This window comes from Chrysemys picta, chromosome 20 (genome assembly GCF_011386835.1).
Source record: "Chrysemys picta bellii isolate R12L10 chromosome 20, ASM1138683v2, whole genome shotgun sequence".
In the NCBI taxonomy this organism is placed as follows: Eukaryota; Metazoa; Chordata; order Testudines; family Emydidae; genus Chrysemys; species Chrysemys picta.
The window spans coordinates 13028471-13172649 of record NC_088810.1 but is presented as its reverse complement, the minus strand read 5'-3'; positions in this window follow the sequence as shown (position 1 = coordinate 13172649).

The window sequence follows — 144179 nt, the reverse complement described above, 5'->3', positions numbered from 1 at the left end:
ACAAGGACAAGTGCAGAGTCCTGCACTTAGTACAGAAGAATCCCTTGCACTGCTATAGGCTGGGGACCGACTGGTTAAGCAGCAGTTCTGCAGAAAAGGACCTGGGGATTACAGTGAATGAGAAGCTGGATATGAGTCAGCAGTGGGCCCTCGTTGCCAAGAAGGCCAACGGCATATTGGGCTGTATTAGTATGGGCATTGCCAGCAGATCGAGAGAAGTGATTATTCCCCTCTATTCGGCACTGATGAGGCCACACCTGAGTATTGCATCCAGTTTTGGTCCCCCCACTACAGAAGGGATGTGGAAAAATTGGAGAGTCCAGCGGAGGGCAACAAAAATGATTAGGGGGCTGGGGCACATGACTTACGAGGAGAGGCTGAGGGAACTGGGGTTATTTAGTCTGCAGAAGAGAAGAGTGAGGGGGGATTTGATAGCAGCCTTCAACTACCTGAAGGGAGGTTCCAAGGAGGATGGAGCTAGGCTGTTCTCAGTGGTGGTAGATGACAGAACAAGAAGCAATGGTCTCAAGTTGCAGTGGGGGAGGTCTAGGTTGAATATTAGGAAAAACTTTTTCACTAGGAGGGTGGTGAAGCACTGGAATGGGTTACCTAGGGAGGTGGAGAAATCTCCATCCTTAGAGGTTTTTAAGGCCCGGCTTGACAAAGCCTTGGCTGGGATGATTTAGTTGGGGTTGATACTGCTTTGGACTAGATGACCTCCTGAGGTCTCTTCCAACCCTAATATTCTATTATTCTGTGTTCAGCGAGATAATTAACGCCTCCTGGACAGCTGACATGGAGCTCGGATCCTAGAAGATTTCATTGTCTGAAAAACTGGACATGGACACGGAGAGCAGGAGAGCATCCCAGGAGCATTAGTAGGCCATGCAGGATGAGATGCTGCGCATTAAGAGGGACCAATCAGACATGTTGAGGTGTCTGGTTGAGCTTCAAGAAAAACATTTTGAGGCTAGACTCCCTCTGCAGCCTGCAAACATCACCCTATTCCCAATCCTCCTCCCCCAAACATTTCAGGAGGTGGGTGGGGGGAGGAGGTGCAGTGTCCCTTCCACTCAATATTGGGGAAGGGTACTAAGAACAAAATGCGGCCGTTTGAAGACCTTTGATGGGCAAGACTTCTGTGCTTTCACAGACAGGCTGACTTGGTTTCTCCCCTTCCAATTTTATCCCACTGTTTGCCCAAGGTTAAATTATTTTCCTGGTGTTTCAGTTGCTTTATGTTTGTGCAATAAAAGTCAATGTTTTGAGAATGAAATGCTCTTTATTTATTCTATACAGGGGGGTTGGAGGGTGAAGGGGAGGTACAGGGAAACTGATGCAGTGGAGGGGATGGTATGGGAAGGCACAATGCAGATACACTTATGTGTGCCACTGCACACATTATTGTGGCTCATTACTGAAACAGGTTTTCAAAGCCTCCTGGAGTTGCAGAGCTCCCTGCTGGGCTCTTCTTATTGCCCTTATATCTAGCTGCTCAAAATTAGCTGCCAGCCTATCCACCTTCATGCCCCCACCCCTGCAGAAACTTCTCTCCCTTTGTCTCACAGATATTGTGGAACACACAGCAGGCAACAATAACAATGGGGATATTGCTTTCACTGAGGTCTAACCTAATAAGCAAAATGCGCCAGCCACCCTTTAAATGTCCAAAGGCACATCCCACCACCATTCTGCACTTGCTCAGCCTATGATTGAACTGGTCCTTACTGCTGTCCAGGTTGCCTGTGTACGGCTTCATGAGCCATGGGAGCAAGGGGTAGGCTGGGTCTCCCAGGATCAATATTGGCATTTCAACACCATAAATGGTTATTTTGTGATCTGGAAAGAAAGTCCTTGATTGCAACTTTCTGAACAGACCTGTGTTCCTAAAGATGCACAGGTCATGCACCTTTCCTGACCTGCTCGGATGTCAGTAAAATGCCCCCTGTGATCCACCAGTGCTTGCAACACCACTGAAAAGTATCCCTTACGATTTATGTACTGTTTAGGAAGGAGGTCTGGTAACAAGATAGGGATGAGCATGCCATCTATTGCCCCACCAGAGTTAGGGAACCCCATTGTGGCAAAACCATCCACGATGTTGTGCACATTGCCCAGAGTCACTACCCTTCTTATCAGAAGTCGATTAATGGCCCTGCACACTTGGATCACAACAGCTCCCATGGTGGATTTACCAACTCTGAATTGATCCCTCACTAGCAGTCTGGCTTTGCAAGCTTCCACAGAGCGATAACCACTCACTTCTGCACTGTTTGAGCAGGTCTCATTTTAGCGTTGCTGTGCTTCAGGGCTGGGGAAAGCTCTGCACAAAGTTCCTTCTGCATTTGAAAGATCTGCAGCCACTGCTCATCATCCCATAGCTGCATAACAATGTGATCCCACCAGTCAGAGCTTGTTTCCTGGGACCAGAAACAGTGCTCCACCATTTTCAGCTGCTGCGTGATGGCCAGCAGCAACTGGGAATTGCTTTGTTCTATGGCTTGCAGCAGGGCTGCTTGAAGGACACCACAATGTTCCACGCGGTGGCTCCTGTCACAGCTCTGGAAATACTGTGGGATAGGCAAGAGGTGTTTGGAATGCTCACAGCAAAAGTGCACAGCTAAGTGAGGTCTGTGCTTTTCGGGCTATGGCGTTCGTACGACTAAGCAGGCTTTCGAAAAAAGGTGTGAAAAAACATGGGTTGTTTGCCTTTGATAACACTGGTCTACAATTTTTGAGAAGTCGTCTGCTTCAGAGATAAAATGTGCTATTTATTATGTATTTTGATGTGCTGAATTCAAATATGACAATTAAAACAACTGATTGGCTACTGTTTCTAAGATATTTAAGTTTTTACATTTTATGTCTATGTATATTGTGTAGATAGTAGAGTTTTAATCATAAATTGTAAATCTAGGTCTTTTCGTGTGTTTATGGTTGCTTTACATGATAATATTTCACCTGTCCTGTTTATGTAACACTTTAAAAATCAGCAAAAGGGTTATATAAATAAAATTTATTATGAAACAAAAGGCAAAAAACTATTATGTACATAGTTTAGTCCTATTCAGTGTCTACTCGGCGCTTCTTGGCTTGTCTCTTGTATTCATTAAATGGAGCATCTCTTGTCACTGTCCAGCAATAGTCTTCAAGTATTGATGGGCTCCATTTGCCCTGATAGCGTTTCTCCATTGTTGCAATGTCCTGGTGAAATCGCTCGCCGTGCTCGTCGCTCACTGCTCTGCAGTTCGGTGGAAAAAAATCTAGATGACAGTGCAAAAAATGTATCTTTAGTGACATGTTGCAACCAAGGCTTTTGTATGCCACCAACAACCTGTAGTTGTCTGCCTTGTTGTTTCCGAGAAAATTTATTGCCACTAACTGGAAGGCTTTCCATGCCGTCTTTTTCTTGCCACGCAGTGCATGGTCAAATGCATCATCTCGAAGAAGTTCATGAATCTGAGGACCAACAAAGACACCTTCCTTTATCTTAGCTTCACTTAACCTTGGAAATTTTCCACGGAGATATTTGAAAGCTGCTTGTGTTTTGTCAATGGCCTTGACAAAGTTCTTCATCAGACCCAGCTTGATGTGTAAGGGTGGTAACAAAATCTTCCTTGATTCAACAAGTGGTGGATGCTGAACACTTTTCCTCCCAGGCTCCAATGACTGTCGGAGTGGCCAATCTTTCTTGATGTAGTGGGAATCTCTTGCACGACTATCCCATTCGCAGAGAAAACAGCAGTACTTTGTGTATCCAGTCTGCAGACCAAGCAAGAGAGCAACAACCTTCAAATCGCCACAAAGCTGCCACTGATGTTGGTCATAGTTTAATGCACCTCAAAAGTTGTTTCATGTTGTCATAGGTTTCCTTCATATGGACTGCATGACCAACTGGAATTGATGGCAAAACATTGCCATTATGCAGTAAAACAGCTTTAAGACTCGTCTTGGATGAATCAATGAACAGTCTCCACTCATCTGGATCGTGAACGATGTTGAGGGCTGCCATCACACCATCGATGTTGTTGCAGGCTACAAGAATACCTTCCATGAAGAAGAATGGGACAAGATCCTTTTGATGGTCACGGAACTTGGAAACCCTAACATCACCTGCCAGGAGATTCCACTGCTGTAGTCTGGAGCCCAACAGCTCTGCCTTACTCTTGGGTAGTTCCAAATCCCTGACAAGGTCATTCAATTCACCTTGTGTTATGAGGTGTGGTTCAGAGGAGGAGGATGGGAGAAAATGTGGGTCCTGTGACATTGATGGTTCAGGACCAGAAGTTTCATCCTCTTCCTCTTCCTCGTCTGACTCAAGTGAGAATGATTCTGGTGCATCAGGAACTGGCAGTCCTTCTCCGTGGGGTACTGGGCGTATAGCTGATGGAATGTTTGGATAATGCACAGTCCACTTTTTCTTCTTTGACACACCTTTCCCAACTGGAGGCACCATGCAGAAATAACAATTGCTGGTATGATCTGTTGGCTCTCTCCAAATCATTGGCACTGCAAAAGGCATAGATTTCCTTTTCCTGTTCAACCACTGGCGAAGATTTGTTGCACAAGTGTTGCAGCATATGTGTGGGGCCCACCTCTTGTCCTCATCTCCAATTTTGCAGCCAAAATAAAGGTGATAGGCTTTCTTAACCATAGTGGTTATATGCGCTTTTGTGATGCAAAAGTCACTTCACCACAAACATAGCAGAAGTTATCTGCACTGTTCACACAAGTACGAGGCATCTCTGCTCACTTTGGATAGACAGAAATGTGTCCCTTTGCAAAATCAAACACTGACAAATAAGAGAGCACGACACTGTATGATTTCTAGAGCTGATTGTCACGGAGTGTGGGGGAACTCAGGGCCCTGCACCCCCGGCTTCCTGCGATTCACCATGACTCTCAGCCAGCCAGTAAAGCAGAAGGTTTATTTGGATGACAGGAATACAGTCCAAGACAGGTCTTGCAGGCACAGACAACAGGACCCCCCTCAGTTAGGTCCATCTTGGGGTCCCAGGGCATCCCAGCCCCCCTTGGGAGGTCAGAGCCATCTCTGCCTCCCAGCCATCTCACCAGCCAGCTTCCAACACTCTGCCTTCAGCGACCCCTCCCACAGCCTTTGTTCAGTTTCCCGGGCCAAGGTGTCACCTGGCCTCCAACCCCTTCCTGGGTTCTCATGTTACATGCTCAGGTATTCTCCTTCGGGCAGTCTCCCATCCCCCAATGCAGACTATCCTAGCCACACTCCCCTGTCAGCATTCACAGACCACAGTAAGAACAGTCCCAGTTCGTCACACTGATATAGGGCAATTTGTTCAGCAGAGTGATGTAAGCTTCGTTATGATTGCATCATCTATGACTTCTAGGAATAACATGATGCAATTCATATCATGTATGACGCAATACCAGCTTCAGATTGCATCATTCATTGTTTTGCCTAAAAAGCAAGTACTGTCCAAACCCAGTCATAGATTTATTCATAGATCCAGGCAAAGATGTATTTTAGTCATTTCTGGTTTAAATTGAGATCCCTTCCCTTTATAACTCACGTATCCTCCGCCATTCCCAAGTCAAGGGTCGTATATACTGACCCAATAACATATCTTGAAAACTAGAGCCAATCAACAATTTTAAGCATCATTTTCGTTCTCAGTGACCCAGAATTAGTAAAGTTTGACTACATTTATTTCAGAAGCATTTTGGCTGTAGAGCAGTGTAACAGGGGAGGGAGGAAGGAAAGTGCATTATGGGAGGTGGAAGCCATGTTCTCCCTTGTGACAATGTTTTGATCCCATGAGGCATTGCAAGCCCATCCCAAAATCCCCTGCAGCTAGTTGCACTGTGGGATATCTGCCCATGGTGCACTGCTCTGTGCATCGGTGCAAGCACTGCTAGTGAGGATACACTCCACTGACACAATGAGCAAGGTGTGCACGCGCTCGACCGACTTCATTTCTGTGGCAGCTGGATGTTGACTTAAATTAGGTTGATTTAACTTTGTTGTGTAGAAAAGAAACTTTTAATGAAAGGAGGAAAGTAACCTGGCATTAATTAGGACAAACGCCGCAAGCAGGATTCATAAATATAAAATCGTGATCAAAACACCCATTCCAGAGTACGTTAGGCAGTGTCTTTTGCCTCAGGTTCTTGAGTCCAACAACTGAAAGTTCCTTTAACATGCCCCTCCCTTCTCCCTCCTCCACACCCCACTCACAGTGGTTGTCCTTGGTCAGTGAAGACCCAGAGTTCAGAGGTGTATCTGCGTGAGTTCACCTTCCACCCTGAAAGTGTGGGAGGGGAGAAGGCACCTTGCTTTCTCCACCATCCAAACTCTGCCATTGCTCCACTCTGCTGGTCACCCTGCTGGCCACTCACCACTCCAGCCTGCTGGCCACTCACTGCTCTGATGGCTTCCCCACCAGCTGCTCAGCGCTCCATTCTATCAGCTGCCCCACTGGCCACCCACCCCACTGGCTGTCACTGATGCACACCGTTACCTTCTGCTGCCACCTGCTTCTCTACTGTGACCTCTGCAGTTCAGTCTCTTGAGGTTCCACCCAGCTCTCATGATTTTCAGCACTCAGTAATTTTAGTGGGGGAAGTTCACTGCTGCAGCAGGCTGGGCAGAAACTCTGTCCCACAACAGGTGATTTCAGCTCTAGGAATCACTCAGCAAAACAAAAAGACTCCTAATGGAGCCTTAATTAGTTCTGTCTTTAAACAGTGGGGAGGGGCAGATTAAACCAGACCTGGGCCCCTTAGGCATAGCCCACACCTCCCAGCAGGGACACCTGTCCCCACCCCCTCTTACCTTTCACAGAGGCCCCCTGCTTAGCGAGTTCAGTTTAGTTGAGGTTGGGCGACCCCCTCAATTAGGACAAGCTAAGTACAGTTCTGCTGCCCTTTACTCATACAATAAGGATAACAACATTTCATTATCCCTGTATTCAATATTAAAATGATTTGTAACTCAACACTAGCCGAAGTTGAACACTTTGACAACACAGCTCTGTCTGCTCATAACTAGGCAGAGTGGGTGTGTTCATGTAAATACAGTCTGGTCCCAAAGCCTTTTCCCTGCTCCAGCTGATCACTAGCAGTCAGGGGAGAGCTCATTCAGACCCTGCTTACACAGGCATAGCTAGTGAGAGGTGTGAAAAAAAACAGGCGTGACTGATAACTCCCCCAGTGTAGATGCAGCTATGCTGACAAAAGAGTGCTTCTGTCAGCATAGCTAAAATTGTCTCTAGTTAAAAATTTAGATTCACCTAGTTCCATTGCTCAGGGCTGTGAAAAACTCACCCCACATTGCATTGTAGCGATGCCGACCTAACCCTGGTGTAGATGTGGCTAGCTCAAAGGAAGAATTCTTCCATCAACCAAGCTATCATCGTCCAGGGAGGTGGATTACCCACATTGATGGAAAACCCCCTCTGTTGCTATAAAAAGTGTCTACACTACAGCATTACAGCGCCGTAGCTGCAGTGCTGCAGCTATGCCATGGTAGAACAGTTGTGTAGACATGGACTGGCAGAAAAACTTCGAGCTTTGGTGGCACAGGGTCTGTAGCATAGGCCTAGTCTAAGGGTATGTCTACATGGCAGTTAAAAACCCGCGGCTGGCCCGTGCCAGCTGATTCGGGCTCACAGGCCTTGAGCTAAGGGACTTTTAATTGTAGTGTAGATGTTCTGGCTCGGGCTGGAGCCCAGGCTGTAGGACCCTGCGAGTCGGAGGGCCCCAGAACGTGGGTGCCAAATGTCTACACAACAATTAAACAGCCCCTTAGCCCAAGCCCTGTGAGCCTAAATCAGCTGGCACAGGTCAGCTGCAGGTGCCTAATTGCAGTGTAGACATACCGTAAGACAGCGTTTCTCAAATGCGGCCACCAGGGGCTTTTTGTGTGGCCACAGCCTTCTGGGTGGTGATGGGGGGGGGGGGCCAAAGCAGTGGCCCTTCCTCCAGGGCTGCCAGTAGGGGTTGGGCCCTGTCCCCCTCTGGAGCCACAAATGCTGGAGGAACAGGCAGGCGGTGGGGCTCAGGCTTCAGACCTGAGGTTGCGGGCAGTAGGCAGTGGGCTCCATCCTCTGGCCATGGGCTTTGAGCCCTGGCCTAGGCTTACCCGCCCCCTTCCCCCCCCGCACACACACCCGCTGCTTTCTGTGCTAGCTGTGCGGCAGTGGGCTCTGACCCCTAGCTGCAGGGTTTTGGACTCCACCCATGGGGCCATGCGATCCAGCCCCCAGCTGTGCATCAGTGACTGTCAACCCCAAGCTCATCACACACCCCACTTCGCCCCCGGCCTCCACTGTGTCCTCCAGCACCAGTCTCTGGCTGTGGAGCTGGAGGGCTCCGGTCCCCGGACTCACGCCCTATCCAATCACTCCTGGCCCCGAGCTGCCTCCCTACTCACCTCCCCATCCAGGGCTTAATTTGTCCCCCAACTTGTCAGGGCTGAGTAAGTCTGTTGTGAAAAGTGATATTTGTATGTTTGTTAATATCACTTTTCACTGCCTCCCTGCTAGCTAGCAAGTCTGCTGCTGTAAAAAGTGGTATTAACAAAATACAAATATCACTTTTCACAGAAACAGACTTATTAGCTAGCAAGTCTTTAAAAATAGCAACCAAAAAAGCAAAAGAAACAACAACAAAAAGGGACAAGAACATGCAAAGCACAGTATTTGTTTCTATTCTGTTTAGGTCCAGTAAAGAACAGAGAAAACTGTACATTATTTTGATCATTGAGTCTGCGAAAAAACCCTACATAAATAAATGACAATGATTTGGATGTGGATATGTGCATATTTATTTGTTTTTCCTAAAATTAATTGAGTATTTTAGGAAAAACTGTCAGAGCGGCCACCAGCAAGAGTTGGTGGCTGCACTCTGAGGCCACCAAAAAATTCTTATGAGAACCCCTGCTAAGAGGCTCAGCTACCTCTAATTATCTCCGAGCAGGCCGTGTCTTTCTAAGCTGACTTGGGCTATGTCTACACTAGAGAGCTTACATCGGTGCAGTTGCAGCTTAGATCAGCCACACAGATGATCTCTAGTGTGGCTGGTCTAAGCTGACAGGAGAGAGCTCTTTCATCAACATAATTAATTCAACCCCAAAGAGCGGTGGCAGCTCTGCCAGCGGGAGAAGCTCTTCTGCCGACATAGGCGCTTATGTCGGTGTAACTTGTGTTGTTCTGCCGGGGGGGTTTATTCACATCCCTGAGCGACATACAGGGCCAATCAGAGAGGGGGCCAGGAGGGCCATTTGGCCTTGGCCTCAAGCTCAAAGGGGGCCTCAAATTTAGACACTTGTTCATTTTTTGGCATTTGATAAGTTTTGCAGCTTGTTTTTATGCACATCCCTATCGGACCAAAGTGTGACACACTCTCTCAGCTTAGAGCTGCAGAGTTAAGCAAATAAGAGATGTGATTTGGTAAAAGACATAATTTTTTGGTTAACTGATATAGATTTTGTCATATTAAAGAGTTAAAAATGTTCATAAATATTAATAAAAACATACTGGTTCTGATGGCACAAGATTAGACCATGTGTCATCATTTTTTATTTTTATTATGGCTAGGAGCCTCAAAAGCTGGAAGTGGCCCGGGCCTCTCTGGACCTCTGAGAGGGCCTGTCGACATAAGTTATACCGACATAAGTGGTAGTGTAAACAGAGCCTAAGAAGGTGGGACCTCCTTCTAGGGACACTACTAGGACAGTATGCTGCACAGCATTGGGGTCCTAGCCAGGGCACAAGAACTCTGTGTACCCTCTTACAACAATTGTAATGACGGCTTATTGGTGAATTTCTTTTGTTTTTGTTTCTAAAAAGCTTTTGAAAATCAAAGTATAAGAAATTACTGGAGATGGTTTTATTTCTGTAAAAGACCATAATTTTCCACAATGAATTATGTATTAAATAGAAAAAGAAGCGTGATGTCAAAACAATACATTTAAGTAGCTACAAATAAGACAATATATTATGCCAATCAAACTGAAAACCTTCCCTGAAGAGTTGGCATGAGAATTAACAAAAAATTACAAATGTAAAAGAGCAAACTCCTGAGGATGTTTAAAAAATCAGGCAGATTGCAAAATCCTGTAGTCATGGGGAGGGAAACATCAGCTTTGGAAAACTTGGCTGTCTCTTCTGGGAACTGGAACATCACCCAGAAGTTTTAGAGAGTGCAATCAGCTGTTGGCTAAATGGTTTGGTCTACATAAAGGTGACATTTTAGATTTGCAGCTCTGGATAGTAAACTGTTAGATATGAGATTTTTCTATGCTGCTGAAGAAATTCTACCTGTACCTACAGTGGTGGTGGAAATACACAAGTCCTCATCTGTGGAGCCCAGTCCAACTCAGTAGTGTTGTGGAGTTACCATACTCATGGGTGTCTGGACACCACTGGGTCTTTGCAATCATGTTTCATAATCCCAACCTTGTAACAAATGATGATTTGGGTGAAAATTGGTGCCAGAAAGTGCATTACTCCCATTCACTGTCCTCCAGTTTAAAAGGTTTTAATCATCCAATCTGAAAGCTCGAGCAAAACCCACGGGTATGGGAGCCCATGCCCCATGATCACCTCAATCTCTGTGTCTCTGCACCAAATAAACAACCTTTTCTTACCACCTAGTTAACCATGCACCATACAGTGGAACTGAGGCACACACAATATTGATAGAAAACATTAGGGAAAATACCGTCACAGTAACTACCTGGGGAGAAGATTTCTCTTTAATCTAGTAGACAAAGACAGAACAAAATCCAAGGCTGGAACTGAAGATCATCAAATTCTGAGTAGAAATAAGTGGAATTTAAACAGTAAGAGCTTTATTAACCAATGGAACAACTTACCCAGGGGGATGTGGTGTATTCTCCATCAACTGGGATCTTTACATTCTGATGTAAATCTGTAGCTCTAGCTCATCCAGAAGTGATGGACTTGATGAAGGAATCACTTGATGAGATTCTCTGGTTTATGTTATACAGAAGCTGATGACCACAATGGTCCCTTCTGATCTTCAAATCTATGAAGATGAATTGACTAATCTTGCCAGCTATGCCAAGCATCACACCTTCATCACAGGCATGAACTGTGCTGACTTCAGTAGCACACCTTTAATAGGGAAATAGGCACTGAACAGCCACTGAATTTCAGCAGGATTTGGGAATGTACCTCCCTTCAGTCCTTTAGGAGATCCCAGCCCCACCCTTCAGGGGGAGCTCTCAGACGTCCAGCAGGGCCTGGCAGAACATTCAAGCATTCCGAAGTCGGCAATGAACCAACAAGAGCTAAAGGCTGAGCTGCTTCTCAGCAGAGATGTTTCTAAAACGTGGCTTTTGTAGACCATTCTCCTCTTCTCTTCTCAGTCCCATATCTTAGCACCCCCTTCATCTCAAGTGCTGCCAGAATTCTGCTCTGGCCACAGCTAACGTGTGAAATTAAAGTGCAAAGACTTATTTTGAGGAATGTAGGGTGTGAAATCAGGTTTATAATGGAAAACTATAATGGAAAACACCCTTTACTATGGAGTCTGTAGCATGGTTTAGGAAGCTGCTAATCCCCAAGCCACCAGAGAGATAAAGGGCTTGAGGAGGTTGGGTCTGCTCCCCTTAGAGATGGGTTTATCAGACATATGCTCTCATTTGTGGTGTTACCGGAATAATTTGCTTGCCCTGTAATTAGTGACTGGTTCTTGTGCTTACCCTACATACTGTGTATTAGAAACATCCCCCTCCTTCCTCCTACCCTTCCCTGAGTTCCTATGCCAGTAGCCAGGGCCACTGGGAGTTGTCTTTGAAAGTATGCCATGTGCCAATGCTGGCAGCAAGGAGCATTCCTACAGACTGCCATGTGGGAGAGCTAGGGAGCAGCAGGGACCATCCCTGCCAGGCCTCCATCTACTGGAGCTGTGGAGAGGTAGCTGCTTTTGGGACTCAATCCCTTATCCAGTGATCTCTCTCTATTACTCCTCCTCCCCCCACCTCCGGGATGTAACTGCTCTGGCTGTATTTATGACACAAGAGAAAGCAGCAGTTAACACTGCAAAACCCTCCACTATCCTCAGGTAGTTGTCTCCTGCTCCACAGAATGCTAGGATTCCTATCTCAGAGATCCAGGAAAAGCAGGGGCAGCTGCAGCATCCTCTCATGTCTTGGCATTACATGATGTTTTGTTTGTTCTCATGGGTCTCATGAGGTAATGGCAAGAGCTTGACTCCTGAGAAAGCAAGTGTAGTGCCCCCTCTCCACCCGGTTACCTTCTTTAATGCCAATCTGCTTACAGGTTTTGATGGACAGGTCTGGGTTCTTCTGGATCCTGCCAGTCACTCAGCAGGGTGTATCTTCTTTATTTTTTCCTATGAATTTATTTGGCGGTGCCTCAACCCTCCTCGGTCCTTTCTGGCAGGGTCACCAGGGCAGCTTGGGAGGAAAATTTTAACCACAGGGCAACCCCCACTTATTTGCCAGAGAGTTGGAGACTTCCAAGAAATAACACAAACACATACAATATATTCAACACAATAATTACATTAAACAGGAGACAAATATAACATAACAGGGTAAAACACTATTGTTAGGTTCACCGGTGCCCACACTGATAATACCTGTGACTTTCCCCAGTCACGTGACTTGACGTAGCAAATGTAAGATTAGTGTCCCGTTGGTACTCGTACTTTGCTGGGGCCCTTGATGACTTATGACCACGAGATCTTCTCTGCAGTGGTTAAGCAGTGTGGCTGACAGATTCAGTACAGCCCAAAGGACTCACAAGTGGGAGAAGGTGGTAAATCCCTCCACAGGTTTAATATGTAGCAGGTTATAAAATCCCCAAACCCTCACTCCCTGGCTTGAGGACTCAGTTCAGGAAGTAGGGGGTCCCCAAAACAAATTCCCTAACTGACTAAATAAAAGATGGTGCACTCACAAACTCCATGAATGATCCTCAGGTTCAGAGATGACTCTGGACTCCTCAGTCACTGCAGAGGGGCTGATCTCTGCTGGTAGGGATCCTCTTCAGGCAGGAATCAGGCTGCTTCGGTCCCAGGATTTCCCCTCACCACAAAGGGGTAAAGGGCTCAAGGTGCAAATTACACAACTGTACTAAAATCCAAACTGTAGTCTCCTAGCCCAGCATCCAGACACACACACAGCAGGCAGCAGCCCTGAACTAGCAGGCAGAGCAGAGCTGACCTTGTGGTGACTGGTCTCACCTAGGGAGCTGGGGGGCTAACTCAGCCTGGCTGGGGAAGTTTCCCAGCAAAACTCTACAAACTGGGAATCATCAGTGGAGAAGGAAAAGCCCAGCTGAGGGATCTGCTGTCAGGTCCCTAGAGGCCAGTTCTCAGGGGGAACCCTACATGCAGGCCTGGGACTTACTAGCTCCCTACACAACTAGTCCTTCCCTTGCCCTGGCTGGCTCCAGATTGACTCAAAAAATGGCTTCTCCCCTTTCCTGAACTCCCTGGGAGGGGCATCTCACTCCCTATTGGTTGCCGGGCAGACTGAGTTTGCCTTGGCTCCCCCTCCCTACCAGGGACAGTGTGCCTCTCCCTGAGCTGCCCAGACAGAGCCCCAGGAATCTTGGTAATCTCCTTGGGGGTTACACAAGCATCAAAGAGAGAGAGTCAGGGCAAACAGACTTCCCAGGGGAGATGCTCAGTATCCAGAAAGAACTGCATCACAGCTGACAATGGGCATTGCCTTTGAAAGCTCTCTGGCTCCACATTCACTCACACAGAATGTGCAAGCCCTGCTGTAATTGTGCCATGTGGTTATATACTGACTATTGATTGGTTGGTTAATTGTTTAGCTGAGTAGCTAACTGAACAATTCCACAGTCCATCAGAGGAGGAGAAAGAGTCCGCTTGGATTCCAGCTGGAGATTTCTGCAAGCGAGAGGCAGGGCCAGCTCCAGGCACCAGCCCACCAAGCTTGTGCTTGGGGCGGCACCTGGAGGGGGGGGTGTGGTGCTCCGGCTCCGGCCGCCGGGGAGAGCGGAGCCGCAGTGGGCTCGCCGCCCTCCCCCGGCGCTCTGGCCGCTGGGGAGAGCGGAGCCCCGGCCGGGCTCGCTACCCTCCCCCCGGCGCTCTGGCCGCCAGCGGAGTCGCAGAGGGCTCGCTGCCCTCCCCCCTGCGCTCCGGCCGGTTGGGGAGAGCGGCCCGCGGCCGGGCTCGGCGCCCTCCCCTGTCGCGCTGGGGGGGGGGGGGCGCGGCGGGAGGCTTTTTTGCCTGGGGCGGCAAAAAAGCCAGAGCCGGCCCTGGCGAGAGGAGGGAAGATATGCTTGCAGTGCTGTTGAGTCAGCAGGCTGTACAGAGTTGATGAACAAAAGCTCTAGCTGAGACTTAGGGGAATTCAACTTAAGTTTTTGAAACTCAGATTTACTTTTCTCTGTGTTTCTGTGGGACTGACCTGTTTAGACTTAATTTGTTTCTTTGATTTATGTATATGGATTAAAAAATAGCCCAGTATGTGTAGTAGGAAGAGAGCCTGAGACATAACCCCTTGTATCAGAGGCCTGGTATGACACAGGATCTGCTCACAGAATATGGCAAGAACAGGCTGATATCACAGAAATACACATTCCTAAGAAGTGCTAGTCACAGAGTACTCACGCAAACACATCCCGATATCAAGTGGTACCAGAACACCCCAATATCAAGGATGGTACAAAAACATTCCCCAAGGATAACAGGAACACACTGATCCCTCCTAAAAGATAAGGTCAGGATGACAGTTTGTAATAGAGATGTTTTGATTGAACCAACATGTACAAGGTGATAACTAGCCACGTCAGGGGGAAGTGACTAATTATGTCAGAGCCAGGACGTAACTTGTTTGTATTAGGGTATAAAGATGTATCTCACAGGGAGTATCTTTGTCCAGCTGAGGTGGGAATGGAAAGTCCTGCCATTCACTCAGCTGCATCCATTGTCAGAGGCATACATGTCTTAGTATCCTCAGAGAGTCTGCCAGGTGCTATTACCGTGCTTTGTCAATAGTAAACCTGTCCTGGTGCTTTCATACCTTAACGGATCGTGTGGTCTTTGAGTGGTTTGCTCGAGGTCTGCTGTGCTGGCTGTCTGCGCAGAGCTGGGGCAACATACAGGGAAAATACACACATGCAGCTGAACATCTAACCACAGTATGTAGTAGAATTTTTATTATTATTTCCTTATCATTGTACAATTTTTAGGAAGTTGGTACTTCAGAATTAAATTAATTCCTTTTGTTTTTTTATGGATTTGACGGGGGAGGCAGATGCTGTGCAATCCTTGGTGAAAATCTTCAGTGAATGAATTCTGGGTATCCTTGTGGCTTTGTACAGAAGGAGTGTTTAAGCATTAGGAGAGGGGTGGTGAAGTGAATTTTAGCCCACCCACTGGTTACATTTGCACCTTCTCCCAATCTGCTGGTGTCATTAGCACATCCTTTACATCCCTGCTTGAGATGGTTAAGGAAGGAGTTACATGAACCTGGCAAATAATGCCAGTCTCTGCAGTTCCCAGTAGACACCTGCTCAAAAGCTGGCCATTGTGGCTACAAGTGAGATTCCCTGTCAGAGCAGATGACTGCTAAGAGTTAGTCCCCATTACTAGAGCCTGGAGTGCTGCCCCCAGCAGGATTCCTGGACCAGACAGTGAAGGGAAGCAGGGTTTGGAGAGGGGTGAGAGATTATTGCCAAGGACTCGGCCACACAGTTTGGACTGCAGGGGTGTGAACTGTGAATAGTGTGAAACACTATTTCACTAGGAGGGTGGTGAAGCACTGGAATGCGTTACCTAGGGAGGTGGTGGAATCTCCTTCCTTGGAGGTTTTTAAGGCCTGGCTTGACAAAGCTCTGGCTGGGATAATTTAGTTGGGAATTGGTCCTGCTTTGAGCAGGGGGTTGGACTAGATGACCTCCTGAGGTCCCTTCCAACCCTGATATTCTATGATTCTATGAATTGCAGCACACATTAGCATGCTGGGCTGTATCTGCCCTGTGCAGATGTTGCTGGTGCAAACTAAAAGGTATCTAGTATGCATTCACATTGTTCTCTTGAAAGAGGGACTACATTAACGAGAACTAGGTGTATTTTGAGTTCATGCCAGCAGCATTTACATGGGGGAGCTAGAGCACAAGTTTGGTGTGCTCTGCAATTCGTGCTCACGCAGCCCACACTGCAGTGCAGCATATGCAGTGCCTTAGATTGTGAGCTCATTGGGACAGGGACTGTCCTTTTGTCCTGTGTTTGAACAGCGCCTAGCACCAGGGGTCTTGATCCAGGCTGGGCCTCCTAGGTTCTACTCTAGTAATAATCATTTGGGAGTTTTCAGTTCAGTTCTGAAGGATTATAGTGACACCCACCACATTTGAGGCTGGATTATAGACTAAACAATTGTCTCTGAAAAAGATCAGAGGGGAAAGAGCATGTACCCGTGCTAAAGTCAAGGAATGTAAGTGTGAGGCTGAAACCCCCATTCTGTTACACATGTTCTGTGTAGGCAGCATGAAGAAGTCAATCTCTGTGGCAGTCTATAGAGGAAGGCTGCCCAGGGAGCTTTTGGGTATGTAAGATTTAAAGGGCTGCTTAAAGTGCTTGGTTGGCAGCTGTTTTAACTGAAACTCTGTACATGGTCTAGTTGTGTGGGGCTCTCTCTGAGAAGATGAATGGGAGCTGTTAACAAAGCCTAAATTCAGGGTTTAAATACAGTCACCCTGGGTTTGACTGTGAGGCCATATCTAAAGTACAAACTTTGGCTGACACAAATTACATCCGTGTACGGCTGCCAAGGTTTGTGTATCACTCAGGTGTCAGTGCTGTGTCAGTGTTGCACATGCTCACCATGGGTGCTTGTGTCAGTGCAGACCCTCAGGAAGTACTACCACAATGGGGGACATGACAATTTTCTCAGGCAGTTTGCTAAGGGACCTAGTAAAGAACAGTTCAAGGTTGATGGCATCCACAGAGCAGCTGTAGATGTTGGAGCGCTGGTTCTGAGCCCGAGAAATGAACACTGACTCCTGGCATCTCATTCTAATGCAAGTTTAGGGTGACGTGCAATGGTTGCAGAACTTTGGGATGCAAAAGGCCACATTCCTGGAGCTGTGTGCTGAGCTCATCTCAGCCCTCCAGCAAGACACCAGAATGAGAGCTGCATTGACAGTGGAGTAGGGAGTGGCGATCACACACCGGAAACTGCTCCTACTGTAGATGTTCCAACTACTGGTCAGTGGGAAATCAATTTGGAGTTGGAACATCTACAGTAGGAGCAATTGTCATGCAAATGTGTAGGGACATTAACTCATCTGCTGTGCAGGACTGTGATTCTCAGCAATGTGTAGGACATGGTGGATGGATTTTCAGCAATGGGGTTTCCAAACTGGTGGGGCAATAGACAGCACGTTTCCTATTTTGGCCCTAGCTCATTTTGCCATAGAGCACCTCAACAGAAAGGGCTATATTTCTATGGTTATGCAAGCACCAATGGACCATCAGGAATGCTTCACTGACATCAATGTGTGATGATCAGGGAAGGTGCGTGATGCTTGCATCTTTAAGAACACAAGACACTTCAGACAACTATGAGTAGGGACATTCTTTCCCAAGCAGCTGATTACCATTGGTGATACTGAAATGCCAATAGTGATTTTTGGGGCATCTATCCTACCCTTTGCTCCTATGGCTCATGATGCCATGCAATGGCCATCTCAACAGCAACAAGGAAAGATTCAGCTACTCAGTCAGCAGGTGCAGAATGACAGGAGAAGGTGCTTTTGGTAGATTGAAATTTGCTGGTGGATCACTAGATTGGATCGCAATGAGAAAAATATCCCAATGGTTATTGCTGCCTGTTGTGTCCTGCATAACATCTGCAAGGCAAAGGGGAAAAAGCTGCCACCGGGGGGCGGGCTGAGGTGGAGTGGCTGCTGGCTGACTTTGAACAGCCAGACACAAGGGCCATTACAAGAACCAATGTGGAGTTACGCTGCTGAGGGAGACTTGGAAAGAGCATTTTAACAGCCAGACACAGTAGTTCTGAGCTGGACTGTTCTCTGGGCCTGGAGCTAGTGCAATGGTTTTCAACCTGTGGTCCGCAGACCCCTGGAGATCCACAAAGTATGTCTAAGGGGTCAGTGAAAGGTTGTTGGTACCACAGAACAGTGGTTTTCAAACTGTAAGCAATTATCTTGGAAAAAGTTCAGAGGGGAAAGAGTGTGTATCTATGTTTGATCCTGAGGGTCTGCAGACTATGTCTAAGATTTCCAAAGGGGTCCGCGTCTCCATTTGAAATTTTTTTAGGGGTCTGCAAATGAAAAAAGGTTGAAAATCACTGGTGGTGTGCTTGCTGTAAATGTATAAATATGGCTGAGTGTTCTCCTGAAGCTATGAATTAGTGATGCTTGCTGTACATTTACAAGTACTCTTTTCTTTGAGTACCACTATGCATTTTGCAATATATGTTGTGAATTAATACGGATAATTTTATTCTCCAAAAATAGAAGTCTACTGAGTGCCAAAAACAGTGCAGAAAAACAATTTGCAAAACAATGCAGGCATTGTAATACAAATTCTTAACATAAATTAACTGAGTCGAACTTTAAAATTGGAAAGGCTGCAAACATTTCTGTCCACTTCAGTGCACAAATGTCCCGTGTTGTGGCTACACATACACTGACCTGGAAGCACCGCAGTTGGTGTATGGGAAGCTATGGTTTTCCTCGCTGTCCCTGGTGTGGAGAAGTAAGGGTAAAGATGTGGCCTGTGATGCCATGTGGTATGTTGTGGGGGTGCAGGGAGAAGTGACCACATTGTTCCTCAGGAACTGCAAAGGGTGGAGAGTCTGGGATTAGGGGGCCTAGTGTAGATGACCTTTAGATTCCGAGGTCACTTAGGTGCTTTTGAAAACGTAACCCACAAGTTCTCTTCCTTAAGGTGAGATCAGTGTTCTGTCTTTGAAGAGCTGTGTCATTGTTAGTTCAGTGAGGTATTTACTTTGGGGGAGCTATCACAAATCACAAGGGAGTTTCCTCTCTCGTGGGCTATGGCTATTCTGTTCCACAGGGCAGACTACGAGGGTGGGGTGTGAACTGCCATGCACACCAAAGTACTGTGCTCTAACTGCCCCATGTAGACACTGCTGGCATGAACTAAAAGGTACCTAGTTTGTGTTAATGTAGTCCTCTTCAAACAGGAAGATGTTAATGTGAACTAGGTACCTTTTAGTTCAAGACAGCTGTGTCCACATGGGGCAGTTACAGAGCAGAACTTTGGTTTGCACTGCTGTCACCGAGTTCCCGGGTGATGCTCTGGAACTGCTCCCCACAAAGCCAGTCAGGACTTTGGGGTGCCTCCTCTCCCTCGGAGCAAACTGTCTTCAGGGCAAGAAGCTCACATGGCTTCACCTCCTGGGTCTGACCTTGGAGCATTCAGCATATGCCCCTCCATGCGCTTCCCACAGCGAGTCCACCCAGGCGGGGTCCTGGGGAAGCCAGAGGACCTGCACGCACCCCCATTTTGCAGTAAGATGTGACTCTCAGCCAGCCAGTAAAACAGAGGTTTATTAGATGACAGGAACACGGTCTAAAACAGAGCTTGTAGGTACAGGATCCCTCAGCTGGGTCCATTTTGGGGGGCAGTGAGCCAGACACACGTCTGCCCTCACTCCTAGTCCCCAGCCAGCTCCAAACGGAAACCCCCTCCAGCCCCTCCTTCTCTGCTGAGTTCCTTTCCCGGGCCAGGAGGTCACCTGACCTCTTTGTTCTCCCACACCGTTAGCATCCCTTGCAGGGGGGGGAAGGGCCTGGCCATTAGTTGCTAGGCGACAGAGTGTCGGTCAGAAACTGAGGCACCCACACAGTATTCAGAGGAAACATTAAGAACAGTCCCACTTTGTCACAGCTGCTATTTGCAGTCCTGTCATCTCATTTGCAGAGCCATGTGGACAAGCTCTTCGTGTAACTAGAGACAATTGCTGAGGTAGAGTTGTCCCTGGGATTTTAGATGAGATCCCTGAAAGAGAGGATTGGTGTGTGCTGTTTGACTGCCCAGTCCAGGTGCCAGAATCAACCATACTGTTGCCTGGGCAGGTCCTCTTGACATCCTGGAGGAAGCCACCAGATAACAAGGGGCTTAGGGGTGGTCCAGAGGTAAGCACAAAGAGGGCAGGAAATGGGTGAGGGGAGCAGGGCACCACTGAATGGGGGCAAGGGGAATCTGTTTGGTGCATTGAATGGGTACAGGATGACAGACACCAAGCACTGGCCGGGGCAGGGCCATTTGCCCTCTTGCTCTGGGCATGAGAGATGATGTCCATAGCAGCAAACAACTCAGCAGAGCCACTGCTATGAGGTCCCTTCCCTCTGCCCCTCCTGCTGATGACACCGGGCATGGTGTTCAAATGGGGCCTCTGCGTCCGAACCAGAGGGCAGCAGGAGCACAAGGAGGTTTCTGACCCATGTTTAGGGGAGTAACAGGGGTTACTGGCCTCTCTGGGGGGAAATAAGGAACAGAAGAGAGATCCCTTTGTACCTCTGACTCATGTGGAGTGAAGGTGGGTGAGGGAGGAGTGCTTGGTGGCATCTAGAGGATGGGAGGGGGCTTGAGGGAGGAGGCGCACGGAGCATCCTTGCAGATACTATAATCTAGGTGCAGCTCCAGCCATGCACTGAAAGGGATAGAGGCAGCACCACATAGCCACCAATAAACCCAAACTAGCCCAGGACTTTTGCAGACATCATGGGGGAAGAAAACAGTGCAGTGAAAGTGGGTTCATTAATAAATGAGGAGAGACAGAGACAGACTCTTGAATGGCTGAGGCCCACAGGGTCTTGTAAAATCTTCCTATAATATGCATAACTAAACAAAAGTTTGGACACCAGGCCTGATTTCATGTCCATTGAAATCAATGGGAAAGTTTTCTTTACCACAAGAGCATTGGATGGGCCCAATCCTGGGGTCAGCGCTGTGCAGGTGAATCCCACTAGGGCCTGAAGAGGCCATGGACCCAGGTGAGTGATGGAGGCCTTTTGATGTAATAAAGACCTTAGGGAAATAGCAATAGATAAAAACCAGGAAATAGCTGGAAACTTGGAACATATCAAAATCAGCTGCTCAGTAGTCTGCATCCTCGGTTACTTGAGGAATTAGTTAAGGATCTTACTGTAAAGCTGATGAGTCATGGAAAACTGGAGAGCTATGTAGTACCAATCTTCAGAACAGGGAAGAAGGCGGCCCTGGTAATTATCATCCCCCCAAAAAATCTCACTTCCATCCCTAAAAATTGATAGATTAGTTAATGTCAGATATCTAAAGGGCAACAGAACCATAAACTATAAGTAGCAAAAATCTTTTGAAGTTAATCTTGTCATATTTATATATTTTAAAGTCAAAGGTCCATTATTAATTTCTAGACTGACTGCCTGCATAACACATACAAGGGAATTTCCCCTCACTAATTCCTGAATCAAGCCCATATCTTGTGGTTGAGCTAGAGCATATTTTTTAGAAATGAATCCAGTATTCTTTAAAGACTCCAAGTGATGAGGAATCCACTATCTCACGAGCTAAGTGGTAATTCCCCTCACTATTAAAAATCTGCACATTTTTCTAGTCTGAAAATATCTAGCTTCAGCTTCCAGCCAGTGGATCTTATCCTGCCTTTGTCTGCTAAACTGAAGAGCCCTCTGCTATCAGAAATCTCCTCCCTCTGTAAATACTTATAGGCTTCCAATTTCTATTACCAGTGTAGGGCTGTTTGCTTCTTAACCTTCTCTTTCTTCTTCTTCTTCCTTTCCCCTTATCCCATCAACTGTGTCTGGGTTGTTGTGCAAGCATCCACCATCTTTGCCTCTCCAAGGAAGCACTAAGGTCCACCTGCTTACTATTTTCTTTGATGCAAACCATCCAGTGCTTCCTCTGCTTTCCTTGGGGTGTCTTTCCTGCCCCTTGCCCTCCTGCCATGCTATCTTCAGCAGGTCCCTTTTATTCAAAATAACAATAATAAACATAAATATATAACAAATAGAAGAATGGGGAAGTTGATAGTAATGAATATAAATCAGAAGTTCGTAACTGTAGAAAACTGATAAAGGAAGGAAAGGGTCACAAGAAGAACTCTATGGGCAGCAGAATAAAGGACAATAAGAAGGAATTAAAAAAATATTAGGAACAGAAAGGATCCTGGCAATGGTATTGGTCCATTAGTAGATGGAAATAGTAGAGTTATCAATAATTCAGAAAAGGCAGATGTGTTCAATAAATATTTCTGTTCTATATTTGGGGAAAAATCAGATTATATAGTCACATCATATGGTGATAACACTCTTTCCATTCCACTAGTTGCTCTGAAGGATGTTGAGCTGAAGCTACTGAAGTTAGACATTATTAAATCAGTTGGCCCAGATAACTTGTATAAAAGAGTTTTAAAAGAGCCAGCTTAGGAGCTTGCTGGATCATTAATGTTAATTTTCAATAAATCTTGGAGCACTGGCTGGAAGACTGGAAGAAAGCTAATGAACCAATTTTTAAAAAGGTAAATGGGATGACCTGGGTAATTATAGGCCTGTCAGTCTCACATTGATGCTGGGCAAGATAATGGACCAGCTGATATGGGAGTCAATTAATAAAGATTTTAAATGTAATTAATGCAAATCAGCTTGGATTTATGGAAAACAGATCATGTCAAACTAAATATCTTTTTTGAGGGAGATTACAAGTTTGGTTGATAAAGGTAATAGCGTTGATGTAATAGACTTCTGTAAGGCATTTGACTTAGTACAGAACAACATTTTGATTAAAAAACTAGAACAATATAAAATTAACATGTCACACACTAAGTAAATTAAAAACTGACTAATGGATAGGTCTCAAAATGTGACTAAACAGGGAGTCATCACTGAGCGGGTTTGTTTCCAGTGGAGTCCTGCAGGGATTGGATCTTGGCCCTACACTATTGAACTACTTTACTTTACTTCAATCCATCTGCATTGAATTGCCTGCCAGGTGTGAAGATCCTACAAAAACCCCCAGGTCTTTTCACAGTGCTTCATTTTTCAAAACCTTTATTCGATGGACACTTGAGCAGTGTCAACAAGCGAGCAAAAAATCTTCCCATCACCTCAGCTTTGCCCTCGTAACCAAACTGTCTCTTCTTCTGATGAATACAAGTAGGGCCGGCTCCAGGCACCAGCTGAGCAAGCTCGTGCTTGGGGCGGCAGATTCTAAGGGGCGGCATTCCGTTCAATCCTAGGGTGGCACGCCCACCCTTTTTTTTTTTTTGGTTCGCCGCTCCGGCCGCCCTGTAGGGGGCAGCGGCACGGAGCGCCCTGCTGGGAGCAGGCTGCGCGCTCCATCTGTCCCAGCCGGTGCCAGGTCTGCAGCAAGCCCGGCAGCCCGCGTCCTTCCCTCCCCACTGACCTTCAATTCACCTGCAGGCGGGAGCTGCGTGGAGCCCTCCCGGCAGGTGGCATGGCGGAAGGGACCGAGTGGCGAGCGCCCCGGCTGAAGGAAGCCCTGCCCACTCCCCTTCTCTCTCTCTCTCCCCCGCTAGCCAGGGCGCACACTCCATTGCCTGGGGCACATCTGCAGTGCAGGGAGTCCCGCTAGCCAGCGCGGCTGGGGGAGGCAGCGGCGAGCCGCCAAGTAAGTGGCACTGAAAGTTTGCACCCTGGCTCCAGCTGCCTCCATTTGTTTTTTTGTTTTTTTTGGCGCTTGGGGCGGCAAAAAAAACAGAGCCGGCCCTGAATACAAGTTTCCTTGAAGTCAGGCTCAACTCCTAAGTTTTCTGCCTTTTTTTGGGGATCTTCAAATCCGTTGGGTCTGTGGGCCACAATGAAATCTAGGCAGCTTCTCAAAGTAGTAGCAGCTGCAATGTCCATTGACTGAGTTTGTAATGGCTTGCTTACAATGGTTACTTAGAACAGGATATCATGCCAAACCACAACTGAGACCATAAATTTGAAGTCAGTGAGCTGGTTTGCCAGGCTTTTCACCTTGTGTTGGATTCCAGCCTTGGCTTTATTCGACTGCATCAGTTCCATCAGGGCATCGTAAACCTCAGTCACTTAGTACCTCACGGTCCTTATGCTGTCAATGCAGATCTCCCAGCAAGTGCCGCTTAGTGGCTTCACAGTCAGATTTGTTTTGTCTGTGAGGATCTTCCACCTGATAGTTGATGCTGAAAACAGAACTTATAACCTTTTCAGTACTCTGAAGAGAGATAGTGAATCTAAAGAAAATGCTGCTGCATCTGACACAACCAGGTTGAGGGATGGCAGCCACAAGGCACGATTCAGCACAAGGATCCTTGCCTGGATGCCACTGTTTCTTCCCTTCATGTTCGTGCTGTTGTCATAGCCTTGGCCACAGCAGTCCTTAAGCTTTATTTTATTCTCATTCAAAACGTTCATAAACAGTTCTGTTAGGCCTTTTCCAGTAGAGGCATCCACAGACCGGAAACAGATAAAGTGTTCCTTTACTTGGATAGAGCAATCCTTGTCGTCAAGAAGTCTTACTGTAAATGACATCTTTCACTGTGACTAATGTCGGGAGTGCAGTCCATTAATATGGCGTAGTACTTGGCTTTGCCAAGCTGCATCAAATTGTTATCAAGCACCTTCCCGATCATAAGGTCAATCAATTTGTTTTCAATTGTTTTGCTGCATAGCTTCTTTATGAACAGCTTGCATAAGTGCTCATGCATGACATCATCATATTTCCCAATGAGCTCTACCAAACCAAAGAAATTACAGTACCACTACGTTCAGTGAACAACTTATCTGACAAGATCCAGAAAGCCAAATTATTCTTTGCAAGGAAGTGGGTAATTGAGATTAGACACTCGAGCATGTTCCTCTGGTGCTGGGTTTCTACATTCATAATCCACTGGTTTTCTGTATCTATACATTTACTCAACTTGAGCCTGGACTTGACCTCCATCCATTTGGAGTAGGACATAAAATGGTCGGGTGACTTTTCATGTTGCTTCAAAGCATCGGCTAAGTTATGCCAATAATTGTACCTGGGAAGTGCAAGCAATTATTTGGCATTCTTGTCAAATAGTTTGCAACAAAAACAGAACACTTTGTCAGTTGATTTTCAGTAAACTAGCTAATGGCAATTCAGTTTCTCACTATTCTTGAACATTCTGTCGTAGCGTGACTTTGAGAAGTGTCACTTCTGTTCATTTAATGGAAATGTCATATCCTCAATTTTCCCCAGCCCATTCAAAATTGTACAATCAATATCAGCAGAGTTTAGGACCGCCAACCATAAAGCAGGACCTGATGTATCAATCTGTGGTGTGCAATTTTTCTCACTGCTGTTTCTGTCATCATGCGAGGCTGATTTTTCTTTATTGTTTCTCTCCTTTTCATGTATACCAGATTTTTCTTTGTCATCACTCTCCTTTACGTCGCCAGGAAAACTGGACAATTTTTCATCGCTTTCCTCACATTTCCTTTCCTTGTCGTCAGGTAAATCTGCTAATTCCTTAGTAATAGGATTTCCATTCTTTGTGCTTCACTCCTCAATTTCTTCTGTACTGGGACAATCGCTACTGCCTAATGCTCGGTCTGTTTTTCTGTTTCAGATGTTTTCCCATCAAATTTGCACCTTGCTGCAGACTAGATTGCAATTGAGCTTTTCGCTTCCTATACTGAGCTCCTGAAGGTTTATTTGGGGCATTTTTTATTTTCTATAGGGGAAAACAGACAGTATTAGGGAGAGCAAAAGTGTGGGTTACACAGTCTTAGAAAGTCATGAAACATTACGTGTTAAGCATGGAAAAATAAATAACAGTATTTTTTTTTATATTGTTGCATAGATAGGTGTTTAATAGATATTTCTGGTGTCTCATTAAATATGTCCATTATTGGTCACTACTTACATGCTTCAAGTCTTAAAACACAAATACATTTTCACAATTACACAGTAAAACAAGGTTCACAATATTGCAGCTGGGGTCTCACTTCACTTCGTTCTTACATCTCACTGACTGACTGGTGATGCCCCATCCCTTATATACCTTTGAGGCCATGGCTGACAACATTTTAGGAGGTTCAAGGAAAATTTAGTTCTCAGAATGTCTGGAAGGTTCCATGAGATTCTACAAAGGTCCAGAACATTCTAGGAGGTTAGTGAAAAATGAATCCACATATGGAATACCTGAAACATTTTACTTCAAACATTCTATTTTCCTTTTTGTCTCTAAAAACAAAAACAGCACCCCGAGCTCAGCACCCCCCAAATCCAGTACCCCAGGCAGTTGCCTGTGTTGCCTGCCCCTAAATCTGACCCTGTGGAGGAGCACATGGTTTGGACGGATACATCTTGTAGGTGAGGCTCTATTAATGGGGATTCTCTATATCCTAGTAAAAAGGAGAGGATAGAAGTTGATAAAGTACAGGTAGTAACTGAAGAGAAACAGTCAAATGAAAAAGAGTCCTGTTCAATCACATCACATAATGGCAGACAACTAAAAAGTAACAAATTTTATAAGTGCTTGTATATAAATACAAGAAGTAACTGAGATGGGTGAACTTGAGTGCCAGATATTAACTGAGAATACTGATATAACAGGCATCACAGCAACTTTGTGGAATGCTGATAATCAATGGGACATGATAATACCAAGGTACAAAATATATAGGAATAACGGAGCAGGCTGTGCTGGTGGGGGAGAGGGGGGTAGCACTGTATATGAAAGAAAGCATAGAGTCAAATATAGAACCTCAATGAATTCTTTGCATCTGTCTTCACTGCAGAGGATGTGAGGGAGATTCCCATGCCAGAGGCATTCTTTTTAGGTGACAAATCTGAGGAACGATCCCAGATTGAGGTATCAGTAGCAGAGGTTTTGGAGAAAATTGATAAGTTAAACAGTAATCAGTCACCAGAACCAGGTGGTATTCAGCTGAGAGTTCTGAAGGAATCCAAATAATGAAATGGTTTGTAACTCGTCGCTTAAATCAGCTTCTGTACCAGATGACTGGAGGACAGCTGATATGACATCAATTTTTTTAAAAGGTTCCAGATGAAATCCTGGCAATTACAGTAAGTCTAACTTCAGTACCAGACAAATTGGTTGAAACTACAGTAAAGAACAGAACTACAGACACACAAATGAACACAATTTGTTGGGGAAGAGTCAACATGGCTTTTGTAAAGCAAAATCATGTCTCACTGATCTATTAGAATTCTTTGAGGGGGATAAACAAACAGGTGGACAAGGGAGATCCAGTGGATATAGTGTATTTGGACTTTCAGCAAGCCGTTGACACAGTCCCTCACCAAAGGCTCTTAAGCAAAGTAAGCAGTCATGGGGTAAGAGGGAAGGTCCTCTTATGGATCAGTAACTGGTTAAAAGACAGGAAACAAAGGGTAGGAATAAATGATCAGTTTTCAGAATGGAGAGAGGTAAATAACTGGGTCCTCCAAGGGTCTGTACTGGGACCAGTGCTGTTCAACATAGGCATAAATGATCTGGAAAAAAGGGTAAACAGTGAGGTGGCAAAATTTGCAGACAATACAAAATTACTCAAGATAGTTAAGTCAAAAGCAGATGCTGAAGAATCACAAAGGGATCACTGTGACAGTATACACCCCTGTATTCACACCCTACACACTATTGTAATAATCTTTGTACAAAGTATGCCTTATAAGGTATCATTTGAAAACTCATAATTTGCTGGTCAGTATTGTCCTGGTAAAGTATGTGTAGCAACACTGAATGTAAAGTTATAAGATTCCTTCTATGATGTTATTAACGCATGTTCTAAACCCCACAGCCCTTCCCAAACTAAGGTTGGCAAGCAGGTCTGTCCTAAACAAAGGAGTGTGTGCTCTGCTCAATTTTTCTTTAGGCAGGAAGGGGACTGAAGGAAGCTCAAATAGGTGAGGAAAAGCCAGCAGGGAACATCCTGCCACATAGACTCTTTGTCTCCTAGTGCCCAGCTGGAAATGTTTTCAAGAGAGGGACTGAAAATACAAAAAGGTGGGTGTAGAGGAGTGGACTCACCCAGTGGCGCCTCCTGCTGGTCATCTCGGGAATTAACTCTTCCAGCATCCTGGAGTGCCCCCTGCAGGCTGGTGATCCGCCTTGCCACTGCTTGGCCCCCGTGTCCCTCCCAGACCGGTGCCCTGTTGTCTGGGGTGCTGTCCCCTGGCAATACACCCCTCAGTTCTGGGTTTCCCCCCCCAGGGGAACCCCCACCCACTATCCCCACTTCACCTTAGTCATGGCTACTGCCCAGTCTCCATCTAGCCCCATTCACTGGGGCAGACTGCAGTATCAGCCACTCATCACAGGTAAAGGGGTTCAGACCTGCTGCCTCTGCCTACCCATGGGCTGCCTCCTGCAACCCAGTACCTAATAGGCCTTACCAGGCCTGCAGCCTGGGGCTTTCCTAGGCTGGAGCTCCCCGCTCCCTTGGCCTTTCCCCAGCCCTGCTCCACTCTATGCACTTAGCTAAGCTCCCTGCAGTCAGGCCCTTCTCTCTCTGAACACAGAGAGAGACTGTCTGCTTGAGCTCCTGGCTCAAGCCTTTATAGGGCTGGCTGGGCCCTGATTGGGGCGTGGCCCCAGCTGAGCCTGCTTCCTCCCAATCAGCCCAGGCCTGTTGCCCTTCCACAGTCCTCCTCCAAGGCTGTTTTAAACCCATCAGGGCAGGAGCGGGAGTAACCACCCTGCTACAGGGGGATAAAGACTCCAAGGGATCCCTCTCTCTCCCCCTGCCCATCACATTCACTGCACGTGAAATGACAAAGAAAGCATTTGTTGGACTCTGGGGGAGGGGTCCTGACCTACAGGGTTTGGTCAGTAGGACGGCTGAAAGCATGTGGAGAGAAACTGAATCTGACATAATTAGATAAGATGTTTACTATTACCTCTATTTTTCTTGTAACTGTTTCTGACTTTTATACCTCATTATTTGTACCTACTTAAAACTCTTTGTAGTTAACACACTTTTTTATAGAATCATAGAATATTAGGGTTGGAAGAGACCTCAGGAGGTCATCTAGTGCAACCCCCTGCTCAAAGAAGGACCAACACCAACTAAATCATCCCAGCCAAGGCTTTGTCAAGCTGGGCCTTAAAAACCTCTAAGGATAGAGATTCCATCACAGCCCTAGGTAACCCATTCCAGCGCTTCACCACCCTCCTAGTGAAATAGTGTTTCCTAATATCCAACCTAGACCTCCCCCACTGTGACTTGAGACCATTACTTCTTGTTCTGTCATCTACCACCACTGAGAACAGCCTAGCTCCATTGTCTTTGGAACCTCCCTTCAGGTAGTTGAAGGCTGCTATCAAATCCCCCCTCACTCTTCTCTTCTGCAGACTAAATAACCCCAGTTCCTTTAGCCTTCCCTCGTAAGTCATGTGCCCCTGCCCCCTAATCATTTTCGTTGCCCTCCGCTGGACTTTGTCCAATTTGTCCACATCCCTTCTGTAGTGGGGGGACCAAAAACTGGGCGCAATACTCCAGCTGTGCCCTGACCAGTGCCAAATAAAGGGGAATAATCACTTCTCTCAATCTGCTGGCAATGCTCCTACTAATACAGCCCAATATGCCGTTGGCCTTCTTGGCAATGAGGGCACACTGCTGACTCATATCCAGCTTCTTGTCCACTGTAATCCCTAGGTCCTTTTCTGCAGAACTGCAGCTTAGCCAGTCGGTCCCCAGCCTGTAGCGGTGCATGAGATTCTTCCTTCCTAAGTGCAGGACTCTGCACTTGTCCTTGTTGAACCTCATCAGATTTCTTTTGGCCCAATCTTCCAATTTGTCTAGGTCATTCTGGACCCTATCCCTCCCCTCCAGCATATTTACCTCTCTCCCCAGCTTAGTGTCATCTGCGAACTTGCTGAGGGTGAAATTCATCCCATCATCCAGATCATTGATAAAGATGTTGAACAAAACCGGCTCCAGGACTGACCCCTGGGGCACTCTGCTTGATACCAGCTGCCAACTAGATATTGAGCCCGACAATCTAGCCAGCTTTCTATCCACCTTATTGTCCATTCATCCAATCCATACTTTTTAAACTTGGTTTTATCTAATCCAGAGTGTTAAAATTGAAGTCTCTGGGTAACTCCATTTGGGGGGTGACAAGTTGTGTGCATATTATTCCCTTAAAGGAATAACAGACTTAATATAATTTGTATTGTCCAGGAGAGAGCTGGGCAACATAGGACATATGTTTCTGGGGGCAAATCTAAGACTGCGCATGTGCTGGGGTCACCCTGCAGTATAACCAAGGCTGGTGACAGCAAGGGTGTAGCTGGCAGGCTGTTTGTGAGAGGCCCAGGTGGGAGATACTTCAGCAAGGCATTGTAAGGCACCCAAGGTTGTAGGACTGGGGTGACACAGCTGCCCATTAGTCTGGATTCACCTTAGTACATCACAATCTCTCAAAACTGGGATGGCAGATGAAATTCAGTGCTGATAAATGAAAAGTAATGTACATTGGAAACACAATCCCAACTATACATACAAAATGATGGGGTCTAAATTACCTGTTGCCACTCAAGAAAGAGATCTTGGAATCATTGTGGATAGTTCTCTGAAAACATCCACTCAATGTGCAATGGCAGTCAAAAAAGCTAATAGAATGTTAGGTGCCATTAGGAAAGGGAGAGATAATAAGACAGAAAATATCATAATGCAACTATATAAATCCATGGTATGCCCACACCTTGAATACTGCGTGAAGTTCTGGTTGCCCCATCTCAAAAAAGATACATCAGAATTGGAAAAGATGCAGAAAAGGGCAACAAAAATCATTAAGGGTATTGAACAGCTTCCTTACAAGGAGAGATTAAAAAAACTGTGACTTTTCAGCTTGGCAAAGAGACGGCTAAGGGGGGATATGACAGGGGTCTCCCACCGAATGGTGTGGAGAAAGTGAATAAGGAAGTGTTATTTACCTTTTCACATAACAGAAGCACTAGGGGTCACCCAATGAAACTAATCAGGAAAACAAACAAAAGGAAAGGAAGTACTTTTTCACACAAGGGAGAGCCAATCTGTAGCACTCATTGCCAGGGGATGTTGTGGAGGCAAAAACTGTAATTGGGTTAAAAAAAGAATGAGATACATTCATGGAAGATAGGTCTATCAATTGCTATCAGCCATGATGATCAGGGATGCAACTCCATGCTCTGTCCTAAGCCTCTGACTGCCAGATGCTTGGACTGAATGATAGGGGATGGATCACTTGATGATTGCCCTTTTCTGTTAATTCCCTCTGAAGCATCTGGTACTGGCCACTGTAGGAAGGCAGGATACTGGGCTAGATGGACTATTGGTCTGACCCAGTATGGCTATTATGTTCTTATGATCTGGAATAAAACATAAAATCATCATTGATTAAGTTTGCAGATGACACAAAAATTGGAGGAGTGGTAAATAATAATGAAGAGAGCAGGTCACTGTTTCAGAGTGATGTGGATCATTTGGTAAACTGGGCGCAAGCAAACAATATGCACTTTAATACAGCCAAATCTAAACACATACATCTAGACGCAAAGAACGTAGGCCATACTTACAGAATGGGGGACTCTGTCCTGGAAAGCAGTGACTCTGAAAAAGATTATCCTGGTGGATAATCAGCTGAACATGAGCTGCCAATATGAAGCTGTGGCCAAAAGAACTAATGTGACCATGGGACGCATAAACAGGATTCTCAAGTTTAGGCTTATTTCATTTCTTAGTTGGCATGATTGGGAAGGTGAATGGAATGTTAAGTTGTTATAACAAGCACTATGATGAGTCAGGATGGCTAACTAAGATCATCAGGAACATCCTGGTCTTACAAGCCTAAATGTAAGATAAGGTAGTGGTCAGATTACGCATGAGTAGCACATGGACAGAACATGCTACACAGAGTTTGGTTCCTACAAAATAACTGAGCCAAACCCCAAACCTGTGATGCAATGCATAGTAAATGCAATGTGATATGTAAATGTATATAAAGGAAGAGGTTTTCTGTGTAACTTTAGATATGTAGTACGCCCTATACTCACCCCCTATTCTTAAGTCTGATCGATTCAGTATAGCTTTGCTGTATGTCAAATAAAGATTCTTGAGTGATAAAATTTGGAGTTGAAATGAGCTCTTGGGAAGCTGAGTAGAATGAGGTCTCAGAGGAAATCCCAAAATCAAGGAGTACAGAGGTTATTTTACCTTTGTATTTGGCACTGGTGCTGAAATAGTTTGTCCAGTTCTGGTGTCCACAGGTCAAGGACGACATTGATAAATTGAAGAGGGTTCAGAGAAGAGCCATGAGAATTATTAAAGGATTGGAAAACCTGCCTTATAGCGATAGACTCAAAGAGCTCAATGTATTTAGTTTAACAAAGAGAAGTTAGGGAGTTTGTTCACAGGAAGTATCTATATGGCTAATAAATATTTAATAATCATAGAATCATAGAATATCAGGGTTGGAAGGGACCTCAGGAGGTCATCTAGTCCAATCCCCTGCTCAAAGCAGGACCAATTCCCAACTAAATTATTCCAGCCAGGGCTTTGTCAAGCCGGGCCTTAAAAACCTCCAAGGAAGGAGACTCCACCACCTCCCTAGGTAACGCATTCCAGTGCTTCACCACCCTCCTAGTGAAATAGTGTTTCCTAATATCCAACCTAGACCTCCCACACTGCAACTTCAGACCACTGCTCCTTGTAATGGTCTCAAGTAATGGGCTCTTCAGCCTGGCAGAGAAAGGTATAACATGATCCAATGGCTGGAAGTTGAAGCTAGACAAATTCAGACTGGAAATAATGCATACATTTTTGACCATGAGGGTATTTAACCATTGGAACAATTTACCAAGGGTGGTGGTGGATTCTCCAGCACGGACAATTTTTCAATCAAGATTGGACATTTTTCTAAAAGATCTGCTCTAGGAATTTTTGTGGCAAAGTTCTCTGGGGGAAGAGAGATCTATAGAGGAGGTCAAACTAGATGATCACAATGGTACTTTCTGGTCTTAGAAACAATGAACCTTCTGCATATGTCTGAACCAGCAAAACTGTGCTTCCTGGATTTTGTCAGCCACATCACAGACTTTGACTTCCATTCTAATATTTACAATTCAAAATCTGTCTTTTCCTATAAGTCCCCTTCCGGAGAAAAGACATCTCATTTCATATACCTGTAGGCATTGGCCCTGCCATCTCTTTATACCCATCGTCTGCACCATGTTGCGTTGTGGGGTGCAGCATGTTCTATACAGCTAAGTTTTTACTCTCGGTGGCATACACTGGTCATGTACATCCCTGAGATGTTATTCCACACTCTTCCAGCACTCCCTAGTCTGGACTGTATCTCATGATCAGGCTCACTGTCTTCCATGAGCCAGCTGCCAAGATCAATCTAGTTTAATTGTGCTCCATTAATCTCTATGTCCAGTTTCGCTCTGGCACCAATACTAGCCCATATTACCACAAATACAAAACAAATCCAGTCTCTTTCTTGTTTTGATCCACTCCATCTCTCTTACACATCTTAGGCTGGCAGCAGACGGTGCAGTACAACTGCTAGCCATCGTCGTCTCCTGGGTGCTCACCAGAAGACGGTGCAGTACGACTGCAGGCAGGACTGAATCTCCATGAGACGAAACGTAAAAAGAGAATGACCTGGAGTTACTCCCATTTATGTCCAGGTGCCCCTGACAGACCTCACCGAGGTCTGCCAGGAGCACCCATGTCTGCTCAGGCACCCCTGACCGACCTGAGTGAGGTCAGCTAAAAGAACACCCAGGAAACAACGACGACAGCTACCAGTCGTAATGCACCGTCTGCTGCCAAAAGGCAATGAATTGCTGCTGTGTAGCAATGCAGTGCCACGTCTGCCAGCACCCAGGAGACATACGGTGACGGTGAGCTGAGCGGGCTCCATGCTTACCGTGGTATGGCGTCTGCACGGGTAACCCAGGAAATAAGGCTCGAAACAATTGTCTGCCGTTGCTTTCACGGAGGGGGGTGGCCTGACGACATGTACCCAAAACTACCCGCAACAATGTTTTTGACCCATCAGGCATTGGGAGTTCAACCCAGAATTCCAATGGGCGGCGGAGACTGCGGGAACTGTGGGATAGCTACCCACGGTGCAACGCTCCGGAAGTCGACACTACCCTCGGTATTGTGTATGCACTCCCTTGAGTTAATGGTCATAATGGTCTTGAGTGGGGATACACACAATCGACCGTATAAAATCGATTTCTAAAAATCGACTTCTATAAATTCGACCTTATTTCGTAGTATAGACATACCCTTAGTCATGCTCATTTTCATCCCATGCCTGCTTAGCTGGTCATATATCTGGTTTAATATTTCCTGTAGGTCTTCTTTTGAGGGTCCCTTATTGTTGTGTGATCTGCATATTGCAACTTCTCCCTTCTTCCTGCTGATGTAGTCCATCAATGTGATAAACAGGAGTGGACAGAGGACTGACCCCGGTGCAGTCTGACTTTTACTTTAAAGGGACTTGTCATTCCAAAACATGACATGGGTCACTGTTTTAGGTGATCTATATAGGGCATACTCTGTAGTTATTAAATCCTCAGACACTCGATATTTCCTCAGCACGGGTGTGAGCATCCTTCTGTACTCTTGTAGGCCTTGTCTAGGTCTATAAGATCCCAGAATATGTTCTAGTAGCTTCATCCGATGCGACAATAGCTTTGTTCCTTGATAGTTTTCTCATTCATGGATGTTTCCTTTCTTATGTATTGGGACCAGGATAGACTCGCACCAGTCTTTGGGAATTCTCTTGCCTCGTCATATGGTTTTAACTAATCTGCTCATCCATTTTACGCCTCTCTCACCTAAGACTTTGACCAGATCCACCATCATTTCATCAGGTCCTACTGCTTTACGGTCTTCATTATCTGGAGTGCATTTCTCACCTCTTCCTCCATTATATGAGGCTCAGGCACCACATTTCCTCTGTCCTAAAGGATTTGCTTCATTTAAGGGACTCCCAAAGTATTCTTTCCATCTCTCCTTCACTTGCGTGTTACTAGCAGTCTCACCTACGCATCATGTACAAATGGTGTTACAATATCATCCTGCTTCCCTTTGCACCTCATTTTTGCAATACTATAGATCTTTTTGCCAGCCAGCTGTGGGTGGTTTACAAGCTCAGCATACATATTGTCTAGGGCACTGTCTTGGGGCCTTCCTCACTGCGTGCTTGGCAGCTCACTTTGCTTCTCTGTATTTGCTTTCATTTGTACACAATGGATTGATTTATTTTTCTTTACGCTCCATGTTCTTGTTTCAGATTGCTACTTGCCCTTCATCAGTCCATCACCACTCCCCTCTTTCCCTTGGCTTTCTCCATCTGCATCATCCACAAACCTCTTCCACTGCTGCAATCGACATTTTTTTAAGTGGTTCCACTCCTCTTCAGCCAATGGCAAATCTGTTTCCAGATGCTTATCCTGCACAAACTTCCCTTCCACACTTCCCCTTAACTTCTCCTACTTTAACCTTCTCTTTGATAAGATAAATAGATTGAGTTTGTTATGGTCTTTCACTGTAAGGCAAGTTTTTCAGACCTCTATGGGTATCTCTACACAGCCTGTGGCAGTGAGCGTTCAGACAGGGCTTTGAAGTTGCAGCTTGGCTGAAGCTTGGGCTCTGGAGCCCACCCCACTCCCTACCCTTCAGAAACTGAGCTCCAGCCCAAGTGGCAACATCTACACAGCTATTTTTAGTTCAGCCCTGTGAGCCTGAGTTTGTCGACCCAGGCTGAAAGGCTTGCTGCTGCGGGCTAGATAGACGCACCCTAATTGTTCTTGTAGCTCTTCTCTGTACCCTTTCTAATTAGAAAACATCCTTTTTCAAGTGTGGGCACTAGAACTGGACTCAGGATCCAATAGGACTGGCCCGGAAAAAAGATTTCCATTTCTCAAAAAAAAAAAAAATTGATGTTTCAGAATTCGTTCTCATTCTGCATTAGATAGCCCATAGTTAGAGCACTCACCTGCAATGTAGGAGAGCCAGGGTCAAGTCCTTGCTCCAAGTCATGTAGAACAGGGACTTGAATGCTCAGACCACCAGGTTATTGGCTAATCTGGGTGAGTTGGTCTCTCTCTCGCTCTCTCTTTTTGACCAGAAATTCCACCCTGGACCATCCTGAAACCTTCCTGAAAAAAGTTCTATCAAAATCAATACCTTCCCGTGAAAATTTTCGATTTCGATAAACTGGCATTTTCCAATGGAAAAACATTTTGGGTTAAAAAATTCTGACCAGCTCCAGTGTCCAGTAATGGTCTCACCAGTGTCATATACAGAGGTAGTAACACCTCCCCACTCCTGCTTAATATTCCTCCATATAGATGTCCAAGACTTGCATTAGCCCTCTTTGCCATGGCATCACACCAGGTGCCACCAGGACCTCAAAGTCCTTGTGAGAGTCACAACTTTCCAGGATACAGTTCCCCATCCTGTAAATGTGACCTACATCCTTTGTTCCTAGATGTTCCTACATTCCAATTAACTATATTAAAATCCATATTATTTGAATGAGCCCACCTTCCAAAAGTGATGCAGATGACTTTGTGTGACTGACCTGACTGATCATTATTTACCAATCCATCATTTTTTGTCACATCTGCCAACTTTACAAGTAATTACTTTATATCTTCTTCCAGGTCTCTTTGACAGCCAAATTGAAGAACGTTGGGCCAAGGGGAGATCCATTGGGCAAATAAGTTGGTTTGACATGCCCTGTTTTCCACAAAACCATGCTGACTGACACTAACTGTGCTGCCATCCTTTCATCCTTTACTGATTGCTTCCCATATCATGTTTTCCATGATTGTGCTGGGATCAGTGTCAGGCTAACTGGTCAATACGGCTGTTGTTCAGTACTCTGGAACTTCCCTAATATTCCAAGGTTTGTTAAAGATCCACGTTGGTAGATCAATGTATATTTGATTATTTGCACCAATAGAATTACAAAATAGCCCAGGCCCATTTTCTGCTTTGTTGCCTGACATCTCGCTCCCATTTGCCACTTAGCTCTAAAACCGCAGTAACAAAGTTACTTGATATAAAGCAAAACATCTCCCCTGGGGTTTGCTCTCTGGCTCTCTCCCTCCCAGCCCTGCACACAACTGTTTCCCCCCAGGAGGACTTGGCAGTGGATTTTCTGCTAGAAATTGCTCCTACTTTGGTTTTGCCTACAACCTTCAAAGAGAATCATTACCAGGCAGGGAAAGCTGTTAGCTTGATACAACTGTCTATCCCATCAAAGTGAAATGGTCTCCAAAGGACAAGCAGAGGAGCTCAGAGAGCTCCCCACGGTACCTTGGAACCACATCTGCTGGGTCCTCCAGGGAACACTGCTCCCCTAGAAATCCAGGGGAAGTTGCAAGAGAAGGATGGGCCTCCTTCAGAGCCCTGAGAGCCTGGAGTCCTGTGGGTGAGGAGTGGCCGTGGGGATGAAGAGAGGAGAAGGGCAGGGCGGATCCTGTGATAGCATTGATCTTCTGCTGCCACTGTCTCAGTCTGTCTAGATCAGGGGTCAGCAACGTTTGGCATGCGGCTCGCCAGGGTAAGCACCCTGGCAGGCCGGGCCAGTTTTATTTACCCGCTGACGCGGCAGGTTCGGCCGATCGCGGCCCCCACTGGCCGCGGTTCGCCGTCCCGGGCCAATGGGGGTGGCGAGAACCCGTGGCCAGCACATCACTCGCCTGCGCCGCTTCCCGCCGCCCTCATTGGCCCGGGACAGCGAACCGCGGCCAGTGGGGGCCGCGATTGGCCGAACCTGCCGCGTCAGCAGGTAAATAAAACTGGCCCGGCCTGCCAGGGTGCTTACCCTGGCGAGCCGCGTGCCAAATGTTGCCGACCCCTGGTCTAGATGCTGCAGAGCATGAATGGAAAGCAGTCTCTGGCCCTCTCCCCATAACATGGCTAGCATCCCCACAGCTCATAGCCAGCATCCCCACTGGGAGGGATAGCTCAGTAGTTTGAGCATTGGCCTGGTAAACCCAGCTTTATGAGTTCAACCCTTGAGGGGGCCATTTAGGGATATGGGGCAAAAATTGGTTGGATGATTTAATTAGAATTGGTCCTGCTTTGAGCAGGGAGTTGAACTAGATAATCTCCTGAGGTCCCTTCCAACCCTGATAGTCTATGAGTTCTCACTAACTTCCTTGCCCTTCCTGGAAGTTTCATCCTCTGCATTGCTGTCATACAGGACATGGTCCATAGTAACTACAGATCCCTGAGGCACTTGGGAGAGTTAAATCAGACCAGGTAGTCAGCGGTATGTGGTGTGAACAAACCACAGAAAGAGGGTGAGGGGGGGGATAGAGAGAGATTGTGGGGAAGAACAGAGTATTTTTTGCTGAGAATGGAAATGCCGCGTGGAGCTTATAGCACAGAATGATGTGGGGAGGCAGGAGCTGCACAGAAGACAACTCAAACCAGAGGGGCCAGGCTGTGTGAAGGGACATGATCACATTCCGCAGGCCCCTTGTTGGACACAGCTCAGGGACTGAGGCAGCTATTTGATGTCCCTTTTCATCCCCATCGTTCAGTGTGTGGCCCCACGCCTCATTTACTGCACAAACCACATGCTGCAGGGAAGTCATTAGCTCCTCATGGGTTTTCTATGTTATCTATCACTGGATTAGCTGAACCCCTCATAAACATTTGTGCATTTCTGTTTGCAACACAACAAGAGAAGCTTTATTCTCCCCATTTTACAGTTGGGGAGTTGAGGCTCGGAGAAATTTGGGCCACAATTTGCAAATGTGATGTGCTGAACTGAAGACATCTTGGGCCTGCCATTAGAGGACAGAGACCTGAACTGCCATTGACTGCAGCTGGATCTGTGAGCCCTCAGCACTTCCAAACATCAGGCCCTGGGTGTCTCACTTTGCACACCTGGAAATGGAGAAATACACACGTAACAGTCACGCCTGACAACTCGGGTCTCATTAAACTCTGGATATCACACAGGAAGGTGCCGGGCAGAGTCCAGGGCAGAGCCCAGGACAGGATCCAGCTCTGCTAGCTCACTGGCCTAGGACTTAGCTTCAAGACCAGGCTTTCTCTTCTTCATTCATTACACAGCATTCTGTTGCAAAAGAAGTAGGAGGGTCAACAGAAAACAGCTGCATTTGCAACCCACACACCTTCTGGTGTGCTCTATCCCATCTAGTGGCACTGAGACCACTTAAAGAGAGAGTTTAATGAGTTTGCTCAACAGCCTTAGCTAACAGCCAGTTGGCTTTTAGCTCATGTGGTAGAGGCTCATGCACTGAGGTTCCCAGGTTCAATCCTGCCCAATTGTAAGGGGACTGTTGCCCCCTTACTAACACTCAGTGGGGGTGTTTTGGTTGGCTAGCTCCCAGCACTAAAAGGGGAAGGGTCGATGGCAAATCAGGAGCCTGAGACTGATAGTCCCCAGGAACAATGGGGAGAGGCCAATGCTCCAGATCAGCCTGATTGACAGGGCGGGGAGGCTAATCAGCATGACAGGAGGCCAGGGGGACCCCGTCCTCGTGTGAGCTGGACTGGCCTGGGTCAGACAGAGTGGGGCCGAGCTAAGGAGAGAGCAGGGGCCCGAGCTAAGTGGCTGGAAGCAGAGCTGCAGCCCCAAAGTCAGAGCACGGCCCAGAGAGAGCAGAGCTACCCTGGGAGGAGAGCTGCAGCAACCGGAGCCAGAGAGGCCAGACAAGCAGCAAGGAAGCAGGTCAGAGCTGGGAGCAGAGTCACAGAAGCAGCCTGCAGAGCCGACCTGTCCTGGGGGCAGAGCTGTAGTAACCAGAGCCAGAGGGGTCAGAGAAGCAGCCCAGGGAGCTGAAGGCAGAGCAGCAGCAGTAGCCGTGCTGAGGCAGAGTGGAGCCGGAGCTGGAGCTGGGGCTGGAGCCATCTGGAGCCGGGTGCGGTGAGCAGCTGGGGAGAGTGAGGGGGACCCTGGGCAGTGGGCCCAGCGCAGGGAGATGCCTCAGCCAAGAGGCCTTGCAGGCCAGACTTGGAGGGGGGATCATAACCCCGACCGGGCGGGGGCGACGCTGGGAAGAAGGGTCCTGCCACCTAGAGCCTGAGAGCGTGGGGCCACCGCCAGAGCAAGTGTCCAACCCGCAGCGTCTCTGCAGCACAGCCAGGGCCTGAGAAGGAGCCTGGGACCTACAAGAAACAGACTGTGAACTGCCCTGACGTTCCAGAGACACTGGTTGTGATGTTCCCTGCCACAGAGCAGGGTGATGTGTTTTCCTTTAACCTTTCCCATTTTTCCTTATTCTTTTTTAAATTAATTGTTAATTAAACAACTTGTATTTGCTTTAAATTGTATGAAATGATCAGTGGGTCAGGGAGGTGCCCAGTGCAGAAAGAGTACCCCGGAGTGGGGACACCCTAGCCCCTGTCCTGGGTGACCACTGCAGGGTTGGGGGTCGAGCTCCCCAGGAATCCTGGGCCCAGCCTTGTCGGGGTTTACGAGGACTCTGCCAGACAGGAGAGTGGAAGGGGAGCCCTCAAGGGCAGGGAGGCCTCTGGATAAAGGAAGTGGGAGCGAGGACTCGGATCCTTTCGCTAGCCCACTTCACCGGGGTAGTGCAGAAGCCAGGAAAGTTCCCCACAATAGCGGGACCATTCCCCCGCTTACATAATGACTGTCCGTATTACACATTCATTACAAAAGCTGGCCTTATTCTTTGTCCATATGCTAAAACAATGGGGTCATATAATTAAAGTTTGTATCATGATGCATGCGCCCAAGTGGGCAATATTAAAATGGCACAGGCAACCTCAATTACGGCGTTTCCTGCCTTTTCAGTGCTTGATTTTGGAACCTTAATGTTCTTTTAATATAGTTTTTTTGTATGAAACATCCTAGGTTTTTACAATAGAAAGTGAAAAAAGCAGAAAGCCTGTCACTGTAAGAGTAGTGAGCCCCCACATACAGTGTCATCAGGCTTTGAACCTAGGCCCTTCAGGCTACAACAAATCTCTCACCTGTGAGTTAAAGAAGCAAATCCTAGCTCTTGTCCACTATGTGGAACAACCCAAAGAGTTTGCAACAGGACAGACTTTGATAATGGATTACACAATTGCTAGACAGCCACAGAATGCCACAGGATCAGGACACCTGGGTTCTACTCCTGGATTGAGAAGGGGGTGTTGTTGTGGTTCCAGATGAGATAGCTGAGCACCTAGATTTGGCACATCCATTCTGAAAGACAGTCTGGCTAAGAAGTAAAGGCTTGGCTCTAGTGTTCTAAAAAGGTGGTTTCCATTCCCAACTCTTGATGAAGTGACTTTGTGCAACCAGCCAGTTACATGATCTGAAAGTGGTGTGAATGACACTTGCCTGACTCCTAGGGGAGGGCTATTGTTGGTCTATTTCATTCACATGCTGAGAAGCAATCCGTAAGAAAGACGTTATCATTAAAACCATTATAAGCTGTCAGGCACAGGGCAATGTGCTCCAAAGCACAGGCCTTCCCCTTTCAGGTCATTTCCCACCCATTTGGTCACTCCTCTCTCACTCTGGCAGAGGCGAAGGGTGAGTTATGACTTGTTTGCATGTGTAAAACTGATGTGCGTTGAGTTTACTTGTGTAAATCTGGATGGGGCAGCAGAAGCTGAGATGGTGGAGTGGCTGTGAGCAAGGCAGAGATCCTACGGAGACAGTGTGTGTACTTAAAAATGAAACCTTTGTCTTTAGCACCAGTTAAACACCAAACAATTGCTCTTGCGACTGCAAAGCTCTGGGGGTAAATTCTGCCCTCAGTTCCTTGTACAGTCCCATTGCCTTCAGTGCAGGGGGCTGCACGGGTGCCACTGAGGGCAGAATTTGGGCCATGCTATCTTTCTGAATATGACTAACCTATTAGACATCCATAGCAGGGCATTGATCACCTGGGAACAATATTGATGAATACAGGAAAGCAGAGGCCTAATCCTTCTTCACGTATAGCAGCGTCTCACCCTGACACATGGAGGCCAGTTTAGAGGAGGCTGATGTTCACAGTTTTACCAGAAAAGAGTTAGCCCAAGACAGGCCCATGTTGGTCAGTTCAGGCAGGAGTTAGTGAGGATGACAACTTCTTGTTAATGGAAAAGTGGTGCTGATACTTCCTAAAGTCAGGGCCGGCTCCAGGCACAAGCCCACCAAGCTTGTGCTTGGGGCGGCACCTGGAGGGGGGCGGCGCAGTGCGGTGCTCTGGCCACCGGGGAGAAAGGAGCCTCAGTGGGCTCGCCGCCGGGGAGAGCGGAGACCTGGCCACGCTCTCCGCCTTCCCCCCGGCGCTCTGGCCGCCGGGGAGAGCGGAGCCCCGGCCGGGCTCGCCACCCTCCCCCTGGCGCTCCGGCCGGTTGGGGAGAGCGGCCCACGGCTGGGCTCGGCGCCCTCCCCTGCCACGCTGGGGGGTGGGTGGGTGGGTGGTGGGAGGCTTTTTTGCCTGGAGCAGCAAAAAAGCCAGAGCCAGCCCTGCCTAAAGTACATCCCAGCCACAGAGGTGCTGACAAATGTAAGCAAAGGGCCAGGGAGATGGGGACAAGCATTCAGATAGCAGGCACGATAGCTCACTACAATACAGATACAACAAGGAGTCTGGTGGCACCAATCTGTTAGTCTTTAAGGTGCCACCAGACTCCTTGTTGTTTTTGTAGATACAGACTAACACGGCTACCCCCTGATACTTGATACAATACAGATAATTACTTCCAAACAGCACAAACCAAAGAGCTGATGCAGACTTATGAAATCCAGAGAGATCATAGCAAAGGCTGTGGGGGGAAGCAAGGGAACTTGTCTGAATTTGACAAAGAAACCTAATTTCGTGTTAATGAATTATTGCTCTACATTCATGAAGATTTGCTATGTTTCCATTGTATACCCCTAAGTAGCCTGCTTTTTCCAGGGAAACCAGAGCTGCAACCAGCAGGACAAATCTTTCAGATCCTTGCCGGCATGGACTTCCAAGTGATCTCAACCATGATCAAGAAATCTTGGACATTGGCCTGTTCCTGAAAATCCTTTAGTTAAATGTGAAAGGCCCCCTCGGCTGCTAAACACTCCATTCTCCAATCCTTAGCCTTCAAATGTAACAAATATAATGTGCCTTCAGCATGGACGGTGGGTGAACCACCAGCTTGGGAAGGCTAACCCCCAGCCTAACCCACCCCTTCCGCCTGAGGCCCCGCCCCTCCCCCCCATCCCAGATCTCCCGCCCCCCGCAGCTGTCAGCCCCCCCAACCCCAGAGCACCGGGCAGGTGGCGCGCGGCCCATCCCGGCCCCCTGGAACACCAGGCAGTATGTGCCCCCTCACGATCCCCTGGAGCATGGGGTGGTGCGTGCCCCCCAGCTCCAGAGCATGGGGTAGGTGGCACGCGGAGCCCCCCCCGCCCGAGCCCCTGGAGTGGCGGGTGGCGCATAGCTCCCTCTCCCCCCAGCCCTGGAGCACTGGCTGGCGCGGCCCCAATTCCAGCCCCTCCTCCCTCCCCCCCAGCACTGGGCAGCCCCAGCTAACCCAAGTCCCAGCCCCCTAGCCCCAGACCCAGCAGGCTTCCCTTCCCAGAAGAGGAGCAGACTGCCTGGGCTGGGGCCAACTAGCAGCAGAAAGGGGCCTCCGAATGGAGCGTGGGTGGGGTCACGCAGGGCTGTTTGGGGAGGCAGAGTCTTCCCCTGCCTATTAGACCCACTGCCCATGGCCTTCAGGAGACACATGTCAACTCCCTTTCTGCCAGCCACCTTAACATCAAAGGTTAGGACCTTATGAGTTACTCTCTGGCTAGTAACTATGACCGTGCACACTATATTAGAGAGGATCTTGCTGACACGGAACCACTTCCACCTAATTCAGACCTCTGTGATATTGTGAGAGTCGCCCATTTCAGAGTGGTGAGTGTGTACGAGCCCCCTAGCCACCCCTGGGCTATCTCAAATATTCTTCCTAAGTTCCCACACCCTGCCATCTATGTTGGAGATCTTAATAGCCCCCACACCACTCGGGGATACAGAGTCAGATCAAAGTGGAGTTGACCTTTTGGTCTGGGCCTTGCTCCATGTCCTTCACCTCATTCATGACCCAAAACAAGGGGGTACTTTTCTTGCTGCCAGATGGAAGCAAGACTTACTCCCCTGGTCACACCTGGGCCACCAGCACAGGCAATGCTCCAGTGCACGCTATAAGCAGTGTATTGAAAAACTTTCCACATAGTCATAATCTTTACCAAAATTGGAGTAACCATACCTGTTGTGAGTACCAATAAAAGCCCTCACTGGAGCTATCAGAAAGCAAACTGGCCCAGCTTTACACAATTCACTGGTGGGTGTATCTTTTATGTCCTGAACAACATCTCTATCAAAGGAGCTTATGTGTGGTTCACAACGGCTATTTACAAAGCTGCCACCAACTCAGTTCCAAGAGGTGGTTGTCAGGCCTACATTCCCTGCCTAGCTAAGGAGTGTGCAGAACTCCTCAAGTGATATAAAGAGAATTGTGATCCAGACATTGCCACATATCTTGTAGACGGCTTGAATGCTTCCAAAAGCGCAAGACAGGAGGCTACCATGGAACTAAACCTGTCTAGATCCAGCCACAAAGCCTGGGCACTCATCAGAAGAGTTGGTGCTGCTCAGAAGCCTCCAGCACAGCACCAGCACACAGTCTCTCCAAACAGCATTGCTACCCACCTGATAAATGTCCCAAAGGTAGAGAAGGACAAAAATTTTGAAGGTGAGGCAAAGAAGAAATGGGAGCAATATAAACACCTGGAAGTGAAGAAGGCTTCCAGTCTTTCACCGCAGATGAAATAGAAAGGGCAACAGAATAGAATAGAATAGAATAGAATAGAATAGAATATTAGGGTTGGAAAAGACCTCAGGAGGTCATCTAGTCCAATCCCCTGCTCAAAGAAGGACCAGCACCAACTAAATCATCCCAGCCAGGGCTTTGTTAAGCCGGGCCTTAAAAACCTCTAAGAATGGAGATTCCACCACCTCCCTAGGGAACCCATTCCAGTGCTTCACCACCCTCCTAGTGAAATAGTGTTTCCTAATATCCAACCTAGACCTTCCCCACTGCAACTTGAGACCATTGCTTCTTGTTCTGTCACCACTGCAACTTGAGACCATTGCTTCTTGTTCGATCAAACATTAAAAACAGGTAAGGCCTCTGGGGGGTGGCATCTCCCCCAAATTCCTGAAGAACTTGGGAAAAACTAGCAGACAACAGGTAGCCATCTTCCTCTCTAGGGTCATCCAGGAGAATAAAATACCTAAGCTCTGGTGCAGAGCAAAAGCAACAGCCTTGTTAAAAATCCGAGAAAGACCACAACAAGTTACTACCCCATCTCTGTGCTAAGCTGAGTGCACAAATTAGCTGAAAGGCTTATCCTGCCAAAAAAAATGCCTCCAGCACTGATGATATCCTGAGTGCAGATCAAGCAGGTTTCAGACTAAACTGCAATACTTGTGATCAAGTGCTGGCAATCACCACCTGCATCGAGAATGGCTTCTGGACCAAGCAGAAGACAGAATCTGTATTCCTAGATTTTACTGTGGCATATGGCATGATCTAGCATACAGGCTTACTGTACAAACTGTCATTGGTCCTATTGACATGGGTTGTCAGGGCTGTGGAACTATTGCTAAGAGGCTGCTGGTTTCAAATTTTACTTAGACAAAAGAAACCCCAGCTCCTGGAGGTCCCAAAACAACAGTTTATTCTCAGGTCCAACACTGACACTTTTCAACCTCTTCACAAATGACTTTTCCAGCACCACTGCCAGGTGTTTTATCAATGCAGACAATGACATCTGTCTGGTAGTGCAGGACCAGGAATTCAGTCACCTAGACCAGTGGTTCACAACCAGGGGTACATGTAACCCTGGGTGTACACAGAGGTCTTCCAGGGGGTACATCAACTCATTTAGATATTTACCTAGTTTTACAACAGGCTACATAAAAAGCACGAGCGAAGTCAGTACAAACTAAAATTTCATACAGACAATAATTTGTTTGTTGTTACACTGAAATGTAAATACAATATTTATATTCCGATTAATGTATTTTATAATTATATGGTAAAACTGAGAAAGTAAGCAAATTTTTAATAACAGTGTGTGACACTTTTGTATTTTTATGTCTGATTGTGTAAGCAAGTAGTTTTAAAGTGAGGTGTAACTTGGGGATACACAAATCAGACTCCTGAAAGTGGTACAGTAGTCTGGAAAGTTTGAGAGCCACTGACCTGGAAGTCCTGAATGTTGACATGAACAGATGGCCCACTATTGTACTTAAATCTCTTACCAAAAAGACAGTTTCCAGCTGCTTCCATCTATACCACACAAAGGCCAACAAACAGCTCAACATCCTCCTGCATAAGTACAGGCTGGACCACAACCCGAAGCATGTATATCTAGGTGTTACACTGGATTGGACTGTGACTTTCAAGGAACACCTTACCGAGACATTGATGAAAATAAAGACCAGAAACAACCTGATCAGCATATTGTCACAGTTCAGGGCAAATGCACCTGTATTCCCTGTCCCTGGTCCCTTGAGGGGACACACTGTAGGCTCCCGGCTCCTCAGTCATCAGCTCTCTTGAGTAGAGACCTGAGTTCTCTCCCTCCAGAGCGGGGTATTTCCAGGCTGCACAGTTCTCTGCCTACACTGTGATATCCCCAGCAAGCCAGGCTGCCTTTATAGGCCATTGTTTGCCCTTTGTTTCCTCTTTGAAGGCTACGAACAGCATGATTTCCAGCAGTGGTAAGTTACTACACAGCCCTGTAAGCAAGCACATATATTCTTAAGGTGGAAAAATTTCAGAGAAATCATAAAAAATATACAAGTTCTTATTCACAAGCTCAAAGCTTACCAGAGCTCACAAATCAGTCCTATGGGCCTCCGAAGGCTGAAGTACTTCCAGCCCTTCCCAGGAAAGACTGGGGTCCCCTTTGAACAGAAGGTCCTGTCTATTTGCTGGATCACAGAAGGCCCCGAGTCAGTTAGAACTCAGGCTATTTCTCCAAAAGGCCTTTCTGTGTCTGTTGGATAGTCCAGTATGAACAGTTGAAGTAATCCTGCTCAGGGCCAGCTCTAGGCACCAGCAAAACAAGCAGGTGCTTGGGGCAGCACATTTGCAGGGGGCGGCATTCTGGCCATCCTTTTTTTGTTTTTTGTTTTTTTTTTAAACTCACTTCCTCCCCTCTTGCAATGCTGCAGAAACGGAGAACCCATGGGACCCTGGGAGCTGTAGTTCCTTGCCTAGCTCCCTGCCTATAGAGCCAGCCCTGGAGCAGGGAAAGAATTACATTTCCCAGCAATCCCCTGGCAGCTATCAACAGGAAAGGGAGGGGGAGGGAGTGAGGTAGCTGAGCCATGCTGCAGCTTGCTGTGAATGGAGAGCTGGCTGCTAGAGCGGGGTGGCACTGTGAGTGGGGGACAAGTGTGCCCAGCCCAAGGAGTAGAAGGCTTTGCCCCAGATATCCCCCTCAGAAGACTTCCCCAGACTGGATTAGGGATACTGGTGTGACCTCACCTTGCAGCCCCCAAAGAAGGAATTGGGTGGACTAAAGGGACAGTGCACCTCTCTATCTGAAGCCTAGCAAGGGAGGTACGTGGATCCCACTAGACTTTAAAATGAAAAGTAAGGGAGGGGAGGCTCTGCTAGAGGACCTGGGCAGCTTTAGATACAGTACCAGGCACGTAGGAGGATTTGCACTTCTGAGTCATGGAAGCAGAAATTGACTCTTCCTTTCCAGATATAGCTAATATTCAGAAAGGGAATCTAGCATCTGCCTTCCAGATTTGAACACCCTCAAAATTCAGGAGTGCTCAAGCTCAATTTGGGCAGCTGTTACTTAGAATCATAGAATCATAGAATCATAGAATATCAGAGTTGGAAGGGACCTCAAGAGGTCATCTAGTCCAACCCCCTGCTCATTTCTCCCAAATCAAATATACTGATCCACTGTAACTTGCTGAAGAAAAAGTAAGATAACATTGAGCAAGCAATGCTTCCCAGTGATTTTTAGGACTGGAATTGCTATTTTCAACAGCCATTGCTTTTTTATATATATATATAGTTTTATTTGTTTAAAAGGAAGATAGTGATTGCTTTGTCAAATTCCCTATAGAAACAAAGAGTGGAGCAAAAGAATAATAAAGGCGCCTCAACTTTTCCTCATTTATGTAGGACAGTCTTATAATATGCATCCAGACATCCTCCAATCACACAAGCTGAAAATTGTTCCACTTTACTGCAGTTCTGTAACCATATGGGAACCAATCCTGTCTGTGTTCTGTGCACGTTCAAAATTCCTGCTGAATGACCCGCCCTGGGAGCGAGTTATCAGTGACCCAGGGCTAGGACAGCAGGAGAGTGCAGGTTGGGGGGAGAACCCAGGGCTGGGGCAGCAAGGAGCGGGGCGGGGGGAAGCCCCGGGCTGGGGTGGGGGGGCAGCCAAAATGTTTTTTGCTTGGGGCGGCAAAAAACCTAGAGCCGGCCCTGATCCTGCCCCAGTGGTGGTGCTTCTTGGGAGGTGTTTCAACCTCAGTGAATTTGACTAATTCCCCCCTACCCTCAATGTTCTTAGTTCCTGGAGGGCTGTGGTCCCCCTCCTGCATGCAATTACAGACAGACCTTATATATTAACTGCTTGTTGCTTTGTTGCAGATATGATGTGTGGGAAACATGACTCACCTGGAGAAACACTAGGCACAGGGCACAACATCTGAACATGCGACCCAACATACAAATGTGGACCCATTTAGCTCCCATTGACTTCTTATTAATTATTATGATGATGTAACATTTGTATTATGGCAGTGCCTAGGAGTCCTAGTTCTGGATCAAGACTCATTGCACTAGGTGCTGCACAACCAAACAACAGACAGTCCCAGCCCCAAGGAGCTCACAGTCTCAGCAGGGAGTTGAGGGCTCTGCACACTCATATGCCACAGTGTTGTTCTGCCTTTGTCTCTCTCTACACACATTTTATACTGTTTACGTATCCTTAACACACATGCGTTGGTCACATTTCTGTGACTACAAAGAAATTCCCAATAGATTGTAGAATCCAGGTCCAAACTGCACTGTTATTGTTCCCGATCTCACCTGCACAACCCTTTGGGGATTCCCAGTCTGTCATGGATCACAAGATTCTTCTCAATGAATTTATACTCAATTGATAAATCTCCTACTCACAAATTAATTGTCAGACACAGACACTTACGGTGACCTGGGAAAGCAACATGGAGAAATACTTTTCAACCCAAGTATTTTCTCACTAACTTCACCACTCTCTCTGCCCTTGCCTGCACCGGGGAAAAAATGTACACTTTAGAAAACGTGCTGTAGGGAGAGGCACAAAACAAATCAGCTGCACGGCTCATTGTACCAAATGTGTTCTTAATTTCTTCAGCACTCCTCACCTGTGTGCCCGAGTGCCTGGCCAGATTTAAGGTTCAGCATGGATCTCTGGAAGGCAGTTTCTCACTGATACAGAATGCTGGAGTCTGATTCCTTCACTGCCAGGTACATTCCCACATGGCTGTTTGGGGGAATGATTGCGGAAGCAGGTGCATTGTTACATGGTGTTCTAAGGGAGTGAGAGTTGAGATAAGCCCAGCCTGCAGAAGCATGTTCCATAACAATGGACCCTTTGATGAGACAGACTCTGCCTGTGACCACCAGGGTTTGACCTCTACAGGCCATCAGCCAAAGCGTCTGTACTGAGCACAGCAGACATGCTGAGGAGTGGTGAGGGAGGCAGTAGCTCAGGTCCCTGGTTCCGAGCCCATTCCAGGTTTGAATGTGGGGATGAGAATTTTTAGAAATGGACTCTAAATTTGACTGACAGCTCAGCACTAGTGAATTGGCAGCAGAGCCTTCAGGAGCTGTCTTCAAGGTGGTTGTCTTAGAAGGCAGTTTACCATGTGCTGCATCGATTGCAGCTTCTGGGTTGGAGCGAGTTGTAGTTGTCCTCTCTGGGTGTTACATACTTCACTCAGGATGGGCAAAGCTGTGATGAAGGTGACAGAAGGCATTTGTGGCCACAGCTTCACCTAGGCTTCCACAAGCAAGGAGGAGTTGGGCCACCTTCGCCACTGGGGGCAGATGTCTGCAGCAAGGGTAGGTCAGCCGTGCCCTCAAACTATCTTCCCCAGCTAGCAGCATTGCCTCATCCTGCCTGGATTAAGCTGTAGCCACTGCTGCTCCATCAAAGCCTCCCTTCACTCAGGCATAGCCAGGGTGTGCACAGGCCTGGCTCATCTCAATAATACTGGGGTCCCCTCACTGTGATGGTGCAGGGGAATCAGGCCCCCAATGTCTGGATTTGTGAAGAATGTGTTATGCAGCTGGGAGCCATCCGTATAATGATGGCAACAGAGCTTGGTGTGTCACTCTCTCCACTGTGCCCTTGCATAGATGCTAAACACAATCACTGACCCTGGCAAGGCTTTATCAGGAGAGAAGTTAACAGCACTACTTTGGGGAATGAGCAGAGCCAGTGAAGCTGCTCTGTTTATACCCGCCGAGCCCCATAGATGGGTATACAGTGACGGGTGGGCCACAGGCCTGAATGCCACTGAAAGATGGTGCACCATGGGCATTTGCTCTGTCCAGCAGGCAGATCACCCATCAGCACAGGGAGGGCTCTCTCTGTGCCATGTCAAGGCCCAAACTCGGACGGGAAAGGACTCAGACGCCTACATGCTTCTGGAGCCTCCCCACCACAGGTTCGAAGTCCCTGCCCAAAAGAGAAAGGGTGATACTGGAAAGGACTGTAACTTGCAAGATTACCCATGATTATTAGATTAATAGATAATAAGGCCAGAAGAGACCATTGTGATCATCTAGTCTGGCCTCCTGCATAACATGGGCCATAGAAATTCTTGTTTAAACTAGAGCGGATCTTTTGAAAACATCCTGTCTTGATTTAAAAATTGCCAATGATGGAGGCTCTACACTTAGTGTGGTAAATTGTTCCAATGGTTAATTACCTTCACTGTTGAAAATTTGCTCCTTATTTCAAGTTTGAATTTGTCTAGCTTCAAATGCAAGCATTTGGTTTGTGGCTTCTTTTGAATGGTGTTACTTTTCTCTGCTAGACTGAAGAGCCCTTTGTTATCAAAGTTTTGTTTCCTTTGTAGATAACTTATAGACTTTGGCCAAGTCACTCCTTGACACCCCTCTTGTTAAGATAAACAGATTGAGCTCCTGGAGTTTAATACTATAAGGCACATTTTCTAGTCCTTTAATGATACTTATGTTTTTTCTCTGAACTGTTTCGAATTTATCCACATCCATCTTCAGTTGTGGATGCCAGAACTGGAAACAGGATTCCAGTAGTAGTGGTCACACCAGCACAAAACACAGGAGTAATATAACCTCTTTACTCCTACTCAATATTGCCTTCTTTATACACCCCAGGATCACATTAGTCCTTCTGGCCATATTGTTGCTCTGGGAGCTCACATTCATCAGTTTATCCAGCACAATCCTTCAAGTCCTTTTCAGAGACGCTGCTTCCCATGTTAAGAGCCCTCCCTGTTGTAAGTATGGCCTACATTTCTTTGTTCATAGATTTATAACTTTACATTTAGCCATATTAAAATGCATATTGTTTGCTTGTGACCATCTCTACCAAGCAATCCAGATCACTCTGTGTCAATGACATGTCTTCTTCATTATTTATCACTCCCTCAATTTTTGTGTCATCTGCAAACTCTATCAGTTGCGATTTTATGTTTCCTTCCACATCACTGATCAAACTGTTAAATAGCCTATGACTTAAACCAATCACTGCAGGAGCTCACTAAAAACGCACACGCTAAGTGATGAATCCCCGTTTACACTGACATGGTGAGACCTATGTGTTAGCCAGTTTTTGATCCATTTAATGTGTGCCAAGTTAATTTTGTAACTTTTTAGTTTTTTAATCAAAATGTTTTTGTGGTATGAAGTCAAAAACCCTACAGAAGTGTAAGTATATTACACCAACACTATTGCCTTTATCAACCAAACTCATCATCTCGTAAAAAAGAAAAAAGATATCAGATTAGTTTGATAGGATCTATTTTCCATAAACCCATGCCAATTGGCATTAATTATATTACCCTCCATTAACTCTGTACTAATCAAATCCTATATCAGCTACTTCATTATTTTGCCCAGGATTGATATAAGGCCAACAGGTCTATAATTACCTGGGTTGTCCCATTTACCCTTTTTGAATATTGGCACTGCATTCATTAGCTTTTTTTCTGTCCTCTGGAACTTCCTGCTGGGTGCTGGCTCCCTGAGCAGGGCTGGCTTATTGCACTAACCATTTGCATTCGCAGCCTCTGACAGTGGCAGACTCGGCTACTCTGCATATCCAGCCAGGGCATGGACCTCCCCAATGCTTACACCACTTCTTCCTGTGGTGGGATAGGTTCAAACACAATGAGGGGTTCTCGAGCTCATTCTTTTCCCCCTTCTGTCTCCACATCAGCAGGGATGGGAAGGATTCTGGATTTGCTCCTCTTTTTCTGTGACCCTAGATGTGAGTTCCTTGCAGGGTCGGCTCTAGGTTTTTTGCTGCCCCAAGCAAAAAAATTTTTGGCTGCCCCCACCCCAGCCCTGGGCTCTCCCCCTCCCAACTGCATCCTCCTGCTGCCCCAGCCCTGGGTCACTGGTAACTCGCTCCCAGGGCGGGTCATTCAGCAGGAATTTTGGATGTGCACAGAACACAGACAGGATTGGTTCCCACATGGTTACAGAACTGCAGTAAAGTGGAACAATTTTCAGCTTGTGTGATTGGAGGATATCTGGATGCATGTTATAAGACTGTCCTACATAAATGAGGAAAAGTTGAGGTGCCTTTATTATTCTTTTGTTCCATTCTTTGTTTCTATAGGGAATGCACTATCACGGTCTTTCTTTTAAACAAATAAAACTAAAACTTAAAAAAAAAAAAAAAAAAAAAGCAATGGCTGTTGAAAATAGCAATTCCAGTCCTAATAACCACTGGGCAGCATTTCTTGCTCAATTTATTTTACTTTTTCTACAGCAAGTTACAGTGGATCAGTATATTTGATTTGGCAGAAATGAAGTAACAGCTGCCCAAATGGAGCTTGAGCACTCCTGAATTCTGAGGGTGTTCAAATCTGGAAGGCAGGTGCTAGATTCCCTTTCTGAATATTAGCTATATCTGGAAAGGAAGAGTCAATTTCTGCTTCCATGGCTCAGAAGTGGAAATCCTCCTACGTGCCTGGTACTGTATCTAAAGCTGTCCAGGTCCTCTAGCAGAGCCTCCCCTCCCTTACTTTTCATTAAGTCTAGTGGGATCCACATACCTCCCTTGCTAGGTTTCAGATAGAGAGGTGCACCGTCCATTTAGTCCCCCCAATTCCTTCTTTGGGGGAGAGCCCAGGGCTGGGGCGGCAGGAGGTGCAGGTGGGGGGGAAGAGCCCAGGGCTGGGGCAGCAGGGGGTGCGGGTGGGGGCCAGAGCTGGAGTGGCAGGGGGTGCAGGGGGGAGGGGAAGAGCCCAGGACTGGGGCAGCAGGAGGTGCGGGGGGGAGGGGAAGAGCCCAGGACTGGGCAGCTGGGGAGTGCATGTGGTGGCCAGAGCTGGGGCAGCAGGGGGTGTGGGCGAGGGGGGGCGGCAAAAAACCTAGAGCTGGCTCTGTTCCTACCATTCACAGCAAGCTGCAGATTTCAGTTCCATACTCCTTTCCCACACCCCTTCCTGTTGCTAGTGGCCAAGGGAATGCTGGGAAATGTAGTTCTTTCCCTGCTCCAGGGCTGGCTCTATAGGCAGGGAGCTAACCAAGGAACTACAGCTCCCAGGGGCCCCTGTTGGTTCTTAGCTCCCATGCTGGATTCTTGCGCCCCTTGCAAATCGGCCACCCCAAGCAACTGCTTGCTTTGCTGGTGCCTAGAGCCGGCCCTTGTTCCTTGCAGTGGGGGACATTTACACATAGGGCAGGACACTGGCAGGAAGGCACACTATTCAGAACTGCTCTGCTGGCAGGGTCTTCACAGTATCCGTGGTGGAGGAGTTCACAGGACTCCTTGTAACTGTAGGAAAGTTGTTTTCCCTGCACAGGTAGTGGAACTAGGTGTATTTTCTGTATTTATGGGATTATGAGGTAAGTGCTTATCAAATGTGAACATAAGAACAGGCATACTGGGTCAGACCAATGGTCCATCTACCCCAGTACCCTGTCTTCTGACAGTCACCAATGCCAGGTGCTTTAGAGGGAATGAACAGAACAGGACAATTATCAAGTGATCCATCCCCCGCCATCCACTCCCAGGTTCTGGCAATCAGAGGCCAGGGACACCCAGAGCATGGGGTCCCTGACCATTTTGTCTAATAGCCCTTGATGGACCTATCCTCCATGAATTTATCTAATTCTTCTTTGAACCCAGTTATAGTTTTGGCGGTCACAACGGCCCCATGCAGCGTAACTACAGTTGTGTGATTCCAGCACCACCATGATGTCCTCTGCTGAACAGAGCTGGGATTGGATTCTCACTTCCACTCCAGTGGTTTCATGCAGCTCTGGTGTTGCAAAGCAGGGAGAAACCCAGTGAAACTGGCCTTCTAGGAGTTCCCTCTTGGTGGGGTGAATATGAGGTGGTGTCTATGCCACCGCAGTTCCCTGCCCCAAGATCTGGGAAGGCTCAGAGAAGGGCCTGCTCAGGGAGATGTCTCCTTGGCCAAGGTACACAGTGAAAGAGAGGCTCAAAAAGATTCTCTTTTGGAAGTTATATAAAGCCAATCTCATAGAACTGGAAGGGACCCTGAAAGGTCATTGAGTCTAGCCCCTGCCTCCACTAGCAGGAACAAGTACTGATTTTGCCCCAGATCCCTAAGTGGCCCCCTCAAGGATTGAATTAATAACCTTGGGTTTAGCAGGCTAATGCTTAAACCACTGAGCTATCCCTCCCTCCAAGCTGATAATCCTCTTTGAGACACAATTTGTGTTTTTTAATCATGGCCAACAGTGTGAGGCCAAGGATCTCACTTCAATGAGCTTTACACAAAATCCAGGGCTTGAGAGAGATGGGGGCAGCGAAGAGGATTTAGTCTTTCACCCCACAGTGTTAGTGCAAACTCTGCCCTCAAGGAGTGTGGCCCACAACAAGTGTGCTCTGCATTGGTTCCTGAGAGCATGGTAGGGTTTAGACCCTATCACTTTCTCCCATGTACAGGTTTCATAGCTTCCAAGTCCAGAAGGGACAATTGTAACCATCTACTCTGACCTCCTGGATAACACAGGCCAGAGATCTGCCCCCAGATAGTTCCTAGAGCAGAAAAAGCTGGGCTGGGAATAAGTAGGAAGAACTTGAAATGCTAGTTAATAAACGCAACTGTGACTTAGTTGGCATCACAGAGACTTGGTGGGATAATACACATGACTGCAATGTTGGTATAGAAGGGTACAGCTTGCTCAGGAAGGACAGGTGAGTAAAAAGGGAGGAGGTATTGCCTTACATATTAAAAATGTATACACATGGAGTGAGGTTGAGATGGAAACAGGAGACAGACTTGTTGAAAGTCTCTGGGTAAAGATAAAAGGGGTAAAAAACAAGGATGATGTCATGGTAGGAGTCTACTGCAGACCACCTAGCCAGGAAGAAGAGGTGGATGAGGCTTTTTTTAAACTAACAAAATCATCCAAAGCACAGGACTTGGTGATGATGGGGGACTTCAACTGCCCAGACTTCTGTTGGGAAAATAACACAGCAGGGCACAGATTATCCAGCAAGTTCTTGAAATGTATTAGAGACAATTTTTTATTTAAGAAGGTGGAGAAAGCTAACAGGGGAGAGGCTGTTCTAGATTTGATTTTGAGAAATAAGGAGGAACTGGTTAAGAATTTGAAAGTGGAAGGCAGCTTAGGTGAAAGTGATCATGAAAAGGGTAGAGTTCATGATTCTAAGAAATGGTAGGGAGGGAAAACAGCACATTAGGGGCCATGCTCCTCTTGACCTGCTGCTCACAAACAGAGAAGAATTGGTAGGGGAAGTAGAAGTGGGTGGCAACCTGGGCAGCAGTGACCATGAGATGGTTGAATTCAGGATCCTGACAAAAGGAAGAAAGGAGAGCAGCAGAATACAGACCCTGGACTTCAGAAAAGCAGACTTTGACTCCCCCAGGGAACTGATGGGCAGGATCCCCTGGGAGAATAACATGAAGGGGAAAGGAGTCCAGGAGAGCAGGTTGTATTTTAAAGAAGCCTTATTGAGGGCACAGGAACAAACTATCCCTATGTGCAGAAAGAATAGCAAATATGGCAAGTGACCAGCATGGCTTAACAGAGCAATCTTCGGTGATCTTAAACACAAAAAGGAAGCTTACAAGCAGTGGAAACTTGGTCAGATGACTAGGGAGTATAAAAATATTGCTCAAGCATGCAGGAGTGTAATCAGGAAGGCCAAAGCACAATTGGAGTTGCAGCTAGCAAGGGATGTGAAGGGTAACAAGAAGGGTTTCTACAGGTATGTTAGCAACAAGAAGAAGGTCAGGGAAAGTGTGGGACCCTTACTGATGGCGGAGGCAACCTAGTGACAGATGGCGTGGAAAAGGCTGAAGTACTCAAAGCTTTTTTTGCCTCGGTCTTCACAGACAAGGTCAGCTCCCAGACTGCTGCAGTGGGCAGCACAGTATGGGGAAGAGGCGAGCAGCTCTCAGTGGTGAAAGAACAGGCTAAGAACTATTTAGAAAAGCTGGACATGCACAAGTCCATGGGGCCAGATGCAATGCATCTGAGGGGGCTGAGGGACTTGGCTGATGTGATTGTAGAGCCATTGGCCATTATCTTTGAAAAGTCATGCCGATCAGGGGATGTCAAGGCTGATTCCCCACTCTGGCACTTCAAGTGCAGAAGCTGGGGGCCCGCAAGGATTCTAAAAATTAATACGGGCCACTCTAGTTTTGTATAAAACTCCCAAGGTTACAGCTTCTCTCTGACTTTGGATGGGTAGATGCTGCCACCACCCAAATGCAAAACCCCCCTTTTTGGAACAATTCCTTCATGTGGGGTACCCTCAAGCCTTAAACACACACACACACACACACACACGAAGAGCTGAGAAAGAAAAACAAAGGAAATTAGCTCTGGCTACCAGCTAATCAAACAGCATAGGCACAAACCTCTTAGGACACCAAAAATCCAATCCTGTTCTTAGAAAAGGTACATTTTATTAAAAACAAAAAGAAAAAAAAATACATCTGAAAACTCAGGCTATTGCTAGATTTTAAAAGAGCAATTCCAAAAATTAAGCACCCAAATTAGCTTTCTTGGAGGGTTCAGCTTAAAGGTTAAAAGCAAACAAAAGCATCTGGGGTTAGCACAGAGGAGTCCACAAGCCAATAAGAAATAAAATAACCCTAATCACGTCTTCCTAGACATTCCCTGATTTACTTACATATTTGGGGTTTCAGATAAGTAGGTTTGAGATATGATTTGATGCTTTTTCATACCTGGTTTTAAAGCTGCTTACAGCATTGCTGCTCTGTGTCTCTCTTTCATGGAGAACCACAACAGAAACAAAGGGGAAGTTTTTTCCCCATTTTAAAAAGTTCTAGCCTTCCCATTGGCTCTTTTCATCATAGAATCATAGAATATCAGGGTTGGAAGGGACCTCAGGAGGTCATCTAGTCCAACCGCCTGCTCAAAGCAGGACTAATCTCCAGACAGATTTTTGCCCCAGATCCCTAAATGACCCCCTCAAGGACTGAACTAACAGCCCTGGGGGAATAGCTCAGTGGTTTGAGCATTTGCCTGCTAAACCCAGGGTTAGAAGTTCAATCCTTGAAGGGGCCACTTAGGGATCTGAGACAAAAATCAGTATTTGGTCCTGCTAGTGAAGGCAGGGGGCTGGACTTGACCTTTCAGGGTCCCTTCCAGTTCTGTGAGATAGGTATATCTCCATATATTTAAAAAAAATAATCCAAGTTCCCATCTGCAAACTTGCTGAGGGTGCAGTCCATACATCCCATCATCCAGATGATTAATTAAGATATTGAACAGGACCTCCACTTGATGCCAGCTAGACATGGAGCCATTGATCACTATCCCTTGAGCCCGATGATCTAGCCAGCTTTCTATCCACCTTATAGCCCATATAGGCTCTTTTGGTCAGGTGCCCACTCCCTTTCCTTTACCTGGGGACTTTTTTTTAACCCTTTACAGGTAAAGCAAGTAAAGAACAGCTACTAAGAGGAATTTAATAGCTAACTGGCTGGATGTCATAGAATCATAGAATATCAGGGTTGGAAGGGACCTCAGGAGGTCATCTTGTCCAACCCCCTGCTCAAAGCAGGACTAATTCCCAACTAAATCATCCCAGACAGGGCTTTATCAAGCCTGACCTTAAAAACCTCTAAGGAAGGAGATTCCACCACCTCCCTAGGTAACCCATTCCAGTGTTTCACCACCCTCCTAGTGAAAAAGTTTTTCCTAATCTCCAACCTAAACCCCCCTAACTGCAACTTGAGACCATTACTCCTTGTTCTGTCATCAGGTACCACTGAGAACAGTCTAGATCCATTCTCTTTGGAACCCCCTTTCAGGTAGTTGAAAGCAGCTATCAAATCCCCCTTCATTCTTCTCTTCTGCAGACTAAACAATCCCAGTTCCCTCAGCCTCTCCTCATAAGTCATGTGCTCAAGCCCCCTAATCATTTTTGTTGTCCTCTGCTGGACTCTTTCCAATTTTTCCACATCCTTCTTGTAGTGTGGGGCCTAAAACTGGACACAGTACTCCAGATGAGGCCTCACTAATGTCGAATAGAGGGGAATGATCACGTCCCTCGATCTGCTGGCAATGCCCCTACTTATACAGCCCAAAATGCCGTTAGCCTTCTTGGCAACAAGGGCACACTGTTGACTCATATCCAGCTTCTTGTCCACTGTAACCCCTAGGTCCTTTTCTGCAAAACTGCTTCCTAGGCATTCGGTCCCTAGTCTGTAACAGTGCATGAACAAGGAATATGTCCATAAAAGGGAGCTCCCCCCACCTTTCATTTATCACAGGGGAGGTCGCAGACAATTGGAAAAAGGCAAATATAGTACCCATCTTTAAAAAAGGGAAGAAGGAGAATCTGGGGAACTACAGATCGGTCAGCCCCACCTCAGTCACCAGAAAAATCATGGAGCAGATCCTCAAGTAACCCATTTTGAAGCACTTGGAGGAGGTGATCAGGAATAGTCAACATGGATTCACCAAGGACAAGTCATGCCTGACCAACCTGATTGCCTTCTATAATAAGATAACTGACTCTGTGGATATAGGGAAAGCAGTGGACGAGATATATATTTACTTTAGCAAAGCTTTTGTTACAGTCTCCACAGTATTCTTGCCAGCAAGATAAAGAAGTATGGATTAGATTAATGGACTATATGGTGGATAGAAAGCTGGCTAGATCGTGTGGCTCAATGGGTAGTGATCAACGGCTCGATGTCTAGTTGGCAGCCGGTATCAAGCGGAGTGCCACAGGGGTCAGTTCTGGGGCCAGTTTTGTTCAACATCTTAATTAATGATCTGGATGATGGGATGGATTGCACCCTCAGCAAGTTTGCGGATGACACTAAGCTGGGGGGAGAGGTAGATATGCTGGAGGATAGGGATACGGTCCAGAGTGACCTAGACAAATTGGATGATTGGGCCAAAAGAAATCTGATGAGGTTCAACAAGGACAAGTGCAGAGTCCTGCACTTAGGACAGAAGAATCCCATGCACTGCTACAGGCTGGGGACCGACTGGCTAAGCAGCAGTTCTGCAGAAAAGGACCTGGGGATTACAGTGGACAAGAAGCTGGATATGAGTCGACGGTGTGCCCTTGTTGCAAAGAAGGCTAATGGCATATTGGACTGCATTAGTAGGAGCACTGCCAGCAGATCAAGGGAAGTGATTATTCTATTCAGCACTGGTGAGGCAACATTTGGAGTATTGTGTCCAGTTTTGGGCCCCCTACTACAGAAAGGATGTGGACAAATTTTAGAGAGTCCAGTGGAGGGCAACAAAAATGATTAGGGGGCTGGAGCACATGACTTATGAGGAGAGGCTGAGGGAACTGGGGTTATTTAGTCTGCAGAAGAAAAGAGTGCAGGGGGATTTGATAGCAGCCTTCAACTACCTGAAGGGGGTTCCAAAGAGGATGGAGCTAGGTTGTTCTCAGTGGTGGCAGATGACAGAACAAGGAGCAATGGTCTCAAATTACAGCGGGGGAGGTGTAAGTTGTATATTAGGAAAAACTATTGCATTAGGAGGGTGGTGAAGCACTGGAATGGGTTACCTAGGGAAATGTTGGAATCTCCATCCTTAGAGGTTTTTAAGGCCTGGCTTGACAAAGCCCTGGCTGGGATGATTTAGTTGGGGTTGGTCCTACTTTGAGCAGGGGGTTGGACTAGATGACCTCCTGAAGTCTCTTCCAACCCTAATCTTCTATGATTCTATGAATAAAGAGAATGGGTTTCAAGAAAGCAGACTTTAGCAAACTCAGGGATTTGGTAGGTAAGATCCCATGGGAAGCACAATTGAAAACAGTTGGCAGTTTTTCAAAGGGACATTATTAAGGACAAAAGAGCAAGCTATCCCAATGCGTAGGAAAGATAGGAAGTATGACAAGATCACTCTGGCTTAGCCAGGAGATCTTCAATGATCTGAAACTCAAAAAAGAGTCCTACAAAAAGTGGAAATTAGTCAAATTACAAAGGATGAATACAAGCAAATAAAAGAAATATGTAGGGACAAAATTAGAAAGGTCAAGGCACAAAACCAGATTAAACTAACTAGAGACATAAAGGATATAAGAAAACATTCTATAAATACATTAGAAGTAAGAGGAAGACCAAGGGCGGGGTAGGCCCATTACTCAATGAGGAGGGGAAAACAATATAGAAAATATGGAAACAGCAGAAATGTGAAATGAGTTTTTTGTTTCAGTTTTCACCAAAAAGGTAAGTAGCGATTGGATGTCTAACATAGTGAATGCCAGTGAAAATAAGGTAGGATCAGAGGCTAAAATAGGGAATGAACAAGTTAAAAATTACTTAGACAAGTTATATGTCTTCAAATTGCAAGGGTTTGATGAAATACATCCTAGAATACTAAAGTTGCTGACTGAGCAGATATCTGAGCCATTAGCAATTATCTTCGAAAAGTCATGGAAGACAGGAGAGATTCCAGAGGACTGGAAAAGGGCAAATATAGTGCCCATCTATAAAAATGGGAATAAGGACAACCTGGGGAATTACAAACCAGTCAGCTTAACTTCAGTACCTGGAAAGATAATGGAACAAATAATTAAGCAATAAATTTGCAAACACCTAGAAAATAATAAGATGATAAGTAACAGTAAGCATGGATTTGTCAAGAAAAAATCGTGTCAAACTAACCTAATAGCTTTCTTTGTGGGGTTCCAAGCCTTGTGGATAGAGTGGAAGTGGTAGATGTGGCATATCTTGATGTTAGTAAGGCTTTTGATACTGTCTCTCATGAGCTCATAATCAAACTAGGGAAATACAATCTAGATGGCGCTACTATGAGGTGAGTGCATAACTGGTTGGAAAACCGCTCCTAGGGAGTGGTTCTCAGTCAAACTGGAACTGCGTATCAAGTGGGGTCCTGCAGGGATCAGGTCTGGGTCTGGTTCTGTTCAATATCTTCATCAATGATTTAGATAATGGTATAGAGAGTGCACTTATAAAGTTATTGGACAATACCAAGTTGGGAGGGGTTGCAAGTGCTTTGGAGGAGGGGATTAAAATTCAAAATGATCTGGATAAACTGGAGAAATGGTCTGAAGTAAATAGGATGAAATTCAATAAGGACAAATGCAAAATACTCCACTTAGGAAGGAACAATCAGTTGCACTCATACAAAATGGGAAATGACTGCCTAGGAAGAAGTAATGCAGAAAGGGATCTGGGGGTCATAGTGGATCACAAACTAAATATGAGTGAACAGTGTAACGCTGCTGTAAAAAAAAAAGTGAAGATCATTCTGGGCTGTATTAGTAGGAGTGTTGTAAGCAAGACAGAAGAAGTAATTTTTCCACTCTACTCTACACTGATTAGGCCTCAATTGGAGTACTGTGTCCAGTTCTGGGTGCCACATTTCAGGAAAGATGTGGACAAATTGGAGAAAACCCAGAGAAGAGAAACAAAAATGATTAGAGGTCTAGAAAACATGATCTATGAGGGAAGATTGAAAAAAAACTGGGTTTGTTTGGTCTGGAGAAGAGAAGCCTGAGAGGGGATACAATAACAGTTTTCAATTGCATAAAAGGTTGTTACAAGGAGGAAGGAGAAAAAATGTTCTCCTTAACCTCTGAGGATAGGACAATAAGCAATGGGCTTAAATTGCAGCAAGTGAGGTTTAGGTTGGACATTAGAAAAAACTTCCTAACTGTCAGGGTAGTTAAGCACTGGAATAAATTGCCTAGGGAGGTTGTGGAATCGCCATCATTGGAGATTTTTAAGAGCAGGTTAGACAAACACCTGTCAGGGACGTTCTAGATAATACTTAGTTCTGCCAGGAGTGAAGGGGACTAGACTAGAAGCTCTCTCAAGGTTCCTTCCAGTCCTATGATTCTTTGATCTTTTAGAAAAACATCCAATCTTAAGAACATAACATAAGAACTGCCATACTGGGTTAGACCAAAGGTCCATCTAGCCCAATATCCTGTCTTCTGACAGTGGCCAATGCCAGGTGCCCCAGAGGGAATGAACAGAGAAAGTAATCATCAAATAATCTATCCCCCGTTGCCCATTCCCAGCTTCTGGCAAACAGAGGCTAGGGACACTATCCCTGCCCATCGTGGCTAATAGCCATTGATGGCCTATCCTCCATGAACTTCTCTAGTTCTTTTTAGAACCCTGTTATAGTCTTGGCCTTCACAACATCCTCTGGCAAAGAGTTACACAGGTTGACAGTGCGTTGTGTGAAAAAAATACTTTCTTTTGTCTGTTTTCAACCTGCTGCCTATTAATTTCATTTGGTGACCCCTAGTTCTTGTGTTATGAGAAGGAGTAAATAACACTTCCTTATTTTCATTCTCCACATGAGTCATGATTTTATAGATCTCTATCATATCCCCTCTTAGTCGTCTCTTTTCCAACCTGAAAAGTCCCAGTTGTATTAATCGCTCCTCATACAGAAGCCGTTCCATACTCCTAATCATTTATGTTGCCCTTTTCTGAACCTTTTCCAAGTCCAATATATCTTTTTTTGAGATGGGGCAAGCACATCTCCATGCAGTATTCAAGATGTAATCTTGATTTTAAAACTGTCAGTGACGAAGAATCCACCATGACCATTGGTAAATTGTTTCAATGATTAATTACCCTCACTGTTAAAAATGCATGCCTTATTTCCAATCTGCATGTGTCTTACAGCCACTGAGGCCATGTGGTACCTTCCCCTGCTAGACTGAAGAGCCCATTAGTAAATATTTGTTCCCCATGTAGGTACTTATAGATTGTGACCAAGTCACCCCTTAACTTTCTCACTGTTAAGATAAATAGATTGAGCTCCTTAAGTCTATCACAGTAAGGCATGTTTTAGTGCTGGACTCCTGTATCCAGTTCTGGTGCCCACAATTCAAGAAGGGTATCAATAAATAGGAGAGGGTTCAGAGAAGAGCCATGAGAACAATTAAAGAATTAGAAAACCTGCCTTATAGTGATAGACTCACGGAGCTCAAGCTATTTAGCTTAACAAAGAGAAGGTTAAGGGGTAACTTCATTACAGCCTATAAATACTTACAAGAGGAACAAATATGGGGGTTGCAAAACTGTATGGAGGGCCGGTAGGGAAGGCTGTGCCTCCCCAAACAGCCTGGCCCCCACCCTCATCCAGCCCCTCCCACTTCCTGACCCCTGACTGCCCCCCCACAGGACCCCCGACCCATCCAACCCCCCGTGCTCCTTGTCCCCCTGCCCTTCCCAGGACCCCCCACCCTAACCGCCCCCCGGGACCACACCCCCATCCAACCACCCTGTTCCCCATCCCCTGACTGCCCCCCGACCCCTAACCACACCGCTGCCCCCTGACAGCCACCCCGGGACTCCCACGCTTATCCACCCCCCCCCAATTCCCCATCCCCTGCCCCCCCCAAACTTCCGCTCCTTATCCAACACCCTGGCCCCGGCCCCCTTACCATGCCACTCAGAGCAGCATGTCTGGCAGCTGCACTGCCCGGCCGAAGCCAGACACGCTGCCGCTCTGCTCTGCAGGAGCGTGCCGCTCCGCCGCCCAGAGTGCTGCCCATACTGCGGCATGGCTGCAGGGGAGGGGAGACAGCAGGGGAGGGGCTGGGGGTAGCCTCCCCGGCCGAGAGCTCAGGGGCCGGGCAGGACAGTCCCGTGGGCCGGATGTGGCCCACGGGCTGTAGTTTGCCCACCTCTGGTTTAAACCATCCAAGACAGATGGCTCCAGCCTCTTTTTGAAGACCTCCAGTGAAGGAGATTTCATGAGTTCCCTGGGCAGTTTGTTCCATTGTCCTACTGTTCTTACAGTTAGGAAGTTTTTACTGAGATTTAATCCAAATTGGCTATGCTGTCATTTGAACCCATTGCCTTTTGTCCTGCCCTCTGTGGCAAGAGAGAACATTTTTTCTCCATCTTTCTTATGGTGCCCTTTCAAGTATTTGAAGACTGCTATCCTGTCCCCCCTTAATCTCCTCTTTTCCAAACTAAACATAGCTGGTTCCTTCAGCCTCTGTTCATATGGTTTGCATTCCATCCTTTTGATCATCTTTGTCGCTCACCTCTGGATCCTTTCCAGTTTCTCCACATCCTTTCTATACATTGGTGACTAAAATTGGACACAGTACTCCAGCTGAGGCCTAACCAGCACTGAGTAGCAGTACTATCATCTCCCGTGACTTGCATGCTTTGCTTCTGTTAATGCAACCTAAAATAGCATTTGCTTTTTTTGCAACAGCATCGCATTGCTGACTCATGTTGAGGTTGTGATCCATCACAAATCCCAGATCCTCCTCAGCAGTGCTGCTGCCAAGCCACATATCCCCCATTCTGTATGTGTGCATTTGATTTTTCTTCCAGAAGAGAAGCACCTTACATTTGTTTTTGTTGAATTTCATTTTGTTGTCTGTAGTCCAGTTTTCCAATTTATCAAGCTCTCTCTGAATTTTAGCTCTATCCCCCAGCTTTGTGTTATCTTCAAATTTGATCAGTATGCTCTCTATACCTACATCCAGGTCATTAGTAAAGATGTTACATAACACCAGACCCAGAACAGATCCCTGTGGACTTGAGACCTTCCTTCCAATCCAACATCATTCCATTAATAGTTACTCTTTGCTTGTGATCATTTAACCAATTATGTATTGTGACAAAGTTCCTCCTCTAGCTTGGTAGGTCCTGCACTTATTGGCGGATTTGCTCACCTCAGAGATTCACCTTGTGGGTCGGGAAACAGCCCAGAGACCTTCCCCTCTGGTAGAAGCCACAGTCCAGGTCAATTCCTCCTGTGTCTGATCAGGAGTTGGGAGGTTTGCGGGGAACACGGGCCTGCCCTGTACTCCGGGTTCCAGCCCAGGGCCCTGTGGACTGCAGCTGTCTAGAGTGCCTCCTGGTACACCTGCATGACAGCTACAACTCACTGGGCTACTTCCCCATAGCCTCCTCCCAACACCTTCTTTATCCTCACCACAGGACCTTTCTCCAGATAATGCTTGTACTTCTCAGTCCTCCAGCAATACGCCTTCCCACTCTCAGCTCCTAGTACCTCTTGCTTCCAGCTCCTCACATGCTACAAACTGAAGTGAGGTGCTTTTTAACTCAGGTGCCCTGATTAGCCAGCCTGTCCTAATTGATTCTAGCAGTTTCTTCTTAATTGGCTCCAGGTGTCCTAATTAGCCTGCCTGCCTTAATTGGTTCCAGCAAGTTCCTGCTTGTTCTGGAACTACCCCTGTTACCTTACCCAAGGAAAGGGGATCTACTTAATCTGGGACTAATGTATCTGCCCTCGAACACTCTCCTGTATTCCCTTAGGCTGGGGGGAGGTCCTTTCCGCTCACCCACTTCCTGGATCCCAACACTCTCCTGTAGCCATCTGGCTTGACCCTGTCACAGTATCCACTCAATGGTAGTTCTGCCGAGCCTGCATTTCTCCAGCTTACTTATGAGAATGTCATGTGGGACTGTGACAAAAGCCTTACTAAAGTCCAGGTATATTATGTCCACTGCATTGACCCTATCCACCAAACCAGTTACCCTATCAAAGAAGGAAATCAAGCTCGTTTGGTATGATTTGTTCTTGGTAAATCCATGCTGGCTGCTGGTGATCACCCCTTTATCCTCCAGGTATTTGCAAATAGAATGTTTTATATATTGTTCTAGTAGCTTCCCAGGTATTGAGTTCAGGCTGACTGGTCTATAGTTCCCCGACTCCTCCTTTGACCCCTTTTTAAAGATGAGCACTGTGTTAGCCCTTCTCCAGTCTTCTGGGACCTCTCCTGGCATTCATGACTTTGCAAATATTATCACCACTGGCTCTGAGATGTCTTCAGCTAATTCCTTCAGCACCCTCAAGTGAATAGCACCAGGCCCTGCTCATTTGAATTCATTCAAATTAGTCAGAAGATCTCTGACATGTTCTTTATTTATCTTGATTTGCATCTCTTTCCCTTTATTGTCTATGATAACTTCGCTAGTCATTTGGTCACATTATTTTTTGTGTGAAGACTGAAGCAAAGTAGACATTGAGCAGCTCCGCCTTCTTATCATCTCCCATTACCAGCTCATCTTCTCCATTGAGCAGCAGGCCCACAGCATCCCTGATCTTTCTTTTTTGCCTGACATTTGTAGAACCCCTTCTTTTATCCTTCCGGTTGTAACTCATTCCTTGCCTTGGCTTTCCCGACTTTGTCCCGACATGCTTGTGCTATTCCCAGTATACATCCTCAGTGACATGCCCCTCCTTCCATTTCCTGTATGTATCCCTTTTGTTTTTTAAATAGCTAAAAAGCTAATGATGCAGCCACATTGATCTCCTGTGGCTCTTCTTATCTTTCCTCTGCATTGTAATAGCTTGGTGTTGACCCTCTAGTATTACATCTTTTTAGGAACTGCTAGCCCCCTTCGACTCCTTTTCTTCCTAATTGGTTTCTATATGGGACCTTTTTACTATTTCTTTCAATTGCTTGAAATCTGCCATTTTGAAGTCCAGTGTCCTTGTTTTGCTATTCTCATGTCTTCCTTTCCATAGGATCTTGAATTTTATCAGATTGTGATCACTTTAGTTCCTCCCAAGTTCCTGACCACCTTGACATTCACAATTAATTCATCACTGTTGGTCAAAACCAGATCCAAAATGGCTGACCCCTTAGTTGTTTCCTCAACTTTCTGAATCAGAAAGTTGTCCCCTACACATGCTAAGAACTTGCAGGACATATTATGTTTTGCTGTGATAGTCTTCCAAGAGATATCAGGAAAGTTAAAATCCCCCATTAATGCTAACTCATGTGTGTTAGCTAAACTTGTCACCTGCTTGTAGAATGATTCATCCACTTCCTCTTCTTGATTTGGTGGGTCTATAATAGACCTTCCCCCCCACCCCCATAACATCACTACTATTTTTTTCCTTTTAATCCTCACCCAGATACTCTCGGTAGGTCTGCCGCTCATTTCCTCTTGGACCTTGGAGAAAGTGTACACATGCTTGATGTACAGCACAACGCCTCCTTCTTCCCCCCTCCCCACCTATCCTTCTGGAACAAGCTATCTCTCTCAATGCTTGTCCCACCAAGTCTCTGTAATGCCAATTAAGTCATAATTTTCTTCATATACCATAACTTAAAGTTGTTCCCCATATTCCTTGCATTGGTATACAGGCATCAAATATATTTTGCAGACTGCCCTGTTGTTTTTCTTCTTGCATCTTGCAGCAAATGACAGCCAGTGACAATGTGTGAAATGTGGACGTGCACATGTCTAGAATTTGGGTAAAAGTGCAGAGTCTGCCATAAATACAGCCATTTTATTAGACAATGCAAGCAAAGGGAACTGTAAAAGCATTGAAGGAAACCACTGATGAAGCTTTGTGATTTGCGTCAATACAGCAACTGTCAGCAGTCAACAAAAACTGGTCCATTACACTTAAAACTGACAACACACACAGTACAGACAAGGTGGACGTAAGTGCTGAACTCAATGTGCTGCCTGTACAACTGTGAAAGCATACAATGGATTTTCTATCTCTGTGGTGGAAAGATGCTGCCTTACTCTGACATATAACAACAGAGAAGCAAACACATTTTTGTCAGGGGACACAACACCAATCCTAGGCCTGGAATCAAGCCAGCAATTGGGTCAATACACAGGTTATTACCATACAACAAAACTTGACTCTGAATAGCACAGCGTCAGTGATGAAATATACAGATATGCTCAACAGATCAGGAGAATTACCAGTAAGAAATAAAATCACCTGAAAGGAAAATGCAGCCAGGAATGTCCCTGTGGCCCCGAGGGGCAGGCTAGAGAAGGAACATCAGTGCCTCATCTTGATGCATGTGACAAGGAATTGGAGGAACCTTCCAGGTGGGTGCACTCCATGGAGCACTGGGCTTCTGTTTAGAGAGCCCCAAGCAACCGAAGGAGAAAGCATTATCACACACTAACCATAGAATCTGGGGGGGGATGGCAGGTGACATGGTTTTCCCCATTCTGGATGCATCAAATGGATTTTGATAAATTTTCCCCCATTCAAGAGAATTCACACCATTGCCCATTTAACACACCTTTTGTCAGGTACTGCTTCAAATGGTTCCCCTCTGGAATTTGCTCTGCATCTGAATTATTCCATAGAATGATGCAGCAGCTTCTGGATGCCATTCACAACCTCAGGATGTGCACAGATGATATTCTTATTTGGGGTCCCACAGAACAAATCCAGAAGGACGGGCTGGAACGAGTCCTGCAGATTGCTAGGGACCGGGGTCAGAAATTGAGTAAAACAAAATGACAATTCCAGAAAAAAGAACTCTTGTATTTGCAGGAAATTCTGTCAAAAAATGGCATCAGGCCTGATCTGAAAAAGAGAACAACTATTCTGCCAAGTCAAAAACACAGACTACAGAGGGCTTTGGGTGTGGTGACTATCTAGGGGCATTTCTTCAATAATCTTTGTTATTGCAAAGATGACCCTGGGTATCAGACCTTGCCCAAATGCTGGGGTGTGTGTGTGAGCTGAGTGCACCTCCTGGATTACCCTTGCTACTGAAAGGGCAGCTGGGTTCCAGGGACAGAGAAACAAGCACTAAGGAACCTGTGCTCCCAAATTGCTTGGGGCCAAAGGTATTTAGGCGGCTAATGAAGTAGATAGGCACTTTTGCCACTAAGTTCCTATGTCCATTAGGTGGCTAACTCTGATTGACTCTGATTTCAATATTTATCTGGAGGATCCAGATTACATTACCCCTCCCTGGAGATACACTGCACAACCTTTCCATGAGCTTACACTGCACAGCCCCTCCCCAGGGATACACTGCACAACCGTTCCATGAGTTTACACTGCACAGCCCTTCTCTAGGGAGATACTGCACAGCCCCTCCCCTGGCGTACACTGCATAGCCCCTCCCTAGGGGGCACCGCACAGTCCACCCCCTATGAGATACTGCACAGCCCCTCCCCGGGGATACACTGCACAACCTTTCCATGAGTTTACACTGCACAGCCCTTCTCTAGGGAGACACTGCACAGCCCCTCCCCAGGGGTACACTGCATAGCCCCTCCCTAGGAGGCACCGCACAGTCCATCCCCTATGAGATACTGCACAGCCCCTCCCCCTACACATTTTTGAAAAACAACATGTAAACTGAAGCATCTGGCCTGCTTTAGGACAACCCATGCAGTGGATGAAGGGAACTGGGGCTTGTAGTGTCTCCTGCTCTGATCAGAGACATTTGGCCTATGCGCCCCACTTGGCAGGCTTTGCTCCCCTCGGGAGGCTCATGGTTGTGACATTGAATCAATGGATCGGGGTAACATTCTCTGACAAGCCTGGGGGCATGTGTGTATGACGGGGGCAGTGAGACCCCAGCACGGTTGCTCCATGGGTAAGTACAGAGGGAGAGAGGGTCTTGCTTATTTTGGGGGAAGTCAATTCTGGGATCTGTGTGGCAGGAGGTTACTCCTGGGGTCTGTAGCCTTTATTGTCCCTGCCCCAGAGACCCAGTACTTGGGGCTCATTCCAGATGGACCAGAGGATTGAGAACCATGTGAGTCCCCCCCCAAGGGTGAGGGAGATCCTGGGCCTCTGGCACCTGTGGGGAGGGAGCGGTCTGGTTGGTGTCCCAGGCAGGACTAGCCCTGCCAGGCAGAGAGATGGGAGGGGCTGACTGTAATCACTGCAGCAATGCTGCAGCCAGCTGCGTCCTCCCCCTGCTTTCCAGTCCCACTCACACCAGCGGCTGCCAGGGCTTGGGCCAGGATCCCCTTGGGGTTGGTTAGCACCCTCCCAATACCTAGTTTGTGCTGCTGTTCTCTGCGTGTGTGATTGTTAACACTCAGGAGAAGTCTTGCTCAATCCCACTTTGGGTGGCAAACTTGCCCAGGATCAGTAGCAGCAACTGGGTGACACCTCGGGCCAGGGAACGGGGCTCAGAGCAGGGATGAGGGTCTGGGACTCTGTGTGAGTGGATCTGGCTGTTGTGTGCTGTTGGTGTGGGGGCTGGGCACAGGTAGTGTGGCTGGGGCTGTGCACAGCCACGGAGGTGTGGGGGTGAATGTGTGTCTTTAGGTGTACCTTGTGTGCATGCAGCTTCTCATGCAGATGTGGCTAGTTTTGTGGTGAGGCTTTGTGTGTGGGTCTCTACTTTGTGTGGGGGAGTGTGGGTATGTGCATGTGCAGGGTCGAGCACCCTTCGGGTAGTGTTGAGGCCGTGTGGGGGCATGCGTGGGTGGATAGTCTGAGCATCTGGACCAGCTTTACTTGCCTGCTTCCTGTCCCAATGAAACTCCCGGGTTGTTGTATTTGTGCAGTGTCTGGCAATAAGGTGTTACCGGGGCTCAGCTCCATCCAGAGGTGGCCTCAGTTCTCAGTCCATGACTCCTAAAGCTGGGATGCCATGTGGTGCCCTCTTGGAACTGCCTGTGTGCTATTTGCCAGATCAGTTACCTGGTTATTGTCTAGCCATGTTGTTTGGTGGCTTTTCCTTTCCACAAAGCTGCTCCCTCTCCAACCACACTGCTGCTTGTTGGAAGGAGAAAGAACGAGAAGCTGAGATGGAGGAAAGGGAAGCGGGTCTGTGCCCTATAGTGAGGGGAGAGGCCGGCAGAGCTGTAAGATGAGGCTGCTGTGCTGGTCTCCCAGCTCCTGGCATGAACCCTCCTGTGAAGGAAATCCAGGGAAGTGCTCTGTGAAGCTTGGCTCTGCTGGCTCCTGAGCTGCATTTCTGGGGCTTGGCTGTTTCTCTGCATTGGGCTGGGGCCATGTGCTCTCTTCCCTGATTCCGGGAAGAGGAAGGTGGCTCTGCAGCTGTTTGTTCTTAGGAACTGACAGTCCCAGGAAAGCTGCCAAATCTCCAGTTGATGGATGAGCCCCTATCAGAGCCTGGAAACCTTTCACACGAAGGGAGAGGAGTTCTTCAGGGTGCTGCAAGTGGGGATAGTTCAGAGTGAGGGGATGAAACTGAGAAAGGAAGCATTTAAACTGACAGTGTGGGGAAATATGTCAACGGGTGTGTGTATATAAGGGTGCACAGTGTCCCATCACCTGGGGCATTTAAAGCTATCCTGGAGAAAGCAGAGAAGATTGGGAACAACCCTGGGAACAATCCTGCCTTACCCCCAAAAGATGCTGTTTGAAGTCTTCTCCATCTCTATAGCCCATGAAACTTCCAGCTCTGCTGTGGGCCGATGGGTCAGGGCCAAATGGCTGCCAGCCCCACAGCATCCCCAGGGTGCTCACCTTCCCCACCAATCAATGGGTTGCCCTCACCTGGGGTACTGTGGGCAGTGCTGGTCACCCATCTCCAAGTGGAAAGGGCAGAATTAGAGGAGCTCAGAGAAAAGGTCTGGAAAAAACTGTTATATGACTTATGAGGAGAGGCTGAGGGAACTTGGCTTATTTAGTCTGCAGAAGAAAAAGGGGGGGGGGAATTTAATAGCAGCCTTCAACTACCTGAAGGGGGTTCCAAAGAGGATGGAGCTCGGCTGTCCTCAGTGGTGGCAGATGACAGAACAAGAAGCAATGGTCTCAAGTTGCAGTGGGGGAGATCTAGGTTGGATATTAGGAAAAACTATTTCACTAGGAGGTGGTGAAGCACTAGAATGGGTTATCTAGGGAGGTGGTGGAATCTCCATCCTTGGAGGTTTTTAAGGCTTGACAAAGCCCTGGCTGGGATGATTTAGTTGGGGTTGGTTCTGCTTTGAGCAGGGGCTTGGACTAGATGACCTCCTGAGGTGTCTTCCAACCCTAATATTCTATGATTCTATGCAGAGAGCTTGAACAGACTGGGATTGTTAATGCATAGAGAAGGTAAATAAGAAAGGACATGATAACATAAAGGGATATGAAATACTGGTCTAGAGAATGGACACAGGGAGCTTCTGTCCTACTGTGACATACCAGGGGTACAAATCCAGACTAATGAGCAGCTATGTTACCCCTGCCCTGCAACCTTGAGTGCCTTACAATATCTTGCTGAAGTATCTCCCACCTGGGCCTCTCACAAACAGCTTTCCAGTATGCAAGCCATGCCCTGAGTGTCTGTGTGTACTTGCAGCCTGCCAGCTACACTTGGGTTGACCTCTGGCTCTCACCAGCCTTGGTTATACTGCAGGGTGACCCCAACATGCCCTCAGTCTCAGATTTCCCCCAGAAATGTATGTCCTCTATTGCCCAGCCCTCTCCTGGACAGTACAAGTTGTTTTAAGTCCATTATTTCTTTAATAGAAATAATATGCACACAACTTGTCAGCCCAAATGGAGTTTCCCATACACTTCAATTTAAACACACTGGATTATATAAAACAATAAAACAAGTTTATTAACTACAAAGAGAGAGATTATGAGTACACATAATGAGGCATAAAAGTAAGAAATGGTTACAAGAAAAATAGAGATAAAACGCTACTGGTGCCTAACTTCACAAACTAGGTTAAGTTCAAAGCAAAGTTTTCTCACCACATGCTTTCAGCAGTCCTACTGACCAAACTACTTAGGTCAGGACTCCTCCTCTAGAGTCCAACGAATGCCTCTTTTGTTGCTTCAGGTGCAGTGATTGTGATGGGCGGGGGGGAGGGGATCCCTTGAGGGTGTTTGTCCCTCCTTTTCATAGTTTCAGTCCCCCTCTTGAAAAACATTTCCACTTTATCACCAGGAGACAAAAAAGTCTATGTAGAAGGATGTTCCCTGCTGCTTTCCTCACCTGTTTGAGCTTCCTTTGTTTCCCTTCCTGCTTGATGATTCATTTTCTACTTAAAGGCAAATTAAGCAGAGCACTCATTCCTTTGTTTAGGACAGACCTGTTTGCCAGCCTCGGTTTTGGCAGGGCTGTGGATTTTGGAACATGTGTTAATGGCATCTTACAGGGAAATCTTATAACTTCACATTATGTTGCCACACCCATTTTATCAGGACAATAATGACCAGCAAATTATGAGTTTTCAAATGATAATTTATAAGGCATACTTTGTAGGAGATTATTACAATAGTGTGTAGGGTGTGAATATAGAGGTTCTATATAGGATATAGGGTCTGTCACACTGGTCTAGAGAATGGAGACTGGGAGCTTCTGTCCTCTGTGTCTCACAAGAGAAGAACAAAGGGCATTCAGTGAAATTAAAGGCAGAAAATTGAGACCTGATAAAAGGAAACCTCCCACTCCTGCAATTAGCCTGTGGAACTCACATTCACAAGATATCACTGAGACCAAGAGCATAGCAGGATTCAGAAAATAACTGGACATTCATCTGGATAACAGGAATGTCCAGAGTTAGAATAATGATTATTAAAATAATAAACACAAATTTGGAAGGGATATAAACCCTCTTCCTTCAGGACATCAGCCCTAGCCTCTAACAAAAGGGGTCAGGAGGAATTTTTCTGGGGGCAGATTATTCCATAGCTAGGGGGTAACATCTTCCTTCCCTTGAAGCAGCTGGTACCTGCCTGTCTTGGACGGTTGGGGTTAAACTGGGAAACTCAATTACAATTACTCAGTTACTCAATTACAGCTCAAGGAGCTGACTGAGGAGATGTCAGAGCCATTAGTGATTATCTTCGAAAAGTCACGGAAGATGGGAGAGATTCCAGAGGACTGGAAAAGGGCAAATATAATGCCCATCTATAGAGTGACATAAGGAAAACCTGGGGAATTACAGACCAGTCATCTTAACTTCTGTACTCGGAAAGATAATGGAGCAAATAATTTAGCAACCAATTTACAAACACCTAGAAGATAATAAGATGATAAGTTACAATCAGCATGGATTTGTCAAGAACAAATCATGTCAAACCAACATATTAACTTTCTTTGACAGGGTAACAAGCCTTGTGGATGCGGGGAAGCAATAGATGTGGTATATTTTGACGTTAGTAGAGCTTTTGATACTGACTCGCATGACCTTCTCATAAACAAACTAGGGAAATACAACCTAGATGGTGCTATTATAAGGTGGGTGCATAACTGGTTGGAAAACCATGCCCAGAGAGTAGTTATCAGTGGTTCACAGTCAAGCTGGAAGGGAATATCAAGTGGGGTCCCACAAGGATCAGTTTGGGATCTGGTTCTGTTCAATATCTTCATCAATGATTTAGATAATGGCATAGAGAGTACACCTATAACGTTTGCGGACGATACCAAGCTGGGAGGCATTGCAAGTGCTTTGGAGGATAGGATTAAAATTCTAAATGATCTGAATAAACTGGAGAAATGGTCTGAAGTAAATAGGATGAAATTCAATAAGGACAAATGCAAAGTACTCCACTTAGGAAGGAACAATCAGTTGCACACATACAAAATGGGAAATGACTGCCTAGGAAGGAGTACTGTGGAAAGGGATCTGGAGGTCATATTGGACCACAAGCTAAATATGAGTCAACAGTGTAACACTATTGTCCCCCCCCAAAAAAGTGAACATCATTCTGGGATGTATTAGCAGGAGTGTTGTAAGCAAGACACGAGAAGTAATTCTTCCATTCTACTCTGCACTGATTAGGCCTCAACTGGAATATTGTGTCCAGTTCTGGGCGCCACCACATTTCAGGAAAGATGTGGACAAATTGGAGAAAATCCAGAAAAGAGCAACAAAAATGATTGAAGGTCTAGAAAACATGACCTATGAGAGAAGATTGAAAAAATTGGGTTTGTTTAGTCTGGAGAAGAGAAGACTGGGAGGGGACATGATAGTTTTGAAGTTGGAAGGAGGCGGGGGGGAAAATTGTTCTCCTTAACCTCTGAGGATAGGACAAGAAGCAATGGGCTTAAATTGCACCAAAAAGCAGTTTAGGCTGGACATTAGGAAAATCTTCATAACTGTCAAGGTGGTTAAGCACTGTAATAAATTGCCTACAGAGTTTGTGGAATCTCCATCATCGAAGACTTTTAAGAGCGGGTTAGACAAACACCTGTCACGGATGGTCTAGATAATACTTAATCCTGCCATGAGTGCAGGGAACTGCACTAGATGACGTCTCAAGATCCCCTCCAGTCCTACAATTCTATGTCCACACAATTTAGGCTTTAATCAATTTTCAGACAGAATTATTGCCACTTATGTGTCTGAACATACATTTATGCCAGACAAATAATAACAGAGAAGACAGAATAGGTGGGGGCCCAATTTATCAATTCCAGGTAACTGGGACTTAAGGGGCTCCGGGGTGTCCTCCTATGTTTCATGATGGTTGGCGCCTCTCTGATCCCTTGGTCTGTTCTTTCAGTCCTGTTCCTTCAGTTGCTGGTCCAGTGTTTTTCCCATTGGGCCTTGGCCTAAGTGTTACCTTATCTATGCCATTCATTATCAAATTACAAATTATTAAAAATATAGCTATCATAGCTTTTAATCTTACCATTTACCAATCCTTCATTTTTATATGTCAATGTTATAAATCAGTATGTTTTACCCTCCCCTACCACCTTAATCTATTAAAGGGGCAGAGTTATGGAAAACACAATGATTCTTTAATGTCAACATTTCTTATCTTGTTTCAATATGGATTTTTCCTTCAAATTCCAATTTTGTTTGTGAATCATTCCAAAAATTACTTCATTAGCAATTTTCTTGTGTTCATTTTGAGGAATGTCTCGGGACCTTAATATTTAGTTGCTCTTAATGGTTCCCCAACAAAACTCTGGTCTGATCCCCATGTTCCTAATCCCAGTTGAGAATACTCAGAAGAAGAGGAGTTTGTGTCCATCTTGCTGGGAGTGGAGAGTGTGTGACAGAAATGGTTACACTGAGATCTTGTTGCATTCCCCACATCAAAGGGAGGGGAAATGCAGCTGCTCCAATCCAGCGATGCCAGCTGTTCACCAGGACTTGGAGCAATGTTATCAGCAATTCAGAGGGAGTCAGAGAAACAACTGAGGGGGTTGTTTGATTACCAGGTTCATTACATTTTATGTGCGGTAACTTTACAAAGCTAAAATTTAAAAAAAAAAGAAGCCTCTGAAAAGAGATAGTAAGATGATGATGACAGTGCCTGGGACCCGCAGCCATGGACCAGGAGCCCATTGTGCTAAGCGTTGTACAAACAATGAACAAAAACTCAGTCCCTGCCCCAAAGAACTTACAATCTAAGTGTAAGACAAGCGACAACAGATAGATACAGACAGACGAGGGAACACAAGGAAACAATTAGATAGTATTGGTTGTAGTAGGAAGAGAGCCTGAAACATAAGGCCTTGTATCAGAGGCCTGGTATGAGGCCAGAGGCCTAAACTAAAGTAGTGATCAAAACTTTGCTGCCATAAAGCAAAGTTAAGTTGTGAGCAAGAGGCAGGTCCTGCTCATAGAATCTGGCAAGAACAGGGCTGATATTGCGGAAACACATATTCCTAAGTAGTGCTAGGTACAAGAATATACACATAAACACATTCCAGAAGGGTGGTACCAGAACATCCCAATACCAGCACATTCCCCAAAGATAACAGGAACACACTGACCCATCCTAAAGATAAGGTCAGGATGACAGGGTGATGGATAGAGATGTTTTGATCGAACCAACAGGTACAAGGTAATGGGTGGTGGTTAGCTATGTCAGAGGGTGGCACCTAGATACGTCAGAGGAGGGCACCTAGATATGTCAGAGGGGCAAATCATAACTTGTTTGTATTGGTGTATAAAGAGGTATCTCAGAGAGGGTGTCACCGTCTGGCTGAGGGGAGAATAGAAAGTCCCACCATTCACTGAGCCGGTCCATTGTCACAGGCATATATGCATTGAGTGTACTTGTAGCAAGTATAAGGCACCAATACCGTCAATACCACGCTTCGTCGGCAATAAACCTGACCAGGTTCCTGCACTGAAAACTGAGTCTGTGGATTTATTGGGCAGTTCGATCAGAGCCCGCTGTACGGGCTATCTGGCCAGAGCCAATGCAGCACGCTGAGAGAGCACACCCAGGCGAACACCTAACCACATTGGTCAGCATGAGGGGCAGTGGTCTCAGCATATCAGCAGCCTGATCGCTGTCAAGATTCCTGTACCTGAGATGAGGATGCACTGAGAGGGCACACGATTGCCCAGGAGCGAAATAGAGTCAATATCAGGACTAGCATGTAGTGTGGTAGCCAGCTATGGAGATCTACATGCTGAGGAATGATTACATCTCATCCTGTATCTCTCTGGTCTATAGAGTTTGTATGAAGATGTGTCACATTCTTCCAAGGCATTTGGCTTGCTATCCTACAACAATTTGATTAAAAAACTAGAAACATAGCACATGTTAAATTGATTAAAAACTGACTGACTGATAGGTCTCAAAAACTCTCGGATCGCTACCCCTTCCTGCTTCTCCATGTGGGCACCAATGATACTGCCAAGAATGACCTTGAGCAGATCACTGCAGACTATGTGGCTTTGGGAAGAAGGATAAAGGAGTTTGAGGTGCAAGTGGTGTTCTCGTCCATCCTCCCTGTGCAGCGAAAAGGCCTGGGTAGAGACCGTCGAATTGTGGAAGTCAAGGAATGGCTATGCAGGTGGTGTTGGAGAGAAGGCTTTGGATTCTTCGACCATGGGCTGGTGTTCCAAGAAGGAGGAGTACTAGGCAGAGACGGGCTCCATCTAACGAAGAGAGGGAAGAGCATCTTCGCAAGCAGACTGGCTAACCTAGTGAGGAGGGCTTTAAACTAGGTTCCCCGGGGGAAGAAGACCAAAGCCCTGAGGTAAGTGGGGAAATGGGATATCAGGAGGAAGCACGACCAGGAGAGTGCAAGAGGGGAGCACTCCTGTCTCAGACTGAGAAAGCGGGACAATCAGCAAGTTATCTTAAGTGCCTATACACAAATGCAAGAAGCCTGGGAAACAAGCAGGGAGAACTAGAATTCCTGGCACAGTCAAGAAACTATGATGTGATTGGATTAACAGAGACTTGGTGGAATAACTCACATGACTGGAGTACTGTCATGGATGGATATAAACTGTTCAGGAAGGACAGGCAGGGCAGAAAAGGTGGGGGAGTTGCATTGTATGTAAGAGAGGAGTATGACTGCTCAGAGCTCCGGTATGAAACTGCAGAAAAACCTGAGAGTCTCTGGATTAAGTTTAGAAGTGTGAGCATCAAGGGTGATGTCGTGGTGGGAGTCTGCTATAGACCACCAGACCACGGGGATGCAGTCGACGAGGCTTTCTTCCAGCAACTAGCAGAAGTTACTAGATCGCAGGCCCTGGTTCTCATGGGAGACTTTAATCACCCTGATATCTGCTGGGAGAGCAATACAGCGGTGCACAGACAATCCAGGACGTTTTTGGAAAGTGTAGGGGACAATTTCCTGGTGCAAGTGCTGGAGGAACCAACTAGGGGCAGAGCTTTTCTTGACCTGCTGCTCACAAACCGGGAAAAATTAGTAGGGGAAGCAAAAGTGGATGGGAACCTGGGAGGCAGTGACCATGAGATGGTTGAATTCAGGATCCTGACACAAGGAAGAAAGGAGAGCAGCAGAATACGGACCCTGGACTTCAGAAAAGCAGACTTTGACTCCCTCAGGGAACAGATGGGCAGGATCCCCTGGGAGAATAACATGAAGGGCAAAGGGGTCCAGGAGAACTGGCTGTATTTTAAAGAATCCTATTTGCAGTTGCAGGAACAAACCATGCCGATGTGTAGAAAGAATCGTAAATATGGCAGGCAACCAGCTTGGCTAAACAGTGAAATCCTTGCTGATCTTAAACGCAAAAAAGAAGCTTACAAGAAGTGGAAGATTGGACAAATGACCAGGGAGGAGTATAAAAATATTGCTCAGGCATGCAGGAGTGAAATCAGGAAGGCCAAATCACACTTGGAGTTGCAGCTAGCAAGAGATGTTAAGAGTAACAAGAAGGGTTTCTTCAGGTATGTTAGCAACAAGAAGAAAGTCAAGGAAAGTGTGGGCCCCTTACTGAATGAGGGAGACAACTTAGTGACAGAGGATGTGGAAAAAGCTAATGTACTCAATGCTTTTTTTGCCTCTGTCTTCACAAACAAGGTCAGCTCCCAGACTGCTGCACTGGGCAGCACAGTATGGGGAGGAGGTGACCAGCCCTCTGTGGAGAAAGAAGTGGTTTGGGACCATTTAGAAAAACTCGACGAGCACAAGTCCATGGGGCAGGATGCGCTGCATCCAAGGGTGCTAAAGGAGTTGGCGGATGTGATTGCAGAGCCATTGGCCATTATCTTTGAAAACTCATGGTGATTGGGGGAAGTTCCGGATGACTGGAAAAAGGCTAATGTAGTGCCCATCTTTAAAAAAGGGAAGAAGGAGAATCCAGGGAACTACAGGCCAGTCAGCCTCACCTCAGTCCCTGGAAAAATCATGGAGCGGGTCCTCAAGGAATCAATTCTGAAGCACTTAGAGGAGAGGAAAGTGATCAGGAACAGTCAGCATGGATTCACCAAGGGCAAATCATGCCTGACTAATCTAATTGCCGTCTATGAGGAGATAACTGTGTCTGTGGATGAGGGGAAAGCAGTGGATGTGTTATTCCTTGACTTTAGCACAGCTTTTGATACAGTCTCCCATAGTATTCTTGCCGGCAAGTTAAAGAAGTATGGGCTGGATGACTGGACTATAAGGTGGATAGAAAACTGGCTAGATCGTCGGGCTCAACAGGTAGTGATCAACGGCTCCATGTCTAGTTGGCAGCCGGTTTCAAGTGGAGTGACCATGGGATCGGTCCTGGGGCCAGTTTTGTTCAATATCTTCATTAATGATCTGGAGGATTGTGTGGACTGCACTCTCAGCAAGTTTGTAGATGACACTAAACTGGGAGGAGTGGTAGATACGCTGGAGGGTAGGGATGGGATACAGAGGGGCCTAGACAAATTAGAGGATTGGGCCAAAAGAAACCTGATGAGGTTCAACAAGGACAAGTGCAGAGTCCTGCACTTAGGATGGAAGAATCCCATGCACTGGGACCGAATGGCTAGAAAGAATCCCATGAGACTAGGGACCGAATGGCTAGAAAGCAGTTCTGCAGAAAAGGACCTAGGGGTTACAGTGGACGAGAAGCTGGATATGTGTCAGCAGTGTGCCCTTGTTGCCAAGAAGGCTAACGGCATTGCCAGCAGATCGAGGGACGTGATCATTCCCCTCTATTCGACATTGGTAAGGCCACCTCTGGAGTACTGTGTCCAGTTTTGGGCCACACACTAGAAGAAAGATGTGGAAAAATTGGAAAGAGTCCAGCAGAGGGCAACAAAAATGATTAGGGGGGTTGGAGCACATGACTTATAAGGAGAGGCTGAGGAAACTGGGATTGTTTAGTCTGCAGAAGAGAAGAACGAGGGGAGATTTGATAGCTGCTTTCAACTACCTGAAAGGGGGTTCCAAAGAGGATGGATCTAGACTGTTCTCAGTGGTACCTGATGACAGAACAAGGAGTAATGGTCTCAAGTTGTAGTGGGGGAGGTTTAGGTTGGATATTAGGAAAAGCATTTTCACTAGGAGGGTGGTGAAGCACTGGAATGGGTTACCTAGGGAGGTCGTGGAATCTCCTTCCTTAGAGGTTTTTTAGGTCAGTCTTGACAAAGCCCTGGCTGGGATGATTTAGTTGGTAATTGGTCTGCTTTGAGCAGGGGGTTGGACTAGATGACCTCCTGAGGTCCCTTTCAACCTGATATTCTATGATTCTCTGAAAACGTATCTGTAAATGGGGAATTGTCACAGAGGAGGTGTGTTGCCAGTGGGGTCCCGCAGGGATCAGTTCTTAGCCCTACACTATTTAATGTCTCTATCAATGACCTGGAAGAAAACAGAAAATCGTCACTGACAAAGTTTGCAGATGACACGACAATTGGGGGAGCAGTAAATAATGAAGAGGAGAGGTCACTGATTCAGAAAGATCTGGATCACTTCGTGTCATGGATCCACAGGGTCTGGTCTATGCTCCAGCCTGTAACCAGTCTCTTGGGCGTGACCCCTGTAATGTGCCAGGCCCCCAGGACCCACACAGTTCCACCTGTGCAGGCACAACCTCCAAGATTCTTAGACTGGGCCTTAGGCACAGCTATCCTGTCTCTCTCCATTGCTCCCTGCAGTGAATCCAGCCAAGCCAGACTCCTGCGGGAGGCTTGCCCTATTTTCCTCAGGGTGCGATGCTCCCAGGGAGTGTTTGCAGTGACACAAACAACCTTTCCAAAACAAGATAGCACTTTAGTAGTCACCTGGCCTACAGACTCTGAAAGTCCTTAGGTTAGCAAAGAGAGGCAGGGGTTAAGCCATAGTCCATCCTGGACAAGCCAGTGCCATGCGCCAGCCAAACTGTAATGGACTCCTTTGCACGCCCTCTGTCTCCTGGTCTCTTTGTCCTTAATCCCAGGTGAGAGATGCTGAGTCCCTGGAAAGGGCAGCTTTTATTTCAGTCACCTGACACAGTTTGCCCTTTGTTCTCCAGTTTAGTTCACATCTCCCACCTGCCGGAGTTTCCTGCTGTGAGGTGCTGATTGTTCAGTCGTTGGCGGGGTGTGTTTGTGTCTCCTTTTCTTGCTGGATTTTTTGCTGATCTGGGTCAGTTTCAACCATTTTTTTTAATGACCCATTCAGACCACTCAGACAGCTAGGTGAACCCCTCCCCCACCCCATGTCTTTTAGTCTGCCCTGAGAGCAAACTTAATCCTTTTTGCCCCACTGAAAAGCCATGCAAGGTATTGGGGAAATGGAGGTACACATTCAATTCATAAAAATATTTTTTAAATATCCGCTTCATCTCACTTGATAAACTGGGCACAAGCAAACAACATGCCTTTTAATACAGCAGTGACTTTCAAAAACATTTGGGGGATGGATAGTCACTGAACATGAGCTCCCAGTGTGACACTGTCTAAAAGAGCTAATGCAATCGTGGGTTGCATAAACAGGGAAATCTTGGGTAGGAGTCAGTAGAGAGGTTATTTTATCTCTGTATTTAGCACTGATGCAACTGCTACTGGAATCCTGTGTCCAGTTCTGGTGCCCATAATTCAAGAAGAATGTTGAAAAATTGAAGAGGTTTCAGAGAAGAGCCACAAAAATGATTAAAGGGTGAGAATAAATGCTTTATAGTTATGGACATAAAGATCTCAAACTATGTAGCTTAACACAGAGAAGATTAAGGGGTGACTTGAGTTCAGTTTATAAGTACCTACATGGGGAACAAATATTTAATAAAGGACTCTGCAATCCAGCAATCTGGCTGGAATATGAAGAGAGAGAAATTCAGACAGGAAACAAGATATACATTTTTGACGGTGAGAGTAATTAACCACTGGAACAATTTACCAAGGGTGGTGGTGGATTCTCCATCACTGGCAATTTTTAAATCAAGATTGGATGTTTTTCTAAGCGATCTGCTCTAGGAATAGACCGCCGGGATCGACCCAGGATATGGATAAGGAACTATTTAATGTGTTTAGAGAAGTAATTACTAACAGAAACTGTGTAATTATGGGGGACTTTAACTTCCCGGATATAGATTGGGGAACAAACGCTAGTAGCAATAACAGGGCTCAGATGTTCCTAGAAGTGCTTGCTGATCAATTCCTCCATCAAGTGGTAACTGAACCGACGAGGGGGGAGGCCATTTTAGATTTGATTCTAGCAAGTAGTGAGGACCTTGTTGAGGAAGTGGTAGTAGGGGACAATTTGGGCTCCAGTGATCATGAGCTAATTCGGTTTAAAATACATGGAAGGAGTAACAGAATTAAATCAAAGACTAGGGTTTATAATTTTAAAAAGGCCAATTTTAACAAACTAAGGGGACTGGTAAGGGAAGTGGACTGGGCAAACGTATTAATGGATTTAAAAGCAGAAGAAGCCTGGGATTACTTTAAGTTAAAGATGCATGAGCTGTCGGAGGCCTGTATTCCAAAAAAGGGAAAAAGATTACTAAGCAAGAGATTTAGACCAAGCTGGATGAGCGACCGACTCAAAGGGGCTATTAGGAAAAAACAGAAAGCGTATAAAGAGTGGAAGAGGGGAGGGATCAGTAAGGAAATGTACCTAAGTGAAGTCAGAGAATGTAGAGATAGAGTGAGAAAGGCCAAAGGCCGTGTAGAGTTGGACCTAGCGAGGGGAATTAAAAGCAATAGTAAGAGGTTTTACAGCCACATAAATAGGAAGAAAGCAAAGAAAGAAGAAGTGGGACCGCTGAAGTCTATTGCCGGAGAGGAGATTAAAGACAATCTAGGCATGGCGCAATATCTTAATGAATATTTTGCATCGGTGTTTAATGAGGCCAATGAAGGTATTAGGGATACTAGCACCACTATAGAGGGGCATTCGGGATGGGGGATTACCGTATCCGAGGTAGAAACAAAACTTGAATGCCTTAATGGGGCTAAGTCGGGAGGACCGGACGATCTACATCCGAGAATATTGAAGGAATTGGCGCGGGAAATAGCAGGCCCGTTAGCGATAATATTTAATGAATCTGTAAACTCGGGGGTGGTCCCGTTAGACTGGAGAATAGCTAATGTGGTTCCTATTTTCAAGAAAGGGAAACAAAGTGATCCGGGTAACTACAGGCCTGTTAGTCTAACATCTGTAGTGTGCAAGGTGTTAGAGAAAATTCTGAAAGAGAAACTAGTTGAGGACCTGGAGGGTAGTGGCAATTGCGATAAATTACAACATGGTTTTACGAAGGGCAGATCGTGCCAAACGAATCTGATCTCCTTCTTTGAGAAAGTAACGGATTTATTAGATAAGGGAAATGCGGTGGACCTAATATACCTGGATTTCAGTAAAGCGTTTGATACTGTACCCCATGAGGAATTATTGGTTAAACTGAAAAACATGGGGATCGATATGAAAATCCAGAAGTGGATAAGGAATTGGTTACTGGGGAGAATGCAGCGGGTTGTATTAAAGGGTGAACTGTCGGGTTGGAGGGAGGTTACTAGTGGAGTGCCTCAAGGTTCGGTTTTGGGACCCATTTTATTTAATCTATTTATAACTGACCTCGGAACCGATTGCAGGAGTGGGCTGATAAAATTTGCGGATGATACGAAGGTGGCAGGCGTTGTAAATTCGGAGGAGGACAGGGATATCCTGCAGGGAGACTTGAATGAGCTTGTGAATTGGAGTATCAGAAATAAGATGAAATTTAATAGTGAAAAGTGTAAGGTGATGCATTTGGGGATGACTAATAACAATTTTAGTTACAAGATGGGGACGCATTGGTTAGAAGTAACGGAAGAGGAGAAGGACCTAGGGGTTCTTGTAGACCGCAGGATGACTATGAGTCGACAATGTGACGTGGCGGTGAAAAAAGCCAATGCTGGGATGCATTAGGCGAGGTATATCTAGTAGGGATAAGGAGGTCCTGCTTCCGTTGTACAAGGCGCTGGTGAGACCTCATTTGGAGTACTGTGTGCAGTTCTGGTCTCCCATGTTTAAAAAAGATGAACTCAAACTGGAACGGGTGCAGAGAAGGGCCACTAGGATGATCAGAGGAATGGAAAAGCTGTCGTACGAAAGGAGACTAGAGGAGCTTGGGTTGTTTAGTCTGACAAAGCGAAGGCTGAGAGGGGATATGATTGCTATCTTTAAATATATTAGAGGGATTAATACAAGGGAGGGAGAAGAATTATTCCAGCTTAGTACTAACGTGGATACCAGAACGAATGGATACAAACTGGCCGTGGGGAAGTTCAGACTTGAAATTAGACGAAGGTTTCTGACCGTCAGAGGGGTGAAATATTGGAACGGCCTACCGAGGGAAACGGTGGGGGCGACGGACCTGTCTGGTTTTAAGATAAAGTTAGATAAGTTTATGGAGGGAATGGTTTAATGGTAAAACATAGTAGTCAAGGAAAGCCAAGCAATGATGGGTAAATAGTATAATGGCTAACGGGGTCGGGCTGGAGACTCTTGCCTATATGCTCGGGGTCTTACTGATCGCCACATTTGGGGTCGGGAAGGAATTTTCCTCCAGGGCAGATTGGCTGAGCCTCTGGAGGTTTTACGCCTTCCTCCGCAGCATGGGGCAGGGATCTCTAGCAGGAGGGTCTCTGCCGATTGCAGTCACTAAAAACAGGATTGGGGACTTCAACAGCAGAGTCCAGGGAAGGGGTAGGGACGGTTTTATGGCCTGCAGCATGCAGGGGGTCAGACCAGATGATCATAATGGTCCCTTCTGACCTTAAAGTCTATGAGTCTATGAGGAATTATTGTGCTGTACAGGAGACCAAATAAGATGATCACAATGGTCCCTTCTGGCCTATGAATCTCTGAAAAATCAAATATCAGGGGGTAGCCGTGTTAGTTTGTATCTACAAAAACAACAAGGAGTCTGGTGGCACCTTAAAGACTAACAGATTTATTTGGGCATAAGCTTTCGTGGGTAAAAACCTCACTTCTTCAGATGCATAAGTGAGGTTTTTACCCACGAAAGCTTATGCCCAAATAAATCTGTTAGTCTTTAAGGTGCCACCAGACTCCTTGTTGTTTTTGAAAAATCAAAGGATTATCTGAAAAAGGCAAAAGTGATCCTAGGATGTATCAGGAGAGGTATTTCTAACAGAAGTCAGGAAGTATTAATACCATTGTACAAGGCACTGGTGAGACCTCATCTGGAATATTGTGTGCAATTCTGGTCACCCATGTCCAAGAATGGTGCATTCAGACTGGAACAGGTGTAGAGAAGGGCTATTAGGGTGATTAGGGAAATGGAGGGCCTGTCTTATAAGAGACAAAAGAGTTTGGCTTGTTCAGACCAGCAACATGCAACTTGTGAGGGGATCTGATTGCTCTCTAGAAATACTTCTTGGGGGTAAACACCAGGGAGGGAGAAGAGCTATTGAAGCCGAAGGATGGTGCTGGCACAAGAACAAAGGGATAAACTGGCCATGAACACATTTGGGCTGGAAATGAGAAGAAGGTTTCTAACCATCAGAGGAATGAGGTTCTTGAACAGCCTCCCCATAAGAGGCATGGGGGCAAACAACTTCACTAGTTTTTGGATGGAACTTGATAATTTTATGAATGGCACTGTATGACAGTGGAACCTGCAATGGGAGGGGACTGGACTGATGACCCACGATGTCCCTTCTAGCCCTATGTCCTATGTTCCTTTCTGGATGGCAGAAGGTAATAGGAGAGCTAATAGTCATGAACCAGTTTGACTCAGGTCTGCAGCTATGGAATTTTGCAAAAATAATCCACTCTACTTGCTCAGGATCTGCTGAAATGTTCATAAACCAACCAAATCCAACCCAGTGTCCTCTAGAACAGGACTGTACCCCACTCTGCAAGAAGGGATAATTCCCAGAAATGTTCAGCTGCTAAAAATACAGGATGCACAAATGCTGCTAAAATGGGCTTAGCATGGAAACTCTTCTGTAATGTGAACTGAGGCAGGGTGTGACTGTCCCTCCTTGGCACCATCTGCTGGAGAGGTAATGCATCAATGGAGTCAGCCAGCATTTGACAAACAGTTTGTCCTGCTGGTCACCACTCCTGGCCTACTAGTCATGGTGTGCATCAGGTGTAAGGCTGTATGTCTGTCACAGAGGTCACAGAAGTCACAGATTCCATGACTTTCCCTCACCTCCGTGACTTCTGCAGCAGCTGGTGTGGCTGGCTTCTGGGTTTCCCAAGCAGCTCGGGCCAGCTGCATTGGCCACTGCTGGGGAAGTCTCGGGCTACCATGCCCCTGCCCCCAGCAGCAGTAGTTTGGATATGGGAGGGGTCTTAGGTCTGGGGCAGGGGGTTGGGGAGTGGGGCAGCGCTTACCTCGGGAGAGCTCCATGGAAGCAGCCAGCATGTCCCTACAGTTCCTAGGGGGAGGGGCCAGGAGGCTCTGTGCGCTGCCTCTGCCTGCAAGCACCGCCCCCGCAGCTCCCATTGGCTGCGGGTCCCAGCCAATGGGAGCTGAGGAGCCAGCGCTCATGATGAGGGCAGCATGTGGCACTCCCCTAGCCTTCCCTTCCTCTAGGAGCTGCAGGGACATACCATCCGGTTCCAGGGAGCCGCGCAGATCTGGGTAGGAACCTGCCAGCCCCAACAACCCTCCCCCCCAGCACCAGTGAGGGTCCTGGTCCGCCTCCCCAGCACCCATGGTGCCCCCCCGGGCTGCTCCCCCAGAGCACCCCCAGCCCAAGTTTTAGTTAGGGGTATATCATACAAGTCATGGACAGATAACAGGCAATGAATTTTTGTGTACTGGCCGTGACCTGTCCATGACTTTTACTAAAAATACCCCTGACTAAAACGTAGCCTTCATTATGTGACACCCATTCTGTTCCTGATTGGCTGATCTAGCCCCTTTTTCAGTCCAAGAACCAGTTGTGATTTGGTGGCTCTTTGTGTGTTGGGAGGTGGGGGGAGGCTCTGCTGGGGATCCACAAATTGTTCCCTGGCTCAGGACTCATGGAACATTTTTGTGAATGAAACTTTACCCTACCTAATGTTTACCACCAGGAAAACAACAGGATCCCAAGCAGCGAATGGGTCTTATTCCCAAATCCTACTCTCTCCTGAGTTTTTCAACCTCTCCCAAACCATGCAGGAGTCTCAGCAGCTGGCTGGCTGGGTTACACCCCAGGGCCAGCATTTCAGATCTGAGCTCAGGACCTGCCTTCTCAAGCAACAATTGATTCACCATTTCTGGGCTAGCAAGAGGCACTGTAGGGGCATTGTCAAGGCCAATTCAACTCATTGCATGTGTGACCTATCATTGCCCTTCCCATCACCCCCTCCTCTCTTTCTCGCTCTCTGTTGATGAGGGGAGGAGGTAGTTTGGTTCAGTGTCCTGCAGACCGGCAGCCCAAATTAGCACAGCTCTAACTCAGCCAGCCAGCCAGAACAAATTGCTTTGCTGGGGCTTATGTTCCTTCCACTGCTCTGCTGACTAGTGTCTGCAGTGGCTCTGGGAAATAAAAGAGTCGTTTGAACAAGGGGCTCTGGAGGGAGCTCCTGGCCCCAGTACAAACATGCCACTGCCATTTCCTTTCCCCCCAGGTTGATTCTTGACTCAGATAAATTCCATTTGTGGTGGGGGAGGGAGATGATTCTAGCTCCTTGTGCCCTGGTGCTAGAAGTCCATGATTCCTCTGCAGAGATGCCCTCTTCCCCTTCCCTTCCACTCACCAGAGCATCCAAATCTGCCAGATACAGGGATGTTGAACACCCTGCCCCAGCAACTCTCCCCTGATTGGGTCACTGCTTTGTATCTGGCTTGCTCTAGTCCTTAGCTGTGAAAAGCAACTCGAGCAACAAGGCAGGCACACATGAGTTGGTGGGGCAGGGGCCAGGACAGCACGTAGCACCAGGGTGAGCTGGAGAGAGGAGGCCTAGGGTCTAGGGAGCACAGTCTGGCTGTAAATGGATGCATGGAGCCAGAGTCAGCACCAACCAGTGGGCAAGTCTGGATTGTACCCAAGACTAAGGGAGTGTCCACCCTGTGGCTTCACGCCTGCTCCCAGCATCTCTAGGGAGTAAATCACGCCTGCCTGGCTGCTCCTGATTGTGTATGTACAGAGTTTTATTAAGAAGCATAATAGCACTAATAAAATGGCCATAAAGAGCGAGTCACCAACACCTGCACCCTTCTGATTTATGCCCAAGTGGGCTCCCTGAACAGCATGGCCCTGGGCCTCTTCTGCATAAAGTGGGCAGTAGGCTAACCTGATGGAGGATAGGGCAGGGTTTTCTGGCTGAGGCATGGGACTGTCATACAGGGGAGGACTGGGAGCTGACTGGCCTATGGCTCATGTGAGCATAGGGCATTGCCTTCAGGGGAGAAAGCAGATTCACACAAGCACCAAGCCCTGCTCCTAGACAGGTGAGCACAGAGCCACAAACATGCACACAGCCACACACACAGACACACACACACACACACACACAAACAGGGACACACAGAGACTTGTTCACATGCACAAAGACATGCACGCTTGAAAAAAACATGCTTTTACACACATGCACAGATGGATGCACGTGCACACACATACACATATACCATACACACACACTGGTGGACATACATGGTCATGCACACGGACACACTGGCACACGCAGGCTACATATATGCCATGCATTAGGAAAGGAACCGAGTCACGTGTTTCCATGTCACCAGTGTCTGGGTTTGCCCCATCTCCTGAGTGGCTGGAAAGAAGAGTGGGACGGAGGGAAGCACTGCAGGGGACAACCACTTCATGGCCAGACTTTGCACCCTGTAACCAGCTGAATGGGGTTCTGCCAGCCTCCGCCATGAGGGCTGTGCTGCACTGCTGACTCAGACACAAACCCCCAGAACATACAAATCCCCCCTCTGACCTTCTCCTCCTCCCAACCTGGATGTGGGACGGAGCAGGAAGAGGAGTGGGAGGCTGGATAAGAGCAGGGTTGGGGATCATGGTGGAAACAAATGCACATAAGCTCCCAGTATCATGCTGTGGCAAAAAGTGCTAACATAGCACTTGGCTACAGTGGTGGGGCATATGGGGAGGTGACTGCACTGCTGTTACCCTTTGACCTGAATGGTTAGTGAAAGTTGGGCTCTTCCGAGTTGTTTCCTTAGGAAGAGAAATTAGTGATGCAACCAGGGGTTTGGCACATTCCTGTTTATTGTCAAAGAAATTGTGACATTTCACTCCATATGTTTATAGAAATATGCTTATGAGTGTAAATATAATGTATCTGGAATATGCTTTATGTAAAAGGTCTTTTGTAAGGTATCATTACAAAGCTCATAATCTACTGAGTGTGATAATTCTCTTTGTATGAATGTATCATTCTTGTATCTGAAGCTAGAAATATGATGTATTACTCTGAAGTCCTATTGTAATTATGCAAAGTGTGGGCCATTAATGGTGGCTTGGAATCTTGATGGCTCCCATTAACCAGGACAATTGGTTGTAAATGGCTCTGTTTACTTGTAAGCCTACCTGGGTGCCAGCCAGTGAGTAATGAAGACTCATAGGACATGTGAACCTGTCACATGCTACTGGAATCCATCTTAAACCTGGTGTTTTTCCATTTAGAAGGAGGGGTGGGAACCCAGAGAGAGACAAAGGATTCCCGCCTTGTGCCAAAGATATAAAAGGGGGTGGAACAGAACAAAGGGGGCTGGAGTCATGAGAAATCCCCTAGATACCACCTGAGCTGGAACTAACAAGAAGTGTACCAAGGGAAAGGATTGGGCCCAGACTAGGAAGGAGTCTAGTCTGTGAAAGAAGCTTATTTGAACATCTCTGAAGGTGAGATCTTAGCTATAATCAGTTTCTTAATGTATTAGGCTTAGACTTGCGTGTTTTGCTTTATTTTGTTTGGTGACTTACTTTTTTCTGTCTGTTATTACTTGGAACCACTTAAATCCTACTTTTTATGCTTAATAAAATCACTTTTGTTTATTATTGAACCCAAAGTGATTAATACCTGGGGGAGCAAACAGCTGTGCATATCTCTCTATCAGTGATATAGAGGGAGGACAATTTATGAGTTTACCTTGTATAGGCTTTATACAGAATAAAACGGATTTATTTGGAGTTTGGATCCCATTGGGAGCTGGGTGTCTGGGTGCTGGAGATAAGTGACCTGCTGAGCAGTTTTTGGTTAAAGTCTGCAGCTTTGGGGGCGTGGACCAGACCTGGGTCCGTGTTGCAGCAGACTAGCATGTCTGGCTTAACAAGACAGGGTTCTGAAGTCCCAAACTGGTAGAGAAAACAGGCTGAGAGGTAACCTCAGCACATCAGGTGACAGTCCTAAGGGGGTCTCTGTGACCGAACCCGTCACAGTCCTCTTTCGCTGAACGCTGGAGAAATCAAACAGCAAGAGACAATTCTTTGCTCACAGCTCCAAGCCTCTTTCCAGACAGCACTTTGCCACATAGCTGGCTCTCTTAGCTCTTTCTCAAGGTCATGCTACAAGTCCTTCTCTGACTTTCTGCTGCTTTTGATGTGGGCGTCTGTCTCACACAGACAGCAATCCAATCAATCCCCCACCTATGCATTTGTTATCAGATTTCTTCAGGAAATCCTTTGGCCTACATGGCTCAACTCCTACCGCAGCCTTGCAGGGGGCCTGTATTTTGGGCAGCAACACCTATTGTTTCAGCTCTCTGTTCCATAAAGGCAGTCTGCTTTACATTTACCCTAAATACTCCCACCAGCTTCAATGAGGTTTTGCCCAACCCCCACCATAACTATAACATTACTGAGGCCATGGCTGGGCTAGCGGTGCCAGAAGCATGCAGGAGCCTGCACAACAGGTGCACACTCACCTTCCACTCTGCACCTGGGAATGGGGGGAATGAGAACATTCTGTTACACAGGAGAGGGTAGGAGTATAAAGGGCCTGGCCCTCTGCTGCCCAGCACCTTGGCCATGCATTGGCACGAGTGCAGTGCATGTAAAATGATTCTCACTGATGCTAAGGCCCTTTATATGACTCTGGCTGTGAATTACACCTACACGCTGCCAGGGTGGAGGAAGGGGCCTTAGCATGGGATCCACAAAGGTACTTAAGCCTCAGACAGGCACCTAAACTGGGGTCTCAGTTTTAGGCTGCACTGCAATCCACAGATCTCCTGCCAAACCCTGTAGATGCCTAAACCCACTGGGTGCCCACATTTTTAGGGTGAAAGTTCCCTTGGCAGCTCTGTTTCTGCCTTTGGACATGTGCACAGCTGGCTCCATCTAGCCATCCAGGCAGCTGTCACCCTCCTAAGCTACAGAGTAATTCGTGAACTGGGAAGACATGTGTTCATCTCCTTGAGTCATGTGCAGGGCCCAATCCAGTAGATGTGTTCAAAGGCTGCCTACAAGATCAGGTCCTATTCAAATGCTGATCAGCCCACTCCTGGGATGTGAGAGACCCAGGTTCAGTTCCTCACACTGCCTGTGTAGGAGAAAGGATTTGAACAGGAGTCCCCACTGCATATACAAGTGTTGAGCTCTGGGGCCTGTGACAGATACAGCAATTTTCTGTAATATTTTTGGAGCTCTTATTGAATGAAATGTAAGTAGATTTGGGGTCCATTGTATTATCAATGCAAAGTTTACATATTATTGTGGGCTTGTACAGAACTTCTCTAAGGCAGACCCATGGCCAGTGTAAATCCTGGCAAGTGTTATGAGTTTCAAAGGTCTATTTTAAGGCATGTGCCAGACAAGAAGGAACTTTTGGGACAAACAAGGTAAGTGGTTTTCCTAGGCAATACTTGGGGGAGGGAAATGCAAAGTCCCACCTCCACACATGACCTTTTGAAGCTACGCCCTGAGGAGAGAACCAGTGTCTGACTGATTACCTACTCATGGTCACTGAAGATCAAAGACCCAAGCTGTATAAAAGAAAGGCTAACCTATGCATTAGTGTGCTTCTTCTTAGAAAAAACAGTACCGGATTTACCTCCATGGTGCTGGGCCCACTCTCCAAAAGGGCCCCAGCCTGGCCTGCTCTTCTCCGCCCCCCACTCTCTCCTGCGGGGACAGAAGCTTGGTGCTGCTGGCTCTTGCTGCAGGCCAAGCTCCTCCCCCGCCTCTTCTCCCAGCGTGCCGCGTTCCCGCCCCTTCCCCTCTCCCTACCACCGATCAGCTTTTCGCCAGCGTGAGGGAGGGGGAGGATCAGAGCTGCAGCGCGCTCGTCGCTTGAGGGAGGCGGTGGAGAAGACGCGAGGGTGGGACCTTGGGGAAGAGGGTGGAATCAGGGCATACCCCCTCCAGCCCCCTGCTGTGAGCTGCTCAGGGCAGGGGGCTGGGAGCACCCCCACGACTGCAACCCACACCCCAGCCCTCTGCCCTGACTCCTGCACCCCCCAACACACCCCCATGACCCCAGCCCTGACTCCTGCACCCCCACACATACCCATCCCCCACACACCCCATGTTCTGACTCCTGCACCCCCCACCCCGAACACCTAAGAACATAAGAACGGCCGTACCGGGTCAGACCAAAGGTCCATCTAGCCCAGTATCCTGTCTACCGACAGTGGCCAATGCCAGGTGCCCCAGAGGGAGTGGACCAACAGGCAATGATCAAGTGATCTCTCTCCTGCCATCCATCTCCATCCTCTGACAAACAAAGGCTAGGGACACCATTCCTTACCCATCCTGGCTAATAGCCATTAATGGACTTAACCACCATGAATTTATCCAGTTCTCTTTTAAACGCTGTTATGGTCCTTGCCTTCACAACCTCCTCAGGTAAGGAGTTCCACAAGTTGACTGTGCGCTGCGTGAAGAAGAATTTCCTTGTATTTGTTTTAAACCTGCTGCCTATTAATTTCATTTGGTGACCCCTTGTATTATGGGAATAAGTAAATAACTTTTCATTATCCACTTTCTCCACATCACTCATGATTTTATATACCTCTATCATATCCCCCCTTAGTCTCCTCTTTTCCAAGCTGAAGAGTACTAGCCTCTTTAATCTCTCCTCATATGGGACCCATTCCAAACCCCTAATCATTTTAGTTGCCCTTTTCTGAACCTTTTCTAGTGCCAGTATATCTTTTTTTAGATGAGGAGACCACATCTGTACGCAGTATTCGAGATGTGGGTGTACCATCGATTTATATAAGGGCAATAATTTATTCTCAGTCTTATTCTCTATCCCCTTTTTAATGATCCCTAACATCCTGTTTGCTTTTTTGACCGCCTCTGCACACTGCGCGGACATCTTCAGGGAACTATCCATGGTGACTCCAAGATCTTTTTCCTGGCTTGTTGTAGCTAAATTAGCCCCCATCATATTGTATGTATAGTTGGGGTTATTTTTTCCAATGTGCATTACTTTACATTTATCCACATTAAATTTCATTTGCCATTTTGTTGCCCAATCACTTAGTTTTGTGAGATCTTTTTGAAGTTCATCACAGTCTGCTTTGGTCTTAACTGTCTTGAGCAGTTTAGTATCATCAGCAAAGTTTGCCACCTCACTGTTTACCCCTTTCTCCAGATCATTTATAAATAAGTTGAATAGGATTGGTCCGAGCACTGACCCTTGGGGAACACCACTAGTTACCCCTCTCCATTCTGAGAATATACCATTAATTCCTACCTTTTGTTCCCGGTCTTTTAACCAGTTCTCAATCTATGAAAGGACCTTCCCTTTTATCCCATGACAACTTAATTTACGTAAGAGCCTTTGGTGAGGGACCTTGTCAAAGGCTTTCTGGAAATCTAAGTACACTATGTCCACTGGATCCCCCTTGTCCACATGTTTGTTGACCCCTTCAAAGAATTCTAATAGATTAGTAAGACACGATTTCCCTTTACAGAAACCATGTTGACTATTGCTCAACAGTTTATGTTTTTCTATGTGTCTGACAATTTTATTCTTAACTATTGTTTTGACTAATTTGACCGGTACCGACGTTAGACTTACCGGTCTGTAATTGCCGGGATCACCTCTAGAGCCCTTTTTAAATATTGGCGTTACATTAGCTAACTTCCAGTCATTGGGTACAGAAGCCGATTTAAAGGACAGGTTACAAACCTTAGTTAATAGTTCCGCAACTTCACATTTGAGTTCTTTCAGAACTCTTGGGTGAATGCCATCTGGTCCTGGTGACTTAAATAAATAGAGATATCCTATCTCCTAGAACTGGAAGGGACCTTGAAAGGTCATCAAGTCCAGCCCCCTGCCTTCACTAGCAGGACCAAGTACTGATTTTGCCCCAGCTCCCTAAGTGGCTCCCTCAAGGATTGAACTCACAACCTTGGGTTTAGCAGGCCAATGCTCAAACCACTGAGCTATCACTACCCCAATTAATTGATAAACTTAACATTAACAAGTTTAACATTAAACTTGTTAATGTTAAGTTTATCAATTAATTCCAAAACCTCCTCTAGTGACACTTCAATCTGTGACAGTTCCTCAGATCTGTCACCTACAAAAGACGGCTCAGGTTTGGGAATCTCCCTAACATCCTCAGCTGTGAAGACTGAAGCAAAGAATCTATTTAGTTTCTCCGCAATGACTTTAAGTGCTCCTTTTGTATCTCGATCATCAAGGGGCCCCACTGATTGTTTAGCAGGCTTCCTGCTTCTGATATACTTAAAAAACATTTTGTTATTACCTTTGGAGTTTTTGGCTAGCCATTCTTCAAACTCCTCTTTGGCTTTTCTTATTACATTCTTGCACTTAATTTGGCAGTGTTTATGCTCCTTTCTATTTGCCTCACTAGGATTTGACTTCCACTTTTGAAAGGAAGTCTTTTTATCTCTCACTGCTCACACCAAACGGGAGCTCCTGCACCCACCCCCACATATTCCCACCTGCACCCCTCGCACCAAATGGGAGATGCCCCTGGTAAGTGCTCCACACCCCAACCTCCTGCCCCAACCCTGAGCCCCCTCCCTCACCTTAGCTCCTGGCAAGACCCTGCACCCCAACGCCCAGCCTGCTCCTGCACCCTAACTCCCTCCCAGACCCTGCACCCCCATCCCTGTGCTCAGTGCAGAGAGAGACGAAGAGAATGGGCTAGAACCAGGGAGAAGGTAGGTACCCACTCTATGTGGGCAGGGGCGGGGGGGGGATCCTGTTTACCCCCTCCCCAGCCCTGCTGCGCATGCAGTTTACCCCCAGCCCTCTCCCTTGCTCCAGGGACCAACCCTAACTCCCGCCCCGCTGTGCTTTTGCCCCCGGCCCCTGCCTTGCTCCAGTCAGCAGGGACTAATCCTCCCCCCATGCCCCACTGTGCTCTTGTCCCTGGCCCCTGCCTCGCTCCAGCTGGGGACCAATCCTTCCCCCCCACCATGCCCCGCTGTCAGGGGGGATAAAAATCAATGACTTTTTAAAAAAAATCAAAAAAATGGATTTTTTTATTTAAATTGGATTTTTGAGGGGGAAAATACCTATCTTTAAAGATAGTTTTAATTAAGATACATTATATCTCATCATGGAATGGGAATTATAAAGTCTAATTCTGTAGTATGAGACAATATATTTATGTAATGTTTAAGAAAAGTTTTGTAAATGAGTTCTAATAGTTCATGGATTAGGGACCCTATTTTATGAGGTTCCACAGGCTTCTGTATAGATTATTTAGGTTAATCTTTCTATCTACCCACTGGGACTCAGTGCTCAGTCTAAAAGATACCATCAGAGATGCTTAGTTTTGGAGTTCTCAAACTGTGGATTTTTGTCTCCAGAGGTAACATGCTTGTCAGCAGCAAAAATGTTTTAAAATAAATAAATAATATATAGAGGTGAAAAATAACAGACCTCAGCTCTATTGTCCCTCTGCAAATTTGTGTACACAGGGTCAATCCCTTACCTCTCTTTAAAAGTGACAAGTTTCCAAAAGTTCAATGAATAGAAGATTGTTGGGGGCGAAATAGATCTGGACAAGGAGAAGAAGTCTGAAGATAAATGTGAGAAGTGAGGGACATATGCTTTTTTGTTAAAACATTATGTTTGCTGTTGAAGAAAAAAATCCAGAATACTTAACATTGTTGTTTTAGTTAAATAAAACAATTTAAATGTCTGTCTGGTGATGTTCTCCTCCTAATACAGCATGGCAAGAAAATCCTCCAAATATTAATGAGTAACCTGTTGAATTGGAGATAGTTCACCTCCCAATGACTTCATAAATATCTGCTTCAATTATCTTTGGTAAATGAAATAACCAAACAATCATTTATTTTCTGATATAGCTGTAAAACTCAACTGAAAAGTTTTCAAAATAAATCAGTGTTTAAAAATGTATAATGTGTCTTCTAAAAATGAAACCTACATCTATCTCTGAGTTGTGAAGAATATGTATTAAAGTTGTAACAACCAACAAGAATGCACTTTTATGTAGAAAACCATGATTAAATCGAATCTTCCTGACTAGTGATTTAAATCAAATCCACCCTGCCCGCTGTGCTCTTGCCCCTGGCCCCTTCATTCCCCGGGGGGGGGGGGGGCACAAATATGTTTGGCGCCGCGCCTACAAAAAGTTAAACCGGCCCTGGCAAAAACTGTTATGAACTTGTGATAGAGCCCTTGATGGAGTTGGGGGGGATCTCTGGTGAGCGAATTAGCATTTGTGTAGGTTCTTTTATTGTTGTATCAGCCTCTGTAATGCTTTCACTGTAAGAACAAATGTGCTTGCTTAGAAAAGACTATGCGGTAACTTATACCTAAGGGCAATTACACTGTAGCCTCTGGAAAGAAAGCAAACTGATGATACCCGCCTTTTAGACTGTCTGGCTTGCTAGAGAAATCACAGTGTAGCCTAGGGTGACCAGACAGCAAATGTGAAAAATCGGGACGGGGTGGGGGGTAATAGGAGCCTATATAAGAAAAAGACCCAAAAAATCAGGACTGTCCCTATAAAATCGGGTTATCTGGTCACCCTAGTGTAGCCAGGGAACTGTGCAGCCTGGAAAAACTCTGGTCAAGAGAGAAAGATGCACGTCTCTGTCAAGGGAGGTGATGGCTGAGGAGCCAGGAACCTATAGTGGGTGCCCTTGCTGAAACATGAGGGGGAAACCTCTGAAATCTGACAGGGCCCCTCCCATCTCTTCTGTTGAAGCTGCTCCACTGTGGATAAGCAACAAAAGAGCAATTGGAGGAGGGAGACCGGACCTTGGGTCTCCCATGTTCCAGGTGGGTGCCTCACCACTGGCCTACAGAGTCATTCTCAGACTTGCTCGATGGCTCTCTCTAGCTGTCTTTGCCCAATGACAACTGAAGCCTCACAGTGGAACGGTCATGGGACCAGAGACAGAGTAAGAATGAGAAGACCCGTCCCCCCAGGATGTGGGAGACCCATGGTCCAGTCTCCCTGCTCCAATGACACTTTCATTATTTAGCCACAGGGGAACAGCTTCAGCAGAAGAGCTGGAGGGAGCCTCACACCGAAGAGCTCAGTGGCTCGGGCACCCCCTGGGAAGTAGGAGAGCCCTGTTCAAATCCTTTCTTCCCTGCTGGCAGAGAAGGGGGAACTCCCAGGTCCCAGGGGAGTGCTCTAACCAGCAGGTTGAGCATTACAAGATGGGCACCACCTCCTTCTCTGGATGTTTTTGTGGGGAGTGAGGCAGGTGCCTAATTCGTTCCCACCGGAGATAGCTTAGGCATCTGAGCTGCCTGATTCAGGCATGGGGCTCCTGGCTGTGACTCACCAGCATAAATAGGTGCCTCCCTGCAGCAGGGACTTACGTGTCTGTCTCTGTATAGGGACACCCACTTGTTGGTATCTCTCATTGGCTGGCTTAGGCAGCTCCCCGCCTGGTGTGCTGTCTGTGTGGATCACAGTCAAAGGGGCCTCTCTCCCTGTTTGTTGTATAGGAGCCAGGAGTGACAGAAGCTCTCTAAAAGTGAGGGGCCCATGAGTGCCCGAACTGTGGCCCCACCCCCTGCTCTGCCCCTTCCCTCTGAGACTCCCCCGCACCGCCCCTTGTCCCCGAGGGCCTGCCCCTGCACCGCCCCTTCTACCCAAGGCCCTGGCCACACATCGCCCCTTTGCCCCAAGGCCCTGCCCCCCCCCACCGTTCCTTCTCCCTGAGGCCCTGGCTTTGCGCCGCCCCTTCTCCCTGAGATAGGCGTTGCCAACTTTCTCATTGCAGAAAACGGAACACCCTATCCCTGCCCCTTCCCCGAGGCCCCATTCCCCGCTCACTCCATCCGCCCTCCCTCTGTTGCTTGCTCTCCCCCAAATTTGCTCACTTGCTTATTTTCGCCAAACTGGGGCATGGGATTGGGGTGTGGGAGGGGACTCTGGGTTGGGGCAGGGGGTTGGGGTGTGGGAGACAGGGTGAGGGCTCCGGCTGGGGGTGCAGGATCTGGGTGGGGCTGGGAATGAGGGGTTTGGGGTACAGGAGGGGGCTCCGGGCTGGGGCCAAGGGGTTCAGAGTGTGGGAGGGGGCTCTGGGATGGGGCAGAGGGTTGCGGTGTGGGAGGAGATTCGGGGTGCAGACTCCAGGCGGTGCTGACCTCAGGTGGCTCCTGGGAAGTGGCAACATGTCCCTCCGGCTCCTAGGCAGAAGGATGGCCAGGCGGGGAGCTGTGGAGCTGGCGCTTGGGGTGGCGCCTGTGGCGGGGGCAGCGCAAGGAGATTCCTTGGCTGCCCCTTCACCTAGGAGTCGGAGGGCCATGTTGCCACTTCTGGGAGCTGGGCAGAGCCAGGCAGGGAGCGTGCAAGCCCCGCTGCACTATCAATCGCACTTTTAACGGCCTGGTCAGCGGTGCTGACCGGAACCACCAGGATCCCTACAGTTGAAAACCTGGCACCTACCCCGAAGCTCTGCCCCTGCATCGCCTCTGCTCCCTGAGGCCCTGCCTCTCGATCATTCCTCTTGTTGTTGCTCGCTGTTATGCCCGGTATAAAGTGCGAGGGCCATGGGCCCCTGCCCCCCCATTCTGGAGCCCCTGATAGGAGCCTAGGGCCGAATCCTGGATCGCAGGATGTTCCTGTGATGTTAGAGGTGCCGTGACGGTAAGCCTCACAATGCCTATGTCCCTTTGTGGATCTGGGCCTCAGTGTTAATGAGAGCGGACTCCACAAGGTGCAGGACAGTGTCGAATCAGGGCCTAGGGATTTAAACCCTCCTGTTCAAGGCCATGAGCCAGCTTCTCCCCAAGGTGGTGGTGGGAAGGGACAGTAAGAAACCCCCCATGGGCAGATGATTAAATAAATGCCAGAATGGTGTTGGCCACTCTTAGAGATGGGTTCCCCCATAGACTGGTACCCCGTACCCCATAGAATGATCCATTCCCATAGACGCCCATTCCAGCAGGGTGCAGTGACATGGCGATTGAACCGATGTTGGCTGCCTGTGTCAATAGCGCCCAGGCAGCTGAAATGGAGCCGGGGGAGGGATGTTTTGTGAAATGTCCTTGGTGTAGGCAAGGCTGTAGATGTGTGAGACTCCAGCTCCTGGTACCTGCCTACCTGGGCCTTGCTACTACCTTGGGCTGTGACGTGGCAGCTGCCAGGCAGCCAGATCCTGCAGGGATCACTTAGAGTGAGAGAAAGGGAGGGAGGCAGTTTTTGTCCTTCACCACTGGCCCTAATTATCATAACAAGCCTCCTGTATAGCAGGCACAGAGCCGGCCCCAAAGGCGCAGGGTCACGGCAGGGTGACTTACCCTTCTCTGCAACTGGAAAAGATTAGTCTGGGTAAAAATAGACAAGGAAAGTGGTCCCCCTGCTGAGGGGCTTTGCCATAGCTTGGTAGCTGGCCCCTTGGAGCTGGCTGTGTGGAGGAGGCGGAGGAAGGTGTGGGCATAGGCTTTTTGTATTGGGGGTAGCTGTGTTAGTCTGTATCTACAAAAACAACAAGGAGTCTGGTGGCACTTTAAAGACTAACAGATTTATTTGGGCATAAGCTTTCATGCTTCACATGCATCTGAAGAAGTGAGGTTTTTACCCACGAAAGCTTATGCCCAAATAAATCTGTTAGTCTTTAAGGTGCCACCAGACTCCTTGTTGTTTTTGTAGGCTTTTTGTGTTACCCAGGCGTTGAAGCGCTGCTGTCTTGCTTGGCTCTCTCCAGTGTATTACAAAGGAGACATTGCTTCTCTGTGGGGCATGGCCATTGCACACAGTCAGCTGCGTAGGGCTGCAAACACTTACATAGTTGCTGCAGAACTGCTAATAGCCATGGGTCTCAGTGACTCACATACGTGAGACATCCGAAAAACCTTTCATGCCCATACCCTGCCCTCTGCCCCAGGCAATGCAGGTTTGGTCCCTACCTGCCATGCAGCAATGCCAGAAGCCAGGCCTGCAGGGAGAACCTAGGCTTTCTGATGCTTCCTACCCCGGAGCTGCCTGGAAGTGTCAGCCATCAGGACTGGTTTGGGGTTGCAGTCTGAGTTCTGCTTCCAGGTACAAACAAAGGCTGAATGGGGCAGATCCAGGGAGCCAGAACATGGCAAATAACCCCTCACTGTATTGAGGTGGGGAGATGGCCCCATCCCACTCCCTCCCACAGAGGCTTAGAGTTCCCTTCAGTGCAGATGGTCCAGCCCAGTGGTCCCCTGTCCGTGGGCCAGTATGGGGGAGGAGTAGGCATGGCCCTGCCTCTTCCTTGCTTCTTCTGAGGTGCTCCCAAGGATGCAGAGAGGGCAGTCCCTTCTCCCCGTCCAGAAGAGTGAGTGCAGAGGAGGCAAAAGGCTCTTGAACTAATCCCCTTTGCACAGCCAGGGGACTAGCTGGCCTCTTCTTCCTTTCAGCCCCTGGTCTGTGTACTGGTTAGCTCCCCACAGGCCCTGTGACAGCTTGGTCATGGTTTGCATTAACTAAGCATTGGCATTTCCAGTCCTTGTTTATGTACTTTCCCATTTTAACAAATAGTTCTGGAGATAATTACAGACAGGGCTATTTATAGCAGCCTGGCCTTCCCTGAATAGGGATGTTTGCTGCTATCTCTGTGCATGTGGCTTTGATATAAATAGTGATACTGGGTAATTATTCCAAGGCTGGAAGTTACAGTATAAGAGTAGATAAATACAAGAGAAGGAAAGTAAGAAATGCTCCCCATTATCCTGGGGGTTCCTTTGCATTCACAGCAGCAGCCCCTGTGGCAGTGTTTCCTGCTAAACAGGGCACTGGAAATGTCTTTCAATCCTCAGGAGCCCTGTGTGCTCAGAGGGCTCCCGAATGCTGCACTGTGTAGGGGTCACAGCCCACGTGCAATTGAGCATGGAGAGGCAGTACTGATGTTAGGAGCTCTATGCCACGGGGACCTTTCCGCCTGCACTGGGCATTGTAACTAGCACCCACATCACTCTGAGGGGACCCCACCTATAGAAACAGCAGACATCCTTGGGTCACAAACCAGTGGCTGCACATGATACAGAGATGGTGCTCGCAAATGTGGTGATGATATATCCTGCCATTACCTACCACAGCAGCCACCAAGCCAAACCCTAAGCACAGAGCCCCTGCTCAGGAGTCCCCATTATCCCAAACCCAATGGGTTGGTGGAAAATGGTGTCAAAAGGAATAAAGCATCTACTGAAAGTAGGGTTACCATACGTCCGGTTTTTCCCAGACATGTCTGGCTTTTCGGCAATCAAACCCCCGTCCGGGGGGAATTGCCAAAAAGCCGAACATGTCCGGGAAAATGCCGGCCAGGCACTTCCCCTCCCGCGGCTGCTCTGCTCCTCCCCTGATGCTCTTCGGCTCTGTTTAAGAGCCGAGCGCTATGGGCTTTGGGAAGCCCCCATGCCTCCGGACCCTGCGCCGCCAGAGCCCGGGAGGGGAAGTGCCCGGCCAGGGGCGCAGGGTCTGGAGGCATAGGGGCTGCCCGAAGCCCAAGCGCTACCGGCTTCACGGTTTGCTGGGCAGCCTCCAGACCCTGCGCCCCCGGCTGGGCGCTTCCCCTCCCGGGCTCCAGCTGCGCTGGGGAAGCGCCGGCCGGGGGCGCAGGGTCTGGGGGCTGCCCGGCAAACCGTGAAGCCGGTAGCGCTCGGGCAGCCCTTTTCGCGTGGCTGGGAGTGGGAGGGAGGAGGGGCGGAGTTAGGGCGGGGTTGGGCGGGGAAGGGGCGGAGTTGAGGCGGGGCTGGCAGTGGGAAATGGGCGGGGCCAGGGCCCTGTGGAGGGTCCTCTTTTTTTATTTGTTAAATATGGTAACCCTACTGAAAGAGGCTACAGAGTCAGACCCTGCTCTATATTTAACACTGTTAAACTAGAGAATGGCACCAATGAAACACGGCTGCATTTTGTTTGAGAGAAAACCAGAATGCCTGCATTGTTTGGAACTGAGGTCAGAGTCACTGGGGACTCGCAGACATATAAAGAGACAGAGAAAACCGGACAAAAACTCAGTATGATTTGGGGTCCGAGGAGCTGCCAGGCTGTCTCTCTCTGATGGGGAACAATGGCCACAAACAGCAGTGGGGTCAAGAGGTCATTCTGCAGTCTTGTGAGTCTGTCACCCCAGATGGACACATACCACAGAGGACCAAATCCCAGGTGGGAGGGAGACAAGGGGCGTGGAACTGGCTGCTTTGCCTGACAGGGTCTCAGATGGGAATAGCCACAGCAGGGTGAAACAACAGAGAGCCAAGATGTGGCACAACCAGAGCAAGGGGCCTTGCCATCTCCTGACAGCAGCGGTGCGGATATTCCAGGGGAGCCCCCAGGTCCAGGCAGCAGCGCAGGGCACCTCACAGACTCAATGGACGTTGTGAGTCAATTTAGTTGTCAGGCGGGTTATCGGTATTAGTGAGTGTGTGTTGTTTGAGTTGATTTTGTTTTTAAGAGTTATCGTTATAAAGTTTTGGCTGAGTAGCAAAGATGTGAATTGGGGCCTGTGCCTTTAAGGGCTGAGCTTCCCAGACACCGCAGAGTGCTGGGAAGCCAGTTGGAAGTGGACCCAGAATAAAGCAGAGCTCTCTCAAGCCGCAGGAACACTGAGTGATCCCCCAGCTCATCCACAAAGGCTCATTTTTTGTAATTACGATGTCCATGTCAGAGTCTGCAATGGTGGGGCTACTGGGTGCTAGGGCAGAGCCTGCTGTCCCCCCACTGCTGGGATGGGGGGGCTGTGGCAGGACCCGCTCTGACACAGACATGCCCAGGCAGGCTATAGCAACCCTTGCCCCATCCCAAAAGAGGATGGGGTGTGCATGCCCCACGACAGGAGGCTATAGGGGGCTATGACTGAGTCTGCTATCACCCTAGTGCCAGGATGGGGGGGCTATAGGGGACTAGGGGGGCTATGACTGAGCCTGCTCTCACCCCAGTGCTGGGATGGGGGGGCTATAGGGGGCTATGACTGAGCCTGCTGTCACCCCAGGGCCCGGAGAGGGATTGTCACAGTCTCCACCACTTCATGTTTATTGTGACTGCTAACAAAGGCGGGGTCAGGAAATGTCAGATGGGGGAAAACACTTTGAGCAGCACCTTGTGGAAGAGGGGAGCATCACAGGTGTCAGGAGACACATCTGTCTTAGGGTATGTCTACACTACGGGATTAATCCGAATTTATATAATTTGAATTTGGAAAACAGGTTGTATAAAGTCGAAATGTATGCGGCCACACTAAGCACATTAATTCGGCGGTGTGCGTCCAAGTACCGGGGCTAGCGTCGATTTCTGCAGCGTTGCACTGTGGGTAGCTATCCCATAGCTATCCCATAGTTCCCGCAGTCTCCCGCGCCCATTGGAATTCTGGGTTGAGATCCCAGTGCCTGATGGGACAAAAAACATCGTCGCAGGTGGTTCTGGGTACAGCCTCACCTCCTCCCTCCCTCCCTCCCTGCATGAAAGCAACGGACGGCAGACAACCATTTCGCGCCTTTTTTCCTGGGTGGGTGAACACTGCAGACTCCATACCACGGCAAGCATGGAGACCGCTCAGCTCAAAACAGCAGTCATGAACATTGTAAACACCTCGCGCGTTCTCATGGAGTTTATGCTGAGCCAGGACCAGAAAAACAAGGCGAGGAGGCAGCGGCAGCGCAGCGACAAGCATGATGAGGACATGGACATGGACATGGACACGGACACGGATACAGAATTCTGTGAAACCGCGGGCCCCGGTGCTTTGGAGATCATGTTGTTAATGGGGCAGGTTCTATCCATGGAACGCCGATTCTGGGCAAGGGAAACAAGCACAGACTGGTAGGACCGCATAGTGTTGCAGGTGTGGGATGATTCCCAGTGGCTGCGGAACTCTCGCATGCGTAAGGGCACTTTCATGGAACTTTGTGACTTGCTGTCCCCTGCCCTGAAACGCCAGAATACCAAGATGAGAGCAGCCCTCACAGTTGAGAAGCGCGTGGTGATAGCCCTGTGGAAGCTTGCAACGCCAGACAGCTACCGGTCAGTCGGGAATCAATTTGGAGTGGGCAAATCTACTGTGGGGGCTGCTGTGATGCAAGTAGCCAAAGCAATCACTCAGGTGCTGCTACGAAACTTAGTGACTCTGGGAAATGTGCAGGCCATAGTGGATGGTTTTGCTGCAATGGGATTCCCTAACTGTGGTGGGGCGATAGATGGAACCCATATCCCTATCTTGGCACCGGAGCACCAAGCCACCGAGTACATAAACCGCAAGGGGTACTTTTCAATGGTGCTGCAAGCACTTGTGGATCACAAGGGACGTTTCACCAACATCAACGCGGGCTGGGCGGGAAGGGTTCATGACGCTCGCGTCTTCAGGAACTCTACTCTGTTTAAAGGGCTGCAGCAAGGGACTTACTTTCCAGACCAGAAAATAACCGTTGGGGATGTTGAAATGCCAATAGTTATTCTTGGGGACCCAGCCTACCCCTTAATGCCATGGCTCATGAAGCCATACACAGGCAGCCTGGACAGGAGTCAGGAGCTGTTTAACTACAGGCTAAGCAAGTGCAGAATGGTGGTAGAATGTGCATTTGGCCGTTTAAAAGGTCGCTGGCGTTCATTATTGACTCGCTCTGACCTCAGCCAAAGAAATCTCCCCATTGTTATTTCTGCTTGCTGCGTGCTCCACAATCTCTGTGAAAGTAAGGGGGAGACCTTTATGGCGGGGTGGGAGGCTGAGGCAAATCGCCTGGCTGCTGATTATGCGCAGCCAGACACCAGGGCGATTAGAAGAGCACACCAGGAAGCGCTGTGCATCAGAGAAGCTTTGAAAACCAGTTTCATGACTGGCCAGGCTACAGTGTGAAATATCTGTTTGTTTCTCCTTCATGAAAACCCGCCCCCTTTATTGACTCATTTTCTGTAAGGAACCCACCCTCCCCCTTCCCCCAGCTTTCTTTCAAACCAAATAAAGTCACTATCATTTAAAAATCATTTATTCTTTATTAATAGATTAGAAAAAGAGGGAGGGAACCCGGGTGGGATTTGGGAGGAGGATCGGTGGGAAGGAAAAGGCCACTAAAAAAAGGTTAAAAAAATGACAGCCTTTTGCTTGGGCTGTCTACTGGGGTGGAATGGGAAGGTGTACGGAGCCTCCCCCCCCGCGTTCTTACACGTCTGGGTGAGGAGGATACGGAACATGGGGAGGGGGAAGGGGGGTACAGGGGCTGTAGCGGCAGTCTGTTTTCCTGCAGCCGTTCCTGAAGCTCCACCAGACGCCGAAGCATGTCTGTTTGCTCACGCAGCAGCCCCAGCGTTGCATCCTGCCTCCTCTGATCTTCCTGCCGCCACCTCTCATCTCGAGCATCTCTCCTCTCCTCACGTTGGTCCCTCCTCTCCTCACGTTGGTCCCTCCTGTCCTCACGTTGGTCCCTCATGTCCTCACGTTGGTCCCTCCTGTCCTCACGTTCACTGGCTTCTTTCCTATACTTTGAAACTGTTTCCTTCCACTCATTCAGATGAGCTCTGTCACTGCGGCTGGATTCCATAATTTCTGAAAACATCTCGTCTCGCGTCTTCTTTTTACGACGCCTTATCTGTGATAGCCTTCGGGATGGAGGAGGGAGGCTTGAGGAATTTGCAGCTGCTGTAGGGAGGGGAAAAAAGAGAGAATTATTTAAAAAGATACATTTTGCAGAACAATGCTTATACTCTTTCACGGTGACCAACACTATTCACATTACATAGCACATGTGATTTCTGTGCAAGGTCGCATTTTGCCTCTTAATGCTGAGTGCCTGTGGCTTTGCTGCTAGAGATCACAGGTCCGGGCAACAGAATTCGGCTTGCATGCAGCCATGGTAAGCCATTGTCTTACAGCTTCTGCGCCCTCCTTTCCCACATACCAAGCATAGCCTGTAGAGTGCTGAGGTTTTTCTGTTAACATTCAGCAGCAGCAGAAAACAAACTAACCCCCCCCCCTCCCGCCATGAATTCTCTGGGATGATCACTGTACCCCTCCCCCCACCGTGTGGCTGGTATCAGGGAAGATCCCTGCAGGAACCAAACTAACCACACACACCCCGCCGCCGCCCCCCTGCCGCCAGAAATTCTCTGGGATGATCACTGTACCCCTCCCCCCACCGCGTGGCTGGTAACAGGGAAGATCCCTGCTAGCCAAACGCGAAAAGCTCAGGGCCAATTTCCCATCTGCGCTTGGCTAACTGCAGAGAAGGATTTATTTTCCGCCACAGGCAAACAGCCCAGTAAGAACGGCGACCTCTGTCCCCTTAATTAAGTTCCCGTATTTCAACCAGGTTACCATGAGTGATATCACTCTCCTGAGGATTTCACAACAAGATAAAGAACGGATGTTGCTTGAATGCCAGCAAACACCGGGACCATACGCTGCCAGGCTTTGTCAGGCAATGATACCAGATTACTTGCTGCAAGCATGGCGTGGTCAAGTGTCCTACCATGGAGGACGGAATAAGGATGCACTGCCCAGAAACCTTGTGGCAAGGCTTTTGGAGTACCTCCAGGAGAGCTTCATGGAGATGTCCCTGGAGGATTTCCGCTCCATCCCCAGACACGTTAACAGACTTTTCCAGTAGCTGAACTGACCGCGAATGCATCCCAAGTCCTCAGGACAAAGTAATCATTAAAAACCGTTTGCTTTTAAAACAAGTTTTATATTTTAAAAGGTAAACTCACCTGAGGTCCCTTCCATGGGGTCAGGGTCTTGGATACTGACTTGGGAGGGTTGGGAGGGTACTTCAGTCAGGGTGAGAAAAAGATCCTGGCTGTTGGGGAGAAGGGAGTGCTGTGTGCTCTCTGCAAGCTCATCCTCCTCCTCCTCTCCCCCATCGGCAGAATCCTCAGGTGTAGCTGATGAGACTATCCCCGACCCGGAATCCATGATCACAGGTGGGGTAGTGGTGGCGGCCCCCCCCTAGAATTGCATGCAGCTCGGCATAGAAGCGGCATGTCCGCGGCTCTGACCCAGAGCGACCGTTTGCCTCCTTTGTTTTTTGATAGGCTTGTCTGAGCTCCTTGACTTTCACGCGGCACTGATCTGAGTCTCTATTGTGGCCTCTCTCCATCATGCCCTTGGAGATTTTTTCAAAAGTTTTGGCATTTCGTCTTTTAGAACGAAGTTCTGCAAGCACTGAATCCTCTCCCCATATAGCGATCAGCTCCAGTACCTCCCGTACGGTCCATGCTGGTGCTCTTTTTCGATTATCGGCCTGCATGGTTACCTGTGCTGATGAGCTATCTGTGGTCACCTGTGCTCTCCACGCTGGGCAAACAGGAAATGAAATTCAAATGTTCGCAGGGCTTTTCCTGTCTACCTGGCCAGTGCATCCGAGTTTAGATTGCTGTCCAGAGCGGTCACAATGATGCACTGTGGGATAGCTCCCGGAGGCCAATACCATCGAATTGCGGCAACACTATCCCTAATTCGAAATGTTAAAATCGATTTTGGCGCTACTCCGCTCGTCGGGGTGGAGTACAGAAATCGATTTAAAGGGCCCTTTATATCGAAATAAATAGTGTCATTGTGTGGACGGTTGCAGGGTAAATTCGAATTAAAACTGATAAATCCGAATTAAAGTCGTAGTGTAGACCAGGACCTCCCACCCTTCTGAAGGGGTGGGGGATTGTGCGGGTCCCACACCACCGAATCCAGCGCTGATGCCACATTCATGCCCAAAACCCGAACCAATGTGTGAGCAGAGGCTGGGAGGCGGGGGTGGCTAACACCTCTGATGTCCCCTAGCCAGGGAGTGCTGCCCTCCAAGGCCACTCTGCTCCGTGGCTGACGAGCTGTGACAAACTTGGTGCCCAGGACTGTCCCAGATCTGGCAGTGCCAGGGCAATAGGCATGACAGCCCCATTCTCTGGACCCCAGCACCTGTGGTGAGCTGAGACCCAGATGAGGTTACCCCATCCCCAGTGCCCCTGGACATAAATCTGTCATGGGGAGCCCTCCTTCCAAGGGGCACCTGAGCCCCTACAGCTCTACCCCCAGCCACTGGAGCTGGGGAAAGGAGAAGTTCCTGGGAACAGCAGCTCAGAAGCAGACCCAGCAGGAGCTGAGGCCAGTGGTTGCAGCAGAGCCCTGGAGATGTAGGATGTGGAGCTTTACCTGCGCTGACTGACTGTTCACTCCAACCCCTCCCTTGCAGTCTCTGCACCTCAGTTTACTAACCCCCAGCCCCCCGTTCTCATTTTCCTCCCCTTCCTCTTTGTTTAGCTAATCCCCTCCCAGCCCAAAACACCCCCCAAGAAACACAAAGGAAGAAACAAACAAAAGAATTGTGGGTCACCCATGCCCTCCCAAGCCACAGCTCTGCCTGCACATCACGCTCCGTCCCGCCCCACCCCACCCACCTGGGTCTCTTCAGGTGTGAGCTCCCCTGCCTTTTGGCGCATGCCCATGGTATGTACCACGCTTTAAACTTGGACGCTGGTCTCTGGAGGCTCAGGATTCTTTATTGTCTTGGAAAGCGCAAACTCTAAGGTGCCACAAGGACTCCTCGTTGTTTCTACCCACTCTGAGACTCACACCTCCCAGCTGCTGTGTACACATGCACTACTGTGCGTCTGTTCAGTGCCCAGCCCAGTGGGGCTCCAGTCTCAGTGGGGTTCTCTAGGTACCATCATAAAATACTAACAATAATAATTAATAAATGGCCCCAAGAGACCTGTGTTTACATCACAATTTCAGCTTTCATTTCTTTCAAAAAGTAGGTTTCTAGCCCTCATGATTGCAGAGGAAAGATTGAAAAGATGGCCCGAATGTAATCAACACAGTGACATCTTTCTGAGTCTGCAGAGAGCCTGAGATATTCACTCTCTGAAGGGGACCTACTCCAGTCATCTCAATGGCTGTTAACTTCCAGCCCCACTGCTCTAAGCCTTCCACTCCAACCCCAGGATTGTGCATGTGGCAGAAGGGGAAGGGTGAAGTGATCCCTTCCCCTAGCAGATATATCCCAGCTTCTGGGGTAAGTACTGGGGGGGTACAAGGGAGCCTGGCTGGTGGTGCTGCAGGGAGTGGGACCCCTGCCTGAGAGAGTAGGGGACCCCAAAGAAAGGGGCCTCTGCCTGAGAGAGTAGTAGGGCCCCAAACACTAGGGTTACCATACGTCCTCTTTTTCCCGGACATGTCCGGCTTTTCAGCAGTCAACCCCCCGTCCGGGGGGAATTGCCAAAAAGCAGAACATGTCCGGGAAAATGGCGGCTCTGTTTAAGAGCCCGGCTGCCTGAACGCTTCCGGCTTCGGGCAGCCCCGTGCCTGGAGACCCTGCGCCGCCGGAGCCCGGGAGGGGAAGTGCCCGGCTGGGGGCACAGGGTCTCCAGGCACGGGGCTGCCCGAAGCCGGTAGCTCTCGGGCAGCCCGGTTCTTAAACAGAGCCTCCAGCGGCTGGGGCTCTGTGTAACTGACACTGTGTCAGTTACACACAGCCCCGGCGGCTGGAGGCTCCAGCTCCTGTGGCTCTATTTAAGAGCCGGGCTGCCCAAGCGCTACCGGCTTCGGGCAGCCCCGTGCCTCCAGACCCTGCGCCCCCAGCCGGGCACTTCCCGTCCCGGGCTCCGGCGGCGCAGGGTCTGGAGGCACGGGGCTGCCCGAAGCCGGTAGCGTTCAGGCAGCCGGGCTCTTAAATAGAGCCACAGGAGCTGGAGCCTCCAGCCGCCGGGGCTGTGTGTAACTGACACAGTGTCAGTTACACAGAGCCCCAGCCGCTGGAGGCTCTGTTTAAGAGCCGGGCTGCCCGAGAGCTACCGGCTTCGGGCAGCCCCGTGCCTGGAGACCCTGCACCGCTGGAGCCCGGGAGGGGAAGTGCCTGGCTGGGGGCGCAGGGTCCGGAGGCACGGGGGGCTGCCCGAAGCCGGTAGCGCTTGGGCAGCCCGGCTCTTAAACAGAGCCTCCAGCCGCCGGGGCTCTGTGTAACTGACACTGTGTCAGTTACACAGAGCCAAAGAGGAGAAAAGCCTCCAGCCGCTGGGGCTGTGTGTAAGTGACCCAGTGTCAGTTACACAGAGCCCCAGCCGCTGGAGGCTCTGTTTAAGAACCGGGCTGCCCGAGAGCTACCGGCTTCGGGCAGCCCCGTGCCTGGAGACCCTGCGCCCCCAGCCGGGCACTTCCCCTCCCGGGCTCCGGCGGCGCAGGGTCCGGAGGCACGGGGGCTGCCCAAAGCCGGTAGCGCTGGGGCAGCCCGGCTCTTAAACAGAGCCTAAGAGGAGCAGAGCCTCCAGCTGCAGAGGCTCTGCTCCTCTTTGGCTCTGTGTAACTTATACAGTGTAAGTTACGCAGAGCCGCCGGAGCCCCGGAGGGGAAGTGCCCGGCTGGGGGCACAGGGTCCGGAGGCATAGGGGCTGCCCAAAGCCCGAGCGCTACCGGCTTCACGGTTTGCTGGGCAGCCTCCAGACCCTGCGCCCCTGGCTGGGCACTTCCCCTCCCGGGCACCAGCTGCGCTGGGGAAGCGCCAGCTGGGGGCGCAGAGTCTGGGGGCTGCCCGGGAAACCGTGATGCTGGTAGCACTGGGGCAGCCCTTTCCCCCTGGCTGGGAGTGGGAGGGAGGAGGGGGCGGAGTTAGGGTGGGGGAAGGGGTGGAGTTGGGCGGGGCTAGGGGTGGGGAAATGGGCGGGGCCATGGCCCGTGGAGGGTCCTCTTTTTTTATTTATGAGATATGGTAACCCTACCAAACACTGCTACTGTAAGTGGAGGGGCTTGGGCCATGGTGGAGATTCTATTCTATTCTAGTTCTTCCCCCACCCTGCTTGCTCTGCCAGAGTACCTTAATCCAGCCCTGATAGCTCTTGCACAAATAGGCCCCTCATTAGCAACAGAGGAATCTTGCTTGGAACTGTCACTGGAGAGAAAAAGAGAGAGAGAGACTGGAACTTGCTTGGACTCCCTCCCTCTCCTAATGGACATTAGGAGCTGCATTGCATCACTGCCAGACAGCCAGCTCCAGTGCCAAGGAATAGGAAATCTTACATAATGAAGCTGAGTTTAGTGCTGTTCTTATCTGAAAACAGGCCAGTGTCTCTGCTGGGCTTCACTACAGAGACAGAGCTAAATAAATGGCACTGTCTTAGGCCCTTGCAAAAGGTGAATTCGTTCTTTAAAGTTCACGCAAAATCCATTGGTTTTTGTCAAGCAGGGAAAGCAGACTTTCTCCATTAAAAAGAAAACAGTCGAGTCTTATCGTCTGCTCATATAATTTGATTACAGTGCAGTGTGAGCCATCAGCATTATCATGTGATCAGTCCCCAGGAAAGCCTCACTCGGGGCAAAGATCTGGGGGCGCACTTGCAAAGGGCAGGGTTTAGATGCATGCTCAGAGCAAAGCCCTGCCTTGTTCTGATGAGGTAAGTGGCAGCCCTGGATGCATTTACTGTGAAGGCTGCTGGCCTTCCCCTGCAGAAAGTCTTGTCACTGATCTTCCCAGATCCTACGCCACCAGAGGTGCTTACAGAGAAAAGCTGAGCTGAATTCTGCAGCCCAGCCTGTGGGGCAGTCACACGCCATATCATCTTGGCCAGGGAGGAGCTCTGTTCTTTTTCAGACGTTCTAGGTCCTCAGCACCAGTAACTTAGCCACTCTGCCCAGACTGGAGATGCCGAGTTGCACCGTCCAGGGCACAAACCATCTGAGAAAGTCACTGCAATGAGGTCCAGGACTGAAGTCTGTACTCAGTGAAAACTCCCACAGCACCTCAGGCCCAGAATGGAAATTTTCACTGAGTAAAGACTAAAAATCTCAGCACTGGGACCAGTAATTTGTGCCGTTCTCACCTTAACTGAGCGTTCCAATGGTCTGTCTAGGCAGTGTGGGGAAAGCCATGATACTCCAGGGCTCCACCCTGGGGAAGCCCCAGTCTCTCCCTAAACTAAGGTTTTAACAAGATTTCCAGTACAAGCCTGATTTGCTCCCGTTTCACTTAGTTTTCTCAAAAGCCCTTAGCGCTTCCAATGTTGCTTATGTCCTCAGTAGCCAGAGGAAAATTTGTTTGAAATTTTTGAACTGAATGAAAGAAAGGTGTTTGGGGGGGAAACAGTCGACTTTGACTAACTGGTCTGGGCTGATCTGGGCCTTTCAACAGTGGCCTCTGATTTGGGGAGGCCAACCTCAGGCACCTTGGGCCTGTCTTTCAGAGAATCTGAGCAGCCCAGCTCTCGTTGACTTTGCCTTGTGGGTGGCATTTGTGTGTGCTCAACCCTTCTGAAAATCTGACCCAAGAAGTGTCCAGTTAGGCATCCAAAATAACTGGCCACTGTTGAACATGGAGCCCTTTTATCTGAAAGGTGCCTTGAGTGGTGTTTTTTAGAGAGTTCTACAGTGCCGGTCTCTGTAGTGTCTAAGTGCTAATTTGCTTCATTCTTGTGCATGGGAGAATTTCTGTGGACACTTGTTTTTGTAGTTATTCACCTTGGACATAGAAGCAGATGATGCTCTGCCAAGGATTGGCAAACATAATGAAGCCTTTTAGATTAAATTACAAAATTAGGGGCGATTTGCAGGAGTAAGATTACTCACTTGAGTAAAGGTTGCAGATCTAGGCCCATAGTGGCTGAAGAGAACGCAGGGGATGTGGTATATGTGGATGTCATTCAAGCATTTCATTCTCTGTTTCATTGAAATATCACTCAACATTCAGATCAGCTTGGAAATGACACTAGCGCGTGGGCTGAGAACTGGCTGCAGGCCTGAAAACTTGTTAGCCATGTAACATGCTGGGGAGCTAGGTCCAGTGGTACTGCAGGGGTCTGTGACAGCATCATCTGGTTTCATAGATTCATAGATTCCATGGCCAGAAGGGACCATTGTGATCATCTAGTATAACACAGGCCAGAGAACTGTTAGAAAAATATCCGTTTAGTCTCTTCATTAACGCCACAGAAGGGGGTGTAATGGCAAGTCACAGAGAGATCGAGAGCTCCTGGCTAAAGGGAAACAATGCATCTGAGACAATAGAGAGTGCCTGAGAATCCTTTCCTGTGCACCTAGCTGATCCCTGCCTTCGGCGAGGGTAGGGATAAGTGGGATTCATGCTACTAGTCTCCTTCCTTATGTTTGCTTTGCGTTCGCTTTGGATCTAATGAAGAAAAGGCCCGTGAGCTCTGCCAGAAACTCCATTGGGACTCATTAACACCACTGCAGGCTAAACAGCCATGCTGAGCGTCCACACACATTGTGGCACCAGTTTAACCAGAATGTCCACACTGCTATGTTTAGTGCACTTGCTCGAGCCCTGCTAGCGTAAGTTTATCTAGCTGGGCTAGGAGGCTTGCAGCCCGCTGCAGTGTGGCCATGCCCTTGGAGGGCGTGTATTCATGGCAGGAACTGAACGAGGGGGTGATTGGAGCTGTGCAGAAAGCAGGGGCAGAAGGATGTGGAGAATTTGTGGAGAAATTTTTGAGCAGGGGGTTGGACTAGAGGACCTTCTGAGGTCCCTTCCAACCCTGATATTCTATGATTCTATGATTCTATGAATGCCGTGGGCACATTCTCTGGTGTTTCTCTTTAGGAAGCTGGTCTCAGCGGAGGCAGCTCTGAGCTCTCAGCCTTCCCATCCTCTGGCTCCTGCCCACTCACTGTTTTGCTGTGCTCTCTAATTCACTCGCCTGGCTGCAGGCATGTTGCAGTATTTCTGCTGGTAAGGCGTGCAGGGCCAGTGGCTGGGCTTCTGCCAGTGGCTCCACCCTGCACAGAGCAGGTGGCTCCAAGGTTCTGCATTGCCATTTAAAGCAAGGCCTAACAAAAATGTGAATCACCTGGACAGTGTTGGCTCCACAGGCACCAGCAGAGCCATAAAGTCCCATGATGGCGCATAACTTAGGGGAAAGGATGAGAATCTGCCAGCTCTGGGGAAGATCCAGGCTCTCCCAATCCCATGTGCAGCCTGCAATGGACTGCACCTCCTCTCCCACCTATCCTCACCAGCCTGCTGAGGAGGCAGGCACATAGCACTGATAATCCAGGCTCCTTCTGGGCCAAAGACAGGCTGAGAATGATTTCCATCCTCGCCCGGACATTTGTGTCAGTCCCTGCTCCACACAGCTCAGATTGCCCTGGGGCGGGGGGTGATAATAGACCAGACTCAGGAGGAAGCAATTTCCCCTAAGGTCCAGCAGGCTGGGAAAGATCCTTCATGTCTCCAGCCTTCTGCATGATTGGGTTGATGGGAATCATTCGTACACTGGAATCTGCTCCCCTCGTTTCAGCCTCCCCAGGGTGATGTCCCCTTCCTTCCCTCCCTCCCCCACACACTGGAGTCACACTTTGTTTTTTGGCACATGTCAGGCTGATTATCCTACACCACAAGAAGGCCCCTGATTTCAGTTGAGCTGCGCCCACTTTGCCTGGCCAGAACCACTGCATTTGTATATTTCTTCCTTAAAATGGATCAAATGTGCTTTCCCCTAGGATGCCAGTGCATCATTCAAACCTATATCCCTCAGAACAGGCCCCCCATGTGCATGTGCGCACCCCCCCCCAAGTCTATATCCCGCAGAACAGCCCCCCCCACATGCGCGTGTGCACACACACACAAACCTACATCCTGCACAACAGATCCTCCACATGCGTGCACACACACACAAACAAACACACACAATCCTATATCCCGCAGAACAGGCCCCCCATGTTCACATGTGCACACACACGCATACAAACCTACATCCCTCACAACAGGCCCTCCATATGAGCATACATGCACACACACACACACACATACACACACACAAACCTATATTCCTCAGAACAGGACCCCACATGTGCAAGTGTGCATGTGCACACACACATATCCCTCAGAACAGGCCCCCCATGTGCACGCCCTCGCACACACACGAGTATGCACACACACAAAAATCTATGCTTGCAGACACGAATTTGTACACATACATATGCAAACCTGCATACAAAGATACATGCACACAGTCACACCAATGTGCTCACCCCGTGAGCACACGCTCCAGCCCCTACACACACACACGTAGGTACACACACATAATAAAACTGGGCCGTTTTCACAGCCTCCAGTACTCTGGGGCTGGCAAACTCTCAGACCTCCTGGCACCTGTACCATGTTTCAGTGTGGGGAGGTACAGACCTTGTGCATGGTTTTCTGGGGCATCACCCCAATTTTGCTTAACAGGACACCTCCATCCACTGTTGCCCTAACTGATTCCAACCCCTCCACTCCCCACCCCTGGCTACCCAGTCAGCTGGAGCAGGAAAGAGGAGTTTAAAGCAAGTTTAGGAGGGCAGGCTTCTCTTTTATACTGTTTGTGTATGTGTGTGTGTGTAGGGGGACACACTCAGCTTTTCAGGGGCAACCAAGGCTGTGTATGACTCCAAGGGCAGCTTGGTGAGCTCAGCTCCCAGCCAGGCTCCCAGCAGAGAGCAGCTGCCTCAGACGGGAAATGGCATGGTTTGCATGATGAACATAACCACATTATCAATTCCTCTGATTCTAAAATTAGCCCCTAATGCAGGGGGAGGGGAGAGGCAGCTTTGCAATCTGGAGATGAAGTAACATCAGAATCGATAACGGCTCTTCTCTGTCTCTCCAGGCCTCCTTGGCCATCCTGGGCGGGGAGGGAAGGATGCTTGGAGCCTGCTCGTATCTTAGTTTAAGCACTGTTAGTAGTTAGCAGATGGCTTTAAAGATCAGATCAATACCTGTCAGGTTTTATGGTCTTACATGTGCCAAGGAAAACAACAATGCTGCTTCTGTCCCAGACAGGGGCTTGGGGACTTGCTTGGAGTGGAGGACTCCTCTTGGCTTCTGGTGGCCCAGGTACATTTCCCCCACCAAAATCTCCTCCCATGGCTCAGCATGATTGGCAGCCTCTCCTCAGGAGAGGCCCAGGAATACGAAAGCAGGGGGCTGTGTATCAGGATGGGAGGGCATCAGCAGAGCTGTTGCGTGCGGGCAGAGAACTGCAATAGCAAGGGATGCTCGCGATCAGAGCTGAAGGTGGCTACAGTTTGGTGAGGATGGAGTGGCAGGGCTGGATTAGTGGCAGGGGGTGAGCAGAGCTGTTGGGGATGGGACAGCAATACCAGAGGGCTGCAGATCCTAATTGTGGGGATTGAGCAGAGCCGTGTGGGGTGGATAAGGAATGTCACAGCTAGCACATGGGTAAAATCGACCTCTCCCCACGTTCCTCCCATTATACCTGCTTTTGTCTGAGCCCCAAGACCTGAGGTGATCTGTTGCTGCATGTGCTGCTGGGATGTGGACCCCCGAAAGTCACATGTGCTCTGGGTCTGCACATACAGGGCCCAGTCCTGCAGCAAAGGCCTCTCTCTGAATGGAGATGGTTCAGGCTGGGATGCATCCAGGGCTGGGAAACAGGCTGCACTTCGGGCCTAGACTTGGCCCTGTTGTGCCTAGATACTGTAATACACACCCTGCCTTGGCCTTGTCAGAAAGAAACTCACCTTCTTCATGAGCACACGGCACGGTTTGCATTGCTGCACACCTGTCACACACACAGAGAACAGACCCATACTGTTGCACACCTGTCACACACACATTTGGCCAAAGCCCCAGCCCCGGATGCAATCCCAGATGGAACCAAGTGGAGCTTGTGCATAAATACTGATTACCTCACTTCTGCCCTTGCTTCTGCACATAGTAAGCTCCATAATTATTTGACAGGGTTACTGGCCTAGTGGATAGTGGGGAAAGCAGTACTCATGATATATTTTGATTTTAGTAAGGCTTTTGACACAGTCCTATGTGACATTCTCATAAGCAAACTAGGAAAATGTGGTCTAGGTGAAATTACTATACGGTGGGTGCACAACTAGCTGAAAGACCATATGCAAAGAGTAGTTATCAATGGTCTTCTGTCTAACTGGGAAGGTGTCTCTCGTGGGCTCCTGCAGGGGTCAGTTCTGGGTCTGGTACTATTCAATATTTTCATTGATGACTTGGACAATGGAGAGGAGGATGTGCTTATTAAATTTGCAGATGACACAATGCTGGGAGGAGTTGCAAGCACTTTGGAAAGCAGGAGTAAAATTCAAAAGGACCTTGACAAATCTGAGAATTGGTCTGAAATCAACAAGATGAAATTCAACAAAGATCAGTGCAAAGCACTTCACTTAGGAAGGAAAAATCAAATGTACAACTACAAAATGGGGAATAACTGGCTAGTGATAGGACTGTGGGAAAAGATCTGGGGTTTATACTGGATCACAAACTGAATATGAGTCAATAATGTGATGCAGTTGCAAAAAAGGCTAATATCATTCTGGGGCATATTAACAGGAGTGTTGTATGTAAGACATGAGAGGTAATTGTCTCGCTCGACTTGGCATTGGAGAGGCCACAGCAGTAGTATTGTGTCCAATTCTGGGTGCCACACTTTAGGCAAAATATGGACAAATTGCAAAGTCTAGAGGAGAGCTACAAAAATGATAAAAGTTTCAGAAAATCTGACCTGTGAGGAAAGGTTTAAAGAACTGGACATGTTTAGTCTTGAGAAACAAAGACTGGGGAGGGACCTGATGGCAGTTTTCAAATATCTTAAAGGCTGTTACGAAGAGGATGGTGATCGATTGTTCCTCCTGTCCACTGAAGATAAAATAAGAAGTTATGGGCTTAATCTGCAGCGAGGGAGATTTAGGTTAGATATTAGGAAAAACTTTCTAATGTTAAGGATACTTATGCTGGGGCTTTGAGTGTTTACTCCCTCACTCCGCCCCTCCTGTGTCAGCCTAAATCCGGAGAAACTGGGGGGGAAACAGCCTGGCCCTTTGCTTTTCTTTCCTGTGCAGTTGCTGTTTCCTGAGCCCTGTTTCCCTGCGTCCTGCCCACCTGGCCCTATTTTCCTGGGACTCTGCCTTAATGAGCAGTGGTTGGCTGACACAGTAATCTCCCTGCAGCCAGCGCTGCCCGTTCAATTCACACCCAGTTCAATTTAACTCAGAGCATTAATGAATCTTCATCAAAGATTTATGGCCCTCTTAGAAGCGCTTTCCTTAAGCAGCCTTATTCACATGGGAGGTGGAACCCTCAGAGAGCTGGTGCTCGGCTCCACCTCTCTCTGCTGTACTGGGTCTATTGTGCTGGTGACCTGAGAGCAGTCTGTAAAGAGGGAGGCCAGCAGAGCACAGGGCAACTCTCTCTTCCCCTCTTGCTTCACTATGTGTCCTCCCTGCCTTGCCACCCAAGGCTCACTCCAGCTGCTCTCCCTCCAGCCCCAGCAGTAATTGCACATCCCTGGGGATAATTTTGCACACTGAAATATTACTGAATGTGTGACTCTCAATGGCCAGGAATAAGCAAAACCCCAGGGCAAGTAGAAGGGTGATCTTACCTTGAACAAATCAGAAGGAACAGCTCAGCAACAGTTCAGCTAACAAAATGTCTCACTGAGCCCAAGAGGAAAATCTCTCACTAGATACAACCGCATGACAGACCTTCCCCAGGCCTCAAACATCACTACATCCGCGGCAAGACAGCCATACAGACTGGGGAAGGAGTGCAGGCTAATGGTTACAGCAGGGAGTGACTGGGTGCTAGGTACCCTCTACTGCCCTGCAGCTACTTTACAATGGGTGTATTGGGCCAAAGCAGCTGGGAGGCCCCTCTGGATTGCCCCTGGCAGAGTGTTCCTTGCTAGCTAGTGCAGAGCTGGCTTTACACCCGCCCTCCACGTGAGTCCTGGGCAGGGGGGACTGGAGCTCAGACAGGGCACATAATGCAGCCAGCCCATAAGCATCTGCACATTCTCATTCCTTTCTTACACATGCTGGGCATGACCAAGAGGGAGGTGGCTAACTAGGCAGGTCACTGGTTTCAGTGTGATTGGCTGGGAAACTTGGTCAGCCTCACCAAACCAGAATGTCTGTACCTCTAGCCACAAAGCAAGGTGCATTCTGGGAATATCCTTGGAACACTGTGTCCTCCCTCAAGCACATGCCCTATGCAGCCAGATCTGATTTATTCTGTTTCAATTAATTCATATACAGGAAGCTCCTCTCTTTAAACGTTGAGAAGGAAGAAATACTATTAGAGTATTATATCTGTGACTGTGAAATTTAACCAACAATATTAATAAGTAAAGAAACCTTGTTGAGATTCCCAATAAATAAAACAGGCTGTGACAGAGGAGGGGAGGGGAATGGTCCAGCTGAGGCTGAACGGGAACCCAGAGTGAAACTTAGTGCTCTAAAAATAGCCCAGCCTGAGCCTAGACGAAAGCTCAGCCTAGAATGACCTAGGGCCTGGTGTGTGTTCCATCAAAGTTCCTGGTGGCTCCATAGGTGGATTTTCTCTTTTGCATTTGTGCTCCTCTGCAGCCTGTGGTTCTGGTCTGGTTGGGAGCAGAAGGGCCCTGGAAACAGCCTGACACACGATCTTAGAACTCAGTGTGAGGAATGACCTAGTAAGTCCCATTCAGCCCCTTTCCTGGGGTCAGTGCTGCCCTGCTCCCTATACTACATTTGCTACAGGTTTGTTCAGCCTAGTTTTAAATATCCCATGCAATGGGGCTTCCACCCCTCCCCTTAGCATCTGGCAGCAGGAGGCTGGAAGCCTCTGAAATCTCATTGCATCTGATTCACAAGGGACTCCCAGTATTACCTTCTGGAAGAAGAACCTAGGTTTTGTTCAAACTGAGCCAGACCTCCAAACCACTGAAGTTGGTGAAGCACAGGGCAACAGTGGCTACAGATGGGGGCTCATTCTTTGCCCTGCTCTGCCCACTTTGTATTACTGAGGCATGCAAAGAAAGCAGAAACTACCTGTATACCCCTAGGTGAGAGGATTCCTCTATTGTTGGGTGCTAGCATCTTCCTCTGTACAACCTGCAGAGCAGGTAGTGTCAAGGCAGGGAGAGGAGAGGAGAGGAGAGGAGAGGAGAGGAGAGGAGGTGTAACTAGAATGCACTGCAGCTATCTTCAGCTGATACTTTGTCCCTTGGGGTCTGTTGCAAATGGCACACCTTGGAGTAGCCCTTGGACTGGGGATTGGCAGAGACTCAAGGAGCCCCGATACCCCCACCTGGGCTCAGCAGACAATCTGGGCCAGGAGCTTGTGGGTTAATAAAAGTGAAGATCTGGGAATTGCCTTAATTACTTCCTGAGACTGGGGGGAAATTCTGGCAAATCAACATTTGCTCTGAGCCCATCTGAAGCAATGCTTCCACTTTTATCCACAGTGGGAAGAACACTGTTTTCTAGCCAAGGCTCAACCTTAGAGATCTATTGTTTCAGAATAAATCTCCTGCTGGAGGTCCTCGAATTCTGTAAAGATCTGTGAGTAAATCACAGTGCATCGTGCCTCGCAAGCCGGCTCACTCCCTACGGAGCTTTGTGGTAGCGTAACTGCACTCAGGGCTTAATGTGGTCTAAAATAGTGTGTGTGTGGGGGGGGGGGAGGTTGTCTGATCACCCTCACATCTGTCCAGCAATTAATTCTGCCCCCAACCTCCAAATTAATCTTGTCCCCCCAGTCTCCATGTCAATTCTGCCTCCATATCTGGTCTGCCTCCTCCAGCCCCACATCAATTCTCCACCCCCCCACCCCCAGCATCATCTCTGCTCTCCAACAGCTCCTGGGCACTTGTCTTCAACCCCTCTCCCAAACTGGGGGGCTGCAGTGGGGCCCCTCCACCCCTTCCAAGGCAGGTGTTGCAGGGAGGGAAGGGGAGGAGAGGAACCATCCAGTTGCTCACAGGAGAAGAAGGGGGGAAAGGAGGCAGAGCTGCCCAGCTCTTTCTGCTCCCTCTTACCCTTCCCTCCTGTAAGAATGGTGTCAGGTTGCTGAGCGGAGGGGGAGTGAGGGAGAGTGCTTCCTGCAGCAGCTCTCATTGGTTGCTCTACCCTAGGAAGTGGGAAAGTGGGTAAAGCAGCCAATCAGAGGGGGCTGGCTTTCCCCCAGATGGTACTAAACATGTGCACCACTCAGCCCCCTGGCTCTCTTAGAAATTTTGGGTTTGCAGCCCCTTGTGACAGGTGCACTTTAAGCACTGCTTGCACTGACACGACCCTGCCATCTAAATCTATCGAAAAAAGGTTGAGCCAAAAATAAAAAAAAAATTCAGAGACAGTTTTATCCCCCTGATTTGGGAAATGAACAGATTTTTCACTTTTCAAAATTTTCAGTGAATTTTTTAAGAGATTTTCATTTTAAAAATCATATTTTTCAAACCCCATTTTTTTTTCAATTTTAAAATTGAATATGTTCTGAAAATATGTCTTGAAAAATCCCATTTTATCACTAATTAAAAGAGTCAAAACTGGGAATCCAAAACACACACACAATGCCCCCACCCCCCAAAACACTGACGAATTCACCCCACCCCCCAAAAAGAGTTTTGAAAAATAGAAAATGTTGTGAAAATCAAAATATTTTCATGAAAACAGCCATATTTTGTTGGGAACAAAAAATTCGACCACATCTGCTATCTGTCTGGCTCCAGATTTCCGATGGGGCCTATCACTGCATTACCTGTGCATTGCACAGGAGAGTTAGATCTGCAAGGTGAGGCTCCTGGTGGCTTTCAGCGAGCCTTCTGGTCTCCTCCCTTCCCTAGCACAAGACCCATGATATATTTGGATTCTTTAACTACACCCTCAGGCACTGTAATACCCACGCAAAACAATCTGTTAACTTACAGTGACTGCTGCTCACAGTTCCTCAGCACAATGCAAGCAGCAAGGAGCGCATAAGGCCATGTTCGCACAGAAGGCAGGGCCAGTCTCCAGGCATTAGCCCAGCACCATCATGACTCCAAAGCACACTGGCACTAATGCCATCTCCAACACACTCAGCTCATCATAACTCCCCCCCCCTTCACGCACACCACACCACTGTGAATCACACAATCACAACTCCAGCTTTTGAGTGCTACCAGGGGAGGAAGCAGGTTCACAATCACTTCCAGAAGATGGTATCTAAGTGAATTGCTGAGGAGCAGGGGACCAAGCCCCTGGAGACACCGCAACTGGTCAGAGCATGTCAGGAAGAGGGCAGATAAAAGATCTGCATATTCTGCTGCGAGTGACATTCTATTCTGGGGTCAGGAGGGAGTGGTGCTTAAAAAAGAAACACCTACTTTTCCCTCACTAATCCCCCGAGCAGAGCCAAAAAGCCAGAGAGAAGGAATGACCCGTGAGCCCACAACCAAGGGAGCGCCAATCCTACAGAGCCAAGTGGAGCATTCAAATTGCCCCCTCCAGCTGTCCCAGTCCCCTCCACCCCACTCAGCAGCAGGGGCCAGGTTTGCTCAGTTGAGCGGTGTGAGGTCAGTCGACTTCCTTCCTGGCTCTAGCTGCTCCTGCTTTGCCCTTGGCTGCAGGCTCTCTCCAGACTCAGGTAGGTTCATTGCACCACTTACACACCCAGGTAACACTTTCAAGATTTTCTTCACAACCATGAGGGCTAGGAATGATGTTTAATGAAAACAGAGATTCTGACATCCCCACACGGTTCTGGGAGCCAGGGCCCTGGGCCTGTGCTGAATGTGCCTTTATCCAGCACATCTCTTGAAGCTCCAGCAATCTTATTTTGAGATTTACACACTGCTAGTAGATTGGCACTCCAAGTGGGTGGAGCTTGGTTTGTGGGCAGAGCCTCAGAGAGTTCCGCCTTTCCCCCCAATTTAAGCAGTGGGTGAGAGGAAACAAGTCACCTGTAAGCAGAGGAGGTTGCTGATTGTCTTCAGGAGTAGACAAGGCCTCAGGAGAGGAGTGGGAGAAGGAGGGACCTACTGTCTGCTTGGGAGGGGGCTTCAAAGCTCTAGAGAAGTTTCTGAGCTTGGGTATCACTGGGTGTGGAGCCCAATCCTCTAGCCAGAGCTCCCCCATCACTGGCTGGGACTAGAAAGCATTGGGGCAGAAAACACGGAACAGATTATTTTAACCCACAGAGAGGGAGCAGAGTTTAACTGAGGGTTAAATCTGAGCTTGGGGCCAAGGGTTGTATCAGTTATTGATTCCCCGGAGCCAAAGGGCAGAGCACTGCTGGCTAGAATTGCAACAGCAGCAAGTGCACTAACTCAACCCACAGCCAGAGCAGCACCGGAGTTGGGTCATCTGCTTTCCATCCTGGGCCAGAACTTGTGTAGGGAGAGGGGAGCCAGACAGGGCCGGTGCAAGGATATTTTGTGCCCTAGGCGAAACTTCTACCTTGCACTCCTCCCCCGGGAGCATCGCTTATTATAAACTTTCAAAAATGAATACTGTACAATGTGGCATTGTTCATTAGAATTAATACACATTCGGCTTGAAAATTTATTAATTTCATTATTTAGTCTACATATTTAATGAAAATAAATGGCTTTGGGTCTCCTACATGTGGCTAGAGTCCCTCCAGCCCTCCTCTTCCCCCCCCCCCCCCCATGGATCTGGAAAGGGCTGTTTTGGGGATCAGAGCACAGAGCTGGGAGTCGGGATCTGGCTTCTATTCTCCACCCTGACACCAACTCACTGGATGACTTCAGGCAAGTTACTTCCCCGTTCTGGGCTTCAGCTCCCCGAGTGCTAAGGAGTGAAATGGTTCCTTGCTCCTGGGCTGGAAAGTGCAATGCAGGTCGAAGGGGGTGTCTGAAGGCCTGTCTTCCTCACAGGTGTGAGGCGAGGACAGAGTTCCAGCCTCCATCATGACCATCTTGGTTGCTTTACTCTGCCCCACGCCAATCGCTGCTGAAGCCCCTTAATCAGAGAGCTCTGGCCGAGGGCAGATACGTTAGTGGCATTCTGGGCCTGATTTTCAGAGATGCTGAGCACCTGTGGTTCCCCCAATGTCTGTGGGAACTCCAGGGTTCTCAGTACCGCCTAGTTCGCCTAGTGGTTACACCGGCCCTGCGTGGGAGGCAGCTCCCAGCTGGTCCTATTTATGGTGCAATGGCCAGAGGGGGCCATGGCTGGGAGGAGGGGGAGCCACTAGGAAACCAATCACGGCTGCCCAATAAAAATCTCCATGTGCTGCGCCCATACAGCTGCCAGCCCCGGAGTTGCTGAACTTTAGAGCTCGTGGGTTGGCGAGGGAGCCCCGCTCGCTATCATCGCTCACTATCATCCTAGCGCGCTGCGCCCCTGGGGCTTCCCAAGGCGGAGGCACACGGAAGCCCCTGTGCACGCTGCTCTCTCTCTCCAGGTGCTAGCAATGTGGGGCCAATCTCCCTTCCCTAGCTAGTGCATCTCCCTGTGCCCCACACCTAGGCACTAATCTCTCCCTGCACCCACCCACTTCTCCTCCTTCTCTCCACTGGCACCTGCCCTTTCCTGGGACTCCACAGAGCATCCCCAGCAGCCTCTGCTGCGGCAGGGAGTCCGGGACTGCCAGAGGAGGGAGCGATGCGGCAGCCCAGGGGCTCCGGGCTAGCGGGGGGGGGGCGCAGGAGGGCAGTGATGTGGGGCGCAGCGGAGGGAGGTGGCGGGGCCCGTGGTGGCAGAGGACGCCCGCAGAGGTAGGTGCTAACGCAGCTGCGAGCAGCCGATCCCCCGCCAGGAGCAATAGTGTAAAAAAAAATTGGGGGCACCGCTTTTTGGCGCCCCCAAATCTTGGCGCCCTAGGCGGCCACTTAGTTTGCCTAGTGGTTACACCGGCCCTGGAACCAGAGTGATGAGCCACAACATCACCTGCTCCTTCTGCCTCTCCCTCCCCAATCCTCCTGCCCCATTCACTACCCACCTCTGCTCCTCCCCCTCCAGCTGTGCCCTGCCCAGCCAGCCTTCTTCCCTCCCTCCTGCCTGCCCCTTCCTATGCTGCACTAGGCTCGTTCGTTCTCTCTCTCCTTCCCTCCTTCCCTCCCTCCCTATGGCGACTGATTCAGTAGAAAAGCAGATTAATCCCACTGTTCTGCCGGAGCAGATCTGACTCAATTAGCCGGAGCTTGGAGGCTCCAGTGACAGCTCTGGGAAGGTTTCCAAAGCTCATTCATCACCGAGAAAATTCTCGAAGAGGGAGAGGATGGGGAGACTCTGCTGAGCACGGATCCAGGGAGGAAGGGCACCCACAGCCCCGTGAGCATGGAGAGAGCCCTGCCTGTGCCCCAAGCTGTGTGTGCACAGACTGTGCAAGAGGGACTCTGCCTGCGCAGGGAGATGGGACAAGAAAGGGCTGGCCAGGGGGAGAGACCCTGAGAGAGCAGGAGTGAGTGCAAGGAGCTGGCGGAGAATGAGACTAGCCAATGCAGTTGGAGGCCCAAGGCAGGAGAGCCAAAGGCAGATCTAAGGAATGTGAGTAAGATCTCCGTCCTGCAGCTGTCGCCTGTGTGCGTGCCACGTGTGTCTAGCTGAGTGTGTACACATCTGTGCGTAAGAGCCTGCATGGAAATCCTGTGGCCCAGACAATGTATGAAACAAGCTGCAGCACTGAGCGTCCCCAGACAGTCCTACTGAAACCTCTCCTCCAATCCAGGCACTCCCTGAGACACGGCCCAGCGGGCTAATCGCTCCATTACACAAAAACGATGCTACTGTATGAACCCAAACTGCAGAAGCGTCTGGGCGAGCAGCAGCATTTCCACACCATCCTCAGTGAAAGAATAGCATGGTACCTGACTAGTCATGGCACAATCCATGAAAGCCAAATTCATTTTCTCTCCAAGAAGTGAACTACTGATCATACCGTAACAGCTGCCAGACTGGGTCAGACCATGGTCCATCTTGCCCAGTAACCTGTCAACAACAGTGACCGCTGCCAGAACTTGAGGGGGAGTGTACAGAACAGGGTACTTATGGAGTGATCCACCCCTGTCTTCCACTCCTGACTTCTGGCAGTCAAAGGTTTAGGCTCGCCCAGAGTATGGGGTTGCATCCCTGACCATCTTGGCTAAGAGCCACTGATGGACCTACCCTTCATGAATTTATCCAGTTCTTTTATGACCCAGTTATACTTTTCACCATCATAACACATCCCATGGCAATGAGTTCCACAGGTTAAGTAAATCTTTTTAGTTTCTCCATATATGGAATCTGTTCCATACCCTTGATCACCTTTGTTGCCCTTCGCTCAACCTTTTCATTTCCACTTTTGAGATGTGGCAACCAGAACTGCATGCAGTATTCAAGGTCTGGGTTTATATAGTGGTTTTATGATATTCACTGTCTTGTTAACTGCCCCTTTCCTAATAGTTCCTAACATTCTGTTAGCCTTTGTGACTGCTGCTGTGGACTGAGTGAAAGTTTTCAGAGAACTATCCACAGTAACTCCAAGATCTCTCTTTTTGGTGGTACTAGCTAATATACACTCTATCACTAGATATGTGTAGTTGAGATTAGTTTTTCAGGTGTGAATTATTTTGCACAATATTGAATTTCATCTGCCATTTTGTTTCTCCATCTCCCAGTTTTGTGAGATCCCTTTGTAACTCTTTGCAATCTGCTTTGGACTTTATCTTGAATAATTTTAGGACATCAGCAAACTTTGCCACCTCACTTTTCACCCCCTTTTCCTGATTATTAATCAGTATATTGAACAGCATAGATCCTTGCGGGACACCTCTGTTCACCTCTAGTCTCTCCATTGTGAAAACTGGCCATTTATTCTTACTCTTTGTTTCCTATCTTTCAACCAGTTACTGATCTGCGAAAGGACCTTCCCTCTTATCTCATGGATACATAGTTTCCTTAAGAGTCGTTGGTAAGGGGTTTTGTCAAAGGCTTTCTGAAAATCCAAGTACACTATATTGACTGGATCACCCTTGTCTACATGCTAGTTGACTCACAATGAATTCTGATAGATTGGTGAGGGATGACTTCCCTTTACAAAAGCTGTGTTGATTGTTCCCCCCAGCACATTGTTTTTATCTTTGTGTCTAATTATTCTGTTCTTTACTATAGTTTCTCCCAGTTTGCCAGATACTGAAGTTAGGCTTACCAGCTTGTAAGTTTCTCTTCTGGAGCCCTTTTTAAAAATTGGCATCACATTAGCTACCTTCCAGTCATCTAATACAGAGGTTGATTTCAGTGATAAGTTACTTAATGCAGTTAGTAGTTCTGCAATTTCATTTTTGAGTTCCTTCAGAACTCTTGGGTGAATACCATCTGGTCCTGATGACTGATTACTGTTTAGTTTATCAGTTTGTTCTAAAACCTCTTCAACTGACAGATAAGTTTGGGAAGGTACTTCAGATTTATCACCCAAAAGACTAGCTGTGATGTGGGAATCTCCCCACATCCTCTGCAGTGAAGACCAATGCAAAGAATTAATGTATCTTCTTTGCAATGGCCTTGTCTTTCTTGAGTGATCCTTTTACCTGTATTGTCTAGTGGCCCCACTGCCTGTTTGACAGGCTTCTGGTATACTTAAAAAAATTGACTGTTAGTTTTTGAGTCTTTAGCAAGTTGTTTCTCAATTCTTTTCTTGGCCTGCCTTCTTAGACTTTTACATTTTACCTGCCAGAATTTTTGCTCCTCCCTATTTTCCTCATTAGGATTTGACTTCCAAATTTTAGGAAGATGCCTTTTTGCCATAAATGGTCTCCATTATTCTGCTGTTAAGCTATGGTGGCATTCTTTTGGTCCTCCTACTGTCTTTTTTGATGTGGGGTATACATTTAATCCACGGCTCTATTATGGTGTTTTTGAGTAGTCTCCATGCTGCTGGCAGGCAGTTTGTAACACATCAGGGTGTAGGCCAAGGGATCAGAACAGGAGTCTAGCCTAGTGGTTGGAGCAGAATCAGAGGGCAGAACTTGGGGAGTGGTAAGGGACAAGCCAGTGGCTGCAGCCAAGAGTCAGGAGCCAGAACAGAACCAAAGGGCAGCACCAGAGATGTGGTGAGGGGACAAGGCAATGGTTGGAGTCAGGAGTTCTGAGGAAGGTAGGGACTAGGGCTGGAGGGGGAGCAGGCACAAGTTGGAGAATGGCTGGGGCAGGAAGCAGGGCTGGGGCAGCTGTGTGTCTGGAACACATTGAGTAGCCATTGTGCTACCAGGCTTAAATGGTGGTCTCTTGGCACTGCTCTCCAATCAAGGAGCACAGTCACTTAGTGAGGGTTTATTGGGCCCAGCCGAGCTCATTGAGTTGTAAGGCAGCCACACCAGAGCCACCTGAGTGCCTGACACAGTTTACGCTTCAAGTATCATGGGGTAGCCATGTTAGTCTGTATCCACAAAAACAACAAGGAGTCTGGTGGCACCTTAAAGACAAACAGATTTATTTGGGCATAAGTTTATGCTTGTGACTGCTCTTTTTAATTTCCATCTAACTAGCATCCTCATTCTCATGTAGTGCAACTTTTTAAAGTTAAATGCTACTATGGTGGGTTCTTTGCTATTTTCCCCCCTACAAGGATGCTAAATTCAATTACATTATAGTCACTATTACCGAGCGATTCAACTACAGTTACCTCTTGGTCCAGATCATGTGCTCCACTTAGAAATAAATGGAGAATTGTCTCTCCTCTTGTGGGTTCCAGGACTAGTTGCTCCAGGAAACAGTCTTTTATGTGTCTAGAAATTTTATCTCTCCATCACCTGCTGCTCACAAACAGGGAATAATTGGTAGGGGAAGTAGAAGTGGGTGGCAACCTTGGGAGCAGTGACCATGAGATGACCATGAGATGATCAAGTTCAGGATCCTGACAAAAGAAAGAAAGGAGAGCAGCAGAATATGGACCCTGAACTTCAGAAAAGCAGACTGATTTTGTAGCCTCTCTAACTACCCTGAGCATTTCACAGTCACTGTCACCATTTGGTCAGGTGGTCACTGATTCATTCCTACTCCTATATTCTTATTATTCCATCATGGAATTTCTATCCACAGAGATTTTACAGTACAGTTTGATTCATTTAAGATTTTTTTTAACATACAGTGCCATTCCCCCAGCAGCACAACCTACTCTGCCATTCCTATATATTTTGTACCTTGGTATTACTGTGGCCCACTGGTAACCCTCATTCCACCAAGTTTTCAATATCCTCATTTAATGCCAGGTACTCTAGTTGACCCGTCCTATTATTTAGACTTCTAGCATTTGTATATAAGCACATGTACATTTTGTCAATATTTAGTTGCTTGCCTTCATGCGTTATTTTTAAATGGGACTCTTTAGCGTTTGACTGTTCCTCATTAGCTCCAATCTGTACTTTGCCAACTTCCTTCCTATCCTCTATACTAGGATATAGAGTTCCCTTTTTAATAAATTCACCCAAGGGATGTCTCCACCCAAACCAAGAACTCCCCTGCACTTGTCAGCTTTTCCCCAGTCCTTAGTTTTAAAAATCCTCTACAAGGTTTTTAGTTTTACATGCCAGCGATCTGGTTCTATTTTGTTTAAGGTGGAGCCCATCCCTCCTGCATAGCCTACTCCTTCCCCAAAAGATTTCTCAGTTCCTAAATTCTTCCTCCCTACACCATCGTCTTATCCATACATTGAGACCCTGAAGTTCTGCCTGTCTACCTGGCCCTGTGCGTGGAACTGGAAGCATTTCAGAGAATGCTACCATGGAGTTCTGGACTTTAATCTCTTACCTAGTAGCATAAGTTTGGCCTCCAGGACCTCTCTCCTAGCTTTTCCTCTGTCACTGGTACCTACATATACCACAACCTCTGGCTCCTCCCCAGCACTACCTGTAAGTCTATCTAAATGTTTCGTAAGATATGCAACCTTCACACCTGTCAGGCAATTCACCATGCAGTTTTCCCAGTCGTCACAAACCCAGCAATCTATATTTCTAATAATTGAGTCTCCCATTACTATTTCCTGTTTCTTCCTAACAACTGGGGTCCCCTCCCCCAGAGCGGTAGTCTCAGTGTGAGAGATACCATGACATCATCTGGAAGGTGGGTCCCAACTGTGGGATCATTTCTCTCTGCTCCTGCTCGATGCTGTCCTGGCCCAAGACTTTCATCCTCTTTAATAGCACAGGGGCTGTTGGACAGCAGGTGGGACCACTCTACTAGGTCTCTAAAAGTCTCCTCATTGTACCTCTCTGTTTTCCTTTGCTCCTTCAGTTCAGCTACTCTGGCCACAAGAACCCATACACCATGAGTTGCTTGCATCACATGCACAGTCCACAAGGCATGTAATCCTATATGTTGCACTCAGAGCAGTAAACTGGGTAGCTCCCACCCGGCTGCTGGTCTTCAATCGCTTGGGCTTTTTTATGTACCCCAAGCTTAGGGTGTGTTTGTTAGGTGAAATGGTGGGTTGTTTTGTTCTTTTTTCAGACGGTTACTTTTCTTGGGGACTTGGTGCCTTTCTAATTGTTATAATCCCTCGGCCTCCTCCCCCTGCAGTCAGATTCTCCTTGCCTTTGCAGCTTATTCAGTTTCTGTGCTCCCTCATTCTGTCGCGAGCTCTCTCTGCCCTGGAGATGTTCATTAACAAATATATAAAAAACAAAACTCAGGGCAAATGGCTCATCAGCTTCATAGGCTTTTAAATCTATCTAGCACCCTGAACTGACCATTAAATCACCACAAAATTGAACTGGGGGGAAAACATGACCCCATTAAAACCATGCACTATCCATCCCATTCTGGGTAAAAGTAAACAACATGCAAACAGGATTTCCAACAAGAAAGGGAAATAACACACAAATGGTATCTCAGCCTGACCCAATTCACCACACATGGTACATCAGTGATTTCCCCAAAGATATAATGCTGCGTGCTGTGTGCTGATGACCCGGTCAAACTATCTCCTATCCAAGAGAGTGTCTAGGGAAACTTACATCTTCTAGAACCATCTATAACACATGGAAAAAACAAAATCATGGTATTTCTGGAAAAAAATCCAAAACAACCAAACCAGAATGACATTTTTATTACAGAGACAAGGAGATTGAACAAACCCTAAATTATACATACATGGGACTCATTATAAATGCATCAGGGAGCTTCAGGCTGGCTATAAAAGCATTACAAGGAAACGCTCTGCAAGCCTCTATATCATAAAGAAACCACTAGGTAGATAAAAAGATCCAATAAAGCTGCTGCTAAAGCTATTCAGTGATATAATCCATCCCATTCTACTGGCTGGGAGTGAAGTCTGAGGCCAGGCTGTCACAATAATCACAGTGATTGGACTAAAACACCACTAGAAACCCTGCAGTTCTGCAAGCAAATCTTCTGTGTGCCCAGGAGTGCCAGCACCAATGGCGGGCAAGGATTGGGCTCCTGCTAACAGCTTACAGGGAAGAATATTGAATGTCTTCTGGAATCTCAGCCAAAGCAGCAAATGCTCCCTTCACTGCAGAGTATTAGAGAGTCAACAGTGAAATCCGAATCAAAATATAATCCACTCCTAACAGCATTCACTCTCATCATTTCCCAGGCTGAACAACTCCAACCCCGCGCCATCCAACAAAGCAAACAGCCCTGCACAACCTGACAAATGCTCAACATGCCAATCCAGGACATAAAACTACAATGTACCCGAGCATTGGAAGAACAAGCTCAAGCCAGCAGCACGCTGGACTGCTCCAGATCCCTGCGTGGAATGATTGCACAAGTAGAGACCTCACGGCAGTGACATGTGTAAAACTAAGGCCTTGTCTACACTGGGAACTTACCTCAGCATAATCACACCCCTGAGCAACGTAGCTACACTGACCTAACTCCCCGTATAGACAGCACTCCGTTGATGGAAGAATTCCGTCAACCTAGCAGCCACCTCTTAGGGAGGTGGATTTCCTATGCCAATGGGAGAACCCCTTCCATTGGCATAGGTAGTATCTACACTGAAGCACTGCAGCTGCACTACTGCAGTGGTTTAAGTGTAGACATAGCCTAAGGCAGATGCTCATCCAATGCAGAATTAGGTCTGGCCTATGCAAACAGTTTAACTAAAAATGGGATTTTATACTGATTTAGTTAATCCAGTTCAGTTTTGTGTTTGGACACACTTATATAGGTTTAAATCTGGTTTATACAGATGCAAGCTAAGCTGCTATAACCAGGTTTATACTGATATATCCAACTCAATATGTGCAGTTTCTGTGTAGACAAGCCCACGGCGACCAAGACTAGAGGTGAAACTAGGAGACACAAGCAGTATAATCCCAGACAGGAGCAATAGTCCAGACAGTGTGACAGAGGAGAGACTGCCAGCGAGATGTTCCAGAGAGAGATTTCCTCAAATGATCAGGAACCATAACAGATGTTTCATCACAAAGCAATGAGGAAAAACCATGCCTGCCCTTGGGGGACAGAGAGCGAGGTCAGAGATGGCATCATGCGTAGAGCAGTCTACCGCAAGAACAGTGATGGGCACTGCCGACAAACAGGCCTAGGGGACCAAACCCCAAACACACTGCATAGGCCTCTGCTGGGGTGGAACAAACCTATTTCTGACAAAGCCCTGCGTGGTCTGTCACTTACATCTTAGCAATACTTACACAGATTGTCATGCCAAGAAGTCTCATTGAATTGCATGTTTGGGAGTCCCTGTTTGTCTTTGTATCAGGGGGTAGCCGTGTTAGTCTGTATCTACATAAACAACAAGGAGTCTGGTGGCACCTTAAAGACTAACAGATTTATTTGGGCATAAGCTTTCGTGAGTTAAAACCCGAAGAAGTGAGGTTTTAACTCACGAAAGCTTATGCCCAAATAAATCTGTTAGTCTTTAAGGTGCCACCAGACTCCTTGTTGTTTTTGTTTGTCTTTGTGGTCCTTTGTGCAGGTCTCGTTTCCTCGGGAGGGATGTTCCGCTGTCTCTCTCACATTTTATTCTTCTGCCTCTGAAGCCCATTGTGGCCAAAAAATAAAGAATATGCATTCAGAGATCTCAAGTCTCTTGCATTTTCTCCTGGTCCCCTGGCACAGGGCAGTTGGCTCCCCCTCCATCCCTGTTACTGCTGCTTTTTTGGGCTGCATGCTCAGTGAGTTCAGAGGGGAGGACATTACGTTAATACTTTTGTGAATAGCCCCAATCAAAGTTGCACCTTGACCTGGAATGTTAACAATTGGAAAACAGTTAGCAGAACTTCCAGGACACAAAGGGATAAGATGAGTTCAGGCTGTGAATGCAGAGAGAGTCTCACGTGCGAAAATCTGCAAATCCAACAAATGTTTGAGTTTGTGAATTCCCCAGAGAGAAAGAGACTCCCCTGACCCTTTCCGACCCGCAGAACATGGAGCAGAACATGTGACACACGCAGAAGCAGAAAAACATTTAGCCCCAGCACGGCCCGCTTCACTGCCACCTGCTAACTAGAAAGAGCTCTGCTTCTCACACAGGAAAGGCCCTTGGTAAAGAAACGTGATACTTGGCTGTCACTCAGTCACTGCACACATCATGTGAGGGACTGAACCACTTGGAGTAACTGTCTGGACAAAGAGCAGACACTTTGATCTTTTAAACTGGTAAGGGGGGGTCTGCTGTGATGATCGCTGTCACTGCCGGGGCCATGACTCAGGGCCCTCCTATGGCACCGGCTGTCCCTGTCCCATGTGCTAACCCAGGGCCCTCCTATGGCACTGGTTGTCACAGCACCGTGTGCTAACTCAGGGGCCTCCTATGGCACCGTTTGTCACTGCCCCGTGTGCTGAGTCAGGGACCTGCTATGGCACCGGCTGTCACTGCCCCATGTGCTGAGTCAAGGCCCTGCTATGGCACCGGCTGTCACTGCCCCATGTGCTGAGTCAGGGACCTGCTATGGCACCGTCTGTCACTGCCCTGTGTGCTGAGTCAGGGACCTGCTATGGCACCGGCTGTCACTGCCCCATGTGCTGAGTCAGGGCCCTGCTATGGCACCGTCTGTCACTGCCCCGTGTGCTGAGTCAGGGACCTGCTATGGCACCGTCTGTCACTGCCCTGTGTGCTGAGTCAGGGCCCTGCTATGGCACCGTCTGTCACTGCCCTGTGTGCTAACTCAGGGGCCTCCTATGGCACCGTTTGTCACTGCCCCGTGTGCTGAGTCAGGGACCTGCTATGGCACCGTCTGTCACTGCCCCGTGTGCTGAGTCAGGGCCCTGCTATGGCACCGTCTGTCACTGCCCCGTGTGCTGAGTCAGGGACCTGCTATGGCACCGTCTGTCACTGCCCTGTGTGCTAACTCAGGGGCCTCCTATGGCACCGTTTGTCACTGCCCCGTGTGCTGAGTCAGGGACCTGCTATGGCACCGTCTGTCACTGCCCCGTGTGCTGAGTCAGGGCCCTGCTATGGCACCAGCTGTCACTGTCCCATGTGCTGAGTCAGGGCCCTGCTATGGCACCGTCTGTCACTGCCCCGTGTGCTGAGTCAGGGACCTGCTATGGCACCGTCTGTCACTGCCCCGTGTGCTGAGTCAGGGCCCTGCTATGGCACCAGCTGTCACTGTCCCATGTGCTGAGTCAGGGCCCTGCTATGGCACCGTCTGTCACTGCCCCGTGTGCTGAGTCAGGGACCTGCTATGGCACCGTCTGTCACTGCCCTGTGTGCTAACTCAGGGGCCTCCTATGGCACCGTCTGTCACTGCCCCGTGTGCTGACTCAGAGCCCTGCTTTGGCACCGGCTGTCACTGCCAAGTGTGGTGTCTCAGGGCGCTGCTATGGCACTGGTGTCACTGCCCCGTGTGCTGACTCAGGGAGCTGCTATGGCACCAGTGTCATTGTCCTGTGTGCTGACTCAGAGCCTTGCTATGGCACCAGTGTCGCTGCCAAGTGTGGTGTCTCAGGGCACTGCTATGGCAACGACTGTCACTGCCCCTTGTGCTGACTTAGGACCCTGCTATGATGCCAGCTGATTTGGCACTGTCGGAATTTGGGAACTTTCTGGCAGCCACTTTTTTGTTAATCGAGTTTTTATAGTAGATGTGTTGTTAGTTCCTCACTGATTGATTCATTTCTCCAACTCCTTCCTTCCCTCCACACAGTTTCTTTGTTAAAATGTACTCTGTCCTCCCCCTCCCTCTCTCTCGGTACTGCCCATTCATTTCCCACTCCCCCGCTCCTGTGAACTCATCCCCGCTCCTTTTCCACTCCTCACACCTTTCAGAACCTTGAACCACTATCATCATCATCATCACTGCTTATATTCTACCTCCTTTACCTGCCACTGTATAAATTAATGGTGTGACCTCACCTAGAGTGCTCTGTACAGGGCTGACTACCCCATCCCAGAGAGGACATTGCAGAATTATGGACAATGAGCAGCAGTCTGGAAAACCTTCCCTATGAAGAGAGAGTGAACAGACTGAGATTGTTCCCTTAGAGAGTAGATAAATGAGAAGGGTCCCAGTATTACTATTACTAATACTTAGCTGTTATCTAGAATATAAAATGCTGAAGGGTCTAGAGAAGGTGCCTATTTCCCTGCTGCACTAGGTGATGGGCAGATGTGGGCCTGGGTGGGACACAGATTGATTAACTAGACTTTGTGGGTTTGCATAGAAGCTGTAAGCTGCACTCCATCATTCAGCAATTTATACAAAACTGTGTGATTCAATCTCAGCAGTGTCCCAGCAAGGGCTCCTGAAGCAGGCGCCAAATCTACCTCACTACATTTGGGGGAGTTGGCAACACTGCGGTTGTCTCACACAGTGGGGAGGGGAAAGGGCAAGGAGAGTTCAAAAATCAAAAGACAGACAATATATATATATATATATATTAATCTCATGTTTTGGGAGCCAGTCACGTGATTTTTGAACGTTTCAATGAGACAATAGTGCAGCAACAATTAGTCAGAATTTTTCCAAACCAAAATGTTTTTATTTCAAAATCAAAAATACAACTTGCCCTGTCTTCACTAGGGTTTGGAACATGTTAGCAACACCTTTTATCCTAGTGTGGACAGGCCTCTGGTGGGTTTCTCTGTGCTTGAAACAACCCGTGGGGTTGACACTGCTGCAAGCAAAGCTGTGCAGGGGAAGACACAGTGGGAGATAGGCAGTAGGTGGATGAGTGTGAAGGAACAGGGAGGGAAAGAATGAACAGATGAGAGATTATGAAAGGACTGCATTTCTCACTGCTGTCCCTGTCCCTATCTCCCTCTGTGGGAGTCTTGGTCAGTGATAATACAAAAGGAAGTCTGAATGCTACTGGGTCAGAGCAATGCTCTTTTTGGTGCTGTCTGCTTCCTCCAGGGTGTGAATCCTTCAGCACACCCCTTCAGGGAGCTTTGCAGGGGTGCATTTCCTTTGGGAAACATTCTGTGGTTTCTCCTTGCCCTTAGAAAGATGCTGGATAGGCAGAGGAGCGGTGGGCTACCATGCTCTGCAAGGCTAGTGCAGTGAAGTCCCGACTGAACCTTAGAGCAAACGAGGGGCTAATTCTCTTCACATGAGTCACTTTTTGGATCCTGTTTCTTTTCTCTTTTCTGAGGCTGCATTTCTAAGGACTTGGCTGAGCACAGAGAATGCACAGCCCTAGCGCCTGACCCCATTCAGATCACACACTGAAGCAGACATTACGCTGGCTTGGGAATACATTAGCCCGTGAGAGGTCTCATTACAGTGTCCTCCAATGCACTGATCGGGGTCCCCAATTTCATTTTGGTAGCAATCCAGGTCATTTGTAAGGAGGATGCCGATTCTGCTGCTCCTATAAAACATTTGACTCTCTTCTGTGTGCTGGGCTGTGACCTCATTGTACAAAATGTTCCTCTCTCTTCCTCTCAACCTGGCTCTCTCCAAGGACAAGTGCGATGTATTCTTCCTCTCTCTGTCTGGAGCCAGAGGGACACACACTCCACACGCTTGCCTTTCTCTCTTTTCTTTGCTGCATTCCAGGGAGCATCACACGCAGATGGCTTGAAGGCTATTAATAGGGAAATGTGGAGGGGAGAGTATGGACACACATTTCTGGTTATTTATTATTTGATTCTTCCACTGAGACGGTGCTACACTCTCTCTTCCTTTCCAGGAGCACTTGTACATTGTGCAGTCCCACAGACAACACGCTCCCCACACGCTCCCCCATAGCCCACCCGTTCAGGGAAAGCATGAGGGCCACACTGTGACATATGGCTACTGACCTGTGCTGTGGTCAGCAGGGAACTGCGTTCACCAAGCCCAGGGAGTGGGAGGGGATACAATCCCTCCTTAAACTCCTTTGCCTAGATGGGGAGAGCACGGGATGGACTATCCCTTGAGACAGGGCAACCTGTCTCCCACTCTGTATTTCACCAGCTCCGTGGGCTGCAATACTGAAAATCAAATCAAATGGTTAAGAATAAATGCAGATTAGTAATGGATGAATGAGAAATTCAAAGAAATTGAACAATTGGATAATGAGAACAAAGGCAGATTTATCAAAAGATAAGTGTAGGAGAGAGAGAGAGCCTGGAGCACTGGGTCTGGTGTAAGATCTGAGGCCTGAATCAGAGGCTGTGAACCAAAGTCAAGCCATGTATTAAAGCTCACTTCCGGTACATGGACTTGGCAACGTTGCTGCTAGTGTACTAGGCACAGATATTTATGTCAATATATTCTAGCTAGTACGGTTATATCCCAATCTGGTAAAAGATAAGGTTTGACAAAATAATGAATAAGGATGTTTTGTCCATGATATCAGGAACAAGGGGAGGTAACAAACAGATGTCGTGACATACCTAAGTTGTTTGTAAGTTGGGTATTGTAGTCATTTGTCTCAGTCTATACAGGTTAGGGTATCTTGCCTTAACCCTTTGTGCAGCCTAGGGAACAGCAGAAATTCCTGCTGCTGACTGAGCTGCTCCTTGCTACTAAGCACTCATGTGTTAGTGAACCTGTAACCATGGAGCCAGGGCACTAATACTGTGCTTAGGGGGCAATAAACCTGGCCTAGTGCCTTTGTCAGTGAACCTGGCTGTGGTCTTTCTTGATAAATAACATTGAGGCCTGCTGAATGAGCTGAATGAGCTCCAAGGACAGAAGCACTGGGCATCCTGAATAGTGTCACTAAGTCAATGACATGCCAGGCTTCGGCACTTACCAGCACTGGTTAGTACTATCGAGGTCTGCTAAACCAGCTATCTGTGCAGAGCTGAACAGCACACTGAAAGCACACCCACCCACAAGCCAACTGACAACAATAAGAACCTTCAATTACAGAAGAAAGGTGATCAATGTGATTCTTATGGACCAAAATGGACAATATTGAACAGACCCTAAAGACAAGAACAAGAGATAGTGAGATTATATCATGGAACTATATGGTCATGATAGGCCTGAAAACTTCAGCTAGAAGGTAATCAATTAAGACTGCCAATAATAGATGAAGAAATCATGGCAGCAATAAGAATACTTCTGAAAGGAAAAGCACTAGATTGTGATGGAATACTGGCTGAATTGTTAAAAAGCATCAGGGATGAAGGCATGAAAGCCCTGTCAGATGTAATGAAGAATATGTTTGAGACAGTATAATTACCAGAAGACTTTACAATCACACTGTGTAACCAAACCCCATAAAAGAACAACACTGTGGATTGCAGAGACTACAGAACATTCAGCCTAGTATTGCATGCCTCTCAGTTACTTTTGCAAGTTGTTCAGGGCCAAATACAAGGAAAGACTGTTAAGGAAATAAGTAAAGAACAATATGGCTTCAAACCTGGGAAGGCCATGATAAACAGCATTGTGAACTTGAAGCTCATATTAGAAAGATCAGTTGAAATGGGGGAAACAATATATTTGTGTTTCATTGAATTCCAAAAAACATTTGACAGAATCTACCATTACAAATTGCTCAACATATAAAGATCTGTAGGGATGTATAGATACAAACTCCCAGTAATAAAACATTTTGACTGGTGATTATAATGGGAGATGAAAATGAAAATCTAATTGAGACCAAGATAACAGTGAGACATGTTTATTATATTCACCGTTTATAGCAAGTGTTTAATTAAATTAATTGAAGAAACAGAAGATGGTATTAAGATGAATGGGAAAATGGGTGAATAACATTAGTTATGGAGATGACACAATGCTACTGGCTGATACAACAGAAGGTCTGATGAAGTTAATGGAGATTACATATGAATATGGCAAATACCATGGTCTAGAGTTGAATGTGAATGAAACTAAAACTACAGTGACATGCAAGGATCCTGGGAAAAGGTGCAAGATTCCAGTGAATGACACAGGCATACAGCAAGTGAGAAATTATTGCTACTTAGGAAGCATCATTACAGAAGATGGAAGATCAGATACTGAAATCAGCACCAGAATAGCAAGAGTGAAAGAGATATTCTGGAAAAATAAACATCTGATGAGACGGGTCATAAATGTGAAGACTAAATTCTGACTCTTAAAAACTTATATTTGGTGTGTGCTAAATTATGGCTGTGAAATATGGATATTCACAGTATCGATAATAAAAAAATTACAGTGCTTCAAATTATGGTGTTATAGAAAAATTCTGAAAATATTATGGACAGACTGAGTAACCAATTAAAAGTATTGGAGATAATTGGAGTTCAGCAACTGCTAGTTAGAGGAGCCATAGATATGGGAAGGAAAATATCTCAGGATATCCAGAAACAATACCCAGCCAGAGTAGTACAAGTACAAAGGGATCCAGAAAGGGCTGTACTTACATGGAATAAAGAAAAGGAGTACAACAAGAATGTCCATTGTGTGGCAAGCCATCTCACAGCAAATGGCTTGATCCAGCAAGGGACACCACATGCATAAAATGTCTAACAAGGGAGCATTATGAGCTGAATGCTGGACTAAACGCATGAATCATAGAATCATAGAATATCAAGGTTGGAAGGGACCTCAAGAGGTCATCTAGTCCAACCCCCTGCTCAAAGCAGGACCAATCCCCAACTAAATCATCCCAGCCAGGGCTTTGTCAAGCCGGGCCTTAAAAACCTCTAAGGAAGGAGATTCCACCACCTCCGTAGGTAACCCATTCCAGTGCTTCACCACCCTCCTAGTGAAAAAGTTTTTTCTAATATCCAAACTAATATCTTATTATTCTCCACTGCAACTTGAGACCATTACTCCTTGTTCTGTCATCAGGTACCACTGAGAACAGTCTAAATCCATCGCCTTTGGAACCCCCTTTTAGGTAGTTGAAAGCAGTTATCAAATCCCCCCTCATTCTTCTCTTCTGCAGACTAAACAATCCCAGTTCCCTCAGCCTCTCCTGATAAGTCATGTGCTCCAGCCCACTAATCGTTTTTGTTGCCCTCTGCTGGACTTTTTCCAATTTTTCCACATCCTTCTTGTAGTGTGGGCCCCAAAACTGAACACAGTACTCTAGATGAGGCCTCACCAATGCTGAATAGAGGGGAATGATCACATCCCTCAATCTGTTGGCAATGCCCCTACTTATACAGCCCAAAATGCCGTTAGCCTTCTTGGCAACAAGGGCACACTGTTGACTCATATCCAGCTTCTCATCCACTGTAACCCCTAGGTCCTTTTCTGCAGAACTGCTGCCTAGCCACTCGGTCCCTAGTCTGTAGCAGTGCATGGGATTCTTCCATCCTAAGCGCAGGACTCTGCACTTGTCCTTGTTGAACCTCATCAGATTTCTTTTGGCCCAATCCGCTAATTTGTCTAGGTCCCTCTGTATTCTATCCCTACCCTCCAGCCTATCTACCACTCCTCCCAGGTTAGTGTCATCTGCAAACTTGCTGAGGGTGCAATCATGCCATCCTCCAGATCATTAATGAAGATATTGAATAAAAGTCTCCATGGAGTGCCCCAGGACTGACCCTTGGGGCACTCCGCTTGATACCGGCTGCCAACTAGACATGGAGTCATTGATCATGACCTGTTGAGCCCAATGATCTAGACATGGAGTCATTGATCATGACCTGTTGAGCCCAATGATCTAGCCAGCTTTCTATCCACCTTATAGTCCATTCATCCAGCCCATACTTTAACTTGCTGGCAAGAATACTGTGGGAGACCGTATCAAAAGCTTTGCTAAAGTCAAGGAATAATATGTCCACTGCTTTCACCTCATCCACAGAGCCAGTTATCTCATCTTAGAAGGCAATCAGGTTGGTCAGGCATGACTTGCCCTTGGTGAACCCATGCTGACTGTTCCTGATCACTTTCCTCTCCTCTAAGTGCTTCAGAATTGATTCCTTGAGGATCTGCTCCATGATTTTTCCAGGGACTGAGGTAAGTTTGCTAGGTTGGTGACCTGTCCTCTTCATTATTTACCATGCTCCCATTTTTGCAAACTTTATCAGCAATGATTTTATGTTTCTTCCATGTCATTGATAAATATCTTAAATAGCACAGAGCCAAGAAATGATCTCTGTGGGACCCCACTGGAAACACTCCCTATTGGTTAGGGTTCCCTGTTTACAGTTACATTTTGACACCTATCACTTAGTCATCTTTTGATCCATTCAATGTGTGCCATCTTAATTTTATATCATTCTAGCTTTTTAATCAAAGTGTCAACCAAGTCAAATGCCTTAACATACGTCTATTATGTCAGCACTATTATTAATATCAACCAAAATTGTAACAACATCATAAAAAAAAAAGTGTTGGATATTAGACCTAAATGATAGACAAATAATGAGGGGATGGACTATTCTATCCATCACTCCCTTGTTGGGTTCTTAAGAAAAGGGACTTTGGGGGGAAATTTAAATTGACAGGATCTATTTTCCATAGACCCATGTTGATTTGCATTAATTGTGTTACTCTCCTTAAAATCTTTATTAATCGAGTCCCGTTTCACCTGCTCCATTATCTTGCCCAAGATCAATGTCAGGCTGACAGGCCTATAAATACCCAGGTCATCTTGCTTACCCTTTTTAAAAATTAGCATAAATTCACTTTCATTTAGTCTTCTGTAACTTCCCCAGTGCACTAAGTCTTCTTGAAAATCAACATTAAAGGTCCAGCGAGCTCCTCAGCCAGCTCTTTTAAAACTCTTGGTTGCAAGTTATCTGGGTCTTCTGATTTAAAAATGTCTAACCTTAGTAGCTGCTGTTTAATACCCTTCAGAGACACTAGTGGAATAGAAAGAGTGTTATCATCACCATATGATGATTCTATATCATCTGTTTTTCCCCAAGTACAGAACAGAAATATTTATTGAATACTTCTGCATTTTCTGCATTATTATTGATAATTCTACCATTTCCTAATTACCAATGGACTAATGCCATTGTCAGGATTCTTTTTGTTCCTAATATATTTAAAGACTCCTTTTTATTGTCTTTAACTCTGTTGGCCATAGATTTCTCCTTGTGATCCTTTGCTTTCTGTATCCATTTTCTACAGTTCCTGACTTCTGATTTATATGCCTTACTATCAACTTCCCCTTTCTTCCATTTGTTAGATATATATTTTTATTGCTATTTTTTACAGCTACCTTCACTTCCCCTAAAAAAAGAGGGGGAGGGGGTTCTTTGCGGCTTTTTGGGTATCTAGTAAGTTCTTAAATGATTCCCAAATATTATTTATATTATTTTGATTAAATTCTTCCTCGTAATTGTTTTCAGCTTTATGAAACTGGCCCTATTAAAGCATCAGCTCTTCTTTATCTGTTAGGACAAGGTCTAATGAAGAATTATCCCCTATTGGCTGCAACACTTTCTAAGTTAGAAAATTGTCATAAGAACGGCCATACTGGGTCAGACCAATGGTCCATCTATCCAGTATTCTGTCTTCCAACAGTGGCCAATGCCAGGGGCTTCAGAGGGGATGAACGGAATGAGTAATCATCAAGTGATCCACCCCCTGTCAACCATTCTGTTCTTTACTATAGTTTCAACCAATTTGCCTGCTACTGAAGTTAAGCGTACTGGCCTGTAATTGACAGGATCACATCTGGAGCCTTTAAAAAATGGGTGTTACATTAGCTATGCTCCAGTCATTTGGTACAGAGGCTGATGTAAGCAATAGGTTACATACCAGAGTTAGTAGCTCTGCAATTTCATATTTGTGTTCCTTCAGAACTCTGGAGTGGCTACCATGTGGTCCTAGTAACTTAATACTGTTTAATTTATCAATTTGTTCCAAAACCTCCTCTATTGACATCTCAATCTGCAACAGGTGTGGGAATCTCCCTCACATC